This window comes from Capra hircus, unplaced genomic scaffold (assembly GCF_001704415.2).
Source record: "Capra hircus breed San Clemente unplaced genomic scaffold, ASM170441v1, whole genome shotgun sequence".
NCBI lineage: Eukaryota > Metazoa > Chordata > Mammalia > Artiodactyla > Bovidae > Capra > Capra hircus.
Genome location: NW_017189752.1, coordinates 65,744 through 193,529, shown reverse-complemented (window position 1 = coordinate 193,529; position 127,786 = coordinate 65,744). Strand labels below are relative to the sequence as shown.

Sequence of the window (127,786 nt, the reverse complement as noted above, 5' to 3'; positions counted from 1 at the left end):
CTAAGCCCATGCACCACAACTATTGAGCCTGCACTTTAGAGCCCACGAGCTGCAGCCACTAAGCCCCGTGCCCTAGAGCCCATGCTCTACAGCACGACAAGCCACTGCAATGAGAAGTCTTCACACCGCAACTAGAGAGTAGCCCCTGCTAGCCACAACTAGAGAGAAAAGCCTACACAGCAATGAAGAGCCAGCACAGCCAAAACTATAAATAAATTAAAAAATGTTAAAAAGACAAACACACACACATACATACCTACATATAAAGCCCCACATGACCCAATTCATTTGCACACCATTCTCAACTCATATAAACGCACCCACAGGTGCAAGCAGGGCATGTGTGAGAGAACATTTGGAACTCCCAGCCAGTTGGAAATGACTGTGCCCCTGGCACAGTAATACAGAGTCATCAAACACACAACTTGTTTCTATTGTAAAAGGTGACATTTTGCTCATGGTGAATGTGGGCATTAATTTTGATTTTCATGAATAATCTATTATCTTGATGACAAAATCTTTTGATGCTCACTTAAATTTTGCCTCCAAGGCTATAGTGCCTTTCTCACCTCCTGCAAATTCTAGCCCTGTGTAGCTGGTACATTGTACTATAAGTGGGGTATCTGATAAAGCCTGGAGACCTGTTCCATCTCTTTGTCCTGAGCTCGTGTGCATCCAGTCACACTGTCCAAGTGAGCAAATGCATGCGAGCCCCCTTCCCTAGTTGGGTGCTGTGCACATGGCCAACTCACAAAAGATTTGGGAAGTAAGTGAAAGAGGTAGATGATAAGAAGATGCCATCCAACCTTCCCCAGACACTCTGAGCTGTGGTCACAGACTGTGATGCACACCTGAAGACTACAAATGTGGACCACATTACCCTGTTTGTGGTGACAAACATCAGCCTTTAAAGCTCTCTGCACTTCTACAGCAGCATCATTGTCAAAGATGTTGTCATTCCAGGAAGCCTGAGAGAAGATCCTGGGTAGCACTGAAAGAAAGTGTTGGTTGCTCATTTGTGTCTGACTCTTTGCAACTGCATGGACTATATAGCCCACCAGGCTCCTCTGTTCATGGGATTTCCCAGGCAAGAATAGTGGAGTGGGTTGACATGTCCTCCTCCAGGGGATCTTCTCGACACAGGGATTGAATCTATGTCTCCTGCACTGGCAAGCGGATTCTTTACCATCTGAGCCACCCTCGAGGGCTAAGCAAATCCTCGCCCTCTCAGAAAAGAACTGTTAGTAGATAGCCTTTCCTTTTTCTCTTTGGGTGCCAGTAGACTCAGATTGTTCCAAGTCAATTCAGTAGGCTTGGCTCCTCAAATTAGCATAAACACAGAGGAATGCTGGTCAAAGTTCAATAACCCAACTCTCTAAGGAAGGGGATGGGAGGGGTTGGAACACTTGATTTGTAGCAGTTGCAGATGGCAAGGGTATAAATTCTCCCACCACCGCCAGCTTCAAACTACTGAGCCTGTAGTTGGACAGTGGCATTATATATCTCCATGGTATCCAGGCAATTGAAGTACATTCTTTTATGTGGATCTTAGTCCCCTGACCAGGGACTGAAATAGTGTCCCCTGCATTGGAAATGCAGTCTTAAGCACTGGACCAACAGGGAAGTTCCAGAAGTAAACTCTTTTCTCACACCTAGACAAGGGGCAGTTTTTCTTACCCAAGAACTGGCTTTTGAGAAAAGCCGTTCCTTGTCCAGGTGCTTCGGATTGGAAATATGATTTTTGTAAAACTGCACTGCTTCAATATAGTAGCAACTAACCACATGCTGGAGAAGACTCTTGAGAGTCCCTTGGACTATAAGGAGATCCAACCAGTCAGTCCTAAAGGAAATTGCTGAATATTCATCGGAAGGACTGATGCTGAAGCTGAAGCTCCAGTACTGTGGCCACCTGATGTGAAGAACTGACCCATTGGAAAAGATCCTGATGCTGGAAAAGATTGAAGGCAAAAGGAGAAGAGGGTGGCAGAAGATGAGGTGGTTGGATGGCATCACTGACTCAGTCAACATGAATTTGACTGGTTGGATCTCCTTGTAGTCCAAGGGACTCTCAAGAGTCTTCTCCAGCATGTGGTTAGTGGCTACTATATTGAAGCAGCACAATTTTACAAAAATCATATTTCCAATCCGAAGCACCTGGACAAGGAACAGCTTTTCTCAAAAAGCCAGGTCTTGGGTAAGAAAAGCTGCCCCTTGTCTAGGTGCGAGGAAAGAGTTTATTTCCCAGGATAGTGGAAGATTGAGGAGCCTGGCTTGATGCAGTCTATGGGGTTGCAAAGAGTTGGATGCAACTGAGAGACTGAACAACCACCACCACAAGCTGCTACTTACATTTAATTAAATTAATAAAATAAAAATTCAGTTCCTCAGTCACACTAGCTATATGTCAGGTGCCTGATCACCACACACAGCTAGTGGCAACCATATTTCAGTGCAGACATAAAATAACTCCATTATCACAGATTGTTCTGTTGGATAGTGCTGTAAAGCATTTCTTTTAAACTAATTTCATTGCAATAAAACAATTTGTGATTATTGTTCAGGGAATTCTGCCTGTAATTACAGAGCAGGGAAGGCAATCTGGTGAGAGTGTCTGTTGGTGAGAAAGACAGAAAAGCACAGATTCCAGAAGGCTGCATGCCTCTGGCCGCAGGTCCCAGGCAAGATGTTTCCAAACACCACAAAATGTGTAACCTCTGCCTTTGGATCTAACCAGGGGCCTGCAAATCCTGATCCAAAATAATAGGAGTGAGGGACTTCCCTGGCAGTCCAGTGGTTAAGAATCTGCCTTGCAATGCAGGGGATGTGGGTTCAATCCCTAGTCGGTAACTAATATCATACATGCCTCCTGACAGCTAAGCCCTCTCTTCACAACTAGAGAGCTGGCACTCTGCAACAAAAATCCCTTATGACACAATGAAGACCTGACACAGCCAAACTAATTAATGAAATGTTTTTTTAAAAATGAGAGGGCATGTGTGATTACTTTTGTCAAAGCAAAAAATGAGACGCATGACAAGACAATATTGTCTATCTACTTAAAACCATAAAAACAATGACCACAGCAATGAGTAACCCTGTTCGGGAAACACTGACTGATACCGCCCACCCTGGCCAGGCATGATAGTAACCACTTGCATGAGTTATCGCAACAGAGGGTCCTGATAAGGAGCAAGGAACTAACAACCTACCACCAACCAGAAGAATTTGAGGAAAACTCCAAAGGAGAGAGGAGACGCCAGCCCATAAGTCCTAGCACCTTCCAGAATCTTCCTTGCTGGCGTCCATCTTGGCTGAACAATGCATGCATGTGCACCAGGAAGGACCCTGCATCAGACTGATTGGTCAGAGACAACCCAGAAGCTAATCCCATTACCATAAAACCTGAGAGTTTGTCATGTGGCAGAAGCAGTTCTCCTGGGTTCCCTTACTCTGTTGCTCTCTGCCCAGGCGCCCCTTCCCAATAAGTCTCTTGCTCTGTCAGCAGGTGTGTTTCCTCGGACAATTTATTTCTGAGTGTTAGACAACAGCCCATTCAACATCTCAGCACCAAGAAACCAAGTCTCCTTGGAGAAATGACCGTGTCTAGGTCAGAAACATCTAGTCATGCAGGGTGGTATTACCAAAACCAAATGGTCTGCTTGCCCATTGCAAAGCAAAGCAAATCTACTGCTACCAGGTTGCGGTGAAGTAAAGCACAGCATTTACTATAAGGCCAAATAAGAATGGGCAGCTCAGCTCAAAAGACCCAAACTCCCCAATAGCTTTCAGGAAAGGATTTTCTTTTTTTTTTCTTTTTCATTTTTGTTTTGTTTTGTTTTTTATTTTTTAAATTTTAAAATCTTTAATTCTTACATGTGTTCCCAAACATGAACCCCCCTCCCACCTCCCTCCCCACAACATCTCTCTGGGTCATCCCCATTCAAAGACAGTGTGAGGGAGAGGGTGGCAGGGTGTGTAATCAGCTTATGCACAATTCTCTGATTGGCTGATGGTGAGCTAACAGGGTGATGTTTCAGGAATCTCAATCACCAACCTTCTGGTTCCAATGTGTCTGAGGTCTACATACATGCTGGTGATCAGCATGCAGTTAACTCCTTCCACCTCATGTCTGCCCAACAACTGAAGGATATGGCCCAGGGTAATACGTATAGCCCTTGAGGAGGAACCGAAGACTCTTGGCTTTGTTTTAGGGCTAAACTATTACTAATGTTGCTTGAACATTTTCTTTTGTTCCTGTATTTTTTTCTTATTAAATTTTTCTTTTTGGAATTCAGGGAAGGTCTAGGATGCTAATGCTTTTCTACAAATGAGGTGGGTAGATGACATGGGGCCTGGGCAGTGTCTGTCCCTGAGAAGGCTTTGAAGTGTCCTGTTCCATTTCAGTAACAATGAAGCCATCTCAGACTCCTGGGGACACATAAAAAGGACCCAGGAGTCAACCAGTAGAGGCTGCCTCAGCCACAGAGAGGAGAATTTGAGCATCAGTAAGGATAACAACTCCAATGGATTAAAGCATATCAAACATGTTTAAATTTATGTTAGTAATAATTATTATTAAAAATATCCAGGAGATAGTGAAGGACAGGGAAGCCTGGCGTGCTGCAGTGCATGGGGTCACAAAGTCAGACACGACTGAGCAACTGAATAACAACAAAAATCATACTAAAAAAAAATTTCCAACCCCCCCCCCAAAAAAGGTCACCACTGTAACAGTGCTGGGAATCATTTTTAAAACTGGTGAATAAAGAAAAACATCAAGCAGTTATCTTGCTTTTTCCAAACTGTACCACAGAATAACCAAATAGGTAAATTTCTTGTTATAAAAGTTGTGGTGGTGGTTTAGTCGTTAAGTCGTGTCCAACTCTTGCGACCCCATGGACTGTAACCTAAGTGTTTCAAAGTAAATAATAATGTCTTAAAAATTGAGAGATCATCATTTTGCAACCTTTAGTGAATTGATGGATCTATCTATTGACTTCCTTGGACTGCAAGGAGATCCAACCAGTCCATCCTAAAGGAAATCAGTCCTGAATATTCACTGGAAGGACTGATGTTGAAGCTGAAACTCCAATACTTTGGCCACCTGATGTGAGGAACTGACTCGTTTGAAAAGACCCTGATGCTGGGAAAGATTGAGGGCAGGAAGAGAAGGGGATGACAGAAGATGAGATGGGTAAAACATGGGTCTGGGTCTCATCACCCAGAAGATGAGATGGTTGGATGGCATCACCGATTCAATGGATATGAGTTTGAGTAAACTCCGGGAGTTGGTGATGAACAGGGAGGCCTGGTGTGCTGCAGTCCATGGGGTCGCAAAGAGTCAGACACGACTGAGTGACTGAATTGAACTGAACTAAGGTATTGATTATCAATGGTTGCAAACCCTATAAAAAGAAAAATTATTCACTTGATAGATGAAGGTATGTCTTGCCCCTCATCCCATCCCCCCAAAAAGAAAGGGAAAAAAAAAGAAACTGGACTCTGATCAAGCTTTTAGATTCAACAATAGCTCTTCTCTGCATTTAATTTTAGGAAATAAAATTCAGAAGAACATGTTAAAATTATACTTACGACGAGATACAATGAGCCAAGTCCGGACTGTGGGAGATTAGAGAACACAAAACTTTGTTTCTTCAACAAAGGTGTGTGTATGTGTTGGGGGGGATAGGTTCTGTGAATCAAAAACAGTCACAGCTCCAGTGAGATATCACTGTACACCTATTAAGATGGCTAGGATAAAAATAACAAGTGTTGGCCAGAAAGTGGAGAAATTGAAGCCTTTGTATATTCCTATCCCTGGTAGGGAATATAAAATGGGCAGCTGCTTTGGCAAAGTTTGGCAGTTCTTCAAATGATTAAACAAAGAGTTATCATATGATCTAGCTATTCCACTTTAAGGTATAGACCCAAGAGAAATAAAGGCCTATGTCCACACAAAAAATTGTAACATGGGGTGGGAAGTGGGAAGGAGGTTCAGGAGGGAGGGGCAAACATTATGCCTATGGCTGATTCATGTTGATGTATGGCAGAAACTAACAAAATATTGTAAAGCAATTATCCTCCAATTAAAAAAAAAAAAAAACACTTGTATACAAATGTTCATAGCAGCATTATCCCTATTAGGCAAAAAGTGGAAACCCAAATCTCCATCCACTGCTGAACAGATAAACACAATGTGGTCTATCTACACAAAGGAATATTACTCAGCAATAAAAAGGAATGAAGTCCTTAACACAGGCTACAACGTAGATGACTCTGGAAAACATGATGCTGAGAAAACAAAGCCAACACAAAGGCCACATACCAAGTGATTCCATTACTAGGAAACATCCAAAATAGGCAAATCCACAGAGAAAGATCAGTGGTTGTCAGGGAGTGGGGGAGGAGAAATAGGGATGACAGTTAATGGGCACAAGGTTTCTTTCTAGGGTGAGGAAAAAGTTCTACAATTGATTGTAGCTTTTGTGCTATGAATAAACAACTCTTAATATACTAAAAACTGATGAATTACATATTACATGCTTTAAACAGGTGAATTGTATGGTATGTGAATTCTATCCAGAGAAAGTTCACCCCCCTACACACACCAAAAAAAGCACATGGGCTTTTAAAAAAAATCCCCAAAACAGATATTTGGATTCTGCTCAATTAAAAAATGAATGACCTTGAGACAAGTGAAAAGGTGAACCATAGATGACAAATGCCATTGAGGAGTTATTAAACGTTATGATGTGATAAGGCTACTGTCCACGCCTTTCTTTCTTAGCCATACATACTGAAATGTTTCCAGCTGAACCAAGAAGGTAGATGGGATTTGCTTCAGAAGATGGAACCAAGGACAGCGGAAAGTTCGGTGTAGACCAAACAAGATGGGCCAAGAATGATTTATGTTGAAGGGGTGGGGGGAGAGGGCTTTATGTGTGTTCACTGTATTATTCTATTTTCATACCTCTATTTTTATGTTGAAAAAGCTGTTTTCAGTCACAAAGTCACGTCTGACTCTGCGACCCATGGACTGCAGCCAGGCCTCCCTGTCCATCACCATCTTCTGGAGTTCACCTAAGTTCATGTTCATTGAATCAGTGATGCCATCCAACCATCTCATCTCTTACATACATTTTTATATATTTAAGTCTATAATTACATTTTTAAAAAATCACACAATTTCCATTCTGTTTTTAAGGCAGGTTAGTTTAATTTTATAGAAGAAATACTTTCAAAAGATACAAATGACACAATTAGAACAGAGACAAAAATAGAGATGAATACTGATTATAACTTATTCCCACAACAGAAGGTTACATATTTCGGTGGTGACAGTTAAGTTACCAGATGAATGGAAGACCAAATTCCCTTTTATTTGCTGTAGTGTTCCTAAAGGACCCTGGTGGCAGACTTTGGATTGTTCCTGGACTAAACTGCTGATAAAACAAGGCAGAGGTTTCTTACCACAAGGCACAATTATGGACAAACTTAAACATAAGAAAATACCCCTTAAGACGATAGGACTTCACTTTTTAGACATGTGGGATATTTTCCAGGGGGTGGTAGTTTTAACTAGTCAGAAGCTGCAAAATCAAGTCAGGAAAGAGAAGCCAATTAGGGGACATTGTGTCCTCCTGCCTCCTCAGCTGGCCTCTATCGCTGTCCACCTGCCCCTTCTGTCCACAGACTGCCAAGCAGCAGGAAACCCATCACCTCCCCTCCTTCATCTGCCTGGCTTTTCTTTGCTTTCTTAGGATGGTCCCATTCAGGTGCAAAAGCAGACAGACTCAGGAGAGAGGGAGGGACACACAGAAAGGTGCAAGCAGCGCTCCCGGAACTGATGTCAAAGCACAGACTATATCTGTTTCTACTGAGGCAAAGCAGGGATTTCTTTTTGTTTTCATTAAACTCTGGGGTGGGGAAGCACGCCAAACAAAAATCATCAGTCTTGACTGGGCAGTGACATTTATCTGCAAATCCTTGCAGGCTTTTTGTACAGGCACAGTGGGTTTCCCTACATTGCCACTTTGTAGAGCTTGAAAGTAAAAGCTGCTTCAACCCTTCAACCCACTGAGCGCTTCAAGTGGCAATGTGGCTACAGAGCGCCTAGGCAAGGTGGCTGGGACTGCCCCACTTCTGGGGAGCCATGCACCTGAAATGTACATGATTTGCTTTCCATACACCCCAGAGTCCAGCACCAGCCAATTCGTCAGTCTCAACAGCTGGGGACAGGGAGGGCCTGCCACCATCCTGACCCATTCACTAACGCTGTCTCCTGGCATTTTTGGCAGGCACTGATGTTTTATGTGTCTCTACCTCTGTTGTGGGTATGTATACAGGGAAATGAGCAAAGGAAAAAAGGAAAAAAAATCGAGACTAGAGGCAGAGATTCTTAGCAATAAGTGGCAAGTATGAAAAAGCACAAAGTTTTCAGCTTTACCACCACTGACAACTTCACTGTCCGTGATAGGTCAATGAAATGCATTTACAAAATTCATTTTTAATAAATGTGAAAATAAAGGCAGATTATACAAGGGAGTGGTTACAGACTAATGAGAAGAGAGATGCTGCTGATTAAGGGGGGAGGGGGGACACTTTCAAGGGAAGGGCAGAAAGACGGCGGTGTGGGGACGAGGGCGTTTTCTCTTACATTTTGTGTGATTCACCTCGTTTACTTCTCCGAGGCCTCATGAAGGAGAGTGCATTCCATAGATAATAAATACGTAGTAGACAAACTATACCATTTGGCATTTTATGAGGATGGTATAGTTGTATTACGTAAAGAATTTTTTTCCTCGTCAGCTAATTCTAAGATTTCTTAAGAAATATCAGGACGACTCCAGTATGGGGCGGAGGCCATCTGATTGAAAGCAAATGCTCTCCTGTGAGCCACTTGCTGGCTAGATATGGCTCCCACAGAAGCCTGCCTCCTCAAAAAAGCGCCTTGGAAGGTTCTCGTGTCCGTGCTGTGACGGCTCCATCCATCAGCGGATCCACTGACTCGCTGAAAATGCACCTTCCTTCTCTTTTCACTTTCCTGCAAGCAGAGCAGAAGCTCCACCACTGCCCTCTTTGTTGGGTCTCGGTCTCAACTGGATAGGGCGGACTAGAAAGGCAGAGGCCGGGGGAGGGCGGGCTGTGTGGCTGCCGCCAGGGGCTCTAGAACCGCCTTCAGACCTGGGGCCACAGGGACACCAGGTGCCCGCAGGGCACCAGGCACTGACTTCTGATTGAGCCCCTGCGGTGGCACCTGACTGAGCCCCTGCGGTGGCATCTTAAGGGAACACAAAGGGTGCCAAAGTGTATGATATACATGACAAATGCATGGAGGAGGAGAATTCAGCATATAGTGTTTGCATTTCGGGTGTCAGACACAAAACCGGCCCCAAAGTTCCATTCTACCGCATGACAAATACTGAAGAACAAAATTTCAGTCTTAAAATACATCTTAAAGTCAGTATTTTCCTTCAAGGAAAAAAAAGTACTATAAATAAATTACAATACAGTGAATTTGCCTGAACTCACTTCGTTTCTGTCTTCCAGCCTTTAAGTCAAATAAAACAGCGTTAAAAACTGTACACTCTTAACATGATAATTGATCTCTTATAAAATAACCTGTCTTCAGAGATGTCAATTTCACAACAAGGAAAAACCAAGCCCTGTTGCCGTCACTATTATAAAATATGTATGTATAGATATATGTGTTTTGGTTTTTTTTTTACAAAATGTGTATATTAATAGCTTTGCACAAATATTTTAAAGACAAATTTAGCTAGCCTAAGAACTTCATTAAAATAAAACAGGCAGATAAATACTTCATGTGTACAAAGCACTACATCAAACATCATCGGCAGGCAGAGGAGGTACGTTAATCCTTGGTCTTGTAAAAAATGCTATCTTCTCCCTGGGATTGGAAAGAATAACAGGTTAGGGGTTGATGGAAATCCAACAAAATCTGGCAAGAGCATCTGCTATCAATGAGAGCTTTTCTTACTGAGAGAATGCATTGAATTTCAATTCCCAGGAGCACATCTGTTTGTATATAGATTTTCTAAATCTTTTTGCACTCCCCCCTCCCAATTTTAATAGAGGTTACAAAGCCCCATGAGGGCAAGGGTTTTTCTTCAGTAACTAGAATGGTGCCTGGTATATGGAGATGCTCAGTATATTTTTTCTTTATGAATAAATGAAAAAACTATACAAGTTCTAAATCATAATCGACTACTCTTACATGAAAGGTCCAGAACAGGCAAACCCACAGAGGTAGAAAGGAAAATGGTGGCGGCCAGGAGCTGATGGGAGGCTGGGATGGGGAATGACTGCTTAATGGGTCAGGGGTTTCCTTCCAGGGTGATGGAAATGCTTTCAAACTGGACAGATTGTGACTACTAAATGGCATGGAACTGTCCACTTAAATTTAAAGCGGTTAATTTTATGTTATGTGAATTTCACCTCGGTTTTGTAAAAAGCCAAACACAAAAGAAAATGGATATAACTAGGTAATTTTCCTCACATTAAAAAAATAAACACAGGGAACGCTAGTCTATGCTATTCAAATTCAAGATAGTGGTTATTCTGGTGTGGGAAATCTGGAAATGCTAGTTAACATTTGATTATTGCTGTGTAGTGTTTATGACAATTCACTGATACATTTCATATGTAGGATATACAGGCTTCCCTAAATGTCTATTATGATTCAATCAAAAACTAAAAAGGCAAAGGTGATATGTATATGTATCTAAATGTGAATCACTGTGTTGTTTACAAAAGCAAACATCTGGAAAGAAGCAGAGGATAAATTGGTTAGAAGTAAATTATATCTATTAGATGAGAGATTACTACCGAAAAAGGTAACAGATGATGCAGCAATAGGGGATATTTTACTTTAAAAAAGAGCTAAATGCAAACTCCAATGCACAGTATGATTACAAGCAGCTGAAAAAAACAGTGCTTGGGGTAAAAAAGATCAGAAGAGAACAGCACAATGCTAACAGCAGTGAAGATTTCTGCTTTGTTCTCGACCTCCTGCGGGTCTTTTTCAATACTTAACTTGACTTTTTAAAACGACAAAGGGCTGATAGTAAAAAGCCTGCGGGAAAGTGAGGCCCGGGCTTCTCCTCACCTGAAAGTCTGCACTTGGATGGGCTCTTTGAGGTTCTGCCCACGCAGCTGGCACACCCCCTTAGAGGCCTTCTTCAGCATCTTCTCGGCTGCCTGTTCTTGATGGAAGTCAAGTTTGGTTTGTCTCGTCTGGAACAGCAACCAGCAACGCGGGGTCAACGGGAAGAACGCCGGAAGCCCCAACAGCTCCGGTGCGGGAGGGGCACCGGGAGGGGGAGAAAGGCCCGCCCACCGGCCCGCCCCCTTCGCCCCGCCGAGGGCGCTCGCTCACCTGCCGCTCGGCCTCCCGCAGCAGGCTCCGGAAGCGCTCGTCTCGCAGCAGCCAGGCTGGTGGGTCGGTGTGGCCGCGGAGCTGGGCATCCTCCAGGCGCTGGCGCAACTCGCGCAGGGCGCACAGCTCCTCGTTCAGCTGCCGCTGCCGCGTCCGCGACGCCTGGAGGTCCAGCTCCAGGTCTAGGGATGTGCGCGCCGCCAGCGCCGCCAGGGAGGACCTGCAGGGCTGCAGTCCAGGGCAGTGAGCACCCCACCTCACCCCCACCCCCCACCCCCCGCGCCCTGCCAGCAGCTTCTTCCCCTGGCCTGTCCCCATCTCCCGTCCCCTACTCCAGGGAAGGGGCCACTGGAGGGGTATTTCTCAACACACCATCCATCCATGTGGGTGACCGGGGTTCAAACCCATGTCCAAGAACAAGCCAGTGACAGCCAACTGTCCGCTGGAAGGACCATCTTAGGCTTTGGCCCAAGTGCACAGAAATATACCCTCTCACATGGGGCAGACGGGAGTCATCTTTCTGAAATGCTATTTGACAATATACTAAGTCACTTCAGTCGTGTCTGACTCTGTGTGACCCCATAGACGGCAGCCTACCAGGCTCCCTCCTCCTTGGTATTCTCCAAGCAAGAACACTGGAGTGGGTTGCCATTTCCTTCTCCAATGCATGAAAGTGAAAAGTGAAAGTGAAGTCGCTCACTCGTGTCCGACTCTGTGCGACCCCATGGACTGCAGCCCACCAGGTTCCACCGTCCATGGGATTTTCCAGGCAAGAGTACTGGAGTGGGGTGCCACTGTCTTCTCCGTTTGACAATATAAGCGAAAGTTAACTTGACATGAGCTTTCTTTGGTTCTGACATTTGATTTTGACTTGCATTTGAAAGGCACAGGCAATGTTGTGCAAAAAGGTTTATGAGAGGAAAAAATTCTAAATAGCTAACAAGAGAAAGGGCTTTCCTGGTGGCTCAGATGGTAAAGAATCTGCCTGCAAAAGGGGAGACTCTGGTTTGATCCCTTGGTCGGGAATATCCCCTGGAGAAGGGAATGGCTACCCACTCCAGTATTCTTGCCTGGGAAATTCCATGGAGAAGACCCTGGCGGGCTACAGTCCATGAGGTTGCAAAGAGGTGATGACCACTAAGTGACTAACACTTTCACTTAACAAGAGAAAAGTGATCAAATACATTATGAGGGCAGCAGAGAACGCAGCCATTGAAAAAGATGAAACCTATACCAAAATGGCAAAATCTTAAAGATCTACTGTGTAAGGGAGAAAAAAAGCATGAAATAAACCATGTGAGGGCTTTCTGTTTAAACACACACACAATGTCAAAAAAAGTTCCTTCCCAGGGAATTCCCAGATGGTCCAGTGGTTAGGGCACCCCTCACCCCAGGTTCAATTCCTGCTGGAGAACCTAAGACTGCAAGCCACGTGATGTGGCCAAACAACAAAAAATGTTCTTCCCTGTATAAGCCTGAAGTAATAAGCAAGTCTGCTGTTTTTAAGTTCTGAGAAAAGAATTTTGTACAAGGAGTTGAAAGCAGTACTTCCCACTGCATGGCAAACAACCCTGGGGAAGGCAGTTAGTGCAACAAAATCACAAATCCATGAGCATATCAACGTTCTTTAGAGGACTGAATCACCGTATGTGTTTTACATACTCATAACACTATTTTGCACATATGCAGAAGTTAAATGCAAATATAAATGACTTGATAAATACAAATTTATATAAAAGCACTGCTGAATTCATAACAGAGTTCTTAACCAGGAGTGACTTAGCCACTCAGGGGACACTTGGCAACATCTGGGGATATTCTTGTTTGTCACAAATGGGGGGGTGGCGTGGCGCATGCTACTGGCAAGGCCAGAGATGGAGCTCAGCTTCCCACAGTGCACAGGACGCCCCATGACAAAGAATGATCTAGGCCAAAATGCCAACAGCATTGCTGTTGACAAATATGTTTGTAGCTGAATTATGTGTTTTCTTATCATTCTCAGCCAGCAGCTACTCTAAACAAAACCACCACAAGGAGATCTGGGAATTTATTTTTCTTTAAAAGAATCCTTCCCCAGGAAAGTAAAGGAACCACTAATTTACAAACTAAAAGTAGCAAAACTTTGTACACTGGTGTGATGTAGGGAAAAAAACTTGGTTATATAAAGGACATGAAAGAAACAGTCTTATGTAGAAGAATGCTCCACGTTGGAAGCCTCAAATTTTCTTAACTGTATATACTTGCTTTTCAAAAAAGAAAAAAAAATCTGATATAGGATGGCTGATTGTTTATTAATTTACTATATTTTAAAATGTAAAGATCATGTATTATCTTTGATTATGACATTATCTTGGGAAACATAAATATTGGTAACGTTGGCTTTATATACAGTTTTAAGAAATTACATCTAAGTAAAGAAGGAAATAAATATATTACCTTTTGAATAATATAGTTAAAATATTACCTTGTCAGGCTTGCAGAAATAGCTCCCAGGGTACATATAGACTACACATTAGTCTACGTGGGCACATACCTGCTTATAGCGAAGGGTCCGTCTTTCCAGAGTGTTTCGCACAAAGGGGGACTTCCGAGGCAGTGTGGAACTGTCACTGTCACTACGATAAAGCTGCATCGAAAAGACGAAGGTTCAGAAACACTTCCTTAAGAATTCACATGCATCCTCTGTGTACTCTGAATTGGACTACTCTGTTTCTCCTGCAGGTACTCACCCTTAAGGCTTTTAGAGTTTTTACCATGACTCTGGGTATCACTTAAAAGAAAACCTACACAAGAGTTTCAAGCAAAACAAAGGCAGAGCGAATAAGCGGACCAACCCTCATCCCCATTCCTCCCTTGCGTCCATCAGCCAAACCAGGTCAGGTTTCCAGGCTGATCCAGCAACACAATTTCCATCTTATCAGTGCCAACTGCCACTTGATACAGTGGGACGCTCATGAAAGCCTGCGCTGCCCTCAGCATTTTTCACTTTTTTATCAATCGTTCTTGTCTGCTGTGTTTCTAGCTTTGGCAAAAGCTGGAGAGAACGGCGTTCCAGGAAAGAGCCCCGTTCCTGGCAGGAGGACAAGTGCACACCACTAACGCCCACTCTGCTCACCAAGGGAAAAGGCCCGCTTTTAAAAAGAAAAATAAATAATGCCGGCTTCATGGGAGCCAAGACAGCCTGTATTTTATTTGGCTGCAGGTTCTTGTTTTGGGATCAATGTATATCTGCATGAAAGCAAAGTCCTTGCCTTCATGGCCTTATTTTCCACACATAGTTAGATTTGCTTGGGGCAAAGTGAGGAGATGAGACCAACATCAATTTCCTACCCACCCATGCATGGTGTGCCTTTAGTGGTATCATTTGTGAGAACATAGATGTCTTTTAGCATAAATAAGTAAAAAAATAATAATAATAAAGGGGACATAAAGAAAACTTCTAGACAAGTGGCAAGGAATCCCAACTTACTCTGCAAACGTACTGGCTTCGTGCTCCAGGCGAGAAAGTCTGAGAACGGACAATGGTGCTGCTCCGAACGAAGGGTGAGCCGCGGGCCCTGCGGCTGGGCCTCTCCTTCCGAAGACTCGCTACCTCTTCGGGGAAAAGATCTTCTGTGTTGGTCTCCTTATCAACCTAGACACAATTTATTACCATGACTCTTGCTAGGACATAAGCAATCAACTCCATGTGACCCACTCTTCCGTCCTCCACATGGACTTCTAGGTGGCATTTGACACTTAATACGTCCAGATTTTCTGATATTCCCTTGGCCAAGCATCTCAACCTAACTAGTCTGTTCAAGCAAAAAAGTTTTCATGTCATTCTGGACTCAGCTCTCTTTCATACACCCTGTATCTGGTCCAAGATCAAGTCCTGTTGGCTCTGTGTTCAAGATTAAGCATGTTGTGACCTCTTGTCATTGACTCTCCATCTGGGTCACCATCATGTTCTGCCTGCTCAGTGCAGGAGGCTTCTCACCTGGCTCCCTGATTCCACACCTCCCTCTTCCGTTCAAATACTTCTCAACCCAGTGCCAGAGACATCCTGATAAAATTGAAGTAGGACCCTGTGATTCCACTCCTAGGTGTATACCCTAAAGACATGAAAACAGGTGTTCAAATACTTGCGCACAAATGGATTCACAGCAGCCTTAGTCAAACAGCTGAAAGGTGGAAGGAGTCTAAACCTCCATGGATGGATGAGTAGATAAACAAAATGCTCTGTACTCACACAAGGGATGAGAAGGAGGGAAGTGCTGACAGGCGATGACAGTGTGCTGGGCCTTGAATACATCAGGCTGAGTGAAGGAAGCCAGTCACAAGATGCCATATATTGTATGATGCCATTCATTCATTCATTCATTCATTTTTACTCAAGTATAACTGGCTTACATTGTTGTATTAGCTTCAGGTGCTCAAGATAGTGATTCCATATTTTTACACATTACAAAATTATCGCCATGATAAGTCTAGTTACCATCTGCCAAGTTACAGTTGATACAGTATTACTGACCATATGATTTCCTTATTTTATAATCTCCCTTATTTCCCTCATCCCTGCACCTCCCCCTCATCCTCCACCCTGGCAACCACCAGTTTATGCTCTGTATCTATGAATCTGTTGCTGTTTTGTTATGGTTGTTCATTTGTTCGGTTTTTTTAGATGCCACATATAAGTGGCCCATAGAAGGGGAAAAAGTGGAAGCAGTGACATATTTTATATTCTTGGGCTCCAAAATCACTGCGGATGGTGACTGCAGACATGAAATTAAAAGACACTTGCTCCTTGGAAGAAAAGCTACAACAAACCTAGACAATGTATTGAAAAGCAGAGACATCACTTTGCCGACAAAGGTCCATATAGTCAAAGCTATGGTTTTCTAGCAGTCATGTACACAAGTGAGAGCTGGACCATAAAGAAGGCTGAGTCCTGAAGAACTGATGCCTTCAAACTGTGGTGCTGGAGAAGACTCTTGAGAGTCCCTTGGACTCCAAGGAGATGCAACCAGTCAGTTCTAAAGAAAATCAACCCTGAATATTCATTGGAAGGACTGATGCTGAAGCTGAAGCTCCAATACTTTGGCTACCTGATGTGAAGAGGTGATTCACTGGAAAAGAACTTGATGCTGGGAAAGACTGAGGCAGGAGGAGAAGGGGACGACAGAGGATGAGGTGGTTGGATGGCATCACTGACGTGATGGACATGAGTTTGAGCAAGCTCCGGGAGTTGGTGATGGACAGGGAAGCCTGCTGTGCTGCAGTCCATGGGGTTGCAAAGAGTGGGACACGACTTAGTGACTGAACAAGTGAAATCATGCAGTATATGTCTGTGTCTCTCTGACTGCTCCATTTAGCATGATAATCTCTAGGTCCATCTGTGCTATTGCAAATGACAAGATTCCCTTCTTCTTTACGGCTAGTATTTAATTTCACACACACACCACATTTTCTTTATCCATTTATTGATGGACATTTAGGTTGTTTCTGTATCTTGGTTATTATAAATCATCCTGCAATAAACATATGAGTGCATGTATCTTTTCTATTAGCATTTTTGTTTTCTTCAGCAAAATATCCAGAAGTAAAATGGCTAGGTCTATGGTAGTTCTATTTTTAATTTTTTGAAGAATCTCCATACTGTTTTCCACAGTGTTCGCATCAACTTTATATTCCCACCAACAATGCACAACGGTTCCTTTTTCTACATCCTCTCCAACGTTTATCTGCTGTCTTTTAGATGACAGTCCTTCTGACAGGTACATGGTGATATCTCATTGTGGTTCTGATTTACATTTTCCTAATGATTAGTGATGTTGGGCATCTTTTCATATGTCTGTTGGCCATTTGAATGTCTTCCCTGGAAAAATGTCAATTCAAGTCCTCTGCCCAGGTTTTAATCAGGTTTGTTGTGTTTTTGATGTTGTCTTGAGTTCTTTGTGTATTTTGGATATTAACCCCTTGTCAGCTATAATGTTTGCAACTATCTTCTCCCATTTAGTAGGCTGTCTGTTTTCCTGATAGGCTCCTTCACTTGGCAAAAGTTTTTAGTTTGATAAAGTCTCATTTGTTTATTGTTTTTTTTTATTTATTTTGCCTGAGGAGAGAAATCCTAAAATATAATGCATTGCTAAGATTAAAGTCCAAGAGCATACTACCTATGTTTTCCTCTAGGAATTTTATAGTTTCAGACCTTACATTTAAGTCTTTAATCCATTTAAAAATGGAATGAGAAAGTAGTCCATTTTCCCCAACACCATTTACTGAAGAGGCTGTCTTTTCTCCAGTGTATCTTCTTGCTTCCTTCCTCATAGATTAGTTAACCATATAAGCGTGGGTTTATTTCTGGGCTTTCTAATCTGTTCCATTCATCTATGTGTATTTTTTTGTGCCAGTACCATACTGTTTTGCTTTCTATAGCTTTGTAGTATAGTTTGAAATCAGAGAACATGGTACCTCCAGCTCTATTCTTCTTTCTCATGGTTTGTAAAAAGCATAAAATTTACATTTTTAGTGCACAGCTCAGTAGTATTAAATGTATTTATATTGTTGTGAAAGAGACCTCCAGAACTTTTTCATCTTCCCAGACTGAACTCTGCCACCATTAAACAACTATTTCCCCATCTCTAGCCCATGGTAACCACCATTCTACTTCGTGTCTCTGTGAATTTAATTACTAAATTTAGGAATCTCATATAAGTACAATCATACAGGACTCATTCTTTTGTGACTGGCTCATTTCACTCAGCACAATGTCTTCGAGTTGCATTCATGTGGTAGCATGTGACATGACTACCTTCCTTTTTAAAGGTAATATTCCATTGTACACATAGGTCACATTTTCCTTATCCATTCATCTCCGGATGGACATGTAGGTTGCTTCCACCTCCTGGCTACTGTGAATAATACTACTATGAATGTGGATGTACGTGTATCTCTTGGAGACTTTCTTTCAACTCTTTAGGATGTATATCCAGAAGTGGAATTGCTGGATCAGATGATAATTCTATCTTTAATTTTCTGAGGAACCTCTACACTGTTTTCTATAGTGGCTGCACCATTTTAGAGTCCTGATCTTTGTAGATACCAATTTACACTTCTAAATGTACCCCTTTCTAAAATGAGAAATCTTTCTAAAAATGCAAGCCCTGCTTCCCTATCGTTTCATCCTTCAGTAGCCCTTTTGACTACCTCCACTGCTGCTGAGTTGTACTGATTTACCCTGCCTGTTGCTTACAGGGCAGGACTTGCCATTTGTTTCTTTGCTGCTGCATCTGCAATGCCTAGCAGCTATCAGGAGCACAGGCTGACAGAGAACGCAAATGTGGTTGAAGAACTAGTGACTGAGGAATCCAGGTGAAGGGGTTAGAAGTATCTATTGTACTATTCTAGCAACTTCTCTATAGATTCAAAATGCTTCACAATGAAAAGTTGTGGGAGGAAGAGACACTAAGCAAGCCACTCCCCTGACTTGGCATCTCCTCCTGAGGCACTGTTCTTAATGTCACAAATGGAAAATAACTACAAGTGTCCAAAACCTTAGGGACCCATGAAATATCCCAAGCCACACGTGACCCTGAAGATGGGAATGGATCATCATCAGACGGCTCATGAATGAGTAAAAATCCAACCTTTTTAGTTTAAAGAAGACAAATGTTTCCATCGTACTTGTTGTTTACAGATGCAAGGGCATTTGCTTGGCTTCCCTCATGTGGGGTACACACTCCCCACTCCAGGGCAGTGCCTGGTACTGTCAGGCAAAATATTAGGGGGTCCATCATACCCCTTGACCTTTTCTACTTACCTTAAGAGCTGGGGGCTGAAGTTTCTCGGGGCTGTAAGGATCTGCCTGGCCAGCAAACGTGTGTCCATGGATAGAGTCAACACCAACACAGCAGGGCTCTGGGTGCGGGGGGCTGGTCTGGGCACAGCTGCTACAGCCACTGTCTACCGAGTCTGCCTGCCAACTCCTGCAGGTGGACATAGCAAAAGCCCCCAAAACGTTCATCAAGGACTGAGTTCACTGCCGTACTTAGAGCACTGTAGCAGAGACGCTCAATATTTGCTTCTGATGACTGAAGATGGGCACTTTTCTCATAAAGTGAAAGGCATTTAGGTTCTCTAGGGAAGAGAGTGAGTGCTATGAGGCCTTTCATCTAGAGGGTCTGTCTATCTGTCTCGCCCAATTGCAGTCGCTGAAGATGCCAGGACCCTGAGACCACCTCTCTGAGTCCTCTCATCTTCCTGCCCATCCCTGAGCCCACCCCTCTCCCATGCACTTTCCCTCCCAAAAATAAACTCCTTTTGAAAATAAACCCTGAGAAAGCTATTAGGAAAAAGTAGCAAGCTTTGGAAACATGATGCTCTTTATGGAAAAATGTGGAAGTAAAGCAATAAGAAAGTGCCCCTGGAAAGGATTTGCCAGAAAGCAATACACTGATGGTGCCACTCCTCTGAGTGATTCCTCTACTGCAGACACATCTGCCCTAGTCGAGCATTTGCCCACAGGCAGCTCTGGGTAAGACATAAAGGGGCATCGCATGATTCTATTTACATGAAATGCCCAGAACAAGCAAATCCTTGGAGACGGCATGGAGATGGGCAGTGGCCAGGGGCTGAGAGGACTGTTAATGGGAATGGGGTTTCCTTTTGGCAGGATGAAAATGCTCTAAACTTGCCTGTGGCTTTGGGGGCATAATTGTGTGCCTGTATTAAAATCCACCAAACTGTGTGTACTTAAAGGGGTGACTGTATGGTAGGGAGATTGAAATGTGAAAGTCAAAGTCACATAGTCATGTCTGACTCTTTAGAGACCCTATGGACTGTAGCCCACCAGGCTCCTCTGTCCATGAGGATTCTTCAAGCAAGAATACTGGAATGGGTAGCCATTCTCTTCTCCAGGGAATCTTCCTGACCTAGGGAATGAACCTGGGTCCCTTGCATTGCTGGCAGATTCTTTACTGTCTGAGTCACCAGGGAAACCCTGGTAGGGAGATTGTATACCAATAAAGCAGTTAATAAAGAAAAAAAAAACAGAATTTTAAAGATCTATCATATCCAATCTTGGCAGAGGGAACCCTCAACAGTCCCCCAACTTTAAGAAAATTTAGGAATAGGAGGAAAGGTGAAAAGCCTGTGCCTACAGCTGGAGTCAAAGTATGGCCTTCATGAAGACAACCATATGACCCCCTCATGAGAATTCCGACTTCTGCACAAAGGTATCCAAGAGTCGCCCAGCACATTCTACAGAAACTAACACTGTAGCTGCTTTACTCCAGGAAGGTGAGCTGCGTCTTTCTCAGGGGCTGCCGGCCACACTCACCTCTCAGACACGGCCTCGGCCTGCTCCTCCTTGCGCTCCATCTCCAGGATCTCCTCCTCCGTGTACTCCAGCTTCACACGCTCCTCGGCCAGCTCTCTCTCTACTGCCTGCAGCTGTGCTGTGGTTCTCGCCAGCAGCACCGTCACTGCATCCTGCAGGACCAAAGGGATGACACTGAGAAGCAACTAAGGCCAGCAGTGTGTGGTGGCAAAAAGGAAAGCCTGGGGGAGCACCCTCCTGCCCTGGCCGGCTGGCAGCCATCCAGTGGCCATCCCCGGCTGCCCTCCAGTAGGAAGCAGCTCAGCCCTGGTTGACACAAAGTCAGTTAACTTGGCCTTTTTAGGGAGCTCTGAAGATTCAAATTTTAAAGCAACCGACGCATCACTTATGATCAAGAACACACTGCATTAAAAAAAACATTATCCTGAACAGCCACATGCATCACTATGTGCGGAGCTGCTCAATGGGTGAGTCAGCAGGGTCTTCTCTGAAACAAACGTGTGTATGCTAAGTCACTTGAGTTGTGTCCGACTCTTTGTGACCCCATGGACTATAGCCCGTCAGGCTTCTCTGTCCATGGGATTCTCCAGGCAAGAGTACTAGAGTGGGTTGCCATTTCCTTCTCCAGGGGATCTTCCCAACCCAGAGACTGAATCCACATTTCTTGCATTGCAGAAGAATGCTTTACCGCCAAACCATCGGGGAAGCCCAAGCATCACTATAGTCCATTTTAACTACTTCTCTTGAAACCCTACTTCTTCATAGCCACTGTGTTCTAAAACCACTTCTATTCCTATCACCACAAACTCTGTTATTAAAGTGCTAGTCCCTCAGTCATGTACAACTCTTTGTGACTTCATGGACTGGAGAGCCCGCCAGGCTCCTGTGTCTGCGGGATTCTCCAGGCAAGAATACTGGAGTGGGCTGGCATGCTCTCCTCTAGGGGAGCTTCCTGACGCAGGGACTGAACTCAGGTCTCCTGCATTGCTGGCAGATTCTTTACTGTCTGAGCCACCAGGGAAGTCCATGTTTACACAGCTGTTTCTTAGAAACAATGTCCCCAGGAAGAGCCTGTCTCAAAGCTGGGCCACCTACTGTCTTCCTGCAAGCAGCCAGTGTCAGGTCCTGGGTGGCACAGTCTCCTGGCCGCTCCTCCTCCCGCCGGGGCAGCTCTGGGCCAGTGAACACCTGGACTGAGTACCATCGCAGCTGCATCTCGCTCGAATCATAATCGGTCAGGTTAATCTGAGCAATGCCCTGCAAGGTGTTTAAGGAAAAAAAAAAGCACAACAGGTCCTGAATGACCACATCTTAACAACCAACGAGCACCAAACAAAGTCACCCTTTAATGTTAACCACAAAGGCCACACAATCTTTCACTGCTATTCAAAGGCTGCATGCATGCATGCTTTGTCACTTCAGTTGTGTCCGACCCTTTGTGACCCTATGGACTGTAGCCCTCCAGGTTCCTCTGTCCATGGGAGTTTTCAGGCAAGAATACTGGAGTGGGTTGTCATTTCCTTCTCCAAGGGATCTTTCTGACCCAGGTATCGAAGTCATGTTTCTTTAAGTCTCCTGCATTAGCAGGCAGATTCTTTACCATTAGCGCCACCAGGGAAGCCTAAAAAGGCTGCAGTGAAATGAAAGTCATCACAAAAGATCTAATGGGGGCAGCTCCTTGCTTGCAGGTTCAGCTTGATCAGAAAGTGCTAGGAGGGGAAGTAGGGCCGAAAACGGACAACATGAAGTGGTGGGTCATTTAGAAGAGCTGGTGATTCTCACAGGAATTTTTGAAAAAAGGTTGGTGAAATTCTTCTCTAATTCTGACACTGATGGAGTGGGACTAAGGGGGAAAATTCCAACCTTGGGAAGAAAGCAGCCTGGTTTCCAAGCCCCACCCTGGCTGCCTAGGTAAAGATGGATAGTTGACTCACCCAGTTCCAAGGATACCAGATAAAACAGTGTGCATCTGGGTGAACTGTCATTTCAAATAAACAGCAGATTAAAAAAAAAAATCAATTCTGTCTCAAATATTTCATGGGACATACTTATACTAAAAGGGATCCATAGTTCATTTGAAATTCAAATGTAACTGACCATCCTATAGTTCTGTCTGCCAAGTTTATCAGACCTATTTATTAGTTCCTGTGACTGAAGATGGGGATACTGCAGAAGTGGTTACGCAGATGTTTTACAAGTATTCGTTGAGATAATATACAAGTACAAAACACTTGACAAGATAAGGGGTTTTATCACCCCTTTGTCTCCTCCCTGCGACAGAGTTCCTTTGACAGCAGCACAATTCATCAGCGTCCCATTGGGGACTTAGGCAGGCGGGGAGGGAGGGGGCGGGGGCAGGGAGGGGCCGTACCAGCAGTTCCTCCTGCAGTTGCGGGTTCACGGAGCACACGTATAACTGAAGAGACTTCAACGTCACCATGCTTGAATGCACAGGGATTCTGAACACTTCATTAAATACCAGGGGGGCTTGCAATTCCAGAGCCTTCGAGCAGTAAGTGTTTGGCGTGCTGGAGTCAAGCGGGGGCAGATAGACACGGATGTGTCTGCAACCGAGAGAGGGAGGAAAAAAGCAGATGGAGGCAGCATTTACTGACACAGCTGCAAGGGACACGCGTGGACTACAGAAGCGTGCAGATATGCCACCTTGTTTCACTGCCCATACGCAGAGTTTTACTCTTTTGGAGAAGATTCTTTTTGTCAACTAAGAATAAGGTCAAAGAACTTGCATGCCCCTAGAGATCAGGGGGAGCAAACCCACTCAAAGGGAAGATTTCCAGGTCAGTGGTTAGGACTTGAGAGGGACTCAAATGAATATTCTGCTTTCACCATCTTTGTGGGAAAAAATCTGGCCGGATCTCTCCACGGCCCCTTGGCTCCCTCTCCAAGCTCTGCCTGCCACACCAGGCTGTGCTCCCTGCCCTGTTCACCCCCGGCACGGAAGCCAGCACCCAGGAGACGCTCAAGAACCAGTGGATGCCACAAACCCTCAGCCACCCCAAAACCAGGCTGCTTCCAAGGGCTTTGCGAGGCCAGTCTGTGAAGATGACTCATGGGAGGGGAGGGTGTCGTCTGGCCTGAACGCCCATCACAGAGGGGGCTCACCCACCTGGCTAAGTGGGACTCCCCCTCCCACCCTTCAGGCACCCATCTTCCCGCTGGGGACAACTCAAATTCCCTTCTCCCAGTTCAGGCACCTCATCTGGTCTCAAGAGACGAGTGTGGCCGTGTCACCACCAAGCCTTGTGACCAGGAGAGACATCTTAAGCTCAAAGGCTACCGATGAAGGGCACACAGCCCTTTCTCATCATGGCCACACACATAACCAGACTGGCTCCATGAATGCCACCTGCTTCCAATAATAAACCAGCCTCTTCTTAAAACTTACAATCTTTTATATTTCAGACAGACATGCCCTGGTGTTTTATTCTGAATTCAGGTTCTAAAATAGTCTTTCCCCCTGCCCAAACGGCCAAGCAGCACAGGTTAGCCAGCGGTGTGGTGTGGAGGAGGGCCTGGGGAAGCTTACATTTTGCAGTCTTCCTTTACCATTAGCCCAGCAAAGTTCTTCAGTTGGAGCACGTTTACAAGGAGACACTCATTGGCCCTGTCAAGCCTGGAAAATAAAACACGAGTTCACAGACTGCAAACTCCCTGAGGTGGACAAATCCTTCTAGTGCAACTACCACAGTGGCCCTCACCCAACTCCCAGGAGACTGGTGTGAAGTCTGGGAACATTTCTTATTGTCACAGCAAGTGGAGGTGGAGGGGGCGGATACTGGATCTTGCTGCTGCTGAACACTCCAGAGTGCACAGGATGGCCCCCAACCAAGAACGACCCAGCTCCAAGGTCATGAGCGCCAACACTGAGAAACACTCAGCTAGGATGACATGAGTAAGCAAAAGAAAGCTGCTGGGATGTGAATATCCTGCCTTGCTCCTCTGAGAACTGCTAGTTATCGCCTCGATAGAAACTGTAACTAGGGGACTTTCCTGGTGGTCCAGTGGCTAAGACTCCATGCTCTCAATGCAGGAGGCTGGAGTTCGATCCCTGGTCAGGGAACTAGATTCCACATGCTGCAACCAAGAAGCTGCATGCCACAACTAAAGAACCTGCATACACAATGAAGACCTGTTGTAGTCAAATAAATAAATAAAAAATTTTTTTAAGAAAAGAAAGAAACTGTAACTATAATCTCAAACGCTCTGCACTGCAAAGCACCCAGCTCCCCAGGCTCCACAGGGTGACAGTCCCCAGCTGTGACTTGGTGTTGGGGGACAGCAATGGAACTGCTTACACAGGTCCCTTCATCCCTCCAGGCCTGTGGGTGGAGCTCTGAGTTGGTGGGCAGGCCCCAATCTACCCATCATCTTCACGATCCACAGGGAAAGAGTCTTCTATACTCACAGAAATCCAACATGGATCTGGGGCCCCTCGTTACTGCAAGCATCTCCACGAACAGGCTCGTCAGCATCCTCACTCCTGAACACAATCAGAAAAGGACCCATTACTCCAAGGGGATGTGGTTACTGTGGGCTCAGCAGAAACTCCTGCTAGGAGTGCTTCTTAGTGAGAGGGGCTTTGTTAAGTGAGGACTGAAATAAATGCTCTGAAGTGAATGAACGGGTACGGCAGGTCCCCAGGATCCATGACACCATCGCCCAGGGTGCCTGCCGACCAAGTGGTATTTTTGAGAAAATAACTGCATACCTCTGAAGACCACATGTGATGTTTAGGACAAAGTTCAAAACCATGTCCTTTAAAATGCTACACAATAAATGAGATGCGTACAGATACCCAAGGCAAAATAAATGACATCAAAGGTCTCAAACAAAATAAAGCCCAGAATCATTCTGCCCTTGCAAAGTGATTCCTTGAGCTGAGGAAAGTGGGAGGGATGGAGAAACATGGACATTCATTTCAAGTAGACATCCTTTCTAGAAAAAAACAGGTGTCTCTCGCACACTGATTCTCCTTTTCCAGCTCTACGGGGCTTGTGCCTTTCACTGCCCCCCGCCCAGGGCTGGAGAGAGAGCAGTTGTCCTAGAAACAGGGAGCCAGGCCAGACCCCAGACACCACCCGGGAGTAGAGGGGTTCCCTGGGAATGCTAAGAGTCCCCTCCTGGGTGGAGAGAAAGTAGAAGAGCTGCACCCCACAGACACACACAGTGTCAAGCCAGACACGTATGGGCAGGGCTGTCTTTTGGGAAGTCAGCCCAGGGAGGGGAGAAGGTCAGATTCTAACCTTTTGTTGGGAGGTTCAAACACGCCGCTGTCGCTGGCCAGCGAGTAATCAGACAGGCAGGTGGACATGTGGCATGGTCTCTGCTCCAGCCTCTGGGTGCTGTCTTCTCGAAGGGTCACTGCTGTAAGCAAGAGACATGGCAGGCTCAGGAAGTGACAGTGCAGGAGGCCAGGTCACAGCACAGACAAAAGCACAAAGCGGCAGAGACAGGCCAGCATGCGCACAGATGTGTGCTTAACTACACTCTGCTCGAGAACCTTCTGATAATGAAAACTGGAAGATACGGGCTTCCGGCTACTTCTTTAAAAGCTCTTTAAATGACCATAAATCTCCTTTCACCTCCTTAATGAGCACACAGGACAGAAGGTGGTGGGAAGGCCCTGGGCATGGTGGCACTCTGAGAGAGTGTCAGGGAGACAGATCACTCAGGCATGAAGGACAGCGAGTTCTCTGAGAGCTGGGAGGGTCAGTGTTTCCTCTTTGATGCTGCCTGGTAGCCTCCACGCTTCATACAAGAAATGTGGACTACACTGCTTTACAATTGGAAAACAGAATTTAAAAAAAAAAAATCATCCCTAACAAAACGTAGTGACTTTCAAGTCAGAGGATATACAGATGCAACCCAGACTCGGCCTTTGTCAATGTCTCCGTGGCCCTTTTTTCTCTCTGACTGCAGCATCCTCCTCAGCAGTCCTGGGGACACACTGGTTTCCAGAAGGTTCTCCTGGGATTAGACAGTCTTGTCACTGAGCATCTTTACTTTTGTCTCAGACCTACTTTAACCAAGAACCACTGACATTCTCCCCTTAACCATTTCATCAAGTCCTTCTACTCCTTCCCTCACAGCACCAAGTGCCCTCTGCTGACTGTGACAATGGACACAGGGGCCTCCACACTTTCAAGAGAGGTACATGTGGTTAGAACACAGGCTTAAACCATGAAGCCGCAACTGAACCTCACTCTGGCATCACGATGCCTCTTGTTAGTCACGCAGGTCCCTCTGGTCTCTCTACTTTTCTTCAGGCATCTAAGCTCTAGAAATTGAGATTTTAGATACCCGCGCATCCCTAAGTTGAGGGAATGTCTCAACAAAATTTCTCACAAAATTTCTCTCATTGTGATGAAGATGTACGAAGAGAGAAATGAAATGAAAGGCTTAATCCTCAGTGATCACAAGCTTAGTGCATTCCCTCAGTCCACCAATGACCAACTCTCTTTTCAACCAAATTATTCATTCACAGAACAATTAAACCCAAACACATTCAGTGGGGTGCAAAACAGATGGGGGTGTCTGTGGCTTGGTCTCACGATGTTAACTGCAGACAAAAGCTGACCTTCCAAAGGCGTGCAGCACCCATCTTAGGGGCCGCCAGCTCCGCCTCAGTCAGAGGCAAAAACTGACTCAGTCCCACGGTGGCTGGAGGTACCGACTCACACATCATAGATCACCAATCCCAAGTCCAGCTCTGCTCATCATCCCTGCCCCATGGAAGAAACCAAAGCCAAAAAAAAAAAAAAAAAAGAAACCAAAGCCCCCAGGGTCTGAACTACAGATGGAAGCCCTCAGGTTGCTGCATGGAACCCCAGAAAACACAACTGCTCACTACTTCCATTCCCAGTTCTATCACTTGGCCTTACACATCTTTAAGGAAGTAACACCATGCAACAATCCAGTCAAATTCCAGGCAACCCGGTAACGTGACTCTGACAAAATTTCTCTCATTGCGATGAAGATGGATGAAGAGAGAAAGGAAATGAAAGGCTTAATCCTCAGTGTTCACAAGCTTACTGCATTCATGGAACAACAGGATGCAGGAGTAGACAGAAGAAGGAAGTATGGTCATCTGTTGCCCTGGGTGAGAAAAAAGCACATGGCAGACCCCACACTACACACCCCAACTGTCTGCTCTCAGGCTTCAAGGCAACGATGGGACAGTGGGGAGCAGCCAATGAAGTAAGGAAGAAACAGTCTTCTTCACATTTATTTTTAAAGCCCCTGAACTTTTCATCATGAAACACAGACTGACAGACACTGAGACCTAAGGACAACAATACCATTTGACAAAAAGTAAGAAAGTGTAAGGAAAATCATACTGCGGGCAAAGCTGCCAGTTGACATACTAAAATAATGGAAGTATTAAAGTCTAGGGGGAAATGAAAGGAGGAAAGAAATACTCCAAGCTTTTAAGAAAGTTCTTACACGACTTTCACAGCCAGATGAATACCACTGAAACGACAATATAAGATAACTGTTGAGCTACTTTAAAGGACAGCTATGAGCTATGCCCTTCCTGACCACGCCTTGACCATCCTAAATACACTGATTCACTGAACAAAGATGTCACACAGCCTGACCAGCAAGGCAAAGGCAAGTCCAAGGTCACTTACAGTGAATGTTTCTGTTGCGCCGCATGAAAAAAGAGATAAAAAAGCAGAAAGTGAAAGCACTGTAGAAGTTAAGCCAACAATTTTAAACAAGATAAAGAATGTAATAAAAACATCAATAAACAGATGAATAAAGTAAAAATATTTATGGATTTATATTAGCAAATACCAGTGGGAATGAAAATAGGAATGGATTTCAAAATCATGACACATCTGACTTTTAAAATCTGGGGAAGATAAAACTGTAGTAAACATGTAAAAACTGCTGAAGATGACCATTTATTTTCCCCTTCCCCTGTCCCACCTTCAGTCTCCTCACACTGATTTAAAACACAATGGGTGACTGTGAACTTTGTATAACTAAAATTTTATCTTGCTCAAGGTTGCTTGAGTCAAACTTAAAACACATACTGTTATTAGACTGGAGACTGCAGGGAACCATAAATGAGGGGCGGGGTTAATATAATGAGTATTGAGATCCTCACCAACTTTATGAAGCTGTGATGACTCTAGGCTTGGGCACTCCCAAAGATCAAGAGAGGCCAGGAGTCATCCATTGTCCATGCCTCAAGCTGCTTACCCAACCCAGCCCTCATGGAGCACCCATCAGGACCCATTCATGGAGTCAAATACTTCTAGTTTGTAAGTGGTATTTGTAATTTGAGTGTGTGCTAAATTGCTTCAGTCATGTCTGGCTCTGTGTGACCCTATGGACTGTAGCCTGCCAGGCTCCTCTGTCCATGGGATTCTCCAGGCAAGAATACTGGAGTGGGTTGTCATGCCCTCCTCCAGGAGATCTTCCCGACCCCGGGATCGAACCCATGTCTCTAATCTCCTGCACTGGCAGGCGGGGTCTTTACCACTAGCTCCACCTGTGAAGTGCTTATAATTTAAGTAATTAATTTGTAATTTGAACAGTTCTACTCAGAGTGTCATATACGAGTACACCACCAGATGGCAGTATCTGACCATGCCAGAAGCAAAGCCCTCGGTCTAAAGAATTGTGAAGCATCATAACATCCATCACAAAGAGGAAAAGAAAAGGAAGTCAGGATGAGAAATTAAGTCGGCTCTTCTCTTTCCCACCCTATCTTTATCCTGGACCGAAAGGGATGTCTGGCCTTGTGTGGACTTTCTGCATACACAAACTGACACTCTTGTATCTCGACCTTTAAAGAAACGTTGGTATGGGTGTGTGGGTGTGTGTACTCAGTAGTGTCCAACTCTTTGGACACATGCAAACCCCATGGACTGCATTCCATCAGTCTCCTCTGTCCATGGAATTATCCAGTCAAGAATGCTGGAGGGAGTTGCCATTTCCTATTCCAGGGATCTTCCCAACCTAGGGATCACTGTGCCACCGGAAGTGGGCGGGGAACACAGAAAGTAAACTCAAGCAACAACAGACGCACAATTCAGTCCTTATTTTGTATTTTCTTTTTTGAATCACAGGAATAAACATGGCATACTGAACCTGTGATTATAATGAAGAACAAAGTGAATAAAGTTCCTCCGGACATGTGAATTATAAAAATGACATATATGGGGATATGAAAGGTGTGTTTGCAAACACAGAGGGGAAGACACTGAAATAAGAGATGCCAAAAAGCTCCACGACTGCCTAAGAATATACTAGATCTCTGGTTAAACACATAAATGTTACAAGAAACTAATATATATATATATATATATATATATATATATATATCAGTCCTGAATATTCATTGGGAGGACTGATGCTGAAGCTGAAGCTCCAGTACTTTGGCCACCTGATTTGAAGAACTGACTCATCTGTAAAGATCCTGAGGCTGGGAAATATTGAAGGTAGGAGAAGGAGACAACAGTGGATGAGATGGTTGGATGGCATCACCAACTCAATGGACATGAGTTTGAGCAGGCTCTGGGAGATGGTGATGGACAGGGAAGCCTGTTGTGCTGCAGTCTACAGGGTTGCAGAGTTGGACATGACTGAGCAGCTGAACTGAACTGAATAACCAGCACTGCTGTTGTTTAGTTGCTAAGTCGTGTCCAACTCTTTTGTGACCCCATAGACTGCAGTCTGTCAGGCTCCTCTGTCCATGAGATTTCCCAGGCAAGAATACTGGAATGGGTTGCTATTTCCTCTTCCAAGGGATCTTCCCGACCGAGGGATTGAACCCATGTCTCCTCCTTGGAAGGCAGATTGTTTACCGCTGAGCTATCAGGGAAGCCCAATAACCAACATGGTTATACATAAAGAACTGATGGGTAACAGAATGGTGGTGAGTGGAAGAGTTCACAAAGATCACCTCATTTAAGGGCAAGGAAGGTGAGACTTAGCCCCATTCAAAGATGCGCTTGAGGTTACACAGCTAATGAGTCAACAGGACAGGGAATAGGGGCTGGGTCTAAGCTGCTAGTTTGAAGCCATTTCCACTACCTTGGGTTTATACTCACGTTTTCTCTCTCTCCTTTGCTACTAAAACACGTAACAGTACAGAACCAGGGTTTCTCAGTCTTGTTACTACAGACACCTTGGCTGGATCATTCTTTGTAGTGGGGACCATGCTGTGGGCTGAAGGATGTTGAGCAGTGCCGCTGGTCTCCACCCACCAGATGACAGTAGTACCACCACCACCACCAGCCCCTCAGCTACAACAACTGAAAATGTCTTGAGACATAGCCAAGTACCTCTAGGGAGCAAAAACACCCCTGGTTGAGATCCACAGCGCTCTACAAATTATCTACTGTTTGCCTGAATGGAATGTCTGAAAACAGTTTGGCCGTGCAAATGGAAGTTAATCAAATGGGCGGAGGTTTTTTATCTTCTCCAAAAATGAAGTGGGTTCAAATCACTGGAGGTTGGCTCACAAAAGCACATGGGGTCAAGAGAGGGAGGACTGAAGCCCAGGTTCGGCTTTGTGCACCATCCATCAGCCAGAATACCCTCTGAAACAGCAGACTGGTTTTCCACGTGGGCTACATGTTGACAAGCTGAATTGACAGCAACTAGACAGATGAAATTCTCATGGCTACGTGTTTTTTGATCTGAACAGCATCAGAGAAATCGATTTGGTAGCAAGGACTGATGCTCACAGGTATGCCTTTTCACTTCCCCCATGATAGACAAGTACAAGAACAAAGGATAAAGAGTGAAGTTACAGGGCCAAAGGAAGATTCCTGGGGGGCTATAGGCGGACAGCCACCCCCGTGCTTTTCTGAGGCAGGCACGCACAGAAATGCTCCATCTGGGCACACTCCCTGGGAACTTCACTATGGCCCGAGTACTTCTTTATCAGGCTCCCAGTGTGGAGGAACAGGTAGTTCTTATCTTTATTTATAACAACTAACATTCTGAAAACTAGCAAAATACTGGGAAAGACTATGACAGTCTTTCCATGGAAACTTGTCAGTTTCCATGACATTTCAAGGACCAGGGACAAGACAAAAGCAAAAGCACGCAGGCAGAGTGGGCGTGTGGGCTTCTTCATCTGTCATCGAGGACCATCCATTGAGGGTCCTACTAAGCTGAGCACCCCTGAGGCCACAGCAGGGCAGCTGGCCTCCCTGCACATGGCTTCCTCAATGAGCTTGGATCCTCGCCTCCCAGCCCGGGGCACCCGTGGGACTCATCGGTAGATACCTGCAGCTGTGGGAGCAGTGGCCACTTGGGGTCCTCGCTCATGAGATCCTTCTCCGTCCCCGGGGCACCCATGCGGCGGCAGGGCCGCAGCGCCCGGCAGGTCTTCGTCTCCCAGGGCAGCAGCCTGAGCCCGCAGCCTGTCCAGGGCACCCAGGCCTGCCACCTCGAAGCCATCACTGAGCTGGGCCAGGGGCGAGTCTCGAGAGGCCGGGAGGAAGGGCGTGTCCAGGGGAGAGCTGGGAGGGGACAGCGAGGATAGGGAGGACCGCGAAGACAGGGAAGCCAGCGACTGTGGCGTGTCCAGGGAGCGCCTCGGCTTGTGCAGGCCCGGGGCTGCTGCGGTATCCGCCAGGCCCACATCCCGGCCCAGGGAGTCGAAGGGCACGAGGTCGAAGCGCAGGAGCGGGCCGCCCTCGGTGTCAGGCTTGTCGTACTGTGGGAGCCCGTAGATGTCGGTGAAACTGACGGAGCTCAGTGAGCCCCGGCTGGAAGCCAGAGAGCCCCGGCTGGAGGCCAGGGAGCCGCGGCTGCTCCCTGAGGACATGGTCAGGGTGCTGGCAGACAGGCTGAAAAGAGAAGAGCAGCCTGGAGCCCATGGCTGGAGCCCACTCGACCCCACCCAAGGCCAGCCTCTGGGAAGCTCCAGGAGCAAAACCCTGCCTCGTGCTCATCAACCTCACCTGTGAGCTGTTTAAGACACCCACTCTCCACCCTTGAGTTCGTGACTATTTCCTTTGTTTCTGTGCATGTCAGTAGAGAACACAGGTTAACATCCAGGACTCTTGCCCGAGTTTAAGTTCCAGCTCACACTCAAACTAGCTGAAGGTATTTTTTGGTCAAGGGCTTTTTGACCTTTCTGAGCCACCCACTTTCTTGGGTGGGGAGTGCTGTGATGAGAACAGTTCCCGCCTCAAGGCACTCTTAGGAGGGGAACTGAGAAAATAATACACAGAAAGCCCTTTACACCAATATAGTTAAGTACTTGAACTCCAGACCTATTACTGAGCATCCACATCTTAAAGATATTTGTGCCTTAAAGAAATAAAAATGTATGTGCGCATATATGTACATGAAAATATATGGTTTCTGATGCTGTGAGCTACAAAATCCTTGGGCAAATCTGAGTTATTCTGAAGTCCCACTTGGTGATCTCCTCCGTGTCCTTGGATCATATATGATACGAGCAGCTCCTCTTAAAAAATATCATGTATCCACTTTTCTGTCCTGTGTTTACAACCACTTCAGGTTCTTAGTTCTGGGAGAGAAAACCAAGCTAAAGGGCATTGTGAAGCTCATGACCACATCATTACAAGATGATAATCAAGCTACTCACCTTTGTAACTGGGACTGGAGATAGGACGTGAGGCGGGTGGCTTCTTCCAGCTGCATCAGGAGACAGTTTCTTTTTTCCTGAAGCAGAATCCTATAGGTATGAAAACAGTCCACTGGTGGATTTCAAAGATAGCAAGTATATTTCCTAACAAGAAATGCAACTATTAATTCCCCCGAACTGACTGAGGTTTGAATGACTAAATTCTAAAAAGCACATCCAGGTCATAAACACCAAGATAACAGAGATGTGTGTTGTGCTTGAAAATGTACCACCAGCCCCCTGAACAGCGCCTGATACACTGGGTGGGTAGGCAGATAGATAGATGGGTGAGTGGATGGATGGGCGGATGGATGGATGGATGAGTGGATAGATGGGTGGATAAAAGGATGGATAAATCAATGGGTGGGTAGCTGCATGGACTGATGGATACAGGGGTGGGAGGATGGCAGGCTGATAGATGGATGAGTGAACAGCAGTTTGGATGGACAACAGTAGATAAGAAGATGGGCATAAAGATGGGAGGATGGGTGTGAGTAGATGAACAGATAGATGGAGAGTAGACTAGAAGATGGATACAAATGCCCAACATGCCATAATCTACTGCAATTCCCTGGAACAAATCAGAGTCCCTCATTTTTAAGCCCTCTTCCAGGCAAAACCATATGAAATTCTAACATCCACAGAATTCAAAGATCAAGCCCAAAATAAAAAAGCCACTGCCCAAGTGTGGGAGGTAGTTTTCTACTTTTTCCTATGGGGTGGGTAAGGACAATGTCCTGAAAATACAGGGGCAGGGCACCCGGCACCTGCAGCGGGAGCAGGCAGGGTCTAAGTCATGGGTTCCCCGGTCTTCTTCCCTGCTCTATTCCCTTCTCGACCGTCTCCCACTTGTGAACAGGGACCAGGAGTCTTGGAGCCCTGAGCAGAGCTGGGACCCCTGGAGGACAGGCAGGTACATGCTCCTTCCACCTTCCACCAGGCAGTAGCTGCCGGAGGAATCAGTGACCATGTGCAGTCGTGCAATCTGGCTTTGCCAGCCGCTCCTCCGGCGCTACCTGCCCACCTTTCGGTGGCGCCCTGCATGGACGTGGCCCGGGCGCGCTGGATCTCCTCCTCCAGGCGCCGCCGCTCCTCCTCCAGTCTCATCACGTCCTCTGCCGGCCGCCTCTGCTGGATGATGAGCTGTAGCTCTTGAAGCAGGGCCTCCTTCTCCTTGACGAGCTGCAGCCGGTCCCTGTCAGCCTCAGCCAGGCCCGGCCACGACTCGCTCTCCAGCTGGGCCAGCTGCTGCTGGATGTTCGAGACTCTGCAGGAAAGGGACATGGGAAGATCCACGAACTTGATGAAACACACGTGTCTTCACACAGTCTCAGCACCGTCACGCAGATTCTAGAAACTCACGCTGACCAATAGCAGAATGACTGCACTGAGTCAACCTCACATGGCACAAATAAGGGATCTGGAGGTGAGGTGGAACGAACCTGATGTGGAAGCCCTTTGCATCATCTGCCTTGGCCTATGACATCTGGGATGACAGTAAGGATGTTTGTTGCAGGGCTTCCCAGGTGGCTCAGTGGTAAAGAATCACCTGCCATTACGGGAGACCGGGGTTTGATCCCTGGGTTGGGAAGATTCCCTGGAGAAGTGCATGGCAACCCGTTCCAGTATTTTTGCCTGAAGAGTCTCATGAACAGAGGAGCCTGGCGGGCTACAGTCCCTGGGGCCACAGAGCTGGACATGACTGAAGCAACTGAGCACACACGGATGTTTGTTTCAAAGAAGACCCCGATTCACCCACATGCCTGGTGTTGCTTCCTATATGTGCTGTTTTGGAACGAGACAGAGCCGGCTCATTTCTCTCCACACCCCCTCCCTTATCAGTAGCTGAACACCGTGCTAGACGCATGAGAGATGCTTCCAGCCGCCTGCCTTCTCTGTGCGCCTAGCTGCAGAGCCCACCTTGAGAAAACCCAGAAGAGAATCACAGCCCTCATGGGATCCTCAAGAGTGCCGGAGGCCTTGACCATGAAGGATATTCAAAATGCCTGGCAGAGAGCAGGTACTCAACCAAAGCTAAACACGTGAAATGGAGAATGAACACACCAGCAAGTATATGAAAGAATGGGAGTCAAGTCGCAGTGAGCCTGGATGTGATGCAGGGTACCCCTTAAGCTGCAGAAATACAGCTCTTGTCACCCCCACCCTGTGCACCCAAATGGCCCGCGGGCCCACTGGGCAGACAGACTAGTGTCCTGAAGTTGTGCTGAAGGCAGAGGAAGTGAAAGAGACATGGCCCGTGTTTTTAGAGATCCCTAAAAGCAGGAGCATGATATTTTAAGCCCTTTATGTTTATATGTGGCTCAAGATGGCGGTGGCTTCTGGGCAGAGAGAAGGATTTGCAGACCTGACCAGAAGCCAGCCGTGTGCCAGACAGAGGTTGGCACATGGGCCCAAAACTAAATCCAATGACTTCTCTGAGGTCACAGAGAGCTGTGAGGGTAGCGAAGTGGCAGGTGCACTCAGTCCTCTAGCCTCAAGACAGTGGTTCTCAAAGTGGGGTCCCTGAGTCAGCCTCAGTATCACCTGGGAGCTCGTTACAAATGCAAACTTCAGGTACCACCCCAGATCTGCTGAACACCATGCTCTGCAGATGGAGTGGGGCAACCCAGGTTTTGACGAGCCCTCCTAGGTGCTTCTTGCCAAATGTGACACCCACTGCTTTTCAGGCACCCCAGCCTGGTCTGGAGAATGCGAACTGTCCTTGAAGCTTAGGGCTTCCATCAGGCAGGGATAGGATGATCCTCTCTAAAATGAGAAAGGCACGAGTACTTCTGAGACCGTCCCATTTGGTGCTCAGGACACATATCATGAATCGAAGCTGGTGTCCTCGCTGGGTCCAAACTTCAGAATCCGTCTCAACACTGTGCTTCCTCGCAGATACTGACAGTCAACTGGCATTGGCCCATGTGTTAAGGGCTGTGGGATATCCCTGTACCAGTCTGAGCTGCTCCTGAACTAGACATGAGCATGAGATTAGTCAATCTGACAAAAGGATTGGCCAAGGCGCCTTCTTCAAGGGAAGAAGCTGAAGCTCCAACACTTTGGCCACCTGATGAGAAAAGCCAACTCATTGGAAAAGACCCTGATGCTGGGAAAGATTGAGGGCAGGAGGAGAAGGGGACCACAGACAGAGGGTGAGATAGTTGGATGGGGTCATTGATTCCATGGATGTGAGTTTGAACAAGCTCCAGGAGATGGTGAAGGACAGGGAAGCCTGGCGTGCTACAGTCCATGGGGTCACAAAGAGTCAGACATGGCTGAGCGACTGAACAACAACAACAACCTTCTTCAAGCACCAAACCAATTAGAAAATCCACAGTCATGAAAAGAAAAGCGTATACAAGTCATAGTTTAAATGTGCGCGTTCTACTCAAGCTCAATTCCCCAAGAAGGTAAAGAAAATAGCTGAATGTCAGTAGCTTTATTAGGCAAATTCTTTTCTAACATAAGACCAATTTCCTGCAAATGTGTTGGAAAATGGTGCCAAACCATGTCACTGAAAAAACTAATGACAGATGCAGCTCAACAGGGTTAGGAATCCAACTGAGCTTAAGCATCTACCTCTCTCTAATTAGTGTAATTAAAATTTATGGCAGTCATATAACTGAAGCCCAAGGAAGCACTCCAAGCAGACCCATAAATTAGCACCAAATCAGACATTAGACCCAGCAAAATTTTTGGAACATTCTACTGTAGATCAAGCCAAGTCAAAGGTAAGGAATAAATATAGAAGAGATGTACAAAGAGCAAATCCATTGGGTCCTCGTAATTTTTCATTTCAATGTATACAGGAAAGCCTATTTGAGCCCAAGTAAAGTTAGCAGTGTTACCTGGTCATATATAATAATAATTCTCATACTACAAGCGCACATATTTTTAAAAGCACTCCTTTTGAGTTTTCTGAAGTTAACATGTGAGGAGATCAAGATTCCATTTGCATTGGCCAGCTCCAGGTCAGCCACCACTGCACGGGGATTCAAGTTGCTGAGGGTGGGTGGAGATCCAATCCTAGATAATCCTGCTTTTTCCAGGAAAATCTCAAGTGACTCAGTCGTGTCCAACTCTTTGAGGCCCCATGGACGGTAGCCCACCAGACTCCTCTGTCCATGGGATTCTCCAGGCAAGAATACTGGAGTGGGTTGCCATTTCCTTCTCCAGGGGATCTTCCCAACACAGGGATAGAATCCATGTCTCCTGCATTACAGGCAGATTCTTTACCATCTGAGCCACCAGGGAAGCCCCCAAGTAATATCCACTATCAGAACAAAGAATAAAGAAAATACTGTAATACAAGAGGAAAGAGAAGCAAAGGGCAGATTTCCAAAGGTCTGCCCACTGTGAGCATAAAAGAAACAGTACAGTGACCAGGATTAAACAGTGTACTGTAACTTTCCAGAGCTCAAAAGAAAAAGCTGTATGCACATATGGTGAGGGGTGACTCCTGCAGCAGAAACAATTTGGGTGAAGCTGACTTAATGTAACCCACCTGGAAAGGTTGTTTGGGCTGTTCTGAGCACTAGATGAGCACACTGTGCTTAAGAACAAGGTTTATTGCTTTTTTTAAAAAAAGTAACTGAATTTCATAGCACTGCAAATCACTGCAGAGCTCCCTATGAATCTAGAGGAATACTGGCATATATTGTGTGTGTTAGTCGCTCAGTCATGTTTGACTCTTTGCAACCCCATGGGCTGTAGCCCACCAGGCTCCTCTGTCCATGGAACTCTCCAGGCAAGAACACTGGAGTGGGTTGCCCTTCCCTTCTCCAGGGGATAGTCCCGAACCAGGAATCAAACCCAGGTTTCCTGCATTGCAGGCAGATTCTTTACTGTCTGAGCCACAAGGGAAGCTGACTGGAATAGACTAGAAAGTGTAATTTCTTTCTCTAGATCCATAATCTGGAGTTAGACATTTGGGGGTCTGCTCTTAGCCAGGCTGAGAGAAGCATGTGTCTGTCTGTGTGTACCGGGAACCAAGAATGCTAGAATTCTTTCTTGCACAAGTGGTGTCTTGAACGTTTGCCACAGAAGAGGCATGATGGCTTTACCTTTAAAACAATAAGCCTTGTGTACCATGCTGCTGGTCCAGAAAAGAGCATCTGCAAGGCGGACCCTTCCTGTGTTAGGATTATTGGATCCAAGAGACCTTCTACCTCAGGCTAAATAACAAATGTACAGTTCTGATGTCCCTTCTATATCCACACCCAGTAGCTGATATGCAGTGCGAAATTGGAACCCCACTCTTGCAAACACCATCATTCCAATTCCAGAAAATAAAGGGAAAACCATTTCCAGAAAGGCTATTTCCTACCATATTCTCTCAGTGAAATGAAACATAAGGAAACAAAGTGAGGTCACAATTAAAATTTGCAAAAAAAGAAACTTTTCCAAGTTCCCCCCCCCCTTTTTTTTTGGCTGCACCATGTGGCTTGTGGGATCTTAATTCCCCAATCAGGGATTGAACACGGGACCATGGCAGTGAGAGCACATAACCCTAACTACTGGACTGCTAGGGAACTGCCCAAGTTCATTTTCAAAGAGAATCAAGATCAACTTGAAACTGGCGAGTGTTTGTTTTTTCCCTGAGAGTCAGCTGAATTTACTGATTTTTATTTTTGATAGGTAACCCCTTTTATAGCCTATATATATCCTCTCATAAATGTCTTTTAAAGGCTTTAAGACACACATCCCTGTGCACAGAATAGTCAAGAAATGAAAGCAAGTTCTCAGTCAAGCACTCCAGTCTCATGTTTATCATGTGATTTCTAAATTTCACCCCTTAAACAGGCCTAATGTAGACAGAAGTCAAATATGAATCATTTTCCCTTACTATTTTTGCCCAAACACCTTTTCTGTTACAACCTGGGCACCATTAAACCATGAATGGAAACCTGCATTTATGTGGCAGAAACTGCTCGGACCCTTACGATTCATGCGGAAATCTTAAATATGACTTGCATTTTGCAAAGAAGAAAATGTGCTTTTAATATTGCATAGTTTACATATTCAGAGTAATCCCCAGTTCTTTGAATTTATATCTCAACTCTGGGATCTATGATACAATTTTGCATGTTCCTAAAATACTGCCACTTTCTGGAACAGAAATGGAACTCCAGGCCAGCCACAACCCTGACTCAGGGTGAGGGGACATGACGGACCCAATGCCACGTTCTAGGACATGGTGCCAGGTTAGAGTCTCGTGCCTTCAGATGTCAATTACAGCTGTAAACTTGATGCTTTTTATGTTTTCTCTCTTTAGTTTTTTTTCTGCAAATATCTATTTAAATGGAAATCAAAAGTCCACCACAGTCTCATCTGAGATCTGAGTCGTATGGACAGTGAAATTACTTTACCTCAATGAACTAAATCTTGGTCAACTAGTGTCTATTCAGCTCAAGTCTTTACACTGGAAACTCATGGAGTCTGACTCTAGACCATGTGGCATAAGAAGGGCCTACGTTCCCTGGTGGGCTTGTGGTTGGGAATCTGCCTGCTAAGGCAGGGGTCACGAGTTTCATCCCTGGTCCAGGAAGGTCACACGTGCTGTGGAGCAACTAAGGCTGTGTGCTACAACTACTGAGCCTGTGTACCTAGAGCCTGTGCTCTGCAACAGGAGAAGCTACCAGGAGAAGCCCATGCATCTCAGCAAAGAGTAGCCCCCGCTCACCACAACTAGAGAGAAAGTCCATGCAGTAGCAAAGACCCAGCTCAGCCAAAAATAAATAATCTTTTAAAAATTTATTAAAAAAAAAAAAAAGATGGGCCTACAAATACCCCAACACCCCTCCCTGCCCTCACATCTTGTCCCCTCTGAACAAACAGAGCTTCAGAATGACTTCCTTAAATGGAAAGCAGATGGTCTCCAGGTTTCTTTCTCTTGGCCTGTTTCCTTTGTCTCTCACGGCTGTGCCCCACTCCCAAACCCAGATACACCGTCACTGGAGAACTGAAGGGAAAATCCAAGGGACTGATCGAATTCAGCTGGAATCTTAACGCTCCATCAGCGACGGCACAGGACCCGTCCTGGCAACAAACACTGAGACGCGGAGACACAGGCCAGGCCAAATGTTTTGTTCCTATCAGGACAGCAAGTGTTTCTATGGAAACAGCTACAGTTTGTGCACAGTTCTGGAACAAGCACTCTTAGGTTAAAAATAAGGAGACATCTGCGTCATCAGGATTGCTTCAAGAAGACTTGTTCCTCCAAACTGGCTTTGAAAATTTCTTTCAAGTTTTTAACCAATAGTGTGAAAATACTCCTATCATAAGGTCTGCCTTGGGAACCAAAGTGATGTTCCTGAAGGAAAAGGAAGAAACAGTTGTTGGAATATATTTTACATGACCTAGAGGGCTTCCCAAGTGGTAAAGAATCCACCTGCCAATGCAGGAAACACAAGAGACAAAGAATCGATCCCTGGGCCGGAAAGATTCCCTTGAAGGAGGAAATGGCAACCCATTCCAGTATCCTTGCCTGGAGAATCCCATGGACAGAAGAGCCTGGTGGGCTACAGTCCATGGGTTGCAAAGAGTTGGACACGACTGAGTGACTGGGCACACATGACCCAGAGTTGAAAACAAAACTAGTCACCATGACAGTGGTGGTCTGGTCTAGAGAATTCTCTAGAAATCATGCCATCATTTGGAATTATGAGTTCCACTTCTATAAACTTCCTTTAAATCTGAAGAGACATGAAATCCCTCATTGTTCAGAACATTTATTGTCTTTTGATGATTTCCCAGCTCTGAGAAAGAATCTCGAATCTAGATATACAAGGAAATACATCAAGGCATCAGCTTTTCCTCATTTAGAAGCGGCAAAGCCCAGGAAATTTTACAGAGGGGAAGGAAGCTAATCTTCGTGGGGTGCAGCCTGGCAACAAGAGGAATGCCTCAAGGATGTTTTCAAGCAGGTGAAGCTCCAATGAAAGCACCAAACTAACTATCAAATATCAAGATCCACAGCCTAAGTGATCCTTGACCATAAAGCAAGCCTCAGAGAACTCTCTCTGGGGTTGTTCTGCCCTGCCCCCTAAAAAACTTGCAATTATACAACTCTGCCCTGATCCCTGAGCCCCCTTGATTGAGAAAGCTTTCCTCAACACATGGGCAGCGGGAATTCCAACATCCCTCAGGGCTCAGCTCCAAAGCTGTTTTTTCCAACACCCAAGAGGAGGATTCATGACGGGGTGGTCCATGACCACAAGCCCTTCTGAATGACCACGAAAGCCCAGGAACCACAAACTGAGCTGGGAGCAATGATGTGTCATGTGAACACAATTTCTGAAATGAACAGACCATGACCTGCCCTCATGAGATCCTGAAGGGCATGTGTGTCTAAAGGCCTTTTCTTCTTGTAAATCCAGGGGAATTAGCCCAAGGCTCATACCAGGATGAGGGTTTTGGGGGCAGGAGCCAGGAGCAGAGCAGCTGACCTGGCGCTGACCTGGCGCTGACCTGGGTCCAAGAATTCCTTCCACCTGCCTGTTCATAGGGGTGAAGGTCAAAGAGCATGTGTGATCTAAGGGGACCTCTGTTTACTCTTTCAGTAAATATTCACCAAACACTTAGTTTCTGGAATTATAGTCATGAGCTAACTGGATAAAAATTTCTGCCCTCATGAGGCTTCCATTCTTGCAGGGAAAAACAAACAGTAGAAAAAGCAAACACATAAAATATGGGCTCCCCAGGTGGTGCTAGTGGTAAAGAACCCGCCTGCCAATGCAGAAGACACAAGAGATGCAGATTCGATCCCTGGGTTGGGAAGATCCTGGGGAGGAGGGCATGGCAACCCACTCCAGTATTCTTGCCTGGAAAATCCCATGAACAGAGGAACCTGGCGGGCTGCAGCCCATGGGATCCCAAAGAGTTGGACATGACGGAAGAGACTTAACAGGCACACGCATAAAGTATAGAGCAGGTTAGCTGGTTACATTTGCTGGGACAATCAGGGTAATGGGGTGGTAGATGGGAGTGATCCTTTACTCAGAATGATGAGAAATGTGTCTCTGATAGTGAGCAGAAGGAGAGCAGAGGCCACATGACCCTTTGAGGCCAAGCATCCCACTGCAGGCAGAGGAAACAGCAGGGGCCAAGGGTACTGTGTTACTTGCCTTGCATTTCTGTAACAAATGATCACAAACTTGGGAGGCTTACAACAACACATATCATTACCTTACAGTCCCATCCAAGTACTAACCAGGCCCAACTCTGCTTAGCTTCCAAGATCAGATGAGATCGGGCACATCTGGGGCGGTATGGCTGTAGACCTTACAATTCCAGATGACAGAAGTCAACAATGAGTGACAGGACTGTGATTCTTCTGGGGGCTCAACGGAAGAATATATTTTACAGCGGTTTCTAGGGGCTGCTCACTTTCCTTGGCTCACGGGCCTGCATCACTCTGATCTCGGCATCCATCCTCACATCTCCTTCTCTGCTTCTCCCTCTTCTAAGGACCCTTGGGATTACATTGAGCCTATCGAGGTAATCCCTGGTGACTCAGATGGTAAAGAATCTGCCTGTGATGTGGAGACCCGGGTCCAAACCTGGGGTCGGGAAGATCCCCTGAAGAAGGATATGGCAACCCACTCCAGTATTCTTGCCTGGATAATCCCATGGACAGAGAAGCCCGGTGAGCTACAGTCCATGGGGTCACAAAGAGATGGACACAACTGAGTGACTAAATGGCTACCATCAAGGTGATCTAGCATCATCTCCCCACCCCCAGATCTCTAACTTGAGGCCATCTGCAAAGCTCCTTCCGCCAAGGAAGGTAACAGAGTCATGGGTTCTAGGGATTAGGATATGGACATCTCAGGGGCCATTACTGTGCCAACCTCCAGCACTAAACCAGGAGTGTGCCTGACAGGTGTTAGGCCCAATGTGTGTGAGGAACACTGAGGGAGCCAGCATGGCTGGAACAGGCTAATGCCTTGAGTCAGTGGAAGACTTGTCCTTGGGTCTTGCCACACACAGTAGGGATTTCAGAGCAAGATAAGAAGCCGAAGAGTCAGATTTTTTGATGGCAGCAAGAAACTCTGGGCCATCTGAGTCTTTGCTGGGGGGACTGTCCTGGATATTGTGGGGTGTTGAGCAATATCCTTGGGGTCCCACATGGGATGCCAGAAGTGCCCTCTCTCCAGTCACGAGAACCAAAAACATCCCCTGGGGGGCCACCCCCATCCCTTAGGGGCTGATGGAATCTAACATGTTGTGAAAGGAGTGCTTGTCTGCAAAAACAATTCAGACCCGGCAATTTAAATAACTGAAAGTATGCTGATCTGCACCATCAGGACACCATTCCCTGCAACCTTCACCAGGGAAGGACGTGACAACTCACAGAATGTGTTTGTCCACGACTCCAAAAAAATGTACAAAAAATGATGGTATTTAACCAGGATGAGGAGACATAGAAATCAGGGCTCTCCGTTGCTACTGATGGCAGGGTAAAGCATATAGGTCATTTTGGAAGACAATTAGGTGGGACCGATCAGAACTTCCGACATAAAGGTCTTTAGACCCATATGTTTCCTTGCTAAGTATCTGTCCAAGGAAACAGGTATTCCTGCAAGGCTGGGGCCTATACATAGATGTGCACTATTTGTGAAAATAAAAAAAAACTGGAATCATCGAGATGTCCATTCAGAGAGGATGGTTGTAATCATTAGAAAAGCTATGCATCATATACTAGATTTAACTACATTGAGCTTCATTTACTTAAATGTTTACATAAAACCTGGAAGGTTTCACACCAAATCATTAATGGTGGGAGGTAGGATTAGAGAGGAAGTTAAGATGGGAGGTCTCTATTGATTGCATCTTTGACAAAAGCAATGTATTCATGTATTATTTATGTAATAAAAACAAGCAGGAAAACACACAGGTATATATATGCTAAATCGTGTCTGACTCTGTGACCCCATGGACTGTAGCCCGCCAGGCTCCTCTGTCCATGAGATTCTACAGGCAAGAATCCTGGAGTGAGTTGCCATGCCCTCCTACAGGGGATCTTCCCAACCCAGGGATCAAACCCAGGTCTCCTGCACTGCAAGCAGATTCTTTACTGTCTGAGTCACCAGGGAAGCCCTATATATACACACAAATAAATGCAAGCATACATATGTTACATGTGTACATAGACATACAAGCAGATTTGTACATGCTTCTGAACCCTGTGTGTCTATACATATAGGCAGTGTGCGTGCATGCAGGCGCACACCCTGCAGGTACTCTCTGGGGTTATCTCCACCCCCAGGCAGACTCACTGAGGTCCTCACAATGTCTGCTAGCTGTGGGGGAGTTTATATGTCCTTATGGCCTCACATAAACCATGCCACGTCTGTGAACAGGGCAGGTGCTAGTCAGAAGTACAGTCTCCCAGACCCCCACCCAACCCCTGGCCGCTTCTCTGCCAATGGCTGCCGGGTGTGGAGGAAGCTGCTGGGGTTGCCCATATGGAAATGATGCAGATGTGGACCTGCTGAGACAGCACAATCCTCTAGCAATAGTGACATGGGGGCCGGAGTGTTCTCTGGTCTCTCCCCACTTGATACCATTGGTGCCTCCCCTAGAGCTATGACAACTACTGACATCTGTAAATGTAGCCAGAAGCCGACTGGGGGTGGGGGGAGTCCCACCATTGCATCCCTCCCTCACTCCCTGTTCCAGTGGGAACCACTATTCTAGTGGGAAAGAACAACTGTGAGCCAACCTGACATGTCCTTACAATGAATCTCAGATCTCTAAATGTGTGCAAGGCAGCTTAGAAAGGCACTTTGGAGAAGCCCCTACTTTCCTACAAAGGTCGATGCACTGGGGATAGGACCCTCCTCTGCAACTGCAGTGCCTTTCCTAACAAGGTTCTGGTGACCCTGAGATACTCCTCCCCTTTAAAAGATACTGATGAAGTACAGTGTCCTCCCCTGAAGAATGCTCTTAAATCCTGGACTTTCCGCCCAAATGTTATTATCTCGATATTTAAAAGATTACTCACTCTGTATCAACCTCATCTTTAGAAAACCAAAATATCCCTTGCAATGGCTGGTAAATGTCACAGCCAAACAGTAACAATTACGTTAAGTACAGCACCCAACAAGTTTCTGTGGTTTAATACAATGCAGCGAATTCCAACACCCACACAGTGCAGCAGAAACATGCAAGGAGCAGAGGACTATTGAGACAATATTCTCAATATTGAGACAATAGCGTCAGACAAACGCCACCAGCAAGCTCCAGAGAGTGGATGCCTGAGGCCAGGGAAGTGGTCCACGGGGAAGTGCAGTGCCCCCTTTGAGGATATCACTGCATCCTGCAGAGCAAGAGCCAGAAGGATCGGGCAGAGGGGCTCAGAGCAGAGGCTGGGTCATCTCCAGCCGGCCCTCCAGCAGGGAGTCAGATGATCTGCTTTGGATGCTATTTTTACATTTGCTAAAAAGGCCATGAAGCGGATTTCCAGACATCCCTGAATGATACAGTATACTGACCAAACCCAACTATTTAGCTTCCAGAATGGACGCCCTCGACCTGCTTGGCATTCGCTCCTCTTCCTCTACTCCCCGCACAGCAGTTCATATGTGACTAAAGAAACTTCTTGAAAAAGACAGGCACCATGGCTTTCTGAAGCCCAGATTTTGGAATAGCTTGAATTTAAGACTCTTTTCAGAAGGCACAAGAGAGATTGATTCACTAAGCCCATGCACCGTAACTACTGAATCCATGTGCCACAACTAGAGAGAAGCCTGTGCACCGCCACTAAGACCCAACACAGCCCAATAAAATAAATTTAAAGAAAACACTGCCTGCGAGGGTAACAGCCCACCTGGTGGTGCTGCCCATGCATCCTGGCTGAGACCGGGAGGGAGGGACAGAGAGGAGGGAGAGATACATTTTGAAACACACAAACAAGGTCAAGTCTCAATTCGCAGAAGGCAGGTAACCTACAACACAGGTTAACAGACACGATTGTGTTTCAGTTCTCTGTCAGAATGACATAGATTAGGTACTGCTGTCACTCATGGACCTAATCCTTATTAAACTGTCTTTGAACCAAGATACATGGCTCTTGTTGTTAATCTATAAAATGAGACACCACATATATTAAAAAAAAAAAACAGTTATGCTTAAGCTGTTCTGAGGGACTGATGCTCAGTTAGAAGGCAGGGAAGGAGGGAGTTCTGAATTCCCTGAGAGGATAAAGAGAGCCCGAGAAGTCTCTATTTTTATTATATCCCATCTTTATAACTGTTTGCAATATTGAGAAGTTCCCATTTTAAATGCATGTGAAATTCTGTCACATGCGTTCCGAAGCTACATGTAAACTGAAGAGTCTCAATTTTATACTCTGTCAGACATTGCTTTCTGGTAAGACGTGGATAAATCACACATTGAAACTCCATAAAACCTCTTCCCACAGGAGAAAGGAAATAAGGAGAAGGCAAGGTTTGAAAAAGGAGCTTCTTACCTCTTTCTGGCTTCCTCATACTGCCAGTTAAGCCTGACTCGATCCACAAGCCTTGTTTTATCATCAAAGATGAACTTTTCGGAACAGAAGGAACATAAACAAGGGGGAAGACATGTTAAAAACCCATTTTCAAAAGAGAAAACTCACTTAAACTTCCAGCACCAGTGAATAATATTTTAATTCACCTTCTAATTTCCATTTTTCAAAGGTCTGGAAGGAAACACACCAATAACAGCTGCCATCTCTGGTCATCGGGAGTTGGGAATGTGACTGGTAAAACTTTGGTTGTTCCAACACTGGCGGATTTTTTTTTTTTTAATAGTGGAAGTACACTTGTCTATTTTGTAATTCCCACAGCAAATTAAGTTTGAAAAGAAATAGAGAATTGCTCAAAGTTGATATAAACACACAAAAAAATTCATCCCAACTTGTGTAGTACATGCATGCTGTGATGAAGCAAGCTGCCGTTCTGGAGAGGTTCATACAGTAAGGAATAGAAGCTCTCAGTCCAATAATCAGTGAGGAACTGAATCCTGCCAACAATCATATAAGCCTGGAAGTAAACCCTTCCCAATCAAGCTTTCTGATGAGACTGCAACTCTAGCTAATACCTTGATTACAGTTTCCTGAGAGCCCCTGAAGCAGAAGATGAAGCACAGTTTCCTGATCCACAGTACAAGTGTGAGATAATAAATGTGTGCTGTTTTCAAATGCTAGGTTTCAGAGATGTTTTGTTATGCAGCAATAGCTAACTAATATAGTTAAAGCCTTTTGATATATTTTTCAATAACAAGATGTAGTAGAAAGCACAGGGGTTTAGGGATCAGAGTTGCTGATTCAAACCCAGATCTGCCTCTCCCTGGCTACATAACCTTAGGTAACCTGGTACCTGGACCCTCTCAGCTGACAAAAGAAGATGGAAACAGCTACTTAAATCAAAGTAACAGTCATGAAGCTGCCAACTCAGGGCCAGCCCCAGTAAACTCATAAATAATGACAATTTACTGCTAAAGTTATTCTAATTCTAACCTTATGTTAAACAGCAATGAGTTATTCATGGAATTCAATACATATTGTACTTCTTTCCTTTTCTCATGCCAAAATCTTTAGGCAAAAATGCCAGAGAGTTTTGACTTACAGATTCTTCTCTGTCTTAAACCTGGTCAAAAAATGTCCAAGTGTAGTTTTGAGAACAGTGAGGGGGAACATTGCACACAGGCAGTTCAGGACATCCAGGACACAGAGGCATTCCTTCCTATATGATATTCCCCTCAAAGAGGCACTATTTGTTGACATTTTAAAATATAGTTAATTATTTAAAACTCACAGTTTTTTAGTCAATGGTTTTCCCTTCTTTTTATTTATTTACTTTTAGGAGGGCATTGTGCATTTCACTGATATTTCAACTTTACTTAGTGAGCCCTAAGAATCCATACAAATTGGTTTTCCATTTGTAACAAATGAATATAAAACTTCACTCAATGACAGTACAACAGTAGTGTCTTTAAGTATTCACTGCCCTGCTTCACATGATGGCAGCCAATTCTGCTTTGATGGCTAACTCAAGGCTTCACTAATTATCAAAAGGGGCATTATGAAATTCTTCCAAGTCCCAAACAAAATTAATTTCAATTTAATTTTCTGACATTCTCTTAGAAGAATAAGAAATAGCATCAAAATATAACCCAAGGGTAACACAGCCACAAAGCTGATGAAAATCACTGGTCTAAGCCAGAGCTCAGAGAACTACGGCCCAAAGGATGAATGTTGCCCACCACCTCTTAGTTTTACTGGAACAAGCCCCACCCACCCATTCACAGGTGACTATGGCAGAGACTGCATAGCCAGCAAAGCCTAAAACACTTATTATCTGGACCTTGGCAGAAAAAGTTAGCTGATCCATGCTCTAAAGAGTCCTACACCTGTCAAAAAACAGCTAAACTCCTGTATCCTGCATTGAACCTGGACTGGCGATTCATTTCTTATATGATATTATACATGTTTCAATGCCATTCTCCCAAATCATCCCACCTTCTCCCTCTCCCACAGGATGCTTGGGGCTGGTGCACTGGGACGACCGAGGGATGGTATGGGGAGAGAGGTGGGAGGGGGGTTCTGGATGGGGAACACATGTACACCTGTGGCGGATTCATGTTGATGTACGGCAAAACCAATACAATATTGTAAGGTAATTAGCCTCCAATTAAAATAAATATTTAAATTAAAAAAAAACAGCTAAACTCAACTTTCAAAAGGATTCTGCCTTTTTAAAAAATCTAATTTATGAAGAGAGAGGTAATAAGCCATTCAATTGCCTCTCAGGCCCTTCTGAACCTTCAAGATGCCTGGATATTAAAAAAAAAAAAACCATATTCTTTCTTCAAACTTAATGGCACAAAAGCCAAAACCCTTTTGAAGGGAAAGTGGAAAATTTAAACAAATGGGTGATGGCCACATGAAAGCAGCCCTTTTGTTGTCTCTCTGGATATACTTGGTTCTCCGCCCCCGCCCCCCCACTGCCTGGTGAGCATACCTCGCCTATGATGTCAGTCTGAGAGCCAGCATCACAAAACTGGTGAGATAAAGACTCGCCCAGTGCGCCTGCGCCGGGAGGGAACTCCTGCAGAGGGTCGGTAAGAGAACAGCTATTCCTGAAGCCATCAGTCAGCTTGGCCAGGCTCTAGAACAGAAGGGAACAAGCAACTTGAATAGCCATGGCGATGCATCTCTTCCCTTTCCAAGCAGTCATTTCCTTCCCATTCCAGGTCGGCAGCCTCATTCCTGGAGAGCAGGCCCACCCCAACCCCATTCTCATGAGATTCCAAAGAAATGTTGATCAGCACGTGCACCTTTCATGAAACTCATAGTGATTTAAGTCAGATGGCAACTGAGTCCTCCTGGCAGCAAGGGAATAATACAGAGAACAAACGAGGGACCATTTTTACTGTTTTTTTTTTTAAACCTCTGTGTTTCCTAAAGAAAAAATAAGCCTTCCCTCCAAAAAAGCCAAAAACATAGGGAGTAGAAAGGCAGCTGACAGGGGCTAGAGGGCTCGGGGCAATGAAGAGATGCTGGTCAAAGGGTCCAAAGTCCCATGCGTTAAGAGCAATGTGCATACGTGTGTGCTCAGTTGCATCTCTTTGTAATCCCACGGACTGTAGCCCACCAGGCTCCTCTGTTCATGGATTTCCCAGGCGAGAACACTGGAGTGGGTTGCCATGCCCTCCTCCAGGGAATCTTCCTGACCCAGGGATTGAACTCACGTCTCCTGCACTGGCAGGTGGATTCTTTACCGTCTGAGCCACCAGGAAAGCAGGAGGAATAAGTCCCAGATCTCAGGTCCACAGCACAGTGAGAATAGCTAGCAATACTGGAGTGAAGGTCTGAAAGTTGCTAAGAGTAGATCTTAGAAGTCCTCAGCACAGAAAAATCAACGTACCCATGTGAGGTGACAGGTGTGAACTCATTTTACGGTGGTAATCATTTCACAATAGTTGTGTCTATCAAACCAGCACGTACACCTTAAATTTATAAAATTTTATTTGTCAACTGTACCTCAATAGAGCAAAGGGGAAGGGAGATAGCATTCCTATCTGAAATGTTCCTTCAATAAATAATTCCATCAGAAAGGAATGCTACCTGGAGATTTTCAAAACCACACAGAAGGTGAAAACAACTCCTAGACTATGCTCACATATTCTTATAAGCAAATTTTTTTCAGTCATAATTCTACAGGGCCAAAGTCATCTTATATGGATGTCAGTAGGCCAAATATTAGAGTAAGTATAAATTCTGGTACCTGGAACCCCTTCGGGTGAAAGTTCAAGAGAAACCAGATGTTTTAAGATTTTTAAAAGACTGCAGACACGAGATGCCCAGGTGCAGTAGACCCCAGGCAGGTGCCTCTGGATCTAGACAAAGGTGTCTTGGGATGGGCCAAGATGAAACAACTTATTTGATTTTACTAGATGAAGACACTGCTTGTGTGTCTCCCTGGAGTGTCTCAGAGAAGATGCTGCAGTCTGAGATATCTTCCAGAAATTCTATCTCCAGCCTCCATGGTGGGGAACCCACTCGAGGCAGCCGGGTGTCATTTACTTCTCATGACCTGGAAATACAGGGCATCTGAAAATACAGATTTCTGTATCCTACCCCCAGAGAGTCTAATCTAGGAGATCTGGGGTATGGCCTGGTAATCTGCAATTGAACAAGCACCCTGGGGACACTCCAGCCTCACATCCTTGACATTAGGAAGCACCGCCATGCAAGGCGGTCATGTGCGCACCTGTTGCACTTGGCCTAAGGAGGTGAGCTTTGCTCCCATGTCCTTGTGTGTTTTACATGCTGCAGAATTGAGACCAACGCCTACTAGTGCCAGGTGCCGACTCAGTGAACTGAGCTGGAAAGAAAAGCCACGACGGAGAGCATCAAATGCATTCCGGCATGGAGCAAGAGCCCGGCATGCGTCCCTTGGCAAAAACTCAGTTTTTCTAAAAATAACAGAAGCTACGGGAGTTCAAGTGGCAAAAAAATAAACCAGTATAAAGTCTATCCTCATGGTGGAATACTATGCAGCCGTACAGAGTTACAGGCCCAGCTTTCTGCGAGGGCAACTGATCACGTGTCCACACCATCACGTGTCTGTATAAACACTAGCAGGACACACAAGAAGGTTATAACAGTAGTTATAGGAGGTGAGAAAATGGGGTGACAGCAAGACTCTTATGATACACTTTTAAAATTACTTTGGTTATTAAACGATATAAATGTGTCACCCCTTACTATAGCCTGAATTGTGTCCTGCAAAAAGATGCTTCAGTCCTAACCCCCAGAACCTGGGAATACGTGCTTATTTGGAAGGAAAAGTCTGCAGATAAAATCGAACTAAGATGAGAACAGGTTCTAATCCAATGATTGGTGTCCTTATAAGAAGAAAAAATTTATATGCAGAGATGTGATCACGAAGGCAGAGACTAGGGTGATGCATCTATAAGCTGAGAACACCGAGGACTGCCAGCAGCCCCCAGAGGCTGCGAGAGGCGAGAAGGACCTCCCCAGAGCCGCCAGACAGACCGTGGCCCTGCCGCACCTTGACATCAGACTCTCGTCCTCCAGACTCGGAGAGAATAAACTCCTGTTGTTCTAAGCCACCTGGTATGTGGTTCTTTGTCATGGCAACCCTAGGAAACTAACATGCACATTTTAAAATATATATATATATATATATATACACGTACACACACATATATCGAAGATATCAAATACACATATATATAGTACAAACATGTATGTGTTTAAAATTTGCATGATTATATAATAATGATATGATATAAATATGCATATATTTTTAAATGTTTACATAAAGGAAAGTTAGATAACCCTGGCATTATGAACATGTTTAAAAAGGGAAATAAATAAATAAAGGAACGATACGCAGGAGAGCAGAGAGACAGATGCAGGCTCTGAAGAGCTCCCCGGCCTCTTACTTGCATCAGGTCCCGTCTTTCCTTCTCGCCTGTATAAATGGCTTTCTTGATGGTCCTGAGCTCGCTCATTATAGCCTGTGCCTCATCCAGTTTGTAGTTGGTGTGAGCATTAGACATCTTGCGATCAATCCTGGTTCAAAAAGAAATAAAAGAGTCATTCTGTGCGAGAGTGTAACATCCCATTAAACAGTAATAATCCAGAACTTAAAAGCTTCATAAAAGGGCGGGGAATAGCTGAAAGCAATGTTTTGGCAAAGGAAAAAAAAGATCCCATAAGCCCTTCCTTGTTCGTGGTGAATACAAGGAGATAAGACTGGTGGTGGATGTCTCCCTCTGCTCCAAGAGCATCTTCTGTAGGCAGGGACGTGCCAGGCAAGATTCCTAATCATTTCCAGAGATTTTAAACTTCCCTCTCTGAGAGCAGGATCATGTCTTATTCGTTTAGCCCCAGCATCTCAGTTAGTAGTCCAAAATGTCTATTCAGTAAACATACCAATGAAGTCTGTATACAAGAATATATGGGAAACAGCAAAAAGTAGTGAAGTTTTCAATAGTGATGCCCTGCACAAAACTTGGGAAGTCTTATGGCTCCTCTTATCTTTCGTTCTTTTATCCTGGTTCTAATTTATCACTCCCTCTCTAGTACTCCCGTTTCATCCAAACATCCATTCATCCTTCATTCTATCCCTGCATCCCAATGTGGCCTGGCCATGTGTTTTTCCATTTTAGCTGTTCTATGGAGAATCAAGAGTCTCTGATGCAAGGCAAACACAAAGGCCATCCATCTCTCATCACTACATCTGCCAAGGAAGTGGCTCAAGTTTTCTTGCAGAGAAAAGTTAGACTCATTTATGTAATAATGTCTCCTGATATCCATCTTCTGATAAAAGGCTCTCAAATATATCTCATTTAATGTCACAAATCACAACAGACATAGGCTGATGAAATCTATAGAAAAGGGTGACATCATTTCAACACAGAAAACCCAAGGCCAGAAAAGTGTGATTTATCCTTAACATGACCAATGCCTTTGCTATTATAAGTCTACTGACTCTTCTAGAAAGAAAACTTCATACAGCTAAGGGATCATTACCTGACACCGACACCCCTATAGAAAAATGAAACTCAAATGCAACACACAAAATGTTCTCAACTGCTTAGAAGTCAGTGTTCATCGGATGGTCACAGAGTACAGACACACAGCCGCTGTTAAGGCCACAATGTGAGACGCTAACCTCGTCAGCTCCGGCTCATACTTGGGTGTTGTGATTCCTTTATGGCTTTCAGCAGTGACAGAGCCTAAGTGCAGCCATCAGTAAAGCCCGGGGCAGAGCCAGCCGCCTGTCAAGGCACCATCAGCTGGTGGCTTGGAGCAAAACAGGCCCCAGTTCCCACCAGGGAGAGAGAACAGCAAACCCTGTAATACATCTCACCAGCAGATGCCACAGAGCCCCCCGACCCTCCCCCCCCCCACCCAAGAACAAAAGTTCAACTTCAAGGCAGCAGGCCTCAGCCCTGACCTTAGCTCCACCCAAGGAGCTCTGAGACCTCAAATGAAGACTGACCGAGAGCAGCTGTTTTCACTCTGTCCCAAGGCTGTCCCAGTCCGGTGAGCTGGGGTCACTAAAGGGAGAGCCCACCCACGAGTTGGGGCCCCTCACTGCTGCTTCGGCAAGCACCTTCCTTCGTTCCATCTCAGACAGTCTTCTTCCACAGAAGACGTCATTGGAGGGGAAGGATAAGGGAAAAGATTACACACGTTTTAACAAAAAAGTGTGAAAGCTCTTAGAAAAGATGATCTCAAAGTTCTAGGAATCTCCGAAATGTAACTGTTTAAAAAATTATGAATTATTATAGAATATGCAATTATGTGAAATGATACTGTTATGTAAGTAAAACCTTATAAAGATATTTTATATTATATCTGATTAAATTATATGCATTTGATTAAATTATGCATGCATGCATGCATGCTGAGTCGCTTCAGCTGTGTCTGACTCTGTGCTACCCTATGGACTGTCACCTGCCAGGCTCCCCTGTCAATGGGATTCTCCAGGCAAGAATACTGGAATGGGTTGCCGTGTCCTCCTCCAGATGATCTTCCCGACCCAGGGAATGAACCCATGTCTCTTACATCTCCTTCACTGGCAGGAGAATTCTTTACCACTTCTTTGCTACCTGGCAAGTCCCTGATTAAATTATACAAGTATCTATTTGACTGAATTATATAAGTATGTGTTTGATTAAATTCAATAGGTATATAAACAGCATGTTACAATAGTGCAAGTATCGAACACCTACTAGGTGATTGTCCTGCTGCATGCTTTACGTCTCACCTCATTTAATCCCCTGAACAGGTTTATGAGATAAGCATAATCTTCCCAGACTTTGTGATGCAAAAATTGAGGCTCAGAGAGACTAAGTGGCCCCAGAGGACAAGCTAAGATCTGGCAGACCCACAACTCAAACCCACATCTCCCAGCTCTCAAGTCCAAATTGGAGTTTTTCCATTTTAGCTGTTCTATGGAAAAACTTGGAGAAGGCAATGGCCCCCCACTCCAGTACTGCTGCCTAGAAAATCCCATGGACGGAGGAGCCTGGTAGGCTGCAGTCCATGGGGTCGCTAAGAGTCAGGCATGACTGAGTGACTTCACTTTCACTTTTCACTTTCATGCATTGGAGAAGGAAATGGCAACCCACTCCATTATTCTTGCCTGGAGAATCCCAGGGACAGAGGAGCCTAGTGGGCTGCTGTCTATGGGGTTGCACAGAGTCTGACATGACTGAAGCGACTTAGCAGCAGCAGCAGCAGCATGGAAAAACTTGGTGTAGCTAATGGCCCTTGCTACCCGCTGGTGCACTCCTGCTCAGGGTGGCCAGGGTAGGGTCCGTATGCTTTGGTAAGAGGAAGAAGCAGGCTCTACAGAACTCTAACCACTTCCATCTGTCAACTGTGATCAATTTTCATCTAACAAAAACCTCAAAGAACAGGAACTCTCTTTTATACCACATCTGCAAAATTCGTTTATTTGGGAGTTTTCAAATTCCCTCTAACACCTGGCCTTTACTTTTCACTCAACATTCAACCAGGAAGGTTCAATGACTTGCTCAAGGTCACACAGCAAGGTCCACACTGAGGCCCTTCATGCCACACTCAGCCTCTTCTGTCACCAGGCTAGCAATACATTCAAGCTCAAGCTTCCAAAGTGACACCATGTCAAATCTGAGGACTATCCACACAGTCAGATGGCAGGCCAAAGCAGACTGGCAACTCTTTACATCCTGCCTTTAAAAGAAACTGTTAGAGAGAAAAGAAGTGCGTTTAAGTGTTAGTCACTCAGTCGCATCTGACTCTTTGTGACTCCATGGACCGTAGCCCGCCAACCTCCTCTGTCCATGGGGATTCTCCAGGCAAGATTACTGGAGTGGATTGCCATGCCCTCCTCCAGGGGATCTTCCTGACCCAGGGATCGAACCCAGGTCTCCCACTTTGCAGGTGGATTCTTTACTGTCTGAGCCACCAGGGAAGCCAGAGGAAAGAAGGCGCAGCATCAAACTCTGATGGCACACCGCTGAGAGGGCATTTTGAGGTATTTCTCATTAACCTCCCCTTGTCCTCAAGCGTCCATATTTCTTGTTCAACTTAAGATGTCAAGAGAACTGCACTGGCAAAAATCAAACCGAACAAATTCTTCAACCCACATCTTGGAGGAAAGGGCCACCAGGTCTCGAAAGGTCGTCCACGTTAATAGCACATACTACAACCCCCAAGGAGGAGGAGTCTTGTTATGACTCTATCTTTACATCACTGGTTCTGGCAGGTGGCCTTGAACAAACCAGAATCCCAAAGAGCTTCTGGCAGCTTCTATTGGCCGTTGGTCCCATGTGGAACACCAGATCCATCCCACGACTGGGAACAACACTCTTTTTGTTTCCACCCCCACTTCTGTAGGTTTTACTGTTATTTGAGGAGCCTCTGAGCTATGGTAACAGGATATCCTGCTCTAAGCCTGTGTGGACTGCGGACAAGCCCATGCTTTCCTGAAACCTGTAAATTCCCTCAGAGAGAAAATGCTAATTCCAAGATCTAACACTGCCTCGCCGTGATACTGAACGCTCCTTAGAGGGCAGTCGCTCTGAGTCACTGAAGGAGACACACGGGCTTAACTCCATCATGGCATTCCAAGATGGAAGACAGTCATCAAGCAATTAAAAGGCTCGAAGCACAGACCCAGAGGCTGATAAGCACGCACCTCCAGGAAAGGGGTTACTGGCACGTCTAGCGAGCACCTACTTTTATGATTTGAACAGCAGTGGTAGAAATAAGATTTCTTCAAGCACAATATAGTACAATAAGGAGCAGAGAAGAAATGCTGGAGGGCAGTTATTAAAAAGGCTCTGGGGGCTTCTCTGGTGGCTCAGTGGTAAAGAATCTACCTGCTGATGCAAGGGACACAGGTTTGATCCTTGGTCTGGGAAGATCCCACATGCCACAACTACTTAGCCTGGGCCCTAGAATTAGGGCTGCAGTTCATGGGGTCACAAAGAGTTGGACATGACTGAGCAACTGAGTGCACACACACACACACACACACAAATGGATGTATCAGGCTGCCAATGTCAAACCCCAGTTATAATCTTTACACCACACACACACACACACACACACACACACACACACACACACACACACACATACACACACACACACGAGGCAACCAGAGAGTGTGTACCTCCTGATCAAAGTACCACCACCAGCTACAAACCATATTTAACCCCCAAAAGAAGAGAAAATGCAACGGAACTTGAGTCAGATCAAGCCTGTGGGATTAATGACACCAGTTTAAATAAATAAAGAGCAGGGGACAGAGGAGCATGTGAAATGATGCGATGCACATTCCTGTAGCAAAATCCAGGATTGGGGCAATTCCTTGGGACAAGGAGAGTAGCTTCTTCAACAAGTACATTGTCAAAACAAACAAATGAAGGAAAAAAGAAAAAGGGAGAGGGGGGTAGAGATGAAGAGACATGCTAACCACACATACGGTATGGACCTAGTCTGAACCTGGACCCAAACAAACCAGGGAGGTGGGGAAAAACCCACTGGAGAATAGACAACATGAAGAGATTACTACTAAGTGGCACGGGTATTAGTTACGTTTTCAAAAGGAGTCTGTAACTTTAGGAGACATTTATGGACTAAATAAGATTCTGGGATTTGCTTCAATAACGTGGTAAAAGCTTGGGCAATGAGGCTCTGTAGCTGTGTGACAAAACAAGACTGGCCATTGTGCAGTTAGCTGTAGAAGTGGGGATACAGATACGGGAAGGTTCCCTTATACTATTCTCTTGACTTTTGTGTACGTTTGACATTTTCCATCATTAAAAGTTTATATATAGTACACACACAGACAAACACACACATTCTATCATTAACCCAAAGATTCTGTTCATTGTCAGTTCCCATCTACAAAAATTAACAACGCACATAGACTTAAAAAAAAATACAAAAGGCTCTTTTTTCCTCACTTGGACCCAAGCGTAATGATGGATTTCCTTGCTAGCCAGGAAAGTTCACCAAGATAAACAAGTTGAGTTTAAAATGTTGTGAGTCGCCAAACTCTCAGTGAGGTGCCCTGGAAAAAAATACACGGGATATTCTGGGAAGCAAGAACAGCAGAAACTTTTCTGGAGGGAAATCTAGGGTTTCTGCCTTAAGTCGAGGTTGGTAATAATATCTGAGAAGCCCATTGACATACAACAGTGCATGTATTATCTGTGTTCAGAGTCAGGATTTTGCAGTAGGGGTGGGGTAATCACATTATCGACGCTTACCCAAGGTTTTCCCAATTTCTCAATAAAGCATACCAATCGACATGATGTGATCCAAACACAAGAGCCAGTCTTCAATACCAGGAAAATAAAGAGGCCGTTTTCATCTTATACATGGCTTGTGTAACTCAGAGGAAGGTATGAGGCCACCTTTTCACTGGCAGAGCACTGTATTAACAAATAGGCATGGCACAAGCACTCCTGTTTTTTCTCCTTCCTGAGATGTCGTGTCATAGCATAGAGTGATTGTGCGCAGTGACAACACAGCACCCAACCAGAAGCTGCTTCGAGAGGCAGTTTCATCTGGAAAGCTGGGCTGGGACACCCCAAGACCAAGTTCAGGTCCAGAGCTTTCCTTCAGGCCACCCCTCAGCCTGCATGGGGGAAGGCGGGCATTCCCATAGGCTCTGCCACAGAGTGAGGACCATCCCCTTGGCAGGGGGCATGTTTACCATCGCTGACCCCACACAAGGGGGCTTGCAAACGAAAGCAGAAAGAGGATCAACAGCACTGGCATTCACTCTGCAGGCTCATATTCCGCTCTGGCTGCAGGTGTAAACTGACAACTTCCTGTACCGGCTTCTGCTTCCTGTCCCAGAAACCTGGAGAAACCGAGGCCACCTTTTTCCAGTCTTAAAATGATGCTGAGGTTTCTCCTGGTGGCTCACAGGTAAGTAAAGAATCTGCCTGCCAACGCAGGAGACACAGTTTCGATCCCTGGTCTGGGAAGATCCCACATGCCACGCGAACAGCTGAGCCACAGCTACTGAGCCTGTGCTCCAGAGTCCGGGGGCTACAACTACTGAAGCTCACGTGCTGAGAGGCCATGCTCCACAAGAGAAGCCACTATAATGAGAAGCCCAACACACCTCAACTAGAGAGTTAGCCCTCACAGCAACAAAGAGACAGCACAGCCAAATATTAGTAAATATTTTTTTAAAGAATGACTGCCTACAAGAGATGAAGTTACTTCCTAGCAATGTCAAGGGGAAGGGGTTTTCTTGCACACATGCACATGCACACACGCACACACGCTGCTGCAGGTAGTGGCAGAGAAAGCAAAAAGCTGATCGTAAGCTTAAAAGCCTGCAGCCCATGGTAAGCATGTGGCCAAATCCCACCTCAGGGGGGACCTGCAGGGGGCATGGCAGTGTCTCAGAGCCAGAAGAGCCAAGCCCTCCGAGCAGGACCCAGCTCACCTTTGTATGGTGTCTCCCCTGGTGTCTATAATACGTCCTCAATAAAGAAGCAGACAAAAAAGTCGTCAGCCGAAGCAATCTTGGGTGAGTAAGAAAGTGAATCTCTACTCATGCTGAACAACAGGGTTTGATTACCCTTTATGTGAGGCTGCGGTCATTACCTTTGGCAAACACTCATATCCGTGTTCCCTCCTTATAAAGAATGATACATCTGGCATGAGGTCACTGCATCTACACATAGGACGCCAAGAGAGTAGAACGCTGACCCTGTTTACCAAGAATCGTAGCCACATGGATTCCTGTCATTTGCTGAAGGCTGACTGTGCAGCAGGCATTGTTGCTGTCCTTGGACAATTTAGCCCAATGGTCACTGCTATGGACTGAATGTTCACATCCCCCCAAATTCTTGGGGTGAATCCCAATCCCCAATGGGTTGCTGTTGGAAATGGGTCCTTTAGGGGGTTATTAGATTTAGATGAAGTCATGAGGGTGGGGCCCCATGAAGGGACCACTGTCCTTAAAGAAAGAGAAGAGACACCAGAGACCAGAGCCCCCCACCACACAACACCACCATGTCAAGATACAGTCAAAAGGCTCATAATGGATTTGCCAGTGCCTTGACCTTGGACTTCTGGCCTCTGGAACCATGAGAAGTCACTGTCTGCTCTTTAAGTCACTCAGTCTAAAGTATTTTGTCAGAGTAGTCGAACTCAGACAACCACATGAGAAGAGTCAGCGTAGAAGGTGTGAAGCACATGCCCAAGTTCAGCAAGTGAAACCAGGATCTGAATCAAAAGGAAACAGACTTAGAACCAACGGGCATGCAAAACCCTTTCTAGAGAAAATTAATTCTTTCAGACCACTAATACCACCACTAACACAGTAACTATTGTTCACTTAATTTGCTCACTTAATAGAATTTGCAAATAATAAGAACTTTAAAATCTCCAAACTCTCGGTAGGGATAGAGTTCTAATTGCAAAGATGTCAACAGGAGGATGACCTATAGATTAGGCTGCCCGACAGAACGTTCTGTGTAGATATATGATAAGTCTCTCTGTCGTGTCTGACTCTTTGTGACCCCATGGACTGTAGCCCACCAGGCTTGGTATCCATGGGATTCTCCAGGCAAGAATACTGGAGTGGGTTGCCATTTCCTTCTCCAGGGGATCACCCATCTGTGAGGATGTAAATAGCCTATTATCTGTGCTGCCCAATGCAGGGGCCACTAGCTTAGTGGTCCTCCACGTCGGAAACACGTGCCCTCCAGGAAACACTTGGCAATATCTGGAGACATTTTTGGCTGTCACAACTGGGTGAGAGGCTGCTACTGGCACATAGGAGGTCAAGGCCACGGATGCTGTTAAACATCCTATAGTGCACTGGAGAGCTCCCACCACAAACAGCTATCTGGCCCAAAAAGTCATGAGCACTGAGGTGGAGAAGATTTGCACTAGACACACATGACTACTGAGCATTTCAGATGTGGCTACTGAGGCTGGGGACTAACAGTTTAACTTTATTTAGTTTTAATTAATTTAAAATTTAGAACTAAAACACTGAAGAGACTAAAACTAGCCAAACAATAATTCAAATGGAAATAGCCTTGTGTGTTTTAGACAGCTAGCTATCAAAAATGTGCACAAATATTCTAATAAAGATCTTGCTTCCCAAGGAAACAAGAACAAGGTATCTTCAAGGAAAAGAGATCTGATGCTTATGACTGGTACATAACGAGCATAAATAAAAGCAGAAAAGCGAACACCCAAGAAGCTTTAAGACACATGTCCCAGCATAGAAGAGGTCAGCACAACAGGAAACCGCAGGGAAATGCTCCCCCCATCACCACAGGCCACTCACTCTTGCAGGGTCTCCACTCCCTTCTCTTTGTACTGCAGTTCTTGCTTCATCTGGGCCAGCTCTCGTTTTAATCTAGAAAGCTAAAGACAAATTACATATTTTTTTTTCTCAAAAGCATGCTCTGAAAAATGGTTTTTCTACAGTTGTTAGCACTGTCCTCTTAATTTCTGATTGGCTTGCAATTCCCTGGGTCACCCTCTTGCCAGGATCTTCCATCGACAGGCCTAACACACAGCCCTGGCAGAGGAGCTGGCTGGCTGAGACACACAAGGCCCAGATCCCCAAGAGCTTTCTACCCACAGGGAACCCTGGAATCGTCAATGATTTTCTTTTCAAGGTATTAACTGACATAATTCAGTGAGCAAACTCTGTCATGTTTTTTTTTTTTTTTTTCCCATCCTCCCTTCTGTTTAAAGTCCCACCTAGGAGATGCCATTGCTCAAAGCATGGCTTTGGGTACCTGGAACTCAGTCACGGAGAGAGCTTATTTAAAATGTGCTGGGACTCACTCCGGGCCTGTGTTAAAACTGGGGGGTGGCCTGGAGTTTTCATATTGAACTGATGCCCCCGGTGTTTTTAAGGCTGTGCTAGAATATGAGAGCCATGGCACTCAAAGAGATGCTCTGGTTTAGGGACTGAGACACCAGGACCAGAGGCTTGGGCTCCAAGATGTCTTCCATCCCTCCTTCCAGACACACATGACAAAGGCTGAGGGATGGGACATGGTGGCACCCAAAGAACTGGGCACCACTGGGAAGGTGCCTCGGAACCTTCTGGGCAAACACTATGGCAGGCACAATTTCTCTGGGAATAGAGCCACAAGGAAAGAACAGCAGACAGATGCTAAACCTGCTGAGAGTCATCCAGTCCTCTGAGGCTGGGCCCTGACACTGTCAAATCTTTCCAAATGGGGAGTAAATCTAGCCCCTTGAAACACGGAGGGGTGCGGGCGATTTTTTTGTTAGATGAGCTGAGGCTTGAGAATGAAGCTTTTCTCCTCCTATTGAAAAAATAGTAGAAAGTATAACCAAATGTAATAATAATAATTCATGAAATTGAAAATCTTACTAAAATATGAGTGTGAGACACACTGACCATCAGATAATGAACCATGAAAAGTGATATTACGTACAAATATATACAGGGTTTCTAGTTATGAAAATATTCATTTTACTCACCCTATCCCGACGACTTGCTATCTCTGCCTTAATTTGGTATGGGTCGTACTTTGTATTTGTTGAATATCCAGAGAAGGCTAAACAGAAGGAAAACATAATTTTATAATGGGTCCTTTAAAGTAAACAAATACACATAAACAGGAGCTTCTAAATCATTATATTAAGTAATGAATTCCCAGTCTCAGATTTCCAAGTTGGTCCTCGCTCCTAAGAACATACATCTCACCACCTTGAATCTTGATGTTTGATTTTTCACATGACTACCTTCTACTTGATTCTACAAAATAAACTATATAGCTATAGGTAAATCAAAACTCTTTACTTCAACTGCAAAACTATCAGGTTTAAAAACCACATATACACAGGAGGTGGGGGTGGGGGAGGTATGGTTATGGTATAGAAAACTATTCTTTACGATGAAAACAGTATAGTATGAAACCACTTTTACTTCCTTTTAAAATGTACACACCATGGAAGTCACTGGAAGGACAGAACTCAAAAGCTGACTGTTTTCTCCATGGTCTCATTCCAAAAGATTTTATATTTACTCTTTTCATATCTATAGCTTCCACATGAATAATTTTTGACATAGAAAAGGAAAAAAAACCTAAAGATTTGTAAAAAATGAAAACGACTACTTCCTAGTCAAATGCCAGTATGTAGCAGGCTTGAGTGTTCATGGTGTTGGCTCCCCAAGAGCCGAAGTGAAGCACCCACACTTTTATTCTAGTTTGTTTCTGATGGATGTTCCACTAAATCAGATCACATAGCTAAATGCTTTCTTCAGCAGTGCAGCACATATGAGTTAAAGTCTTGTAACAGACACAGTATCGTGATTACAGATGGCCAATACCCGGGGGTGAATCAGACACGTTCAGCTACCCAGTTGCATGCTAGGCATGGTCAGTCAAGCCTTCTCTGCTGTCTCAGCAACTGGAGCAGCATTCAGCCACTTCTAATTTCTATCACCCCATCCACTTCTCTGCATCCCTTTCTTGTCATGCTTCTGTCTCCTTTCTCTTAGGCCTTGCAGCTGCAGTGACTTGCTTCCTGACCCTCCCTGAGCTGTGTAGGTTCCTATTTCTTCATCTGAGAGTCATCCCACATTTATGGAATCTGCCTCTAGGTCATTTTCATTAGTTTCACCTGCTCCTAAGAGCCATCTGCAAGGCCACTATCCATTCTTTAAAAAAAAAAACTTTAAACTTTTTATTTAGTATTGGGATATAGCTGATTAACAGTGTTGTGATAATTTCAGGGGCACAGCAGAGCGACTCAGCCATACATATGCATGTATCCATTCTCCCCTAAATCCCCCTCCCATCCAGGCTGCCACAGGACAATGAGTACATGTCAGCATCCATTCTTTAACTCCTTTGATCTGGGTAGAAAAGACTGTCATTCAGGTAACTTAGATGTCAACATCCAGAAACTAGCTTATAATCATGTCCTGATTTAATACTGAAGAAGATGTCTCAAGGCCATCAAGTGATTTAAATGGGAAGATTATTTAATATCCTCAAATAGAACCACATCCCAAGTTAATCTGAGCTCTCCAGATGTCTCCTTAAACAAACAAACAAAAAATAGTTCTACGGAATGTCTACTATTGAAGTCCCCATCAGTCAGAATGTCAAACTACTAGAATCTACTGGAAATAAATACCTGGAGGAGCTAAGTATTCATCAACTTTACCTCAAATGTTCTTATATTTAGAATTCTAATCTCCTCAAAACACAGAGTAAAATGTTTGTAAACAGAATTCTTTCTTAGATGAAGAACATCTATTTCCAAATCCAAGAACCTCCATTTTGCCTGACTAGTTGGTCTCATTTAAGTCCACTAAGGAAAGGAACACTTCAAACAATGATCATAAAGAAACAAAAATCATTTCTACAAAACCTCTAAATTTAACTCCTGGGACGTAAATTTCCCAGGCCCGAGTGGAAGGGACTTCCACTGGTGCCCAGATAACAAGCGAATGAGCCAAGGGCTTCCTGACTCCTTCCACGTGTGTCCGCTTGTCACCTTGTAGGCAAGGAAGACAATGCCAACAGTTACTGCCTGGGATCTTTTCCATTCCAAACTGAAAGTAACCCCACCACCAAAGTCCAGGGAAGTTAACTGCAATGTTAAACATCAGTAACAATGATCTGAAATCACTGCCCAAACTCTGTCTGCAATTTCATAGGGTAAATTAGTAAAGAGACTTGAAGTACATACACACTGCAGTAGTGATGGGTACAGATGGACAGACACATGGCAACCTGCCACCCAGGTCTCTGGCGTAGCTGAGTCCTAAGGCTCTCGGGCATCTGTCTCTCCCCCAGGACACTCAGCCTGGGCCAGTCCTAGAGGGGATCCTGACATACTATGATATCACTGAGCTGCCGAGTCCACCAATGGGGAGGCCACTCCCACCTTGGACACTGCTAGGTCACAATGGATGGCCTTACTGTTCAGGACCAGGAGAGTTAGTCTTTTCTGTTACTTATAGATGAAACAATCCTAAATGATGAAAGGTTTTACTTAGGGATACCATTCATGTTACTTTTGCTACAGTCTCTAAAACTATATAAATCCAAGACTGGGATGAGGGAAAAGGCAACTCAAGTACCTAAGACAGTGAGTACGTTGTATCTTAATGTGCTAAGGAGAGTGACAAACACTGGTGTAACTTAATATAACTCAAGAGTTTAAAGACAAATTCTCAGTTCCTGAAGTTTGTCAGAAGTCTAATGGAAGCCATCTGCAGAATCCAGGGAAAAGCTCAAAACTCTGGACCCCATTTTTAATGGCATGTTGTTTAGTCACTAAGTCATGTCTACCTCTTTGTGACTCCATGGACTGTAGCCTGCCAGGCTCCTCTGCCCATGGGATTTCCCGGCAAAAGTACTGGAGTGGGTTGCCATTTCCTTCTCTAGGGGATCCTCCCGACCCAGGGATAGAACCTGTGTCTCCTGCATTGGCAGGTGAGTTCTTTACTCCTCAATCACCTGGGAAGCCCTTTTATGGCACGTACACAACACTGAGAAAAAGAAACGTCTCTGCTGAGACACGTCTCTAATCTCAAGATTTAGGATAAATACCAGACTTTCAGCTCTGAAGCTCCCTTCTCATCTGAAGAGTCTGAGTGGGCAGAACTAGTAAACAGTTTCAGGAGGCCATGCAGGCGTAAAGCACTGCTTTGGGTGATATAAGAAGGTTAAGGCTTAGCTGGACCTCAGCAGTATAAATTACTATACCTGGCTATAACAATGTAACTTTCATATTAATTTCATCTATTCTCAGAAATTCTTTTTTTTCCCCCTTTGGAATGAGAATTTTATTCTTTTTTTTTATTGCACCTTTCTTTTCTTTAAATATATATATATTTTAAATTGAAAAATGTTTACAATATTGTCATGGTTTTTACCATACATCAACATGAACTGGCCACAGGCATACATATGCCCCCTCCCTCCTGAACCTCCCTCCCCAACCCATCAGTCCAGGTTGTCACAGAGCACTGCCTCTTGTGAGATATGACGAGTATGTTTCCCTGCTTTTATAGACAAAGGCTGAGTGGGCAATGATTTGATCTACATCAGGCCATCAGTCAAAGAGGGACTTCTGTCTAGAATGTGGGCTCCTGGGGGTCAGATTAGCTTTTCCAACGGAAGAAGAAATGGGCCTCCGGCTCCCCAGTGCCCAAGAAGTGAACTTAGTCTGTGTTTAGCGCTCTGAATGCTGCAGACCCCAGTCATTACTTCAGATTTCGATTTCATGGGCTATTAAAAGGGGGAAATGTGTCCATCCATGCGTCCATCTGTGTCTGTCTCCATCTCCTCTTACATCTCTGGACCATGAGAACCCAAGATCGCCCCAGGCAGAGGCCATGCTTTTCAAAGAGGGTAGCCCTTGTCCAAAGACATCCTGTGAGCAGACTATGCCTTTGGACCAGGTGCGCACCTCCAGGAGTCAGCACTGCAGGCACCTGCTCGAGGGAGCCCAGGAGTACTCAGGCACAAAGGACAGCAAGCCTGGACAGTTGCCGTGCTGACAGGCAGTAATTACCAGAGCCAACCAAGACGTGTCTATAATCAGGCGAGGCCAAATGAAGAGGGCACGACCTCTTTCTTAAAGGCACCATAAGCAAAGGGACAAAAAAAAAAAAATCAAATGAGCCCACTCAGAGGCAACTTATACAAGTAACACAAAAGGCCACTGAATCCAAACCAAGAATTCCCTCTCTCAGGCAGACTGGGAGATCGGATGGACATGTGAGCTCGGCGACAGCCTTTGAGGTTGAGTCCTGCCAACTAATACCTGGGAAGATGCTGCGTGAGCCATTTTCCCCCTGCCTGCTCCAACATGCCTGTGAGCAGGAAGATGAAGGGCTGAATGGGTGGATGGCGGCCCTTATCCCAGGCTAGGCAGGAGATGAGAAACCCTCACCAGGGAAAGAAGGCCAGATAGTCTTTGTGGGATGGGCCGGGAGCCTCAGAAAGAATGCAAGCCAGACTGAGGACTGATAAGGTCAAGCCTCTCCAGGCTTGAGCCAGGAATTCAGGGCGGGTCAGCGCTTTCTCACCGGAGATAAGGCTGACTTTTTTCCCAGGCACCGAAGAGACTTGTGCTGGAGGATTCTGGGAGATCCCAGGAGCCTGGGGAACAAACAAGTCATACTCCTGCCGCTGGAAGAAAGGGTCATGATCAGTGGATCTCAACTCTGGGAATCCCCTGGGAAGCTTTTTTTTTTTTAAGTGTCTGGCCCCAGTCAAGGCCAATTAAATCCAAATGTCTAGGGGTGGGAGTAGGGACCAGGCTGTAAGATGTTTTAAAAGCCCTTCAAGAGATTTCTCTAGTGCAGCCACAGCTGATAACCACTGTGTGACAATTCTTCTGCAAAGAACAGATAGTAAATATTTCTGGCTTTGTGGGCCACACCGTCTGTCTCAGTCCCTCAACTCTGCTCCTGTACCTGCTACAGACAATGGTTAAGTGAATGGACCTGGCTAGGTCCCAATAAAATCTTATTTACACAACACCCTGAGTGCCTAGGATTCAGCCTGTGGGCCAAACTTTGCTGACCCGTGGTTCAGACTATAATTTACCCCAAGCAAGAATTCCTTCCAAAAGGTCCTGCAATGGTCACACACTTAATCGGAATGCAGCTGGAGGCCAGTTTCTCAAGAAGAATGAAAAAAAAAGTTTCTGAAATAACGAACGTATTTAGTGTTAAAAGAAAATAAACAGAAAAACATAGTGCAATGAAGAAAGTAGGAGAAAACTCTACAAGATGGAGCTGCAGAGAAAGTACTCGGTGTGTCTCAGAAACAGTCTATGGTAGAGAGGTTCCACGGCAGGGCTCTGTAGAGCATCACACAGGACCAGGGCCCCTGTCAGCTAGTTCCTGAGCATAAAGAACTATAGCCGAGTTGGGCTCCTAGTCTCAAGGGGACGTGTCTGCTCAAAGTCAGCAAAGCAGAATCTGCTTTGGTCAGAGACAAGAAAGGTTAACGCTTGGATATTCTCAGACACCAGATGGCCCAATACTGATGTGAAATTTTTCCTCTCCAACAAACAAGAGATTTATTGTGGACTTCCATAACTCAGGGGGAAATCTGTGAAGGCTGTGGAAGAGAGTGTTTGCCCTCCCCCATGCCCTTTTGCTCCAATATTAGAAATGGCTGTTTACCTTTATTGCCTCATTTCCCCCCTATAATCAGCCGTGACAGATAAATTGTGTCCCCCCAGCACCAGGTGCTAAGGAACTCTCTGTTGAAAACTAAACAACTAGTCTGGCTATCCCACTGTGGGCCATGAGGAAATCGAGAAGTAAAAAGATCTCTGCCTATTACGTGTCCCTTCAGGTGCTGTGAAATTGCCAGACGACTTGTCAGTTTACAGTCGGTCCTTATTTCCGGGTCACTTGAACATGGGAGGGCAGGCTGTTTTAAAATCACATGATCCATTCTTCCAAGCTGACTCTTCCATGTCTCCAAAATAGTATACACAGTACTGATAACTAGCTCCACCAAAAGATCTGGGCTCAAATCCAAGGTCTACCATTTATCGGAAGTACAACCTTCAAGAAGATCAGTCTACTGAATATTGTTTCTTGTGTGTACAAGGAAAGTAACATCACCGTGTTACAATGCTTCATGATGTTGCAGTCGCAACAATTCAGGAAAACACTAGGCCATTCAATGATGGTTCCTTTAGTTTGAGTCACTTCCAATGAAGGAAGTTACGGGCGCTAAGTCCCAAGGTCCTTCTGCTGCCAGTACCTAAGCAAAGAGACACCTCCCTGCTTTGGATGATTAACAATGTGAGTAATCTGCGCTGTGTGAGACCTGTTGGGTGGCCAACAGGGGCCCAGATGTGCCACAGATCCTGCCACCAACAGCTCCTGACATGGGCCCAGACCTTACAGAGGTCTGGGCTGTTATAGCACAAGCCACCAGAATGACTGTCTTGAACTTTAGCCTGTGGCCAGAAATAGTTTGTCTGAGTCATATGTAACAGAAGTATCCTCAATGGAGTTCAGGTTAAATGGCAAATGGAAGCAGCTTGGTGAAAACCCAGGAACAGCAGCTACTTGATAAAATGCTTGGATTAATTCCTAGATTCCATTCACAGTTTTTCTCCCTGAGGAGACAGGCTGTAGGAAGAGCCACTGGCATTTCCAGCCCTTCATGAAAACAGGGAGGCCCCACCTGGCCTCCTCTACTGCATGAGTAGAAGCAGAGATGGAGTCTATGCCGGCACCTCTTATGGGTTGGGAGGTGGAGTCTCAGAATCTCAAATCAATACCACAGAGTCATCACCTTCCTTGACTCAATGTTTCTTCATACACTACTTTAAAGACAGCATCTGGACTGTTACTTTTTTACTGTGCATTGATAAAATCTTACAGGGCACAGGAAGAATGAAATTACCTGCAACTCCCTATTTTCCCAAATGTCTGGGGAGGGAAAAGCCCATGGAAATATAAAAACTGATGCTGAGGGATGTCCCAACTCCAGAGACTACAAGTCCTGGATATTTTTATGCTCTAGGCTCCGCGATGCTCCAGGAATCTTCCCCTCCAGCTGGGTGTGGAATCCCATAGGCTGCAACCAGGTCTTCCTATATTTGCATCAAGGGTTCTAGTCCTGAGACCCACATGGTCTGCAACTGAAGTCCTGGCTGCACCAGTACAGTAACCAGTACGTAGACATACCTCCTCTCTCTCTTTAAATTATTTATTTAATTTTAGGTTGTGCTTGGCATTTGGTGCTGCATAGTGGCTTTCTGTCATTGCAGAGAGCAGGGGCTACTCTTCCTTGAGGTGCACAGGCTTCTCACTGCAGTGATTTCTCCTGTGATGAAACACGGGCTATAGGGCACATGGGCTTAGTCGCCCTGCAGCATGTGGAATGTTCCCGGACCAGGAATGGAACTTGTGTCCCCTGCATTGGCAGGCGGATTCTTATCCATTGTACCACCAGGGAAGTCCAACATACCTTCTCGTCATCTAATATTTCCTTTCAATTGCTGGCAAGAAACTTCTTACCAGGTTCTTCTGTTATGTTCTTTTTCCGTTCAATTCTTAGCAAGACTGATAGGCAAGTCTCTTTGGAAACCTAACCAAACCTGACCAGTTGCCTGGGAAGAAACACTCTATTAGGTTGAATCATATGAAACTGCCAATAACTGGCCCTTTTTAATCTACAAAAGTGACAATTTTATATGGCCCAACCTACTTCTACCAAGTAACTTTTGGAAAGGTTTGGAATCACTAACTATACTCTCAGAAACAGTTCTAAGCCACTGCTTCAACCAGATGCAACCTGGAGGCACAAGTCCATGAGATCATTTAAAAGAGACCATATGCTGAGCCATAAAGTCATCTCAATAGACGTCAAAAACTGAAATCTTACATAGTCTAGTCTCTGACCACAATCAAATTAGAAATCAACAACATCACACCTTTAAAAAGTTCCAATAGCTTACTTTTAAAACAATCCATGGGTCAAAATAAATCACAAAGAAAATGAGAAAATATTATGAATATTTGGTTCATAAAACATAAACCAAAATTTGTAGGATGCAGTTGAAGTAGTACTTAGAGGAGAATTTATACCTTTAGAGGCTATGTGAGAAAATGAGGTCTGAAATCAATGCTCTAAGCTCCCACTTTAGGAAGGCAGAAAAAGAAATTTAAGCCAAACTAAGTAGGAAAAACTAAAGAGAACAAATCAATTAAAAAAATTAAAAAATGATAAAAATAGGGGAAGAAAACAGAAAACCAAAACCCAGTTTGCTGTAATGCTATACATAATCGATAAAGGTTGAGCTCCACTGATAGAGAAAATAAAGCACAAATTATTATTATCACAAATAAGAGAGGACACTAGCTCAGAGTCTAGACATTGAAAGAATCACATGGGAATTCTATGAAAACTTCAAAAAACTTGACAGCTTGATCAGCAGTCAGCAGATTCCCTGTGGGCCAAATTCAGCTTGTTTCTTATTTTTATACTTTTTATCAGAATAAACCACACATGTCACTTACGTGTCATGTCTGGCTGCTTTTGCACTGTAACAACAGGGTTTGGTGGTTGCACCTGAGACCATATGACCTATGGCGCCTAAAACACTCACTATCTGGTCCTTTACAGAAAAGCTTACTGATTTTTGGATTAGATGAAAGAGACAAATTCCTTGAAGCACACAAACATCAAAATTGACTCAAGAAAAACAGGAAAACCTGAACAGGCCCATGTCTATTAAAGGTACTGAATTTATAGTTACAAACATTCCTACAAAGAACCAGATGGCTTTTCGGGTGAATTCTATCAAACGGTTAAGAAAGTATCAACACTGGGCTTCCCAGGTGGCTCACTGGTAAAGAATTTGCCTGTCAATGAATTAAATATCAAACAAAGGTCCGTCTAGTCAAGGCTAGGGTATTTCCAAGGGTCATGTATGGATGTGAGGGTTGGACTATGAAGAAAGCTGAGCACTGAAGAACTGATGCTTTTGAACTGTGGTGTTGGAGAAGACTCTTGAGAGTCTCTTGGACTGCAAGGAGATCCAATCAGTCCATTCTGAAGGAGATCAGCCCTGGGATTTCTTTGGAAGGAATGATGCTAAAGCTGAAACTCCAGTACTTTGGCCACCTCATGCGAAGAGTTGACTCATTGGAAAAGACTCTGATGCTGGAAGGGATTGGGGGCAGGAGAAGAAGGTGACGACAGAGGATGAGATGGCTGGATGCCATCACCAACTAGATGGACGTGAGTCTGAGAGAACTCCGGGAGTTGGTGATGGGCAGGGAGGCCTGGTGTGCTGCGATTCGTGGGGTCGCAGAGTTGGACACAACTGAGCAACTGAACTGAACTGAACCAATCCCACACAAACTTTCCAAAAACTGGGGAGGAGGAAACATATCCCAGTTCATTTTGGGAGGTCAATATTATCCTGACACCAAAATCAGAAAAAGAGATGACAAATAAAGAAAATTACGAAGAAACCAGCTTTTCCTAAAAACTAGCATGGAGCTGACCCATCACATTCTGATGGACAGTAAAACAAACAAACAAGAAAAAACCTAGTACATACCAAGAGGCGAAGGGCAAGAGATGAAGCAGCCTGGAAACTACACACCATCATACCTGAGCCTGCAATCTTTTACGGTATATAGAAACACAGCTACCTAAATTCCTGCTACAGGGGGCAAACTCCACCCTCCGCTCTCTTCTCCACAGCTCGTATGGCTTATTCACCTTCGACAGCAGTTGCAGTAAAAAAGATGTCTGGCCCCCTCGCCTCAACTCCATTCTGACCTGCAACACAGGATAAACAAAGCTTTGAGCATGTCTTTAACGTTCAAAGCTGTGTCACCAGAGCTACACGCCTGGCAACATGGCACTCACGTCACAGGTAAGTCCCTCCAAGTCTCAATTAGATTTAGGTTTTCATAAGATAAAATCTAGTGGTACCAACTTCATACACTCTCCCCAAGCTCATTGCCACTGGGCGAGTCACAGCCACGCACACCTTCAGTGGGCGGTTAAGTGTGACAACTCTGTCGAGAATGGACTGGCTCAGGCAGTGACTGAATGGGTCAGGAACCAGAGGTTTTGGCTTCTGAGTGATTCCTTCTGTTCCTGCGCATCTCCTGAGTCCTAATAACAGGAGCCCACGCTCGGCGGGCTCCGAAACTCAGAGGGGTTCCCTTTGGAGAACATCAGTGTGCATCCATCTTACTTGGGCAGAGTTCCCCACTTTCCCCATGTTATACTGAGTTTCTCCACCTTCAGTGTCTTGCGCAAGAAAGGATGCTATAAAGAGACAGGGGCCTGACATGTGTGGAGGCTCCTGAGCAATAAAACCATTGTAAGTAATTCCCCAGGATCACCCCAGATGAGCAGGGGTCTCCAGGGAAGCCCTTTTCCATGCTGACAAATGTGAGTTGGGAGGTGGTTTCGTATCACTATCTGAAACTGTGCTTGCCTGCTTTCTCCCTGCCCTCCCTCCCTACATGGAAACTCCAGGAGGGAAGGGGCCTCTCCTATCTCAGCTCCACCGTGTTGCGTGGGCACCTGAAAAACACTTGCCAATGGAGTGGTAGGGAGTGACCATCGGATGCCAGCATGGGAGGCTGACTACCTAACAGTAGGCGATCAGACACTTTATGCAGCTGTCTTGCTCAACTTGCGCCTGGGGTCTGTAGAGACCAGGATCTGCAGAGACCCAACTCTGGAAGCCCCACGTGCTCCTGGAGGGGGATGCTCAACTCACAGCTGGTGTACGAGCGGCTGTCGTCCTCACACATCTTGTGCAGCTGCTGGTACTCCTCCTGGGCCAGCTCGAAGCGCTGCTGCTTAATCTGGTAGATTTCTTTCTTGGCATTGAGAGCCTCCTGGGCTACAATTAAATACTCCTTTAGCATCCGTTCCTGCTCCCGCCTCCACTGCTCTCTGGGATCCTCAATCTGGGTCAGCTCTGAAACGGAAAGGGGAAGAACATGAGGGTCTTCCGAGTCCAATCTTTAGGCTGAATAATTGTGCAGTTACGTGTCTAATCAATACAAAAGTTAATGACTGACCATGATGTACATCATGAAAGCATCTGTATGCTGAACCCTCCCAGAGTCTGGGTCACCTCCTATCAACACAGCCATGTCTGGGTCGAGAAGAAAGCTCTGTAGATGCGTAAGGGAAGACGATACCAGACAATTTTTTTTAATTATTTTTTTTAAAGTTTTATTAAAGTAAAAAAGACATAGAGAAAGCTCCTCACATAGACTTCAGAAGGGAGCAGAAAGAGCGCCCCTTTAATTTATTTTTAATTAGAGGATAATTGCTTTACAATGCTGTTGGTTTCTGCCATACAACGTAAATCAGCCATTAGTGCACATATGTCTCCTCCCTCTTGAGCCTCCGTCCCATCTCCACCCCATCCCAGTCCTCTTAGGTTGTCACAGAGCCCTGGTTTGAGCTCCCTGCATCATACAGCACCTTCCCACTAGCTATCTATGAGTAAATGTTGGTGGACAGGAAGCCAAAGGAGCCCATCACTCTCAAACTAAGAGACACATACAACCTTTCTCTCCCTGCCTTTTTCAACCTGGGATGCTGTTGCCTCTGCTCTCCCTGGGACCAGCTCGCTCCTCTTCTCCTACCTCCCATGCCAGACCAGAACTTTCTGCATGGGAAATCCCCTTCATGGATTTCCTATAAATCCCCCACCTGCTGCTCTGGCTCTGTCATTTAACCAGCTCCTCAAAGGGTTCACGCCTACCTCTAGCTCCGACCTTTCTCCTGAGTGCCCGTCTTTTCTTTCCTCCTGCCTCCAAGAGGCATCACCACGCGGACGGACGCAAAGTACTTGTGAGTCACTGGTCCAAAACAACTCAGTCTCACGCAGCACCCTTTTGCTACCCAAACCACAGCAACCCAAAGGAAGCCACACTGATGAGTGCCTGCTTCTCCACCTGCCCCCTTGGAATGAGTGGCTTCATCTTCATCGACCCACTGAGCCAACTGGGAACTTACCCTCAGGGTACACCTGCCCCTCATCCCTCACACAGACTATTTCATGGGCCCTCCAGAACTGGCCATTCCTGCCCCTGTGTATAATAGTGACTGATGCTGGGATGTCCCTCCTTCTCCCCTTAGTTCAATCAGACTCTCAGAACCTCTGTCCCAAAACACCAAAAGCCATCCTCTGAGTGCTCGCCACAGTCACCTTCCCAACTCTGCTTCCGATTCTATACCACGTGAGCCTCTTTTAAAGCACAAGGTCTTACCAGGGCATGATGAATGTTCTGGAATTAGAGGTGATAGCTGGACAACACTCCATGCACCCAATGGTGAACCTTACAGTCTGTGCCTCTCACCTCAAAATGGTTACAAATGTAAATTCTATGTCATCTCTACCCCACCCCCGCCCGCCCCACCACACATACACATACACAGGAGCACTCACTAGGATGTTTAAAGTAAGTTTCTTTTGAAATCTCCTTCGAGAAACATCCCCTAACCTCTTTCACACTGTTAGCCCAGGGCTCCCCCCCCCCCCCGGAAAGCCTCTCTGGGTCTTAAAAGCTCCCATGGAGAAATAAAAAATAACAAAACTCAGGGTCTTGACTTAGCCCTGGTGTTTAGATTCAGTGGACCTGGGTGGGAGGCAGGGGGAGGTCACAGCTGTTTTAAGTGCCCAGATGTCTCTGATGATGATTTAGGCATCAGACTCACCAAGGTCAACAGGCATCGCACGCACTCTGTCCAGGGCCCCTGAGGGTCTTGGGAACCCTGAAGGTGACCAGCCCAGGGCCCCTCTGGTCCCTCACTGCACTGTCAATCAGCACAGTTCCAACTTAGCATGTGACTGCTCAGGTTCTCTGTCTTTAAAGAGCTTTCCCCTTACATCTGTGCTGGCAAGAGTTAAGATTCCAGGGGAGCTTCCTTGGTAGTCTAGTGGCTAAGAATTCTCCCTGCAATGCAATGGACACGGGTTCAATCCCTGGTCTGGGCAGATTCCACATGCTGCACAGTAATTAAGCCTGTGCGTCACAGCTACTGAGCCCACACACTACAACTACTGAAGCCTGTGTTTTACATCAAGAGAAGCCACTGCAAAGAGAAGCCTGAGCACTAGAACTAGAGAGTAGCTCCTGCTTACTGCAACTAGAGAAAGCCCACATCTGCAACAAAGACCCGTCACAGTTTGGTTCGGTTTGGTTCAGTCACTCAGTCGTGTCCGACTCTCTGCGACCCCATGAATCGCAGCACGCCAGGCCTCCCTGTCCATCACCAACTCCTGGAGTTCACTCAGACTCATGTCCATCGAGTCCGTGATGCCATCCAGCCATCTCATCCTCTGTCGTCCCCTTCTCCTCCTGCCCCCAATCCCTCCCAGCATCAGAGTCTTTTCCAATGAGTCAACTCTTCGCATGACGTGTCTAAAGTACTGGAGCTTCAGCTTTAGCATCATTCCTTCCAAAGAAATCCCAGAGTTGATCTCCTTCAGAATGGACTGGTTGGATCTCCTTGCAGTCCAAGGGACTCTCAAGAGTCTTCTCCAACACCACAGTTCAAAAGCATCAATTCTTCGGTGCTCAGCCTTCTTCACAGTCCAACTCTCACATCCATATATGACCACAGGAAAAGCCATAGCCTTGACTAGATGGACCTTAGTCAGCAAAGTAATGTCTCTGCTTTTGAATATGCTACCTAGGTTGGTCATAACTTTTCTTCCAAGGAGGAAGCGTCTTTTAATTTCATGGCTGCAGTCACCATCTGCAGTGATTTTGGAGCCCCAAAAAATAAAGTCTGACACTGTTTCTACTGTTTCCCCATCTATTTGCCATGTGATGGGACCGGATGCCATGATCTTCGTTTTCTGAATGTTGAGCTTTAAGCCAACTTTTTCACTCTCCTCTTTCACTTTCATCAAGAGGCTTTTTAGCACCCATCACAGTAAATAAATAAATAAATAAATCTACAGAAAAGAAGAGCTTGATTCTGAGAAGCAAGTTTTCTGGAATGGCGTCTTTGGCCCATTATCACAATAAAAACCTTTCTTGTCCTCAGGGAAGAAAAAAAAGTTGAGTTCACTAAAGGTGTCAGAGAGCGGAGGTGGCATGACCCTGGAGATGACGTCTTCAGCCACATCCTCCATGGTGCTGGGTCACCCCAATTATACTCAAGGTGGTTGGAAGAAAGTCCTTGGTGATTACTTGGTTTCCCAGTTCGTGGCCATGTCTAATGTGTCATATCGAATCCTTGAGGGTGGATCCTGGGTCTCACTTTCCTGAGTGGCCAGCATGGAGGGGTGCTTTTTAAAACTTGCTGTGACTCAGTGAGCAGGCAAGCAAGGCACACCCACAGCAAAGAAGGGGACACAGCAGGAGGAGAGCAGGGTTTATGAGAGAAGAGCCAGCACAAGGTGGTCCTGGGCCTTGGCAGGCTTTCCAGAAAAGTCATGTAAGGCCAATCCCTGTGCCGTTCAGTAACGCCACCCGGGCCCGGAGACAGTGGAGCCCTGACCTGAGGGGAAGGTGGCCCAGATGGCCAGAAACTCCAGTTGCATGCAGCCCTGAGGTGCTCGGCAGCCAGGCCAGGGGACTGTGGCCCCTGGGTGCAATCTTGCTAAGCACCACGTCCATCCTGTCAGCAGTGGATCTGCCTAAGAAGCCCTCCTGCCCATGGGGTAACCACAGCAGAGGGCGGCAAAGCTGGGGCCACACTCACCCCTCTGCTCAGGCATTGGTTAAGAGCCAAATCACTGCAGGCTGAGTACCTGAAAATGCCCCCAGACAACACCAAGTGTCCCTTGGAGGTAACGCCAGCCCTGGATGAGAACCACTGCTCCCAATAATTCTATAGAGAAGTCTGGCATGGTCTAGGACCTGTGATTTTAGCTGTGGTCTTTACATCATTTTCTCCCTTCCCAAAGCTCCAAAAAGTTTGGCACATTACAGTTAAAAATCAAAGGGATAAGACAAAATGAAGTTCAGATCATCATTTGGGCATTTATTGTTAGAAGAACTTGTAAATTCCACTCTGCAAGAAATACTCTCCTCACTTGGTTAGCGACTTCTATTACCAGACTGCCTGGGAAATTTATAAAATTTATTCCTTCTATCAGGTATTCAAACTCTGCATTCAACATATTCCATGCAGTCCTGGGCAACATACAGGGCAACATACAAGCCAACATACAATTGCTTCAATTTTTGAACAACTCAGCTAACGAAGACTTCAGATGACATTTATAAAATCTAGTTTAATGCTGTGTTGGAGAGTGAATAACAACTGTTTCACTCTACAGAAAGAGTTCCTAGCATCTGTGAGATCAACATGAAAACTCAATCATATATAACAACTCAAGCGTGGCATTCTACTTACTATTTATGTGGTCCATGTAATAAATTCCAATTTGTTTATCATATACAGTTTCCCATCCTAAAGGAAGTTCATCCCCAACACAGTCAGCAAAGGTCAATGGCTTTGTTATCCTGCAAAATAAAATTACGAAAGCAAATATGAAAGTGATGTCAATTTCACCTAAGTTTGCTGAGCCGACTCTAGAATTTGGTTTCAATACAAAATTCTGTATCATCTTAACAAACTGACTGCTTTTGTTCCAAGTATTTGGTTAGAAAAGTCAGTCACGGACTTTGCCTAAATAATCATCAGTAACAGTATCAGTATACTCATGGTTAAAAGCATGACTATCCCACAACGCAACCTTAAACACCAGTGAAAACAGATATTGACAGTTACAAAACAGGTAAAACAAGCATCTCCGAAGCTGTATGCTTAATGAGTTGATGACAATGGAATGTGGCTCTGCCACAACATGAGAGCACCTATGTTTTGTTCTCATTCTCTGACAAATGTTCCCCGGTCTCAACTTTCGGTTTCTGTACATTACAGTGTCAATGTATTTAAAATGTATTTGTAAGTTTCATCTATACCCCAACCCCCACCGGGCATAAGCAAAGGAGTTAAATGCTTACCACTGACCAAAGGCAAAAAGCCAAACAAGCATGGTAACGATACAAGGAGATGCCTACTAAATACTGCCTGGATTCCTTACTCAGTAGGAGTCAGAAACTGCAAAGGATCCTCTTTGTTTTCTGGCAAAAAACAACAAAAGCATATTGTCTACAGACGTTTCTCCTTGAAGTCAATCTGATCCAGGAAAGCTTGGCTTGACACAGAGAGATAAAGGAAAGGTTTTCCAGATAAGTAGAACCTCCCCCTCCCCTACACCTCATGATCACAGAGATTGACAGGACAGCTGTGGTATAAAACAGGCCACCCCTAAAATTGTCTGAGTCAGGGCAGCTATCTATTCAGTTGTCTCTAAAAATGCACAGTGACTGGTATGCATGAGAATCTGATAACCTAAATTTCACTAACTCAATCTTCCCACATCTCTGTTTCAGTCTCTCACCCCAGAAAAGTGAGACACCACAACCACTGCCAAACCCCACAAGACCAGTATGAATTTTGAACATGTTATTTCCCCAAACTGGTTTGACAACAAAGTTCTGTCTCTCTCAGCAGTTTTTACAAACTGATCAACACCATCAGAACAACACTGATCGGTCTCATCTTCATTTTAAACATATGGTTTTAAGAAGTTAGGAGTCAATATCCAAACAGAAATATATATATAGAAAGTAAAACACACCCTTGGAAATCCTCTTAAATACAATGTGCTCAAAACCCTACAACATCACAAGATGAGCCTACTGCATACCCTTTGTCCCGGCCCCAAACACCAACGTCCACAGCACAGTTCCTTTACAGGTAGGGAATGGGATAGTGGTGGCATGGCTCCAAGTCAAACAAGTAATGGCAGGGTGTTGTGCATGACTCAAGTCCTGAATGGGACCAAACCACAACACAGTGTCACCTGAAGATAAACTGAGTTCTGAGCACATCTCTGCTATTCTAGATTCACGCATAAGCCTAGAGAAAATGGCCAAGCACAGGAGCATTCAAAGCATCTCTTATATATATGACCTCATTTAGTCAACAAACATATGTGGGAAGCCTGCTCTTCCAGTGCTGCTGAACCCAGCTCACTTAATTTGTGTTGTTGTTGTTGTTGAGTCGCTAAGTTGTATCCGACTCTTTGTGACCCCCATGTACTGTAGCCTACCAGGCTCCTCTGCCCATGGAATTCTCCAGGCCAGAATACTGCAGTGGGTTGCCATTTCCTCCTCCCAGGATCTTCCTGACCCCGGGATCGAATCCATGTCTCCTGTGTCTCCAGCACTGCAGGCGGATTCTTTGCCTGCTGAGCCGTCAGGGAAGCCCCTGGAGGATGTGTCATCCTGAGAAATAGATGGATAAATCCGAACAGCAGATTCAGAGAACAATGACCCTGTCTCAACTGCCTTTGACCCCCAGCACCTGGCCTAAGAATAAGTACGCTGCATTTTTACAAACATTTTGTTCATTAAGGGAAGGAGAATTAATATATTTTACAGTAAAGAATCCGCCTGTCAATGCAGGAGACACAAGGGACATGGGTTAGATCCCTGGGTTGGGAAGATCCCCTGGAGAAGGGCATGGCAACGCACTCCAGTATTCTTGCCTGGAAAATCCCATGGACAGAGAAACCTAGCAGGCTACAGTCCATGGGGTTGCAAAGAGTTGGACATGACTGAGCGACTAAGCACATAACTCAAGCACTCTCCTACAATCAATAGATACATTATTTCCTAATAGATATATTATTTCCTAATTTCCACTAGAGTAAGTATTCACGATTCAACATTTCAACAATTTCTCAAATAGTCGAAGAGTTTCCATGTAAGCCAGAAATCCTACACCTATGTGTATACCTACGAGAAACGAAAATATATATCCACCCAAAAGAATGTCCATAGCAGCATTATTCGCCGTAGCCAAAAGGTGAAAACAACTAAGGGCCATCAACTGATGAATGGACAAATAAAATGTGGTCTATGGATGGAATGTGATTCAGTCATAAAAAAAGAATGAAGTACTGGCAAACACTACAATATGGATGAACTTTGAAGTTACTGTGCTGGGTGACAGAAGCCAGACACAGAGGCTACATGCTGTATGCATTCATCTACGAGAAATGTCCAGAATATGCAAGTTCACAGAGACAGAGGGTAGATCAGTGATTTCAGGGGTTAGAGATAAAGTGGGAATGGGGTGTGATTGCTAAGAGGTTGTTAGGCTTCCTTTAGGGGGTAATTACACTAAGAACTAGTGAATGGCATGCTTTAAAGGGAGACTTCTATGGTATACATGAATTATATCTTCATTTAAAAAACTACGACGAAGGGAACATCTTTATGCATAAAGCTTGTAAACTGTATTTACAATTATTTTCTTTGAAAGATGCCAGAAATAAACTTACAGTGTTAAAGGATATGAAGCTCTTTTTTCTTTATCGTAAATCCAATGTAAAATATTCAGACAGTAAAATATAAAGCATAGGAAATAAAAGCACCTATGATCCAGAAGTCCTGGATTGATGGTTTAGCTTATTTTCCTACATTTCTCCACAGCTGATATCACACTAGATACAATTTCATACACTCATTTTTTTTTCCCTCGTGTCCTTTAAGTCTCTGTCACCATTGCTTTCTATCACGTGAGAATCTTCTGCCACATGCAGTGAACCGTAACTGTTTTACCAGGAACCTCAAGTCATCAATTTAGCCACGTTCCAATGTTCTGTTCTTTCTTATAAATAATGGATATGAGCTTATAGCAAACCCTTGATGCACACTGCCAAACTGCTTTAACATCAGCACATGCTCCTAGCAGTGGAATAAGAAATGGGCTTTTTCATCACCCTGCAGGGATCTCTTGAATACATTTGTTCAAGGGCTCAGGACAAACCTGGACAGCACGAGCACGCTTCACTATCAAGGAACTAGCAGGTATGGCGCACAACATAAGTGCCTCAGCATTTTCAGAATGTGGAGGAGCTGGGTGATGAACTGAGGGGCTGGGCACTCAGTGTTCCCCAAGGCGAAGCCCCCGTGTGGTCATTTCTCCCCAGTCTCCTCCTATCTGAGCAACACTGACCCGGAGTCGCTGACTTCCCCACTTCTCAAACAGCTCCTGTTGGCCTCGGCAGAGGAAATGAATACGTTTTGCTGGTCGTTCTTATTAGACTTGGTCCACAGGAAGGGGGAGAATCTGGAGGATGCAGACATGGGCTTCTTTTTGTTCCCTTTTGCCTACTGCATCCTGTAGGGCTCTTTAAGAAGTGGCACTGGGGGTTTTCCCTGGTGGCTTAGTGGTATAGAATCTGCCTGCCAATGCAGGAGACACAGGTTTGATCCCTGGTCTGGGAAGATCCTACACGCCACAGAACAACTAAGCCCCTGCGCCACAACTACTGAGCCTGTGCTCTGCAAAAAGAGAATCCACCACAGTGAGAAGCCTGTGTGCCACAGCTAGAGGAAAAGCCTGTGGAGCAACAAAGATAAATAAAATAACATAACAACAAAATAAAATAACAACAAAAAAGAAGCGGCACTGGACCATCTCAGCCATTACCAGTTCCCAGAGAAACTGCCGAGAAACCTTGGATAAGTCATTCCTTCTGTTCCTGGGCCTGCCTCAGTTTCCTAATCTTTAAAATGGAGGTGATCTGATGAATCTCATGGGGTCCTGCTGGCTGGGTGTGGCCTCCTGAGTTACAGCGCGGAGACCAGCTCCATCCACTCCACCTCCTGCCTCCCCCTCCACCTCCAATAGACTTGCTTGAGACTGTATTAGTCTTATGTTGTTGTGACCAACTGCCACAAAGTAGGTGACATTAAACAACATGTGTCATCTTTCAGCTCGGGAGACTGGAAGCCCAGATTGATTATATTGAACTAAAACCAAGGTGTCCATAGACTGCATTCTCTGGAGGCCCTAGGGAGAAGCCATTCTCTCTTGTTTTCCAGCTTTGAGACTGCTGGCATCCGTGGTGGCTTCCAGCATCTTGAAAGCCAGCCACGGTCAGTAGGGTCTTTTCCAGGCATCTTCCCTCTGCTTTTCATTGACTCAAACAAAAAAATAACACTTACAGTTCACAGGCAGATTCACAGGCTAATCTGAAGAGCAAACAGCTCCTCAAACAAATCTTAAGGGAAGAGGAGACACAGGTTTCATGAATAGCAGTGAATCCACAAGACAAATGATCACAGAGAATCATATGCAGGTAAAACCTTTTCCCCCAAGACTGCAACTGCAGACCTTCAGTCTGCACCATCTTTGATTTAAAAAACAAAAGCCCAGCAGCAGACTCACTGCTTCAGTGGCAACAGGTGTTCCCACTATCTTTGATGCCTCAACCAGATACCTCTCACTGAGATTTGTCTATGTGTCATTCTGAGGGACCAAACATCATTTAGGGACACACTTGTGTTCCTGAACCTCCGCATGCAAAGCCAGGTGGCATCGTGAATGGAAGGGAACAGCTTTTTGCAGTGGAGAAATGGGCTGGCTAGCCTGAAAGGAGGTGGAACCTGACCACAGTCAACTCACTCAAGTTCAAAACTCACTGTTACTGAAATCCCAGTGGGGGTATCAATTGGGTCATAGAACCCCATTGAGAATCATGGCAAATGCAACTTTCATTAGTCACAATAGGACAGTTCTGCTTGGTCAGGTGAGCCAATATTTAACGGCTACCCTCCTATAAGTCCACTTTTGTTACCCAAAGCAATTGAGTAGGAATAAGACAAACAGGTCCACCAAACCTCTGCTTCATCTTCCTCTTGGGCTCACAGAAAAATCACATTCTCCAGCCTCCGTGTAGCTAAGTGGAGCCCCATGGCCTGGCTCTAGCCAATCAGTTGCAGGCAAAGGTAACGTACACCCCTTCCAGGCTTGTCCCACAAGCTCCTGGCAGGACCCTCCATGCCCTCTCACATCTTTTGTCTGTCAGCCAGAAGCAAACAACTCAGCAGAGAATGACTGCTACAGTCTGAATATGTGTCCCCCAGAATTCACATGTTGAAATACCCAACATGGTGGAATTAGGAGGTGGGACCTGAGGGAAGTGTTTGGGTCATGAGGGTGCAGCCCTTGGGAATAGGATTAGTGCCCTTATAGAAAACCCTAGAGAGCTCCATAATATTCCCACCTTGTGAGGACACAATGAGGAGTTGCTGGCTCTGAACTATGGAGAGAGCTCTTACCAGAACCTGACCATGTTGGAGCCTTGATCTTTGATCTCCAGCCTCTCAAACTGTGAGAAAAACATGTCTGCTGGTTATAAGCAAACCAGACTGCGATATTCTGTAATAGCAGCATGGGTGGAGTAAGACCAGAGCAAAACCTGAGAAGTTGAGAGAACCAAGCCACGGAAGAAGTCTGGGTGGATCAAAGAGTCTGGAGAGCCCCTTCTCCACCCCGATAGGCCACATTAAATTGACATAAGCAACAAACTTCTATCTGTTAAGCAACTGAGACTTTGAGTTGTTTGTTAGAACAGTCAGCTAACTAACACATCTGGAGATCTGGAAAAAGGAGAGAAATACTCAGAACCTGCAAGAAGTCTGAACATTTAACCTTATTTGGTTATGTGAGCATCGTTAGTGATTCAGAGCATGTTAGCCAAGTATAGACATTATTGGGAAAGGGCTGGATACCTTATATTTCTCCTGCCATGGAGCCTGGAGAGGGAAGGGGTGAGCAGGACCACTGTCCATATTTCTGTTATTGACAGCACTTACCACTTTGTAATCACACAGGTTCACACACTGGTGAACAGAAGTCACAACACCTGAAAAAGACCGCGAACTGGTGACTAAGTAAGTGTAAGGTCCTTCACAGTGTATGTTCTGTTAAATCACACTGACAATGTGTAATTGTCACAATGTGTCCATTGTCCACAATGGATGGACACTGCCACAACTTGTAAAGGTGTCATGGGAGAAAAAAGTCCAACTGAGGCAACTATATTTTTAAGAACTTACTAGTGAGGATGAGCCTGGGAAAATGACTGTTTGGCTGTGCCTCAGTTTTCTCATCTTTACTATGGGGTGGTGGAGCTGAAAGGCTGTAACCATTACAAAGATTTGGGGCACTTTTTACATACTGCATAAACATACATTTTCCTTCCATGCTATATTTTCCCTCTAAAAACTGGGGGAATGTGATCATTATTCTCATTTGGCAGTATAATACTGTACGAGTGGAACAACATAGTTTAAAATCCTAGGACTGAGGTGCTAGAATGGAGGGGTGAGCAAGAGACTGTCTTTCACAAGCCTCTGGTGGGGATCTGGAAAGAGCCAGGTTCCTAAGAGCATAAAACCTCTGACAGGGAACTGCTTCCCTTCCCTCAACACCCACTGCCCCCATGCCCCTGGCCCCGTCTGTCCACCCACCTGCCTAGCAAGCTCTGCTTGAACAGCTATTCTCAAACTTGGAGCACTCTCTCTTTCCCATGCATCCCTCCTGCCCTCTTCCTGCTCAATCTTGTTCCATCTTCCAAGATTTGATGCAGATCCCTCCTGTCCAGGGTCTTCCTTGTAGATCAGATGGTAAAGAATCCGCCTGCAATGCAGGAGATGCAGGTTCAATTCCTGGGTGGGAAAGATCCCCTGGAGGAGGGCATGGCAACCTACTCCAGTATTCTTGCCTGGAGAATCCAATGGACAGAGGAGCCTGGTGTCAAAGAGTCGGACATGAGTGAGTGAATTTCACTTTCACTTTCCTCCTGTCCAGCCCCAGCCCACTGCAGCAGGAAGTAAGCCGTCCTTTCTTGCGCCAGCCTCAGCATTTCCTCTCTCCTCCTGGGACATTTCCTAAAACTCTATGTAGAATGTGGTTATCGGCTCACACAGCATCTCCCAGAACATTTGTTTCCTCTGGGCAAGACTGGCACCTCCTCTGGCTCTGATCTGCCCCCACAGAGTTCCAAAGCGCACCCACTAGGTGCTTGGCTGCACACACAGCATGAGTCAGACACAACCCAATCGATGGCGAAGGCAGCCCGCCGCCCAATATACATCCACACCGCTCAAGAGCTGTTCTCCCACATCTTTGTATTCACAGAACATGCTCACGAGCAGGTGTGCAGATCTGAGATTGGAGAGACTGGATGCAAGAGAGACGGTTGCTGCACGGTGGATGCAGGCTTCCTCTTCAGGGCTGGGAGGGACAGGTGCTTGGGGTGTATTTACCAGAGCACCAGGAAAGGTGGGCAACTGCATCCTGGACGCACAGTGCTAACAACAGAGAGCCAGTGTGGGCTGGAGGGCCCTCACTGGGAGACCCACAGTCAGCTCGGGGCCTTCCAATCTGCCACAGCTGCTTTCCTCCAAGCCCCCGGCACCCACCCAAACCAGGCCTCAGAATCTAGTCCACTTCTGATGGACGCCAATGGCTCCTCCTCCCTGGGCTCCCAACCAGGCTGGCTGGCCACTGTGGAAAAGCCCAGCCCCTGGGGTTCTAAGCCGGGGGGCATGGAGAAATGATGACTCCCAAGAGTCTGACTTCTGGAACCCGCCATTTACAAAGAGGAACCAGGAGAGCAGGCATTCCAAAATAAACAGGCAGAAAGCAGATCCGAGGCTGTCGGGGACTAGAGTGGGAAAGCAGGGGATGGAAGATGGAAATGTTCTAACACCAAATTGAGGTGATGGTCATCCAGCTGCATTCAGTCACTACAACTCATTGAACTACACTAAAATGGTGACTTTTGTGGTACGTAAATTGCTGTTGTTTTGTCACTTTCCATGTTGGACTCTTTGCGACCCTAAGAATTGTGGCCCACCAAGCTTCTCTGTCCATGGGATTCTCCAGTCAAGAATACTGGAGTGGGGGACTTCCCTGGTGGTCCAGTGGATGAGACTCTAAGCTCCCAATGCAGGGGGCTGAGGTTCTATTCCTGGTCAGGCAACTAGATCTACATGCGGTAACTAAAAGTTAGTGTGCCGCAACTAAGACCTGGCATGGCTAAATAAATAAATTAAATAAATATTTAAATCTTAAAAAAAAAAAGGAGACTGGAGTGGGTTGCCATTCCCTTCTCCAGGGTGTCTTCTGGGATCAGGGATCAAATCCACATCTCCTGTGTTGCAGGTGAATCCTTTACCACTGAGCCACCTGAGAAGCCCTGGTATATAAATTACACCTTACTAAAAGGTATGTTAAAAAATAAATACACACATGCACTGAGACTCCTAACAAGTACTTCATTTACAGTGGGAAGAGACAATTTCAGGATTCCAAGTCATATGAAATTCTGGAGAGAAGGAAAAAAAAAAACCAAGGACATAGGTGACTGTCATCTCACTCATGTTAAGCTGTTATCTGGTGATTTTGATTCATACATTCTAAGTCATGGCTGATCAATGTCCCAGAAGTCTTCCAAATCGCTAAACACATATTAAAACATTCTCTAAACCCATCATTCCCAGTCCTCTGTATTTGAGTCACATTACTCAATGCTCGTGCTATAGCCACAGCCCATTAGTGAGCTCTGAAATTGACAGAGTATGTCCCAATCAGTGTTTTGGTTTAAAAAGAAAATACTGGAGCATATTACACCACACAAGGGTAAGACGGTACATATTATGTCATGAAACTTTTCTTTCCGTTGCACATGTGACACAAATGCTCTCCTACTTTCTGGAGCAGTCAGCAGTACTTTGAAAGGCAATGCTCCACGATATACCTACAGGTGAGTGTATCCAGTCACACAAGGACCACCGTGCTCAATGTGTGGGGCTGCTGCCCACCAGCCTGCAGGTTTTGCAGACAGCACTGAAAGTGTACAGCCACAGCCATGAGCCCCCATTGTGCTCAGGCGGATGGGAGAAATCTTCCTCAATCAGCACCATTATCACCATCTCCACTTTACCTAGGAGGGCCCTGAGTTCAGGGATGTGCACCTAAGAACTGGCGAGACCAGGAGGAGATTCCTGCACGGGTCACCGGGGGCTCTCTGCACGTCCATCAAGTGCAAAGAAGGGATTCCAGGCAAGAATAAAGGGTTCCTGTCAGCCAGGAACCACCATCTCTGAGAAAAATACTAGAAATTAAGATGCTGAATAAGCTTAATAAGAATAAGCACGCGTGCGTGTGTACTTAAGTCACTTCATTCGTGTCCAACTCTGTGCGACTCTATAGACTGCAGCCTGCTGGGCTCCTCCAACCGTGGGAATCTCCAGGCAATAATATTGGAGTGGGTTGCCGTGCCCTTCTCCAATAGGTCTTCCCAATCCAGGGATTGAACCCAAGTATCTTATATCTCCTGCATGAGCAGGTGGGTTCTTTACCACTAGCACCACCTGGGAAGCCCAAGGATAAGGATATACGCACCATATGCAGATTTTCAGTAATCTTTATCCTTCTTAACTCTCCTGACAAATTGCTAATGATGATTGCTCCAAAGAGACTACAGTTTGGGAAGTTAATGACCATCTTCTTATTTTTAATATGACCAAAATGATAGAAGAGGAATTTAAAATACTCCTCAAAAAAAAAAGTACAGTATTATAAACTTTTGGTTCTTACTACTGAGTACAACAGACAGGAAGGGATATTTAAAAATCAAAAGGGGAGGTTTTAAGGAAGGATTTGGGAAAAAAAAAAAACCAGCAACAATTGACGGAAGAAGAAAATTCAACTGAAATAGGAGAGGAAAACCCCACTGGCCAAGGAGAGCAAAGAGACCCAACAATAACATTCTTTAGAAATGGCATCACATGGGGAGGCGACTCGGGAAGGTCTGGCCATCCTTTCGGCACAGGCACACAGCGACGGAGAAGGCACACAACTCCGGACTCTCTGATCTGTGTCAGGTTTGCAAATACTGCCGGCATCAAGCTCTTCCCTGAGCATTGTTCCCAGTTGCAGTAAGTCCTGCACCAGGCTTCTAAGAGTAACAGCTCAAGGATTTTATCGCCCACCCTTTTTTGCATTAATTACCACCAAAAAATAAAAATAAAAAATAAACGCACACACAACTTTTTGCATGTGTGCTCAGTCACTAAGTTGTGTCTGTCGGACTCTTTTGCAACCCCATGGACTGTAGGCTGTCAGGCTCCTCTGACCATGGGATTCTCTAGGCGACAATACTGGAGTGGGTTGCCATTTCCTCCTCCAGGGGATCTTTCCAACCCAGGGATAGAACTCGTGTCTCCTGCACTGGCAAGTGGATTCTTCAGCAGTAACTTAACGTGTTTTCTTTGGGGAATGAGAATTCCATTCTTTATAGATGCCCCTTTGCACATATCAGCATCTGAATCCATGAATAAAAGCAGAAAGGAAAATGCCTGAACATCTAAAGCGTTCAGTCGCCCATCAAGCTCGGATGAAGGAATACGTCGCAGCTAAGGATGTGGGGACTGGCAAATTCTCAGTCTTTCAGTTCTTCAATCTCTTTGGGAACCTGAGACAAGCCATCACTCTCCTCCCTAGAAAAATGTGTTTACACAAATACCCAAAGAGCTGCCCTCGTATATACACAAAATGCTGCCTGTCTGGGAAGTCCAGTTTTGGGAACCCTGTACCCAAAGCACCCCACCCAGGGGCAAGAGGCGAGAGAGCTCCTCGTACCAGCTCCTGGGGTAAAGACCAGTTCCAGCTCTAGAGAAAGGAGCATCCAGGCCACTTCTGATCTGCCAAGGAAGACAGGGGACCTGCCCAGGCCTCGTGCAGGTGGGGTGAGAACAGGTGAGTCACAAGGAAGCCTCTGCTGGAAGGCACGGGCGCAGCCTGCGTGCAAGGCTGCAGTTTACAAGCTGCAGGGAGGCCTGAGGAATGGAGGCGGGGCGTGGACATCCAATCTGCTTCTCGGGAGGAAAGTCCCTCAGGCTACAGGGAAAGTGGACAGCAGAAGAGGGAGAAGAGGTGGGAAGGCTAACAGGACTCAGCACTGCCACTGTTTCCGGGTTCCTATTGGGTTCACCCCCAACAGGGACATCAGGAAACATGGGGCTGAAGGTCTCTGGGGCAGCCGGGGGGCGGGGAGGTGCGCCTCTGCACTAATGTGGGCCCGCCCCGTGGGAAACTCATTCTCCCTGCAAAGGTTCTACCTCACAGGGGCTCGAGACTCCCCAAGGAGGCAGGATGGGGCATCACTGCCTCTACGGCAGCATCACTGGTGGGCAGACACCAGCGGGGAGCGCAGGCACAAGCAAGGCAGGCGGGGACCACTAGGCTGGAGGAGAGTGTCCAGGAACTAGGAAGAAATACCCGCCAGACTGCAGGCACTCGGGCAGAGGCTCTGCGCATGCTCTGCTGGACACTGGCTGGGGAGCTGGGGTCAGGCTGGGCAGGACTGCTGGCTGCTGAGAGCAAAAACACAAGGCCCACCTGCATCCAAAACAGAAAGCAACATCTAGGACAAGTAATTCATGCTTTTTTTGAAATACAAGTTGTTGTTGTTGTTGTTTTTAACTACTTGTTGGTGCACATCTCCTAGACCTAAAGCCACCAGCACTCGGCACCTGAGCCCACCTGGTCAGAGCTCGGAGATGTCACCCCAAACCACCCTGAAGGTCAATGGGGCCGGCCCCTGGATCATTGCTTCCCATCATGCGCCTGGGGTCTGCTTCATGATGGCAGAGGGGACACAAGTGAAGGAAGGAGTTCTTCCAAGGACCAGAAACCAAGGAAGAACAATGGACTCCACCTGCCTGGCTCTGGGGCATCCCAAGTCTTAGTCGCTCAGTTGTGTCCGACTCTTTGTGACCCCATGGACGGCAGCCCGTCAGGCTCCTCTGTCCATGGGATTCTCCAGGCAAGGATACTGGACTGGGTTGCCATTTCCTTCTCCAGGGGATCTTCCTGACCCAGGAATCGAACCCCGGACTCTTGCATTGGTAGGAAGATTCTTTACCAGCTGAGTTACCTGGGACATCAAGGCCCAGCAATCCAATCGCAGAGAATGAGATCGCAAAGAGCAGGCCTTATCCTCCCCCAAACCAGCCCAATGCTCTCGACCGAGATGACCTTAACCCATCTTCTGACTCCAAGGGTCCCCAGCCCCCTTTCCCTGCAGAGGCTATCTGACTACAAGTAGGGGCAATCCTGCTCCCGAGACTCTGCTCTGAATCTTCATCAAAGGGTAAGTGTCTTCAGACACCCCCACCAGAAATGTGCACATCACAAAGTCAAGGATCCTAGAAGTCCTGCTTCCTCAGTACCTGGCACAGACACTGACCCTATAGTAGAAGTGCACTATGCTTAGAGGGATGGAGGGAGAAATGGAGTGATAGGGAGAGATGGAAGGGTGGAGGAAAGGATGGACAGAGAGAAGAATGGACGGAGGAAAGGATGGATGGAATGAAGGATGGACAAAGGGTCTGATGAAGGGATGGATAGATGGATAAACAGTTGGATCAGTACATGGGTCAATGGAAGGAAGGAAGGAAAGATATACAGAGGGATGGATGGATGGATGGATGATGAACAGAAGGATGGAGGGAGAAAGGGAGGGATGAGGAGATGAATTCATCTATACAGATTAGTGGGGAAGAAACTTCTAGCATAGGAAGAAGAGAATGGAATGAGTTAAGGGAAAAGTCTATCTTCCTATCGTGTCCCTACAAGTCAGAATTCCCAAATCAGGCCCCCTAGGACTTATAGGCAAACACATTCCAGGCAGGCTTAAGGGGCCAGAGGGCAGCCCCATTCCTTCGTGTCTCAATTAGGCTTTATTTCCTTAGACTGCTTTCCTAACTGAGATGCTGGAAGGTAACAAAAGAAGGAGCTGAACTCAAACCACACACCAATCAAGGAGAAGTCACCTCAAAATTTGCTATTGATTTGATTCTCAGCGAGGCCACTCTGAGAAAGGGTGGGTGATTTGAGGGTGCCCTAGAGAGGGACTTTCCTGTACCGTCCATGCAGGCAGCCACTAGCCACATGTGGCTAGCTATTGAAATTAGTTAAAATGAAAAGTTCATTCTTTGGTTGCACTGGTCGTCTTTTAAGCATTCAAGAAATATGTGGGTCTAGTGGCTGCCATACTAGACAGGGCAGACATGGACTATTCCAATCCCATCATTACAGAATGTTGTATTGGACAGCACTGCTCTAGACAGTCACAGGGGAGGACACTGATGTCTCATGGGAAGGAGACTGGGTGAAAAGGAATAGAGACAAGCAGCAGACAACAGCTCACGGAAGTATTTTCCCCAAGCAGCATATATTTTAAGGTTCAAAATCTTAAAATACATGGACACTCTTTGGTTCACTAATCCTGCCAGTACAGTGATTCTCAACTAAGGGCCACGGTGCCTCCTGCAGACACTTGGTAGTGTCTGAAGATACTTTTGGTTGTTACAGGGGTGGAGGGGACGTGCTACTGAGTCTGCAGAGCAGAAGTCAGGAATGTTGCTACACCCTCTACAATGCACAGAGCACCTCCCCCACAAAGACTCACCCAGGCCAAGATCTAAAATAGGTGAAGAGCTTAATATATACAGAGGGGCATCACAGTACTATATACAATAACAGGAAAAAGGAAACAAGCCAAATGGCCAACAATAGGATGGGATCCAATAAACTACTGCCCAGCAACAATCATGCAACAGTCAGTCACTGGGGACCTGCCACATGCCAGGCTCTGCTCAGGCAATGCAGATAATGGTGGTGGTGGTGGTGGTTTAGTCACTTCAGTCATGTCTGACTCTGTGCGACTTTATGGACTACAGCCTGCCAAACTCTTCTGTCTATGGAATTCTCTAGGCAAGAATACTGGAGTGAGTTGCCATTTCCTTCAACAGGGCATCTTCCCGACTCAGGGACTGACCCCACATCTCCTGGATTGAAGGTGGATTCTTTACTCTTGAGACACCAGGGAAGCCTAATGGAGCAAACAGCAAAACAGAATTCCCCTCCTTGTGAGACCTACTTGGGATAATGTTTAAAGTGTGTTTAATAAGACACTGTAATAACTTGAAAGTGCTTTGCCTACTCGTCAGGGAGAAAGAGTGACTATAAAATTACTTGATATATGACCACATTTTAGATTCTTTATTTACATAAAGAAAAAAGATGAGCTAGAGAAGACACCCAAACACAGTGGCTACTGTAGGTAGGGACTAGATGGGACTGTGGTATGTCCATACCAATAAAATAAGCCCTTTCTGTTTATTCATTCTACTATTTCTTGAGAGTTTGATATTGAAACTCCAACTAAACGTCTTAACTTACCTGCTGAAAAAATAATTGTAATACATAGTGGAACCATACATAACTTTGTATTTTTCAAGTTTCCTGTAGATGTATTATCATACTTTCATAATTAAAACAATAAAAAATAAATAAAATATGCTTCTTTTTTCAGTATAATCTGTGCCCTGGCATCCCATACCGGGGGGTGCAGTATAGGGGTATAGATGCTTTATAATATTGTATTCCATTCTTTTATGAATTCTTCCCAGGTTCCTCTTCTCTCTGTCTAGGAGAAGGGTAACCAGGCAGCAAGAGCTGGAAGGACATGACTCCAAGGCTGCCCTGGGGCCAACTCAGCCTGCCGGTGACGTTCTGTCTGATGCGCAGTAACAGTCCTCGGGTGGATTTCCAGCATTTAACCTCAGGAGATTTGGTTCCAAACACCTGAATTTCTAAGTTTCTTGAAAATTGGAAGGGCTGGCACATGCGGATTATAATCCCCAAAGACGAAAATGGCTAAAGCTGATGAGGGCCATCCCCTGAGGAGGGGCCACCCACTAGCATGCCACAGTGCCCACCACTCCCTGTTGTCTCTGACATCTGGTGGTTTGGTTGGGGACCCAGCAACTGGTGGGTATTTGAGGCTGCAGTCACCCTGCCAAGGTGAGATGTATGGGTGGGAAGACCCTTGGCAGAACATGGTCCCAGCTGCACAGGGAGCTCCTGCCATGCAGAGACAGGGCACACGGCTTGGATAAATGATGTTCATGGTCTCAGGCATGTGATCTTAGCTAAGGATGAGAGGGCCTGGAGACCCCACCCTAGGAGAAGCTCTATGAAAACTGTACAGTGCTATTCATCTGTTTCAATACTCACTGCAGGAAAGCTATCTAAGATGCTAGGCATCAGGAGTTTTCCGCCAGGAATTCAGCTCAGTCAGGGAGCAAATAAATAACAAATCGTTACTACCTGACAAACTCCCTCAATGGTAGGGGCACAAAGAGGGCGATGGACGCTCAGGGAAGAAATCAATACAACAAAAACATAAGTGGTTTTCACGTTCAGCAGAACAGCAAACTCTGACCACCAGTCACTGCTCCCAAACAACAATACAACAGCATTTGCATTTGTATACAACAATACAAAAGCTCGCTATTTCACCTTTCTTTCCCCTTTAGAAAACGTAATGTTTCTGGTTTCTAAGGTGAAGGCTTATCTGCCAAAGTTTCATGACGGGGTTGCAATCATCAGCAAACATTCATTCATTATTGTGAATAAGACAGAGTCCAGACGACAGTGGATGTTCACAGTGGCTGCAACGAGATTACCGGGGACTTCCAGATTCACCCTAGAAGTTAGACCTCACTGATTTCTCAGGGCGCATGAGCAGCAGTACTTTTAAATACTCTTTAGATAATTAGCATTTGAAATCCTTATACGAGCTTGAGCCATCTCATATAAGTATGGCTCTCAAAGGTAAAGAGTCATCCATCTGGTATGGGGGGAGAGGTAGCAAGCATCTCCATGAAGAAGGAAGTTGGGAGGTGAGCAGAGTAAGGAACATGATCAGCTACTTTAACCAGCATCTGCTTCTCAAACTGAGAGTACTACATCTAGAACATTTAAAATACCTTTATAATTCAAATAATTATTTATTCAGCCCAGGCGTGGGAAACAAGAGGGATGAGGTCAGGCTGGCAAAGACGAGAGAAAGGGAAAGCACCAGCCAAATACATGGACTTAAAACATTTCACGACAATACTGCACGTGGTAACCAGTAAAATGCCACCTCACCCCAGGGTCAGTTTCTCCTTTTTCTGAAGCAGACAATGATTCTAAAACAGGCATCAATTTTTTTACTTATTTTTCACTGGAGGATACTTGCTCTCCAATACTGTGTTGGTTCCTGCCATATATCAACATGAATCAGCCATGGGTTTACGTATGTCCCCTCCCTCAGAACCTCCCTCCCACTTCCCACCCCATCCCATCCCTCCAGACTGTCATAGACCACTAGCTTTGGGTTTCCTGCTTCATAACAGCAAATTCCCACTGGCTCTCTCTTGCATATGGTAATTTACATGTTTCTATGCTACTGTCTCCATCGGTGCCAGCCTCTCCTTTCCCCACTGTGTCCACAAGTCTGTTCTCTGCATCTCCATCTCCACTGCTGCCCTGTAGATAGGTTCATCAAGACCATCTTTCTAGATTACATATATATTCATTCACACACATTTGTTTTCCTCTTTCTGAGGGACTTCACTCTGTAGAATAGAGTCTATGTTCATGTACTTCATAAGAACTGACTCAAATGTGTTTCTTTTTATGGCTCAGTAATAACTGTCTATATGTACCACAACTCCTGTATCAATTCATCTGCTGATGGACGTCTAGGTTGCTTTAAAATTGGTACACAGAGTAAGTGATAAGCATGAGATGGAAGGATGGCCAGGAGATTATTCCAAACGCTTTCCTTTGCCTTCTTTCTAAGCATGACCATGATGAAGCACTTGAGCAGAACGATCCTATAAAAATGCCCAGCTAAATATACTTTGTGCCCTAACTTGGAATTTAATAAAACACATGCGCTTCTATGGAATTGAATCCTTTCAAGATGACCTTTCTTCTGCCCATCAAAATCTGTTCTTATGAGTCCCTACGCTGTTCCCAAAGTGTGTATGGAAATAAGTCACTTTCGACCAGCAGGAGACATGGGGGGTGGGGGGGGCAGGGATGGCCTGGAGCAGAAGGTACAGGAAGGAAGAACATGGCAGAGCCTCAGCCCCTAGGAACCCAGGGGCAAGACGGGACCCACCAGGGTGATAAAGGATGCCGCGGGAAACACTTCCATGTGAACGGGAGAAGAGATTCTGTGATACAGAGAACCCCAGGGAGTGTGCCCTATCTTGCCCCCACATCCAGCCTCCTATCAGACGAGAACTTCCACTAGAAAGCTTCAGCAGCCAGACTTCCCTGGTGGTCCAGTGGTTAAGAATCTGTGGTTCGATTCTTATCAAATGCAGGGGACATGGGTTTGATTCCTAGCATGTGAAGATTACACACATGAACAGAACAACTAAGCCTGCCTGCTCTTGAGCCTGTGCGCTGCAACAAAAGAAGCCAGTGCAATGAGAAGCCCGTGCACTGCAACTAGAGAGGAGCCCCAGCAGCAACAAAGACCCAGGCAGCCAAAAATATATAAAAATAAACCAAAAGTTAAAAAACTCCACCAACCACCCCACAATCATCCACCTTCTCAGTTCTGAGCCAAGCTCTCGGTCTCCTTCAGAATTAAGGGTCATGTTGTTCAGTCCCTCAGTTGTGTCTGACTCTGCAACCCCATGGACTGTACCATGCCAGGCTTCCCTGTCCTTCACCATCTCCCGAGTTTGCTCAAACTCATGTCCATTGAGCAGGTGATGCCATCCAACCATCTCATCCTCTGCTGCCCCTTTCTCCTCCTGCCCTCAATCTTTCCCAGCTCAGGATCTTTTCCAGTGACTCAGCTCTTTGCATCAGGTGGCCAACATATTTGCGCTTCAGCTTCAGCATCAGTCCTTCCAATGAAAATGCAGGGGTCATGAGGTAGGGGGAAAACTGACTGACAATAGAATCTTTCTTCAGAGTAGAAAACCACAATGTTCCACACTACCCTGATTAAAGCAGAAATGCTGCGAGCAAGCACCAACAGTGCGCTCTGCATGAGAAGAGATCGGAAAGAAATAATAAGTGTACAGCTCAGCATGTCACATGCGAGCTGAGGTGCCCTTCCCATGGGCAGAGAAGAAACAGGCAGTTGAAATGTCACCTCCCAAGAGGCCTGACAACACAAGTCTTGGTGGTACTTCAGGGAGGCCAGGCCATCCTGTGATGTGAGTGAGCATGTGGCTCTGCACAGAATATTCTTTTTTATTGAATTTTTTCTCTCTTTTTTTTTATTTCTTAAATTATGAAACTGCGATAACACATTTACAGGTACAGGAGACTTGCAAAATACAGAACAAAGTTATATATAGTTCCCCTATATATTACAATGGTTTTTTAAGTAGATAAGTTGAGATTTTTAGGTGGAGTTTCAATATCAAACTCTCAAAAATTAATAGAATGAAGATACAGAGAAGTAGAAAGATATAGTGGACCTGAAAAGCACTATGAACCAGTTTGATGTAATTGAGATTTATACAACTTTCACACAAGAGTAGGATACAAAAATTCTATTCAAGTTCCCACAGAATATAAACTCTCTGTGCAGAATATTCTGGAGAACAGGGAATAGGTAGCTGATGCCAGCTGACCTTCTACAGACCTGCCGGATTCTCTGCTTTGATGACACCAGTCCATTCATGTACAGAGTCTGGAGGGCTACAATCCATGGGGTTGCAAAAGAGCTGGATACAACTGAGCATGCATGCATGCACCATCCATGCAGCCAGGTTGTCAGTAACCTTAGTTAAACTACTATTTCACCAGGTAGCTGTCTGTTTGAGGGGGAAAGAGGGGTTATCAGAACCCCTTGGGTAGGGGGCAAAGGGCTGCACTTTTTTTAATTTTCAGAAAGTTTCCCAGGTGTTTGGAGGTAGCACCAAGAATCACTGGTCCAGATTAGTGGTTCCTGAGCCTGGTTGCTAACTGAACTCACCAGGAGAACTTTGCAAAAATGGATACCAGCTGCAAATCATATACCTTACAAGGGTTCAGTATTCATAATAGATGTGCTGTGTGTTAAGTCGCTTCAGTCGTTTCCGACTCTTTGCGACCCCATGGACTGTAGCCCGCCAGGATTCTCTGTCCATGGGACTTTCCAGGCAAGAGTACTGGAATGGATTTGCAACGTCCTCCTTCAGGGGATCTTCCTGACCCAAGGACTGAACCTGCATCTCCTGTGTCTCCTGCATTGCAGGCAGATTCTTTACCACTGAGCCACTGGGGAAGCCCATTCACAATATATAGTTCAACAACAAAAAGGCAAACAACCCAATGGGCAAGAAATGGATGAAGGAATTGAACAGGTATCTCTCCAAGATACACAGACGGTCAACAAGCACATGGAAAGAGCCTTATCATCCCGAGCCATTAGGGAAATGCACACTAAAACTACGAGATGCCACTTCACACCCAATAGGATGGTCACTTCTTCAAAAAGCAAACAAAAAATAACAACAGAAAACAGTAAGCGTTGGTTAGGATGCACAGAAACTAACCCTCATGCATTGCTTCTGTAATGTAACATGGTATACAGCTACTGTGGAAAACAGTTCTATGGTTCTTCATAAAGGTAAATATCAAATGACCACATGACCCAACAATTCCACTCCTAGGTATATATCCAGGAATACTGAAAGTGGATACTCGAGTGTCACAGCAGCACCACTCACAACAGCCAAAAGGTGGAAACAACCCAAATGCCCATCAACAAAGAAAGGGGTAAACACAATGTGCTCTACTCAGACAATGAAATGGGATTCAGCCCTGAAAAGGAATGAAGGTTTGATATGTCTGTGGGTTTCCCTGGTGGCTCAGTGGTAAAGAATCTGCCTCCCAATGCAGGAGATGCAGAGTCAATCTCTGGGTCGAACAGATCCCCTTGAGGAGGACATTTCACATGATATACTCTGCATGTAAGTTAAATAAGCAGGGTGACAATATACAGCCTTGACGTACTCTTTTTCCAATTTGGAACCAGTCCATTGTTCCATGTCTGGTTCTAACTGTTTCTTCTTGACCTGCATGCAAGTTTCTTAGGAGGCAGGTCAGGTTGTCTGGTATTCCCATCTCTTGAAGGATTTTCCAGTTTGATTCACACAGTCAGAGGGTGTAGCTCCTTATGGACACCCAAATTAGGGCAAATGTTAATGGACCCTAGTGAGAGCCGACAAGGACCAGAGGGAAAGGTTAAACAGAAGCTGCCACCCAGGCCAGCTCAACAAAAGAAAGAATGATCTAACTCTTGAGCTGGCTGATACTCACGGTCAGAGACATCATCAGGCCACCTGACTGCTGATGGCCCCGCATACAGGCTGTGATGGCTATGGAAGCCTGAGGCTCAAGACCTCTCTTGAAACAGGCATGATGCCTTGTGGCTTTAAGCATCTGGTGTTCCAACAGTGTTCCCTGTGACAATTCCTGAAGGTGTTTCAGAAATCTGGCTTGAGAAATCCTGACTAGAGATGTGAGGCTTTGTTTCATTGCACAATTCCACCGAAGTGGAGGTAGTTTCCATGATGGACCATTGTACATAGTATTCATTGGCTCCTTTATAAACAAACTGCACTACAATTAACACTTTTTCTCCAGCACCTTCCTATCCCTATTTCTGGAAAGTTCTGCCTTTGATCCATCTTTCCAGGAAGTATAATAACACCTGACGATCAAAAGAACAACAGTCTCAAGGTTATACTTCTGTTTTACCTTTACTTTCAAGGAATGAAAAAAGAACTTGATACGGGAACAATCAACTTTAATCTAGGGCTACCTTTTTGGTGAGAAAAAAACCCAGCTCTGCCAACAGTGTCAGCCAATTGCTTCACAAAACCAATTCCAGTAATTTGTATGCCTGCAGTACCATTATGCCATTGGTTTGCTTCTCGGAAAATTTCCCACTTTTTGTCTATTTTAGTAGTTTGGAATGGGTCAAGGCACCTTCTTTAACTCCAGGTGGAGAGGTAAAGCAATCTAACACCAGTGAAACATAAAAAAGGCCAGGGGAAAGAGGAAAGACACACAGGCGTGTTTTCTGGTCTGCAATCCATGAGGGGCTCCTGCGGAATCCAACTTGGCTTGGACTATCCACGAGTCTGGAGAGTACGCTCCAAACTCATCTCGCAGCTCAGGGTGGTGGAACTGCCTGAAAAACCTTAGCTCTTCCTCCTACTCCACAACCTGGTTGGGATTAATGTACGTGATTTTCCTGAAAATGACAAAAGTAGCACTCATCCATGAAGGGACATGTGAGGGTATCATTTTCACTGGTGCAAAAAAGGGATGACGCCCGCACCAGCCAATGACTGAGTGGCTACTAAGCACCTCGAAACAGACGGAAAGAAAGTCTGTGTTTCTCTACTTTATATAACCAGATAAAAGTTAGCCTGAAGGAAATGCAGACTTTGGATTCCAAATATTTACTGCACTGGCACTAGATTTAGAGTAGAACTGAAATGCTGACACTGACTCAGGAAAAACAAGGATTTGATCAGTTACACGTTTATATAGAACTTTATTAGTGATCTGTATTTTTTAAAGGAGCCAGGTGATAAAACACACCGTAAGAAAAAGACTTCTATTAATCATTTTCAAGGTAAAATAAGTACATGAGGTCTTGTTTCAAAATGGAAAGTACATCTAAAGCCCCAAGACAGAGTTGGGGGAAGTACTGGTTCTGGCCACCACAGTAGCACTTAAAATGCAAATGGTACTCTGTCTTTCTCCTCCTCAGTACATGAGAATGCAAGGAGCTATTCTTGGTAATCCTTGACATTTCTGTCAATATGCCATCTGCATGGTGACATTTTGGAGGTTTGTGATATTGGAGGCGGGGGGAGGCTTGCTCTCTGGCGTCTTGGCTCTTTGTACTGAGATTACTGAGATGGCAATCGTGGTTGACCTGGGTCGGATCAATCAGAATGATCTATGTGAGATGCCTTCCAAAGCAGTCAGTCCATCCATAACCTGGCGCCGCCAGGTCGACTACGTGCCTTTCCTGAGGGAAAGTCACAATGTGAAAGAATTCCACAGAGCTGGCCGCCGTGGGCTTCAGCCTCATCATTTTAGATCTCAAACCACCCAGCCGTTAGAAAGTAACTATCCACCTCTTTTTCTTTAAGTAACAATAATTCATTTCTAAACCGAAGAACTGATAATATTACATGGGCATTTCAAAAGTATATGTAAATCTTCTTTAAAGACACACTCTTTAAAAATGCACCACTTGACTGCTAAAATAATAGGAATGAAACGCATCTGCTGCACAGCAGTTCCTGGTCCATGGCATTCCTCACAGCCCTGTTGGCAAACCTGGTACAAGCCAGGCAAAAGGCCCGGCTCCCCTGTGCTGATGCTGGCAGCTACTCTTCATCAACAGGGGCTACTCTTCACTGCGGTCCATGGGCTTCTCATTGCAGTGGCTTCTCTTGCTGCAGAACACAGACTCTAAGTGTATAAACTCAGTGATTGCAGCTTATAAGCTCTAGAGCAAGGCTCAGTAGTTGTGGCGCATGGGCTTAGCTGCTCCACCACATGTGGGACCTTCCTGGAGCAGGGATCGAACCCACGGCCCCTGCGCTGGCAGGTGGATTCTTAACCACTGGACCACCAGGGAAGCCCAACTTCTTAATTCTCAATTCTTAATACCTGTCCAATGTTAAGTGTCTATTAATTATGAAACAAGATCTTACCATGTGATGTGAATCTGTAAAACCTCTAACATCACCAAATATTACAAAGACCAAATTCCGCAATATGATATCTCTACCTGAAAGTCAATATTTCTGTACATATTTGGGGTGTTTTCAGATCTGTATCCAAGCTAACACAACTACAATGAAAGCTGAAGATGTAAGAGCTTTGGTGGTGTTAACACAGTATACAAACAAGCATGACGTCGATCACCAGTCAGCAAACTAGGTTCCAAGGGCCAAACCCAGCCTGCCTCCTTTCTCTGTAAGTAAGTTTTTATTGAACACAGTCAGGCACATTCACATTTAGGGATTGCCTATGACTGTTTTTGGGCTTCCCAGGTGTCTCAAACAGTAAAGAACCTGCCTGCCAATGCACAAGATATAAGAGACACAGGTTTGATCCCTGGGTAGGGAAGATCCCCAGGAGGAGGAAATCATAACCCACTCCAGTATTCTAGCCTGGAGAATCCCATGGACAGAGGAACCTGGCAGGCTACAATCCATAGGGTCACAAAGAGTCAGACACAACTGAAGCGACCTAGCATGCACACATGACTGCTTTTTAGCTACAAAAGCAGAGCTGAGCAGTTGCAACAGTGACTCTAAGGCCGGCCAAGCCTAAAATACTTACTACCTAGCCCCCCCTTCTTTTTTCCCTTTTTATTTTGTATTGGTGTATAGCCGATTAACAATGCTGTGACAGTTTCAGGTGGATAGTGAAGGAACTCGGCCATACATATACATGTATCCATTCTCCCCCACACTACCTAGCCCTGTACCCACAAAGCTTGATGGCTCTGTACTAACCTCTTTGTAACATTTCATTTCTAGCAACTTCATGTTCCCAGCCACAAAACCAAGGGAATGCAAAGAACAGCTCCAAGCAGAGAGAAAAAAGTTATCATGCACTTTCTGAGCACTTGTCCTTACTCTGGTGGGTCACCAGGGGTATACAAGGAGAAGAAAACGAAGCAAGCAACGCAGAAGCATAAGTGACATAATAGAAGGAGGAAATTTTGATGGGCAGGAAAGAAAAGACGAAGAATCACTAAGTTGAATGACTATTTATTCAGTATGACCACAAGAACAATTAAAATGTGAGTGTCTACTACACACTAGACATTGACCTTAGTGTCCCCATTTCTGAAAGAAGAAACCACAAGGTTCAGAGACTCCAAATACTGCCTTAGGGCACACATGAAACAACAGAGCCTTGAGTCAAACGCCAAGACCATCCATGCCTAAAATCAAGGCTAACAATGTCTGAGTGGTCTCTGTGGTTACTGGTACATTCCAAGAACATATGATTATCCATGTTCATGCATACAAACCTTAACTATCAAGAAAATGTTACACTGTAGTAAATCCAAGAAGAAATAAGAAGCATACAATATAGTTTTAAGATGTTCTTTCAAAAAGATGTGAAAGATAAAAATGCTGATCTCCAAAGCGCCAAGTATCAACTGGTCTCTCATCCACAAATTTCATTTCACCCCAAACACTGACACATAATTACATACCACATCAACTTTTCTAAAATGGACAGCAGTGCCAGGAAGTCTTTCTGTAAGATAAATCCCTCTGAATGAAAGAGTCAGTTGCCTTTGTGAAATCAACTATATTTTTAACCTAGTAAAATAAGGCTGTTGCTGGTGGTACTCTTCCCTTACAGTCGGTCAAACTCCTGGGCAATGTTAACATGTGGCTTCTTGGTAAGTGTCTGGAGTCATTGTATGAACATTTTAAGAAAACCAGAAGCCTTCTTCATGGTTAGAGGCTGCCAGCCTAATTTACATAGCCTGGTCTGTTCAACTATTAAAACAAGGCAACCACCTGAATTTAAAAATAAGACCACTTTAAAAGAATTTTACAAACAACTTGATTGTGGTATCATCTACGAACCCTAAAATCATCCCATTTTATGTGTAATTTCAATGATTTTTAGTAAATTTACTTAGATGTGCAACATTTAGGACATTGTAGAATATTTCCATCACCCCAATCATACCCTTGCTTCCCACTCCCCTTTCCTAACTCCACCCCCAGGCAACCACTAATCCACTTGGATGGATTTGCCTTTCTGGACATCATGGATCAGTAGCTGTGGGGTCCCAGGGGGTCTTTCTGTGACTCCAGGTCTGTGAAGGGGATAAGGGAAGGTGGAAAGCAGCTGTGAGCAAGCACAGATATGCATGCGCACAATTCATAATTCCTGTAACTGGCCTTTAAAGACCATGCAAGTTCATAGAGCACAGATGGGAGAATGGGGCCCTTGCTTACCTAGGAACACAAAAGAATGAGAGTCCCATATCTGAATTCTTCCAAGAACTAAAACTTTTTCTACCTTGAAACCTTAGTTTCTTTTTTTTTTTTTTTCCCCACGATTTTAAACTTTGTATTTTGTACTGGGGTATATGACAGGCAACCAGGGTTTAATCCCTGGGTCAGGAAGACCTCCTGGAAAAGGGAATGGCTACCCACTCCAGTATTCTTGCCTGCAGAATTCCATGGACAGAGGAGCCAGGCAGGCTACAATCCATATAGGGTCACAAAGAGTCAGACACGACTAAATGACTAGCACTTTCACTCACTTTCTTCAGCCACCACAAAGTTGAATATCTGCATATAACTTATATTCTGCCCTGTGTATCCACAGTTCTGTGCTGTAGTGCTCACTACTGAAAAAAAAATCTGATGGACTGAGACAGTCCACACCCAAGTTGTTTAAGGGTCAACTGTAGTCTTAATAGGCATGTTGTTTAAAAAATCTAATCTGACTTGCCTTGGTTGTCTTAATGACAGTTAGATGCAGCATCCTTGGGGCAAGTGGGGGAGGAAAGAAATCTCTACTGAGAGGGTTCATGTGACAAAAGGGTCTCTCACTGGATTTTATGATTCTGAGTACCTTTTCTCTGGTTGGTTAGACTTCCTGCTGGGGTCTTCCTATTTCCTGCAGGGGTCTTCCTATCCTGTGTCTCCCACCCCACTCCTGCCCACCCAACCCCCAGTAACTAATAGTTAGTTACCTTGATTAGACCCAGTATTCTCCTAAGATGAGAGGTCCACAAATGGTTTTCTATCAAGGGCCAGACAGTAAATATTTCCAGTTCTGCAGGCCACATGGTCTCTGTCCAGAGACTCAACTTTGTCCTTAAAGGGCAAAAGCCGCCACAGACAATAACTAATCACGTAAGTGTGGCTGTGCTCCAATAAAACTTTATCTATAGACACAGACTTGAAATCCACATCACTTCCATGAAATACGACTCTTCTTTTGATTCTTTCTCAACCAATTAAAAGTGAAAATCCCATTCTTATCTGGCAGGCTGTATAAAAAACAGGTGGCCAGCCGGATTCAGCTTGTAGGCTGCTGTTTGCCAACCCCTGTCCTAAGACCTCCCAGGGGCAGCATCAGTTCAGCGACTGACAACAAGCCTTATTGTTCTCCTACATGTAAGAGAATCCACCCAGAAGGAACTTCAGGGACTTGTGTGGGGGCATGGTGAAGGCACAGGAGTGTACTTGGACCCTCGAGATTCTCTGACTTCAAGGCTGACCGTCTTCCCCCCATTCACTGCCCCTGCCAGCAACCCTGGCAGCAGGCTGGTAACCACTGTGTTGCTGGCCTATTATTTTCTATAGGTCCTTCTTGTTTCCCCAGCTGTATTTGCATCACCTTGAGGAAAAGGGCTAGGATATATTAATTATGTGTTATCTTTCATCACCAGGGGCTTCCCTGGTGGCTCAGATGGTAAAGAATCTGCCTGCAATGCAAGAGACCCCAGGTCAATGCCTGGGTAGGGAAGATCCCCTTGATAAGGGAATGGCAACCCACTCCAGTATTCTTGCCTGGACAACTCTATGGACAGGGCGGGATACCTTCCATGGAGTCACAAAGAGTCGAACATAACTGAGCGACTAACACTTTTCATCCTCCATCTCACAGGGCACATCTAGATTATTAAAAATCCTACCACATGCTCGTTTCTGGCTACTTGTGCCTACTTTTAAAAAGAAATGTGAAATATTTTAGACTCTTTCTCAAAGTAACAAACTAAAACCTAAATTAAGATGCTCTTTTCTTTGACCCTCAGTTGATTTTTCTTAAAGGGTGACAGCAGCTCCTGTGGGCAAAGTTCACCCGGCAGCCCTCAGGATCACAGGATGGTGTGTCCTCTGCATTAAGAGCAAAAGCACAAAACCAGGTCCCTACAATGTGGAGGAACCTCACTAATATTAGGCAAGGTGAGAAAAGCCTGACATAAGAGGCCATGTGTACAGAATTAAATAGAGATGATTTCACCTGTACGAAAAGCCCAGAACAGGTAAATCCGGAGACAGGAAGTAGACTGGTGGCTTGGTGGTTGCCAGGGCTGGCGAGGAGGGATGGGGAGCCACTGCTTCATGGCCACAAGGTTTCCTTCTGGGCTGATGGAAATGTTCTGGAACTGCATAGAGTAGGTGGCTATACAACACTGGTGATGTACCAAGTGCTGCTGAGTAGTTTATTTTTAAATGAGTTATTTTGTTTTGTGAACTCTACCTCAATAAAAACAGGTTTTTTTTAGAACATGGTCATAGACCTGTACAATCTGACGGTGGAAAGAGCACCTAGACATAGTGTTAAATGAAAATAGCAAGTCACAGGAAAAAAAAAAAGATTTTTTTTGACAGCAAGATTGCATTTATGTAAACTTCTGAAACAAAGATCTGGGCTTCTGCACATACACTTAGGCACAGGTGGAGAAAAGGCCACACAGCAAGCTGCTGCTCTACCAGGGAGGGGGGCAGCTGGGGAGTTTCTCATGTTCTACATATTTCCACATTGTGTCATTCCAATAAGGCAGGAAGGAATGCTTCAGTGAGTCCCCCATGTCATAGAAAAACACCCCAAGGTCCCTGAGGGCCTGCACATTTTATTAAAGGGCAGGCATGCACACCTGTGTATCAGAGCACAGCACCCGAAGAGCCTTGGGGTGTGGCGGTGGAGGGGGCTGGTCTGCAGGAGAGAAGTGTGCACAGCTGCTTGCAAAGAAAAACTCCATCAAGCAGCTCTTTGGTCACTAGGATGTCAAGCAATTAATTTTTACCAAGTTTTTCGCTCCTTTGGCATCGAAGTTGGTCCATCCCATGAAGTGCGTTAAGTTTCATAAATGAGTACCGCAGGCCTCAGAAGAGCCTATGTCAGGCCAGCACCACCCCCTCCCACTACCACCCTTTACAATCTTTCCTTTTCTCTTTGAAGAGGGGCATTTCTGGACAGGGCAATGGAAGGGAGGGGGCAAGGATGGCTGGCTGCAGCCAGACCATCTCTGGGCTGCTCTCTGAATGCCAGGCTTCCCCAACCCCTTGGAGACTGGAGCCCTGGCAAACTGGCTGGAGTGATACAGCCTGGTCCCCGACATGACAGGCAAGGTCCTGCAGTCGTGCGAGCAATGAGGCACAGGATGAGGGTACCTTCTCCTCTTTCTGAATGAGACAGATAACCATCTTTGCCCAACTGACAGAGAAAAATTCATAAATGCACCCAGTGCCCCAATTCTGTTAACCATCAGCACTTCCTAAGCCTTACTTCTCCACTAGCCCTGGAGCCACACTGTGACTCCTGGCTGTACATTGTAATCTCCAGGAGAGCTTAAAACTTGGGGCTACCGGGCCCTGTTATGGAGGCACCAGCATTCCTGAAGCTCCCAGCCAGCTTGAGACTGTGCACGTCTCTAGCGGCGAAGCCTGCTCCCCATTCTCAAGGAGCCAAAACAAGCAGAAGACCAATGGGAACAGACAACAGCTGATCACAGCCAGTCTGAGAGCTCTTTTTTTTCCCCCCACCGAGTACACAAGGTCATGTTTACATTTTGACACTGTAAACAGAGAAATGGTCATTTTTCTGTGAGTAGAACAGCTAGGAGCTGACATTCATCGAATTAAAGACACAGTTACTTCCTAGATCCTGCAAGGACACCTGGACAGGTGGGTCGCTCCAAGGCAGCAGCCCTACCAGGGAACAGTATTTGGCAAGGAAAGGGAATGGAGCACTGATCCAGGCTGCGATGTGGACAGATCTTGAAAACATGATGCTGAATGAGATAAGCCAGACGCAGGAGTCCGCAGACTGCATGACTCCACATACACGAAATGTCTAGAACAGAGAAATCTGGAGACACAGAACAGAACTGTGTTGCAAGAGATGGGGAGATAGGGAATGACTATTAATGGGTACAGGCTTTCTCTCTGAGGCGATGAATCTACTCTGGAATCACATAGCAGTGGTGATCACACAACCTTGTAAATGTATGAACACTAAATGGTGCAGTTTAAAATGGTATGTTCTATGGTAGGTGAGGGCTTCCCTGGTGCCTCAAATGGTAAAGAATCCACCTGCAATGAAGGAGCCATGGGTTCAATCCCTGGGTTGGTAAGCTCCCCTGGAGAAGGGCATGGCAACCCACTCCAGTATTCTGGCCTGGAGAATCACATGGACAGAGGAGCCTGATGGGTTACAGTCCATGGGGTCACAAAGAGTTGGACACAACTGAGCATCTTCATCAGGCCATCTGGCTCCCAGGCAGATACTGGGTCATGCCTGAAATCACTTTTGGTTTTGCCGTGACTTGGAGAGGTGCGCTACTGGCAGGCACTTAGCAGAGAGACCAGAGATGCTGCAACCTGTCCAGGTGTCCTGCTAACTATCCTCCACCACACGGGACAGTCCAACAATAAAAGATTACCCACCCCCAAACATTCACAGACACAGCTTGGAGGAGACTCTTGAGAGTCCCTTGGACAGCAAGGAGATCAAACCAGTCAATCTTAAAGGAAATCAGTCCCAACTATTCTTTGGAAGAACTGATGCTGAAGCTGAAGCTCCAATTCTTTGGCCACCTGACGCAAAGAACCGACTCATTGGAAAAGACCCTGAGGCTGGGAAAGACTGAAGGCAGGAGGAGAAGGGGACGACAGAGGATAAGATGGTTGGACGGCATCACTGACTCAATGGACATGAGTTTGAGCAAGCTCTGGGAGTTGGTGAGGGACAGGGAAGCCTGAATTGGACACAACTGGGTGACTGAACTGAACTGAAACATTTACAGTGCCAGGGCTCCAAAACCCCAGTCTAAAGTAACACCTGCTCAGTTTGGACACCCTGTAGGCCCCTGTCTATCAGCAGTACAGCACACTGAATGAACCCACTTGTTTCTCTATGTAACCAAATCACTAAACATAACATTATCAACAACAATGGTGGCAAAAATAGTGATGGTTGATAGTGGGGTTGATAGGAGGCCTCCACCCCGGCCCCTGCTGAGTCCCAACTACTCCTAAGGTATCAGCAAAAAAGGTTCGTTTGACACCCCCCACCTCCTGGTTTCCCCTGCCTTAATTCAAGCATTGGCTAAGTCCTGTGCACTGCTTGTCTCCTCACAATTTCTCTGACATAATCCTCAATTTTTCTAATCCAAGAGCCCTGAATATCTCTAGCTCACATCCATCAGCATCTGTGAAAACCTCCGACAATTTCTGACTGCCCTCTTCTCTCAGAAGTGCACCCTGTCCATCACACATACATGGCTAGTTCATCAAGCAGGACTTGGTGCCTCACATGACTGAAACTCCAGGCCCCACTCACGAGGAACAGGACTCCTAGGGGTGTTGTGAGGAGCCTGGGAGAAAAACGGATGTAAAATGCCTGGTCCAGCAGCCCCTGAGCACCCAGGACACCTCAGCCCGTGCGGCTCTTATCAACAACACCAGGCTGACCAGACCCTTCCATTCTCTCTGGGAAACAACACACAGGGTGCAAGAGTTTCCTACTGCTGCTGTAAGGAACTGCCACAAATCAGGCGGTTTAACACAACACACGTTTACCGTCTCACAGCTCTGGAGGTCAGAAGTCAAAAATCAGTTTCATTCGGCCAATAGCAAGGTGTTAGCAGGGCCGCACTCCATCTGGAAGCGCGAAGGAAATATACACCTCCTGGCTCTTCCGGATTTGAGAGGCCGCCTACATTCCTTGGCTCCTGGCCACACAGCTCCAACATCTGCTTCTGCTGTCGCCATCTCCTTCTCTGACTCTGAGAGTTCTGCTTCCCTCTGGTCAGGTCTCTTCTGCTTACCCTAAGCCCAGCCAGATAATCCAGGATGATCACCTCATTTCAGGATTCTTAACTTAATCCCACCTACCAAGGCCATTTCTTTGGGAAAGTAACTTATTTATCAATTTAGGAGACTAGGCCATGGACATCTCTGGAGTGCCATTCTTCTATCTGGGTGGGAGGGACAGGGAGGAGGTCTCTTAAATATCAAACAACAATGAATATAAGATAAAAGTAACCAGGGGAATCGAACATAGCACAGGGGGCACACGGTTACCAAGCCAAGGGAGGGGAAGGTATAGATAGTCGATTTCGGTTCAAGTCTGGAGTCAGACAGACGCCACTCTTTGTTGGCTCTGGGAAGCAAGGTTACTAAGGCAAGCCTCTGGGCTTCACTTCCATCATCGTCCCACTGACGGCTCATGCAGCCTTTGTCAGCTTTCAGTGACAGTGCCCTGGAGTGGGTGGCCCACAAGCAGCACCCCTCGTATGTCCTAAGACCCAAGGGACCCCAGCAGGGAGAAAGCAGGAGGCAGGAAGAACACAGTGAGGCCTCAGGATAAATAGAACATGAGCACGTGTGAGCCCCACTGGAGGCAGGTACCCGTCTGCTGGTGCTCGCCACTGGTGCTTCCTGGACCCGGAAGGGTACCTGAGATGGGGAGGCTGTGAAACAGTTACTGAATGAATGGACAGATGAGCCAACAAATGAATGAAGAGAGGCAGGATGCCTCAAATTGAATAGGGACAGGGCAGTGGGGTGACGTCTGTGACAGAGCATTTGATCATGGTCAGAAGATTCAGTTCAAGTCCCGGTTCCTCCCACAGTGGGTGGAACCTACCCCTTGGCTATGGCCCTCACATGCAAGATGAGGAGAGGGAAGAGGCCATCCTGGCTCTTTTAAGCCCAAAGCTGGAGGATTCAAGCTCCACGTGGTCTTGCCTGGGCCTGACCTGCCTAACACAAAGACTCTGGGTCAGTCAAGCTAACCGGTTCCCATCCTTATTCCAAACACCTAGCAGTTCCTTGTCCGCAGCATTCTTCTCATCCCCAATGCTAAGGAAGTGTGAGATACACTCAACCTAGGAGACAATGGACAAGGATAAAGAACCCCCAGGCTCTACTGAGCCACCTCCTTTTCTCAGAAGCCACCACCTTCTACTGAGGGTGTCTGGCAACCACCACTGTCTGCATTTTCTGGGTCTCCCATCTCCCACACAAACCTGGTCTCCATCCACTATCCTAGCACACAGGAGGCCAAGAACCTATGAATATTACTTTATTTGACTGGATTGAAATGAGAATAACTGAACTCAGGAAATTTTAGCTCTGCTTTTATTCCATCAGATTAATTTTACTGAATTTACTGGAAAGGCAGCCAAATAGCAAAAGGACCTGGGCAAGAAGAGCTCACTGGGCTCAAGTGTTAAAGTGACCTTTAACACGTCACTTGACCCATGGGTTTCTGCAGTAGAACCTATGGGAGAAGGGGAAACACAATTTCCACTTCCAAAATCAGAGCAACAGGGAAGAAAAGGAAACTAAGAGATTTCCAAACATCCGGGAGCTATTTTTAGAAATGACTGACTTTTCCACTCACTTTTCTTAAAGAAAAAAAAAGAAAGATATTAGACCAAGAACAAATCAAGAAATGGTTGTTGATAATCTAAATGGAAGAAGATTCTTACAGAAGTCCACTCTTTATGGATTTAAAAGCAAGACACTCCTCTATGTATATACAAATACACACACACACCCCCCTATAATCTTAAAGAATGAAAAATGGAAAAATCATTATTTATCACAAAGTTGGTAATAATCCCAAAATAGACCTTGTGGGATAAATATACTAAGTTGAGTTGAGTGCATGCTCAGTCATGTCTGACTCTTTGCAACCTCATGAACTATAGCCTGTGAGGCTCCTCTGTCCATGGGATTTTCCAGACAAGAATACTGGAATGGGTTGTCATTTCCTTCTCCAAGGGATCTTCCCGACACAGGGACCGAACCCATATCTCCTGTGTCTCCTGCATTGCAGGCAGATTCTTTACTGCTGAGCCATCAGGGAAACCCAAAATACAGTAAACCTCCTATTAACACTGAATAAAGGTTCTAAGAACACAGCAATGGTGTCATCTGGCCCTGTTATGTGGGGCTCCAACCTGGCAAAATTCGAGAACCATGGATTGTTTTCTCTTTAAAGCAATAGCCTATTCAAAGAACTTTTGATATATCACAGGATTTCTCCATGTGGCGCAGGTCAAACCCCAGCTAGTGAACAAATGGATACCTAAAAGCTGGGCCTGCCGCCATCATCCTGATCGTTTATACTCTGCTTTGATCTCAAATGTGCTATGTCCACCACTCTTAAAGTGCCTGAGGTTGGCATTTCCAGTAATGTACAGTCCCAACTGAGCTATGGAAAACAGAACAGTAAGTTTCAACTGCTCAGTCCATCTAAAGGTTAATAACAATACAATGTCAAAAGCAGACAAATATACAACCATCAAAGTCCCTGAATTTTTCTAAGAGAGGCAAAAAAGTTCTTCCTGTATTTTCCATCTAAATGGTAAATACCTTTTTATAAAGTGGCCACTGACCTCCAAGTTAATATATGTGGAATACATATGTGCCACTACACACGCAACTCACCCACAGAAAATACCAGTCACAGAAACGGTGAATTAACTTTATTGACTGGTTGATTTGATTTTTTTGGCTTCACCGTGCAGCATGTAGAATTTTAGTTCTCTGACCAGGAATCGAACCCGTGTCCCTGCATTGGGAACAAGGAGTCTTAATCACTGGACTGCCAGGGAGGTTCCAACTGTTTATTTTTAAACAAAGTTTTGGGGTATGACTCCCAGAAAACTATGAAAATTATATGCACAGTACTGATCTGCAGAGATAGTGAATTTAAACCTACAGTGAGTTCATAATCCAACTAAAAAATTTGTTCTGATGCCTAATACCATATGTGAAATAGATCACCAGTCCAGGCTCGATGCATGAGACAGGGCGCTCAGAACGGGTGCACTGGGATGACCCTGAGGGATGGGATGGGGAGGGAGATAGGAGGGGGGTTGAGGGTGGGGGACACATGTATACCCATGGCTGATTCATGTGAATGTATGGCAAAAACCAGTACAATATTGTAAAGTAATTAGCCTCCAATTAAAATAAATAAATTAATTTTTAAAAAATTAAAAAATTCTGTTTTGAAAATACTGAGATTTTTTTACACATCTGTAACCACATCTGTAAAGATATTTCCCTAGGTTTGCAACCTCTTTGTTGTAACATGAAAAAGAAAGTACAGCTACAATAATTCACCAACATGCAATACAAATGCTGTTAGACACAACACTGAATAGAATTACTATACAACTCTAGAAGAGTTTGTTCACAACCCTTGGCCCTCGGTTACTTTGCTTACAGCAGCATATTTTATGCTATTACAGTTTTCATAAATTATATATGAAATGCTTTCAGTCAGCAAGAATCTTCACCTAACCAACTACATTCATCTATTTCTCCATAATTTCATTGCCTTTAAGAACCTATTTATTTGCCTCTTCTGACAGTTCTCCATTTGGAAGCTGTTTGGGGGAAGTCTTCATTTCTTGAATACCGTTTTCTGGTCCTGTGAATCAAACTCGACTCAAAAAGGGTTTTAAGTGTCAGATGCACAAGGAGAAAATGCTGTGCTCCAACACATAATTTTTTCCATATCATAAAAATCAATCACAACCTTAAAGGATAATCAGTCACTAATAAAAATCGGCAGGGCTCTGTTTTGAAAGAAGAAGGAGAACGACTATTACAGCATTTACACCCTTCCGTAGACTCCACTTAAATGTTTGTGGCTTGCTGAACATTCCATACATATTTCGGGCAAGGTATTATGGGAGCTGAAGTGCAAGCTGTCCCCTACTGAATTTTCACTCACTATAAAAACAATGTCTCATAAAACTGTACACATGTTTTTACTTTACAAAAAAATGCAAACCATCTACTTTTGTTCACTCCATCGACACTCTGAACATTAGAAACTGGACTTTTTAAAAATTTGTAGCATGAGTGATGTCTGAAAAGGGTGAAAATGTCATTCAGTAACACAGCTTTCTGGAAAGAGGAACGCAGGCAATGTGTATGAAATACACAGAAAGGAAGTTTCTACCAGCTGTCTTCTGTGGGGTCAGCTCACCTATGTCTTGAATTGTGCCCATAAAATTAAAATTCTTGTATTTATACTTTTCCTCATGAATCTACACTCCAATGTGACCACAACTGTTTTATATTATCTTCATAAAATGGGTCTTCACCTTTTCTAAGCAAAACAGTACTTTTAATTGGCTCATTTTCCAGTTGTTTGGATTTTTAACAGACATACAACATAGAAGGGCACTACATTCGAAGCAGTTCTACCAACTCCAGAACCTTCCAAGGCTTGATCAGACAGCTGTGGCTCTAGGCTTTAGTTAAAATTATAATATGATCTCACCTGATTTTTAAAATAACGAAGCACCTTTTTAAGCCAATAAATTGTGCTATAATTTCTCTGAGTTTCTGAGTCCAGAAGTTGGCCAGGTTCAAAGAGAATGTTAGGGAACCACGAGCCTTTTGCCCTTCTTGGTCTTTCCCTATTTGAACCTAGAGAAATCTTCAAACAATAATTCAGCAGCTTCCCTCCTGAAAAGTTTATTTTCAAAGGCCAGTGCCATGTAGTGCTGCCTTTCCTGTGCAGGTTAGAAGATGTAAGAGCCTGTCACCACGCTGGGCCTTTTCAAGTCTTAAAATCATTTGGGAAGCTTGCAGTATTTCCTTTCTGGTACTCAGACCCAACCTGGAGGAGAAGTTGCTCCAGAGAGGACAAGATATCAGTTAATCACTGGAATCCCTGGGTTTCAAGAGAATCCCGAAATGCCTCTCCCCAAAAGCAGCTGAACCACTGAAACCAACAGGCAATGGAACAAAAAGTTATCGAAAACAGTCATTACATGAAACGTAATGGCAATCTAGCACTGCTTTTGGAAGAATCCGTTTTTCACTCCGGGGGATTCATTCACATGAATAATGAGACAACTGAAGGCTCTCCTCACATCTTGCACAGAAAGGAAACCTAAAATTCAACTCTTGTTTTCCCTTTATCCCAGAAGCATATGGGTCTAATCATAGTCCATTCTGGCCGCAGTACACAAGGCTTTTTCAACTAGAATTTGAAGTCACTTTCTAAGGCGCTGAAGAGTAACCACCCCAGTTTGATGGTTACTCCAAAGACTCTGAAGTGTCCCATCTGGCACAGTCTTCGCTGGAAACTAGGCTGAAGCCGCCAGACAAGGAACCCACACCACGAGGCTGGGACGCACGGTTGTGCTACAAGATGACAGCTCATTTGGCCACCGCGGGGCTGAGGGGCGCCTGTGGGCCCACAGTCGGGGACGGTGGGCCGCAGAGGCCCGGCAGGGATGGGCGAGACTGCAGCGGAAAAAGGAAGATGGCCATCCATCAGCCCCTGGAGAGGAAATTACAGGCGCCCAGCTCCCAGGCATCGGTCAGCGGGTGACGTGAGAGAACCAAGTCAGAGTGTTCGTCCCGCGGTGGAAGCCGGGGCTCCGCACACCAGGGGCTCGAGGCCGGGAGAGGGAGAGCCTCAATCTTCGACCAGGGTCCCGGGGGTGGGGGCACCCGGATTCCCTCCGGGCCCAGAGGACGCACGATCTTCGCCCAGACCCCGGAGGGCCCCCGGGTCCTTGATCCTCTCCCTGGGCCCAAGGTATGGGGCGCCCTAACCCTGGCCCACGCGCCCCCCTTACCGGTCGCGGGGGTCGATCCACGACGTCTGGCGCGTGTTGTGGTCGATGTAGAAGACTCGGCCATCGTAGTCGCGCGCCTCCTCCCAGCCGGCAGGCAGCGGCAGCTCGGCGCTCTCCCGGGCCCGAAGCGGTGGCGGCGCGGAGGGCGCCGAGGGCGCGGGGGGCACGGGGGCCGCGGCGGGGGGCGCGGCCGGCGGCGGCTCCCGCGGGGGCTGCGCCGGCTGCGGTGGCTCCCGCGGGGCCTCGCGGGGCTGTCCGCGCCGCCGCCGCCGGCCGCCGCTCAGCCACGGCATGACGGCGCGGGCCCCGCCGCCGCCCGGCCGCCCCACGCGCGCCGCCTCGTCCGCCAGCACTAAGGCCCGGCGCTCGGGGCGCGGGGGCGGCCGCGGGGACCCGCCCGCCGCGCCCGGTGCATCCTCCGCCCGGCGCCCGCGCACCGGTGCCCGCCTACCTCCTCCTGCCCGCCGCCCACCCGGCCTTGCGCGACGCCGCCTGCAGTGCTTGGATCACTCGGGTCGCCGCCGCGCGTGGAGTCACAGCCCCAGAGCTGCCGCAGCCGCTGCCAGCAGCCCCTCAGTTCCCGCGGCTCGCCCGGCCATCTTCGTTTCACAGCACCGTCTTGGGGGCGGGGCTACACAGGCCCCGCCCTGTCAGTGGGCCCGGCCCTCCCTCCACCCCTTCGTCCTCGGCGGCTCCTCCCCCGCTTGCTGCAAGCCCTTCGATCTCCCTTGGCTGCTCCGCCTCCAGTCTCCCTTGGGGGCTCCTTGGCTCTCGGCCCTTCGGGCCCCCACCCCCTCACCCCCGCCCGCTGCTTCTACTCCTCCTCCCCCGCTTGCTGCTCCGACCCTCCCAACGCTCGCCCCCTGCTCCTTGGTCTTCCCCTCCTGCTCCGCGCGCTCCTCCCTCTTCTCTCCTCCACCACCTCCTTGGGCCTCGCCGGGAAACCGCACGGGGGCCAGGATGGGCGCCGCCGCGTCCGTCCGCCCCCGGGCCACCGCGGAGAGGAAGGAGGGCCGGGAGGTTAGCAGCCCCACCCGGGCTGCAGACGCGGCCTGCCGGGGGCTGACTCCTGGGACCCAAACAATTCCCGGGGGAGAGGGCGGTCACCTCATTGCACCCATTCCCAGGCCTTGGATGTCTGGGGTCCTCCTCTCTGCCCACTTGATGGGGGAGGGGAGCTGCGCCTTAGGTCTCCCAAAAACCGAGGATGCCCCCCGCGAAGGTGGGTAGGTCCCCTGAAGGGAGATTGAAGGAGCTCCCTAGCTGGAGGAGGAACCTGAGGCCGGTCCTCTGGGCTGGGGCCTGGGGGACATCTGAAAGTGGGGAGCTGGTTAGGTGCCACTTCTCGTCCCTGCTAGGAGAGCCCCAGCTGGGTTGATGTGAAGTCCCCACTCCGGGTCAGACCCGCTGACCTGCCCTGAGCTCTTCCATCTTCCAGTTTGGGAGATCCGATGGTTTGAGTGGAGACCCAAGTAGGCCTCTGCTTGAGAGGAAGCCAGGTCAGCTCCTAAAACATGAAACCTCTATGGCTGTTGGTATTTTATGTTACATGCACAACTCGTAGCTGGAGAAATTGAAGTCCAAAGACAGGGCTGGCTCTCTTCTTGCTCCAAATTCCCCAGTTATTTAGTGCCCCAGATCTCTGGCCACAAGACAATGCCAGGAAACGCAGGAAAGTATCAGAGAGGTTTTAAAACACTGTTACAGTGACACAAAAAGTTCTAATAAAAACCCTAACAGCGATTCAAATCTAGCTACATAGGGGAAGCAAGGGAGGAAAATGTCCCCAAATGCTCACAGTAGTTTGCATTCCTTCAGTGGGATGGTTGCTTTTTTAGTTATTTGCCTTCGAAATGGTTTGTAAAAGGGTTCTATTCCTTTTATAAGGGGAAAATTGTTTTAAAAAGGAATGTGCAGGCATGGAGACTGTAATTAGGACACGTCCGAAGAAGCCTTTCCGCCTCTTCTCCCACCAGAGCACAGAAGCTTCCTTGCTCCCCTAGAGTCTACCCCCACCCGAATGTCATATGCCGGAAATTCCACCACTGGAGTCCTTTTAATGAAACATGCACAGCTATTAAATGTCCAAGGGAAAGGGGCACAGAGTATCAAAAGAGCAAATATGTTGTGATCTTGGCATGTTCCAGAGAATGGCCCAGTGCTGAGAATCCCCGCCGTGACATCTTCCCTTCTGATTGCCGTGGTTTATTACCAAGGGGTCTGCCACCGCCTTGTGCCCTTCCCCCTGCCCACACCGCAGTCACCCTACCACCCACCATGGCCAAGCTGAAGCCGCATTCCCGCCCCGCCCTCCCAGGCATCGTGTCATCTCAGAATTTCACAAATCTGGGCGCTATCGAAATTATCCTGAATGGGGCTGGAGTACATTGGAGTGATGCCAACCTCTGCAGAGAGAGAACACCCACACACATCAAAGGACTCACAGAAGGAAAGGCAAGATGAAAAAGTATCAGATAAAGAGTCAGGGGTGGGGGAAGCTACAGCCCATGAGGAGCTAAGAGGCAAGTGTTGACGGGCCTTTCGCTGACGATAAGATCTTCTTCTGGACTCTTTTGGACTGACGGTGGACCCACAAGGTGCAGCGATGCTGCAGAGAACAGGAAAGGGTCTGTGCGCCCCTACCCCTCAAGTCAAGGACTAAACCCGAAATAGGCACCTGGGACTGTGACTTTTCTACAAACCAAGCCAGTGTGCCAGCTTCAGATTCAGAACTCAGGGGAGGCCTTGGGAGACTGAAAGGAAGATGGTGAGATGGTGTGGATGAGGAAAATGAGGTTTGGGTCTTTAAATTCCCAAGTCCTGAGCTCTCGTCCCTTGGCACATGTAGCTGCTGAGAGACAGTCTGTTGTGCTTATTCTTTGGAACACTTAGCAAATATACACCATTTGGTTATCATGACAACATCTACAGGTATTCCTAATTTCGTTTGCACATCAACCGAGGAGAATTCGGAAGAAATGTCATGCATGCAAGTGGAGACACATTGAAGCCCCTACCTGAAAAAGCTTCATCCACAGGCCCCCACAGCATCCCGGGACCTCTGACTCAGAGAAGCCAAGCAGGCCCACTGCATTTGTCTTCCTCAAATGAGGCAACTAAAGGAAGAAACTAGAACATGGGATGATTGAGGCCTGTGTATTGCTCCATCTTCCCTTTTGACTTGTACTGTTTGCCCCAGGCAGAAGCTGATGGTCCCTAAAGACCTGTGTGGGGCTTTGGGATGCAAGAGAAATTTATGGAGACTATCTCGAAGGGACTGTCACCTTCTGGCTTTGCCATAAATTGGGAAGAACTGAGTGCATGTGTTTTGTGTTTGGGAGAATAAGGCCAGTCTTTTCCACAGTCGAGTGGGGCTTTCCATGTTGGACTAAAGAACACAAGCACACATAAAACAGTGCAGGGAGAGGAGGCTTTCCTCCGAGCCGAAAACACAATTACGCATTCTTCACTGCCTCCATATTCAAACCACAGCCTTGCCAACAACAAAAGTACAAACATTGTAATGACCTCTCCTCCCACCAAGATTTCTGATGGAAATACAGCTCAGGAAAAATCCATTTAGACCCTGGGTACTGGCGATGCGAATACTTGTTCTCCTCACAGACCCTCTGGGAAATCCCTTTGCCCCAACTGTGAAAATTTGCCCTCAAGTGGAGCTTGGAGAATATTTTCTTTAAAATGCTTGTTAAGGAGTCAATCCAGCACACTCCTTGCATGCCAGGCAAGCATACAGAATTGGAAGGTTTTTTACTTAGATTCCACTTTCTCTTCCCAAAGGAGAACCTTGACTTATCAAGGAAGGGACGAAACTCACACATTCAATGCCTCTCTCCACATTCAATACCTGAGAAGCTTCTGGAAAAAGGGAGCCCCGGGAAGCTTGCAATCGTCATGTTGAAAATGAGAGAAATAAATACTGCCAGAGAAGTCTTGCTTGCTTGTATAAACAATCGAGTGTTCTAGGAAGTGACACATTGGGTTATTCTACACAATGTGCTGAGAGGAAAACGGAAATGGGCAGGAGTGGGTCTGAAGAAGAAATGGCTCATTGTTTGGCATTCTTTAAATGCTGGAATAGTTACTCAATGATGGGCGCTTCCCATATATTTAAATAATGCAAATCCCCAAGCTGTGGGGAAGATTAGATGGAGTTCTGGCTTATTCTTGTCTTGCCGGTTTAGAGACTGCAAAGGCAGAGAGCAACACAGACATCTCTAATCCGAGACCTCTCCCCAGGCTTGGGAGCTAAAAGGGGTTGTTGTTCAGTCGCTCAGTCGTGTCCGACTCTGAGACCCCATGGACTGCAGCACGCTAGGCTTCCCTGTCCTTCACTATTTCCGGGAGAAAAGAGGGTGCGTGGGGTTATTCCCTGAGGTTTTCTTTCATGGCTTTCAGTCTCTTAACTTCAAACGCTTATGTGACTTGTGATAGGGAAGCCCTTGTTTCACTTTTGAGTGTGGACGGGGACCAAGGGAGTGCTTTCCTCAAATAGGACTTCCTTGATTGGGGAAGATCTGTGCAGTTTTGAGATGAAGTTTTCTCACGGCCTGATCTTCCGCTCCAGAGAGGTGCAAAGTATTCCAAAAGAGTCAGCTGTGTGGATGAACCAGGCAGTCTGTTTGGTCATTTTAGTGCTTTCTGCTGCTATGTGTTGGCTTCTCCGTGCACAGCAATGTCCTTGGCATCGGTTCATGGCTGTCATGTTGTAGGCGGACTCCCCATTTGTACCTGGGTTATTAAACTTCAGGTTTAAAGAAAAAAAAAAGACCAATTTCTCATCCAAACTTAGAACATTTGCTGTCACCCACTTCCTTCCTCTCCAAGTCTCCCCTCCCAAAGCTATATTTTTGCTTCTCCTCCTTCCCAACCCTTGGGTAATGTTCGACAGAATGCTAGCGAGCCAAATGGAAATGTATTCCAGGCGAACCATAATTTTCAGAAGACACAGCTGCCATGAGCCGGCATACTACACATGCTTCCTCCTGGCTGGGTTCTCTCCTGTTTAGGATTATGACTCTGGTCCCCTGTGGATTTGGAAAAACAGATTCTTCAACTGCAGACCTCTGCTTTATGAGCCAAGCAGACCAGCTTGGAAGTCTCAGGCTTACAGAAACAAGAGGGCAGATTTATCCGACACAGAAATGAGCACTTTCTGGGTTATTAACAATTTTTTTTTCATTTGATGACACCAGCATTATAAATCAGTCTCTTTTGTAGCGTGAATGGAACAGTTTTGGAACACAGGCAACGTCATTAGATCCTGGAACAACAAGCCTGAGATATTTGTTACATACCAGTGCTTCTCGACCGGGGCGACTGTGGCCCCGAGGCGACATTTAGCAACATCTGGAGACATTTTTGGTTGTCATAACTGGATGGAAGGATGCTCCAGGCACCCAGTGAGTAGAAAGAAGCCTGGGATACTGCTCAACATCCTACAGGGCCCAGGACAGCCCCACAGCAGAAACTCATAAGACCCAAATGTTGCTAGTGCTGGTAGAGAAGCCCTGTAATATACATATAATTGATGGTAACATTTGGTGTACCTAGGCTTCATAGTGGGGAAATCAAGGCCCAGAGAATATAAGTAACTAGGGCAATGTGAACCGTGAAGTCCCTGATATTCAAGCTGGTTTTAGAAAAGGCAGAGGAACCAGAGATCAAATTGCCAACATCTGCTGGATCGTGGAAAAAGCAAGAGAGTTCAAGAAAAATATCTATTTCTGCTTTATTAACTATGCCAAAGCCTTTGACTGTGTGGATCACAATAAACTGTGGAAAATTCTGAAAGAGATGGGAATACCAGACCATCTGACCTGCCTCTTGAGAAATCTGTATGCAGGTCAGGAAGCCACAGTTAGAACTGGACATGGAACAACAGACTGGTTCCAAATAGGAAAAGGAGTACGTCAAGGCTTTGTATTGTCACCCTGCTTATTTAACTTCTATGCAGAATATATCATGGGAAACGCTGGGTGGGAAGAAACACAAGCTGGAATTAAGATTGCTGGGAGAAATATCAATCACCTCAGACATGCAGATGACACCACCCTTATGGCAGAAAGTGAAGAGGAACTAAAAAGCCTCTTGATGAAAGTGAAAGAGGAGAGTGAAAAAGTTGGCTTAAAGCTCAACATTCAGAAAACGAAGATCATGGCATCTGGTCCCATCACTTCATGGGAAATAGATGGGGAAACAGTGGAAACAGTGTCAGACTTTATTTTTTTGGGGCTCCAAAATCACTGCAGATGGTGACTGCAGCCATGAAATTAAAAGACGCTTCCTCCTTGGAAGAAAAGTTATGACCAACCTAGATAGTATATTCAAAAGCAGAGACATTGCTTTGCCAACTAAGGTCCATCTAGTCAAGGCTATGGTTTTTTCTGTGGTCATGTATGGATGTGAGAGTTGGACTGTGAAGAAGGCTGAGCACCGAAGAATTGATGCTTTTGAACTGTGGTGTTGGCGAAGACTCTTGAGAGTCCCTTGGACTGCAAGGAGATTCAACCAGTCCATTCTGAAGGAGATCAGCCCTGGGATTTCTTTGGAAAGAATGATGCTTAAGCTGAAACTCCAGTAGTTTGGCCACCTCATGCGAAGAGTTGACTCATTGGAAAAGACTCTGATGCTGGGAGGGATTGAGGGCAGGAGGAGAAGGGGACGACTGAGGATGAGTTGGCTGGATGGCATCACTGACTCGATGGACGTGGGTCTGAGTGAACTCCGGGATATGGTGATGGACAGGGAGGCCTGGTGTGCTGCGATTCATGGGGTCGCAGAGTCGGACACGACTGAGCGACTGAACTGAACTGAACTGAGGGCAATGTGATCTGGCTATTGCTAAAAGCATCAACCATCTTATTTGACCTCTATATTAGTCAGAGTTCTCCAGAGAAACAGAACCAATGGGATACATATATCAAGAGATTCTTATAAGGAATTTGCTCAAGTGATTATGGAGGCTGAGTAAGGAAAAGTCGAGTTAGCAATCTGGAAACCCAGGAGAGCCAGTGGTATGAGTTCAGTCCAAGGCTAGCAGGCTAGAGACCCCAGAAGAGCTGATGTGTCACTTTGGGTCCAAAGGCAGGAAAAAATGGATAGAATCCCATGGACAGAGGGGCCTGGAGGGCTACAGCACATGGGGTCACGAAAGAGTTGGACACAACTGAACAACTAACACACACACACACACACTTTACAATACTGATTCAGGGAGCCATCTGCTTAGTGTTTTCCTTACACAACTTCATAATCAATAGGGCTTTGTTTCGCATTTAAGAGGTGCCAAGGGCTACTCAGCTGTGCGTGATAAGAGGGCTTATTTAACAATCTGGATTTGTTTGTCATTTAACTTTAGGCCATGTCTCTGTGAAGTCCAGCCTGGCTTACCTGGCACAGAAGTAGAAGTGGGCAAAAAGCCAACCCTGAGCCAACCATGCCATCAGCAATGTTTGATTTTTGCCTGTTTCCTCTGCCTCTCTTCTGCCTCATGTGCCTACCCAGGACTGACTACACAGTTTGCCATGTACATTTTGCAGTGCCAGATGAAAAGGCAGGACCCTTTTCAGACTGCTTCCACAAAACACCACAAACAGAGTGCCTTATAAACAAGAGACACTCATTTCTTCCAGTTGTGGAGGCTGGGAAGCCCTTGGTCAGGGTGCCAGCATGGTCGGGTGTGTCTTCACAGGGTGGAAAGGTTTAGGGAGCGCTGTGAGGTTGCCTTTATTTTATTTTATTGAGGTGTAAAACAACAAAAATTTATTCTCACATTCTGGAAGCCAGAAAACTAAAATCCAGGTGTGGCCAGGTTGGGTTCCTTGTGGAAGCTCTGAGGGAGAATTCTTCCCATGCTTTGTGCGGTCTTTTTCAAAAGAACATTGATTGAATTCTCGTAGCTCATCGTCATGACCTAAACAGCTCTTGAAGGCTCCATCTCCTAATACCATCACATTGCAGGTTAGGACTTGGACATATGGGCTTCCCAGATGGCTCAGTGGTAAAGAATCCAACCGCAATCCAGGAGACGCAAGAGATGCAGGTTCAATCCCTGGGTCTGGAAAATCCCCTGGAGGAGGAAATGGCAACCCACTCCAGTATCCTTGCCTGGAAAATCCCATGGACAGAGAAACCTGGCGGGCTACAGTCCATGGGGCTGCAAAGGACTGAACACGACTTAGTGATTGAGCACACACGCATGCACTTCAATATATGAATGTGGGGGCACACCAACATAATAGACCACAGCAGACCCCTTGTATAAAAAATATTAATAATAATGTCAATATGGTGATGTTGTCAACACTGGGTTGAGCTCCGTGTGTCACACAGCATTAAAATTAGCAAAAGCCCATCAGAACGTAGGGTCCTGTCTATACCTTTGACATCTAGTCACTGTGTCTTTTGAACATTCCAAAGGGACAGCAATTTCAGCTACAGCACAGAAGAGCATTTTGGGGAAAGAAGCACCGTCCCAGCAAATCCAACCACTTGTTCCTCAGGACTTCTCTGCCAGCCCACCTACTTCCCCAAGGTCAGCAGGATGCTGCTGGCAAGAGGAACATCCACTGCCCCTACACACTGGGTTCCCTGCTGTTGCGGGTTGAATTACGTGCCCCCCAAAATATATTTAAGTCCTGTCCCTAGAACCTGTGAGCATTACAGTATTTGGAAATAGGGTCATTTCAGATGTAATTAGTTAAATTATGATGAGGTCATAATGATGTAGGATGGACCCTTCACCCAGCATGACTGGTGTCCTTAGAAGAAAAGAAAAGACGGACGCATGGGAAGAAGGCCCTGTGATGAAAGAGGCGGAAATTGGAGTGATGTGTCTACAAGTCAACGAACGCTGTGGAGCAACACCAGGAGCTAGGAGAAAGGCCTGGAACAGATCCTTTCCTAGAGCCTTCAAAGGAAGTGTGGCCCTGCTGACACCTTGATTTCAGACATTGAGCCTCCAGAACTGTGAAAGAATCAATTTCTTTTGCTTTAATCCACCCAGTCTGTGGCACTTTGTCTACTGTGGCCCCAGAAGACTAATACTCCTGGAAAATTGTCCCCAGGCTCCTGCTATTGCTCAAGGCTGGATTGGAATGTATAGAAGTGTCCTGACCAGTGTTAGGAAATCCCAGAAAACAGAAGTCTGCCATGACAGCCCCCAGAAATCCAACCAAACCCAGGAGCCCCAGGTATGACCTGCTTGACTCCATTAACATCCAGTGTAGACCAGAAGTGTCTGATTTTGCCATGTGCTGCGCAAAGTTCAGATTACCTTGGACCACTAGGTGTCCAACCTGGAGATGTGTGAAGAGTCTCTTTTTCCTGATATTTATCTATTTCGAGTCACTGCTGCTGCTGCTGCTGCTGCTGCTGCTGCTAAGTCGCTTCAGTCGTGTCTGACTCTGTGCGACCCCATAGACGGCAGCCCACCAGGCTCCACCGTCCCTGGGATTCTCCAGGCAAGAACACGGGAGTGGGTTGCCATTTCCTTCTCCAATGCATGGAAAGTGAAAAGTGAAAGCGAAGTCGCTCAGTCGTGTTAGACTCTTCACGACCCCATGGACCAGAGCCTACCAGGCTCCTCCATCCATGGGATTTTCCAGGCAAGAGTACTGGAGTGGGTTGCCATTGCCTTCTCCTTCGAGTCACTAATATTTATCAAAGATTATAATTTACAATACTGAGAAGTATAGAACAAAATACAATTATTGGAGGACAATTGCTCTACAGGTATGGTTTTTGCCATACATCAACATGAATCAGCCATAGGTCTACATATGTCCCCTCCCTCCTTAAACCCCTCCCATCTTGCATCCTATTCCACCCCTCTAGGTTGTCACAGAGCACTGGGTTGAACTCCCTGTGACACACAGCAAGTTCTCACTGGCTATCTATTTTACATATGGTAATGGATGTGTTTCCATGCTGTTCTCGCAATTCAAGAAATGTCTCTTTATGGAAACATTTCAGCTTAGCCTGAAGAAGGAGTGATGGCATCAGAATTAAAGCGAAGATCCCTCCCCCATGAATTGACTAGATCCTGGCACTGAGTTTCCACTGTTGCTAAGATCATAGAAAGACAGATGACCAGACTTGATGTGTTTTTTCAGAAAAACACACCACATATGACATAATCTTGCCCCAAAGTCAAATCCGTACTGAGGGATGAAAGCCTGTAGATCTGGTTACCTGCTTTCAGGAAATACAGACATCAGAGAAACAGTTAACAAGTCGGGAATACTATCAGCAAAATCCCAGTTGATGTCCAACAAGTGACCTTGTTTCTTCCAAAAATAAGCTCTAAGGGGATAGGAGGGGACAGGGGAAGAGAGATGGAAAGGGAGCCTGTAGGAGAAAAAAGAAAAAAAAAAACTAAAGAGACATAGGAACTAGTAGCATGGTGTGGGAGAAGGCAATGGCACCCCACTCCAGTACTCTTGCCTGGAAAATCCCATGGATGGAAGAGCCTGGTGGGCTACAGTCCATGGGGTTGTGAAGAGTTGGATACGACTGAGCGACTTCACTTTCACTTTTCACTTTCATGCATTGGAGAAGGAAATGGCAACCCACTCCCGTGTTCTTGCCTGGAGAATCCCAGGGGCGGAGGAGCCTGGTGGACTGCTGTCTATGGGATCGCACAGAGTCGGACACGACTGAAGTGACTTAGCAACAGCAGCAGCAGCATGGTGTGGCCTGTATTTGAATCCTGATTCATACAAACCAACAAAGAGTCGGAGACGACTGAAGCGACTTAGCAGCAGCAGCAACTGGAAAAAAAAAATCTGTGATGTTTATGAGGCAACTGGTAATGCAAACTGGGTACTCTCAAGAGTCTTCTCCAGCACCACAGTTTGAAAGCATCAATTTGTGGCATGAGGGATCTTTTTTAGTTTCTACATATAGAATCTAGTTCCCTGACCAGGGATTGAACCCTGGGCCCCTTGAATTGGGAGCATAGTCTTAGCCACTGCACTACCAGAGAAGTCCATATCTGATCTAAATTTAAAAAAAAGTAATTCCCTAATATCATCAACTAACATTTGAAGGGACTGATCAAACTCAGGTCTCCCGCATTTCAGGCAGATTCTTTACTGTCTGAGTCACCAGGGAAGCCAATGCAGGAGACATAAGAGATGCAGGTTTGATCCCTGGTCAGGAAGATCCCCTCGAGTAGGAAATGGCAACTGACTCTAGTATTCTTGTCTGGAAAATTCCAGGGACAGAGGAGTCTGGGCAAGAAGCAACGGAAGGAAAAGAACTTGTGTTCTCCACCGTATATCTGCAAACAGCAAGAAATCAAGAGGTATAGCTTGCCAGTCGGATATATTATACTTTCTTGTCAACAAGACAATCTCAAATTCAGTGACCACAGTTAAGACAAAGCCATGTGAGATATCCAAAATTGAATATAATTTGGAAATCCAAAAAGTATGCTGAAATTGCCAGAAGACAGCCACCAAAGACCTGACGTGCCTCTGGGGAGGAAAACACAGTAAGCCTATGAGGCAATTTTGCCCTAAAATCCAAACCTGATCTGATCAAAGCCTCTGGAAAGATTCCATGGATTCCAAAGATCTTATTTGCAGATAAAAGGATATTTACACATCTTAGGATTCCTCTAGTGCAAAGGTCTTTATAACTAGAGAGAAGAGTACATAGTTTGAGAACTAAAAACGTGCAAAATTCAATAGAAAATCAAGCTACTAGCCTGTAGAGATGTCCACGGGGTACTTAATCATGTATACAGCTTAAAATTAAGGGTAAGGGTCTTGAGAGCACCTCCCGTGAAGTGTAGCATCCTGGACATAGTAATCATTTATAGACTTCAAGTGTCCCATTAGGGTTATTGACAAGAATCTAGCCAGCGGCCAGCCCAGATTATGGGAATGTATGCAGGCTCAGTCATGGGATGGTAATTACCATCTGTGGTTGGAATGAATTTCTCAGCTCCAGGAGGACTTGGGAAAAGTACAGAAACTTTTAAAACAATCAAAGCTATGGAATTCATATTTGGGTTAAAGAAAGAATCTATGTATATTTGGTATTTTATACATTTTTAAAGTTACAAAGAAGTTCTGAGTTTTGGAAACCACTGTAAAATATATAATTGGGTAATTCATCTAAACATGATTTTAATTGAAAACTAATCTTATATAGTATTGGGATATTTTAAGAGAACTGAAGTTTCACTATATTTATAAGTTTAACTTTATTAGATTTTAAAGTTATTTGCATACCTGGAAATATATTTGTTAATTGAGACAAGTGAAGTGACTAAAAAGGAAACTGAATGTAATATATTAACAGTTCTAAGTGTACTTTAAAATTCATGAAGCTGTTTAATTAACTAAGTTCACAACTGGGATCCAGTATTTTCCAAAGACCTCTTAAAATTGGTTGATATTATTTGCTAGACTTAAAGGGAATTTTATTTTATTTTTATTTTTTAATATACATTTATTTAATTGGAGGCTAATTACTTTACAATATTGTATTGGTTTTGCTATAAAAAGAGTAATAAATTTCCTAGGTTGGACTTAAAAAGGTTAAGGAAAAGGTACAATGAGATATAATGTCATGCCTGTCAAAATGGCTATCATGCAAAAAACTCTACAAATAACAAACGCTGGGGAGAATGGAAAGAAAAGGGAACCTTCTCACACTGTTGTGCAAATGTAAATTTGTGCAGTCACTGTGGAAAACGGTATGGAGGGTTCTCAAAAAACTAAGAAAAGAAAAAAGAAGCAAACTCAACAGATATAGAGAACAAACTAGTGATTGCCAGTGTGGAGACGGAAGGGGGAAGGAGCAATATAGGGGTATGGCATTAAGAAATACAAACTTACTATGTGTAAAATAAGCTACAAGGATATATTCTACAACACGGAGAATATAACCAATATTTTATATTAAAAGTGGAATGTAACCTTTAAAAATTGTGGATCACTG

At 45.7% G+C, this 127,786-nt stretch overlaps 1 protein-coding gene across 2 annotated transcripts; it reads right to left on the bottom strand.

Moving 5' to 3' along the window:
• Positions 1–7,194: 7,194 nt before the first annotated feature.
• WWC3 (WWC family member 3) lies at positions 7,195–114,982 on the bottom strand. 2 transcript variants are annotated; one of them, XM_018044719.1, is made up of 23 exons: positions 114,815–114,982; positions 77,779–77,888; positions 73,166–73,369; positions 62,393–62,469; positions 61,215–61,294; positions 52,324–52,453; positions 49,371–49,517; positions 46,838–46,911; positions 34,385–34,627; positions 33,322–33,411; positions 31,989–32,554; positions 25,982–26,102; positions 25,144–25,218; positions 24,265–24,351; positions 23,089–23,281; positions 21,813–21,974; positions 20,718–20,869; positions 19,200–19,365; positions 14,868–15,032; positions 13,932–14,024; positions 11,399–11,626; positions 11,129–11,256; positions 7,195–9,910 (listed from the first exon to the last, which is right to left on the bottom strand). In XM_018044719.1, the coding sequence occupies exons 2-23, from the start codon at positions 77,792–77,794 to the stop codon at positions 9,844–9,846; spliced, it is 3,264 nt and encodes a 1,087-aa protein (XP_017900208.1). In that variant the 5' UTR covers positions 77,795–77,888; positions 114,815–114,982; the 3' UTR covers positions 7,195–9,843. The 2 variants fall into 2 exon arrangements, with proteins under 2 accessions (XP_017900208.1, XP_017900209.1); XM_018044720.1 differs by lacking the exon at positions 114,815–114,982 and adding an exon at positions 72,148–72,207 and having other exon boundaries at positions 77,779–77,883.
• Positions 114,983–127,786: the final 12,804 nt, after the last annotated feature.

Bases quoted from the DNA above. Each gene is read 5' to 3' on its own strand.
- WWC3 (XM_018044720.1), bottom strand. The intron at 72,208-73,165 runs GTGAGTTGAGCA...CCTGTGTTGCAG, and splicing joins CAGCCGCTCGTACACCAGCT to GTCAGAATGGAGTTGAGGCG. The intron at 15,033-19,199 runs GTAAGTAGAAAA...AATTGTGTCTAG, and splicing joins TTCAGCCCCCAGCTCTTAAG to GTTGATAAGGAGACCAACAC.